Here is a 144,179-nt window from a genome sequence, read left to right as displayed (position 1 = left end):
GATAATTACTATTATTCAGCCAAACAGTAGATAAAATAATAACAGAATAATAATAGCAGAGTAATAATTTACATGGTATAAACACACACAGGGCCTGGATTCAGCAAGAATCGCAACTGCTATTATGCACACAGGCGGCCGATTGTTGCGTTCTGCACATGCGTATGCATCGCAGTGCGCATGCGCAAAAGCACCTCTTGATCGCATTGCGATCACACTGCGATTGCAGACATCACTCAGACCCATCATAAAGTGATTGACACTAAGTGACCATTTGGGGGTAGTCAGTGAAACGCAGGCATGCCAGTGTGTTAGAACACCATTACAGGAGTGTGCATGAATTAGCCACTGTGATGGCTCTCCCTGTGTACTGGAAGGTTAGCAATTTCTGAGTAAGGTCTGACCTTGTGCAAGTGTGCGTGAGGCTCCGATGTTACTCGATGGTACAGATGGTTTCGCAGACTTGCAAAGTATTATGGATGTGAGTAAAGGGAAATGGGCTTAATTATGTTGTGCTGCAATGGCATAGCGATCACAGACATTAGCATATATTTGCAGTGAGACTGCGCACGTAATCACAGCGGCAATCACACTTGTGATTCGTACTGAATCAGGCCCACAGTCCACTCAGAATGACTAGAAGGTCTATTCATTATCACTTAATTTCTACAAAAGTAGGTGGAGATGAACATTTTTACCTGTTTTTGTAGAAAATAAGTAATGGGGCTATTCATCAAAAGGGGTTACACCGGAGATATCACAGATGTCTCCTGCATACCTTTCTCTCCCGATGTGGCGCGCTCTCCCCATACACTAGTATCACAGATGTCTCCTGCATACCTTTCTCTCCCGATGTAGCGCGCTGTCCCCATACACTAGTATCACAGATGTCTCCTGCATACCTTTCTCTCCCGATGTAGCGCGCTGTCCCCATACACTAGTATCACAGATGTCTCCTGCATACCTTTCTCTCCCGATGTAGCATGCTCTCCCCATACACTAGTATCACAGATATCTCCTGCATACCTTTCTCTCCCGATGTGGCGCGCTGTCCCCATACACTAGTATCACAGATATCTCCTGCACACCTTTCTCTCCCGATGTGGCGCGCTGTCCCCATACACTAGTATCACAGATATCTCCTGCATACCTTTCTCTCCCGATGTGACGCGCTGTCCCCATACACTAGTATAACAGATATCTCCTGCATACCTTTCTCTCCCAATGTAGCGCGCTGTCCCCATACACTAGTATCACAGATATCTCCTGCATACCTTTCTCTCCCGATGTAGCGCGCTGTCCCCATACACTAGTATCACAGATATCTCCTGCATACCTTTCTCTCCCGATGTAGCGCGCTGTCCCCATACACTAGTATCACAGATATCTCCTGCATACCTTTCTCTTCCGATGTGACGCTGTCCCCATACACTAATATCACAGATATCTCCTGCTTACCTTCCTCTTCCGATGTAGTGCGCTGTCCCCATACACTAGTATCACAGATATTGTCACAAGCCATGGCAGCGGCTTATTTCCCACCGGCTCGGGACCTACACTGACTCAGAATCCGGTTCCGCTGATTACCAAGCATCGGGGATGCTGCAGAGAGTGACTCATACTCCGTATGCTGCTAATTGGCTGCTCCTCCTATTTGTAGCTTCCAAATTCATTCCCCCTCGCCGGTTATAGAGTTTCCTCCTACAGCTTGGTCTGGTTGTTCCAGCTATCCTCTGTGATTGTCTACACTTGCTGCTTCTATTTACCACTCTCCATCTCCCTCCACGCTGCCTTCCAGGCTTCAGCAGGTAGCTCAATTATTCAAGACTGTTGTTCCACTCTGCTCTGAATGCTGTTAGCTTGCTGTCTGTTTTCACCATCCACATGCTGTGCTCAGTGTATGCAGGCCCAAGCCTTTGGGTACGTGCTTCCTCTGTAGAATCAGCAGCTACAGTTTTCTCAGCCCTACTGTGTGTAATCAAACTGTACATTTACACCTGAACTATTTTCAGCCTGTGTTATCCTGCCCTCCTGGCAGGCAACTCATCTAGCCAAGAAATCCTGCCCTCCTGGCAGGCAACTCATCTAGCCAAGAAATCCTGCCCTCCTGGCAGGCAACTCATTTAGCCAAGAAATCATGCCCTCCTGGCAGGCAACTCATCTAGCCAAGAAATCCTGCCCTCCTGGCAGGCAACTCATCTTGCCAAGAAATCCTGCCCTCCTGGCAGGCAACTCATCTAGCCAAGAAATCCTGCCCTCCTGGCAGGCTACTCTACAAACCAAGTTTTCAAGCCTTATCTGGTGAGACACTTTTCCATAGCATTATAACCGGCCAACTTTGTATTTAAGTCTGTGCGTTCCATGTCCTTCATTATGGAGCTGGCTCAAAACCCTGCACAAATCCTTGCCGCATAGATCCAAGTGCTTACCCAAAAAGTTCAGGAGCTCTCTATAAGTTTTGAGGATGTTCGGGCATCCACTCCTGGAGCCGTTCCCAAGGACCTAAAATGAATCTCCCTGATAGGTTTTCTGGAGACCGTACTCAGGGGGTCATTCAGACCCGCTCGCGAGCGAAGGATGCTCGCAAGCGGGTCGATGTTGGGCGAATGCGCACGACGGAGGGAGCCCCACACTCCCTACACCACAGCACTCATACACTTGTTTCTTCCACCCTCTGCACTAATATCTGCACATCGCATTATATATCAGACAGACACGTTACACAAAGTCACCTACTGTCTGCATAAATCCGCTTACATTCTACTAGTCTCAATATAATACACTGGGGGCCTGATTCAGGTTGAATTGCAGTGCTGCATTCGCACGCAGCCGGCCGATATTTACATTCTGCGCATGCGTACAAGACCCAGTACGCACTTCGTGATCCAGGCATTGCGATCGGGCATGCGATTGCAGCCAGTATGCACACCCGTCACTTAATGATTAACAGGAAGTGCCGTTTATGGGTGGTGACCAGTGCCGTAACTAGGGTAGTGCAACCAGTGCCATGGCACAGGGCACCGCAGGGCAGGGGGTGCTGTTTGGACCTGTCAGTATAAATGTATGTACATTAACCCCTCGCTGAAGGGGGGGACTTGGACTTGGCTTGCCCATTTTTAACTATGGGCGACAGGGGACACCTTCCTCTACATTCATCTATATGGCAAGTGATATTTGAGTGGCCCCCTATCAAAGGTAAACATGGTGCAGCCTGCCCTTGCTGGACTCAGAGACTGGTGGGCACGCGCCAGGGACAGTTCATGCAGCCGCTGGGCAGAGGGGGAGGCAAGAGAAAGCCCATAGAGGGCTATACCAAGCAGCAGTTGAGCGGCGCGAGCGGTCAGCGGGAAGCTGACCAGCACGCGACCGCTGCTATATAAGTAACTTTTGCAGGGGCCACTGGGTAGTGGTTCCCTGAGGCAGGCGAGTGGCGGAGTGGATGTCGCGCTGCTCCACATGAGGGGAGAGAGATAGAGCGCTGGACTCGCCGGAGGGCTAGCGACAAGGGTCCTCACATCGGGGCGGACAGAGTGAGCTGTGGAGCCACCAGGAAGCTGTCAGAGTTGCTGCCGGGAGGAAGCAGCATCAGCGGGTAGCCGCCCCTCAGCCTTCCCCCTTCTTGGTGACTGACAGCCGGGGGGCTGGACCAGAGTGGAGAGCGCTGTCCTGGGTACTGCAACCGAGAGGATGAGGAACAGGTCTGTTTAGTTACATTGCAATTATACCTCAGCACGACATTTGGTAGACAAAGCAGATTGTTAAATTGCAAGAACAATACTTTCAGTCAGAACTTGTCCCAGTAGTAAGAAGAATTACAAACTATACCTATATTTAAATGCAGTGACTCTGAGGTGGTTTCATTTATTCAGCCTGTCATCACTTGTCACTATAGGAATAGTTTATTCCCTGGAAAACTCTCTCCCTTAGAAAAAATAGAGAGTAAAATCAAGAGAAGCATATAGCAGTGCTGGGCATGCAGGACAGTAGAGTGAGGAAACACAGCCATCCCAGTTATATAAAATACACTCTGCAGCCACAGTGAGAGGAAATCCAGCTCTTTGCTAAGTGTTGAGAGGCAGCAGTTGAAGAAAAACTGAAGTACAAGTGTTAATTTATTAGTCGACCAGTAAAATCACCTCTCTTATCCACTATACTAAATAAAATATTATCCTGCAACCCAGCTTTATCTTCAGCAACAGTTGCTTAACATCAGGAAGATTATGCAGGGATCAGCTCAGACTAAAAGGAGTACAATAATAACTTCATTTGCAGATCATAGGAATTCTCAGGCCCGTGCTTGCAGCATACAAGTATCAGCACCAATATTAGCATAGCATCCGTAGCTATCTACAGATATTAGAGGAGATATAGCTTATTGTTCTCCACTAAGTCAAACGTGCACCGCCGTAAGAGATAGGCACCAGACTTTGAGAGGTTTGATAGGTCATAGACCACCCTATCATATGTAGAAAATCCCTGGTATTTGGAAAGGTTTCAATTGTTATATTGTGAAAGGATGCTTCATATGTGGTGAATAACGGGTATCGTGTTATAGGCTTGCCATAATATTTTTCCTTTCAGCGTAAAGAAAGAAGCGTTCCTGTACAATAAAATTACCCTGGGACAAGCGTGTATTTACTGTGGTCATATGTACTGGATGCATGTATTTGCTTATTGAGTTGTGAATTGCTCCTTTAAAGTTATATTGTACAAGTTTGCTCCCTTGTAAAGCTGTTTGAAGAACTTACCTTCCACTAAACCTATGTTTTTGTGTTAATAAATCCGAAAGTGTGTGAGTACCCTGTTGCCTATATTTAATATTTATCTTCTGTTGGAATCTGATCCATCCAGAGATGGGGAAGTGGTAAGACACTTTGCATTACACCACACCCCAACATTCCACGCTTATTAGAGGTGTGACAACTTGGCGTCATACGAACAGGACGAACAAAAAATAAAATATGTCGGGACCCAAGAATCCTACATCCACCCCAGGCCGGAGATTTGTACCTACTTCACCGGGTCAGAGACCTTCATCATCAAAAAATGCATCACCCAGTGGAGAAACACCATCAACACTGGTGTCACCTATCACGATGCCATATTATTTCGGGGACCCTTGGCTCCCGACCTATAGTGGAGATAATAGGGGAGAAGAAGGAACAACATTGCTGGAATTCAAGAAAAAGATCAAAGCGATGTTCCGCCTATACCCTGTGAACGAGCAGCAACAAGTAGAGATACTGATAGGGCAATTGAAGGGAGCTGCTCTAAGGGAGGTCTCATCATGGCCACGAGTGGAGCGAAAACAGGTTGAACAGATACTGGAACGATTGACTGCCATCTTTGAAACCCAGTCGATCTCTGAGTTAAAAATGAAATTTTATGGCCGGCACCAAAGAATTGGCGAAATACTCAGAGATTATGCTTTAAGTCTTCAAGAAGCTTTGAAAGCCTTTCAGGCCATGGATAACTATGAAATAAGGAATCCTGATGAAACCTTGATTGCACAATTCATAGAGGGCGCCAATAAAGAGAGTGTCCGCAGTCAACTAAGAATGTTAAGAATGCAACTTGAGGAATATACTTTTCTAGACTTCAAAGAGGCTGCTATCAAAGTGATAGGATGTCACGTTAAACAAGGAGTTACATTCCAGGAAATGCCGGGGTATCAAGAAACCTTTCAATCAACAGGAGCAAGAAACCACTCTGGGAAAGATCTAGTTGGACAGAGCACTCAAGTACCTACCCAAGATCCAATTCAAGCCTTAAAAGAGCAACTGGCGGATTTAACTATTGAGTTAACGGAAATGCGCAAGGAGATGAAACAGTTAGCCCGTTCAAAGTCTACCTCTTCCCCCAGAGTGCGGAGGGATACTGATTGGAGGAGTACAAGAGATGACTGGTGGGAACCCCCCCGAAGAGATGGAAGGAGACACACCGACAGATTTGATTCCCAGGGGAGACCCATCTGTTGAAGGTGAAAGAGGAGTGGTCATGTGGAACGGAATTGTGATCGTATGGAGCCTTTAAACTCTGAAACCCCGAGGATGGGGGCCACACCTCGGGGAGATCCGGTCGAGTAGATTCCAAGCCGGAAGATTGGTGGCCCCAATATGTTGGGCAATGTCCCACTATTCACATTACCATCAATGGAATTGAAACCTTGGCCATGGTGGATACAGGGTCGCAGATCACTACGATACAATTGTCTGCCTTTAACCAACACTGGGAAGATGGGCAGTTACTTTTACCACCTCCAACGTGGCTGCAGTTAATCGCCAGTAATGGATTAGGCATTTCTTGTGTAGGATTTTGGGAGGCCGATGTACGGATTGGGAAAATTCTCCTAGCGAAACAAGGATGTCTGGTCACAGTAACAAAGGACGCGAAAGTAGTTCCAGTCATACTGGGAATGAATATCCTGCAACAATGCCCAGAAGAATTAGGCCCTCATTCAGAGCCACTCGCTATTTGCGGTCGTTCGTTCTAAAACAAGGGGTGGCTATTCAAATGAACCGTTCGCTGTTTGCGGTCTGTTCACGCCTCTAGGTCTGAACGAGCGAACAAAACTTGCGTTCGTTTTTTGGAAAAATACGCCCCCTGGCCGCTCGCATCCTACATCATGTCCGCTATTTATTAGATTAATCGAGTACATCGACCAGGGTATGAACTGCTCGCTATTCTTGTGGTTGGTTTTTGCTACCACAATTTTGCGAGCAGTTCTGGCTATAAAATAACCCAGTGACGTGGTCAATGACGCTGCTGTTTTAACTATGCACACCCATAAAACGCCCGTTTTGACCTTTAAGCATGCCTGCGATCGGATCTCCACTCCCCGTTTTCAAGCACCTTCCCCTGTTACCACCCACATACGCCTCTTTCTGTCACTCAAATTATCAGGCATTCGCTATTTTGCGAGCACATGAATTTCGGCCGCACTGAGTGGTTTGCGCATGCGTATTACGATCCGTACGCATGCGCAGTTGGCCAAACATCGCTCGGAGCGAACGAGCAGCCACTTGCGTCCGGCTCTGAATCAGGGCCTTAGTCTCTATCTTGAGGGGAGAGATGCCCAAAGCCGTGTTACCCGCTCGACAGCATTACAGAAGGTCATCAAGATTATTCAGGGTCATCAAAGGCTGGCCCAGAATCCAGGAGCAGTAGGTACAGTGAGATTAACCGATGGTAAACCCATTAAACTTCAATCAAATTCAGAAACCATAGTGTGGGGAATAGCATGTCATGGCCCACATGGTCAAGAGTTTGAGGCCTTTATCGAACCTTGTGTCATTTCAGCCAATCCAGATGTAGTAGTGGCCAGTACTCTGGTGACCATCAAAAATGGTAGAGTGCCCCTTCGGGTCCTCAATCCTCATAATTGCCAAGTCAAATTGCATCGACACCAACCCATGGCACAGTTGAAGTGGACTACCTTTCAGAACGTGATCGATCCCAGTTTCAACAACCGTCAAAAAGAGATAATAGCTAATCCTGAGGTAGAGCCTGAAGTTGAGACAGCTTGGTGGAATGAACTTCAGATCGGGGACAGTGCCACCCCAGAGGAGCAACGACAAGGGGCTATTCGCGTAGCTAGAGAAAGTTCGGAAGCTTTCAGTAAATACCCAACAGATCTCGGAGTAGTGACCAATAAAAAGCACCGGATATTCATAGGAGAACATCTACCCGTGAAAGAGCGACACCGACCATTAGCTCCAGGAATGTACCAAACTGTGCGAAAATTGTTGGAGGATATGAAGACCTCCGGGATCATCCAAGAAAGCCATAGCCCCTGGGCAGCTCCAATGGTACTGGTCCGGAAAAAAAATGGGCAATTCCGTTTCTGTGTCAACTATAGGAAATTAAATGGGCTAACTCACATGGATGTATATCCTCTTCCTCGAATAGAAGAGTCACTCACAGCGTTAAAATCAGCCCAGTACTTCTCCACACTCGATCTCACTAGTGGATACTGGCAGATACAAATGTCAGAAGAAGACATGAAGAAAACTGCCTTCATCACCCCCATGGGGTTGTTCGAGTTTTTTAAGATGCCCTTTGGGCTATGTAACACCCTAGCCACATTTCAGAGGGTAATGGAGCATTGCCTGGGCCACAAAAATTTTGAGACCATCCTACTCTATCTAGATGACATCATCGTCTTTTCAAAAACCTATTCCGAGCATCTCCAACATCTCCAAGAAGTTTGCCATCAGTTGATTACATTTGGCCTGAAGTTAAAGCCGTCTAAATGCTATTTGCTAAAGCCTCAAGTTCAGTATCTTGGACACATCGTGAGTTCAACTGGAGTGTCCCTGGACCTGGAAAAGATTAAGGTGGTGATAGAATGGTCACAACCTCAGACTGTGAAGGATATCCGCAGGTTCCTTGGATTTGTTGGATACTATCGGAGATTTATCCCAAATTTCGCTAAGGTATCAGCACCATTGCTGGAGTCACTCCGAGGGATCTCGAGAGATCAGTACAAGAGACAAATCTACATACAATGGACTGATGAACAGCAGACTGCCTTCGACCAGTTGAAGAAAAACTTGACTGAAGCACCGTTACTGTCGTATCCTGACTATGCCAGCAAACACGGATTGGGGGTGGTACTGTCCCAGGTGCAAGAGGGCAAGGAGCGGACCATAGCCTATGCAAGCCGGAGTCTGCGAAAGAGCGAAAGGAACCATGCGAATTACAGCGCATTCAAGCTGGAGTTCCTAGCATTGGTGTGAGCCATCACGGAAAAATTTAGAGATTACCTGGCTACGACCCCATTCATAGCCTACACTGATTGTAATCCTATGTCACACCAAGATACTGCAGAATTGGGAGCACTGGAACAGAGGTGGTCCTCCCGCCTGGCCAACTACAACTACCGTATTCAATATCTGAGCGGTCGTAACAACGCAAATGCAGATGCCTTATCACGGCTACCTAACCTAGAAGAAGAGACTGAGGAAGATGATCCATGGGAAATAATTGAAACACCGAACTTCAATCTCCCAGTTAGCATGCCTAAACAGAATACACTGATGTTAGTTACTGCAGAAAATAACCCACAAGAATTTGTAGGGAGTGGGAGCAAATGGGCGCAATGGCATTAGACTACCCCTGTTTTAAGCAATTGGGGAGAATGCTGAACACTCACCAAGGGTTGACTAGATATGAGAGACAGTCAGCGGAACGCGAGTTGGTCCAGCTCTGGCAACACAGAGACAGACTAGAAATACAAGAGAATCTACTCGTACAACGAAGTACCGATCCTAAGACCCATTTGCCGATCACTCAAATATTGGTGCCCAAAATAAAGATTGATACAGTGCTGAGTGCTTATCATGATGAGTCAGGACATTACTAGGGGTGTGCACCGGCCACTTTTCGTGTTTTGTGTTTTGGATCTTGATCTTTCTTCGTGTTTTGGATCTGGACTGGTTTTGCCAAAACCACCCTTCCGTGTTTTGGGTTCTCGGTTTTGTGTTTTGGATCTGTATTTTATTGAAAGAGCATAAAAACAGCTAAAATCACAGAATTTGTGGGTTTTTCTGCTCCTATGCTATTATTAACCTCAATAACATTAATTTCCACTCATTTCCAGTCTATTCTGAACACCTCACACCTCACAATAGAGTTTTTATGTCCAAAAGGTTGCACCGAGTAGCTGGATGACTATGCTAAGCGACACGAGTGGGCAGAACAAACACGTGGCCCATCTAGGAGTGACACTGCAGTGGCAGACAGGATGGCAGTTTGAAAAACTAGGCCCCAAACAGTACATAATGCAAAGAAAAAAAAAGAGGTGCAAGATGGAATTGTCCTTGGGACCTCCCACCCACCCTTATGTTGTATAAACAGGACATGCACACTTTAACAAACCAATCATTCAGCGCCAGGGTCTGCCACACGACTGTGGCTGAAATTATTGGTTCGTTTGGGCCCCCACAAAACAAGCTGGCAATTAATGTGTCCCTGCACAAACTGGCTCTACGGAGGCAAGATGTCGTCCTCATCCTCCTCATCCATCGATTCCTCACCCTCTTCAGTGTTGTGTACATCCTCATCCTCACAGAGTATTAATTCGTCCCCACTGGAATCCACCACCACAGGTCCCTCTGTACGTTCTGGAGGCTGGTCTCCCTGGAAGAGTTGATAATTAATTTTTATGAACATCATCTTCTCCACATAGTATAGTAGTTTTGATCCACCTTGCAGTAATCATTCTATTGAAACTTTTATTAAGTTGGTTAAGCGAGATACACTAACCTTTATGGATAGTCAAAAAGTTTATTTTTCCAATTTGTAATTAGTTTTCATCCTGCTCCACTTAAACGCGGTTTACCGTTGTCACAACTGTTGAGGGTTGTGCGTAATACATCTGATGAGACAGAACTACCTGACGCGCTAAGAGATATGGGCAGTAAATTCATTGACAGAGGCTATCCTAGATCAGAAATTCAGGATGCTATTGCAAACTGTCTGTTGATGACACAAGAACAAGCTCTGACTAATAAGAACAGTGACACTTCAGTGAATCGTATGGTCTTTGGGCCTGATTCAGACCCACTCGCAAGCGGCTGTCCGCTCGCAAGTGGGTCGATGTTGTGCATTGCGCATGCGCACGACAGCGGGAGCTCCGTCGTGCGCATGCGCCAGACGCGACGAGCGAAGGACTTTCCTTCGCTCGTTGTGTCTGATCAAAGGGGACGTGCTGTCGATGTTGATTGACAGCACGCCCCCTTTGGTGGGCGTGCTGGAGGCGTGCCTCCCTGACGGGGGCATTCCCAAGGGAATGCCTACCGTCAGAAGCCGGCCCACTGACATCACTAGTGATGTCAGTGGGAGTGCTTTTTGGCTCTGATAGAGCCAAAATCACTCCGGGCCTTGCGGTTGAAAAACTCAACCGCAGGCTCCGGCTCGCAGTGGCGATGGTCGCGATGGTCAAGACCATCGCAGCCATCAAACTGCACGCTCGTATAGGCTGTGGGTGGTGACCCACAGCTATATGAGCGTCCAGGAGGACGCTCCATAATTATGGAGAGCGGCCCTCATTCAGAGCGTGCGCTCTGCTCAGAGCGTACGGCTCTGAATGAGGGCCCTTGTATCTACATATTCCATCGCATCCAAGCATATTCGAGACAGTATTTTGAAACGCTGGCATATTATTCAGTCGGACGATACCATCGGTCAGTTTTGTACTGAAAAGCCGTTATTCTGCTATAAGAGAAGCAGCAATATCAAGGATATAATAGCTAAATCTGATTTTGGAAATACTAAGTCCAACACCTGGTTGCGGTGTAAAAATGGAGCGTATAAGTGTCACTGTTGTGTTAACTGCCAGTTTTTGCTGGTGGGGACACATTTTACAAATCCTGTGAACAATATCAAGTTTGAGATTAAACATCATCTGAATTGTGACAGCCGTTTCGTTATTTATCTCATTAAATGCCCATGCCAATTGTTGTATGTGGGTAAAACCATCAGGTTACTCAAAGAAAGGATTGCATTACATCGATCCTCGATTAAGAAGGCTATGTGCATTGTTGACTGTAATACGCCGCTTGTAGCGAGACACTTCTCTTTATGTAAACATACTTTGAGAGACTTCTGCTTTTTCCCCATTGATCATATACCGCCCCTTAGGAGAGGGGGTGAACGGAATAAACTCCTGTTACAGAGGGAATGCTTCTGGATTAGTCGTCTTAATACAGTAGCACCTAATGGTCTAAATGAAGCACTATCGTTTAGTTGCTTTCTTTAACTATTGGCGGTAGTCTCCTGATTCTTGTATTGTTATCATTATTTTTTGTATGTATATGTCTGCTTTCATTTCCAAGATCCATTTATAAATTGTATAATATTGTATAAATTGTATGTTGGCACACCTATGTACCCATATGTCCGTTGCCCTATGGATCACCTGACTATAGCTGAGCTATATATTATTATCTTGCTTACATATATGCCAGTATTTTTTATCTACACATATGAATAATATTTTTTTGTTTTGACATAGTATAACCTCTTACGCTGTTTATATGGTTGCTAGGATACCTTGTAACGGAGCGTGAGGTTACTTTCCCTTTGTGCCTGTATTGCACCTTGGGTAATGTAGTTTTTTGGCTGATGTATGATTTCCCAAACGGAACGTCATTTCCGTTTTCTTTGTTGCTATAGCTACAGCAGACGGATGGTGCTCTGGGCCTGATTCTAACCGCTCGCGAGCGCTGAGCCGGCTCCGGCGTGCGCATGCGCGATACCCGGATAGCGACAGGCAAGCCGTCGCTCCGGGTCTCGCACCATAGGGGGCGTGCTGTCGATGGTGAGTGACAGCACGCCCCCTTTGGTGGGCGTGCCGGGGGCGTGGCTGCCCAGATGGAGGCGTTCCCATGGGAACACCTACCATCTGGGGCCGGCCCCACTGACATCACAAGTGATGTCAGTGGGAATGCTGTCGGCTCTGATAGAGCCGAAAGCACTCCAGGTCTTACGGCAACAAGACCCTACCACAAGGGTCTCGTCGCAAGCCCAATGGTCGTGATGGTCTTGACCATCTCGACCATCTTCCTGGCCACTCGCTATAGCTGTGGGTGGTCACCCACAGCTAAACGAGCGGCCAGGAGGCCGCTCTAAAATTAGGAAGGACAGCCCTGATTCAGAGCGAGCGCTCTGTCAGAGCGTCCGGCTCTGAATCAGGGCCTCTGTGCGGAGCATCACTTCCGCCCTTCCTGTCGACGTCACTTCCGCCCCTACACAGCGATGTGTGACACGCGACAGGTGTTTGAGCAGGTGAGTCTTATTGTGTGATTGGTACATATGGGTATATAATTTGTTGTGGGGGCATTACACAGTATGCTCATGATTAAGGTGTTTGGACATCACCGAAACGGCTGCTGGTTCAGATGGATCCGGGTCTATGCTACCATGGATAAGTATTCTCTGGTTTGATGCATGTCATTTAGACCCGGTCATTATATGCCTTCTCTGGAATATGCACTGTTAATTGGATGCACTGAAAATCTAGTCATGCACTTTATGTGGATATAATTTTTTTTCTATTTTGGACTATCTTGGATGTGCTGGTTTCTTTTTTTGTATATATATATATATATATATATATATACTTTTTCAAAAAGTAGCCAAGCGCTACGAAACGCATTGGTTGTAACAAGTGGGCTACATTGATTCAGCCGAACAGCCGACACAAGCAGCACGCAGTGGTTGACATCATCACCAGAAGCCGCCATTGCCACACACGTTGAAGCAAGGAGCTGGCCCGGGGAGGACTGCGCTATCAGTCTGAAGAACCTGGACTAAGTAGAGTAAGGAATAGGGACAGTTCCACCCATACCGCTGATTCAACCTGGCTACATCCCGCAATTTTCAAAAGAACATAAACACTAATGTGCTCGATCGCATCCACTTTCTCCTCCCTATTTCCTCCCCTGTATTTTCTCCTTTCTGTATCATTTCTACTCTAATCCTATATATATATCTCAACCCTAATTCTATCCTAACCCCATCTTAAATTTTTTTATTTTTAAAAGTAAACTCTTTTTCCCCTTTTAAACCTCTTTTTTTTTTAAAAAAACTTTTTTTTTTTGCCTTTTTGTTTGTTTTAGTTGACACATATTAGCACTCAATCTTTCGTTCATAAACTGCTTGTTTTTTATTGAGCTGCTTTTAACCACACCACTTTAGCACAGATAACCTTCCCTATTCGATACAGTACACCTGGATGCCCTTGGTACTGTATGTGACCACACCATCTACATAAAATTATCATACAAACTCGGCACTCACTTACTTTTCAAACTGTAATTCCTTTGAATACAGGGAATGTGACACCTGACAAATATTGCAATCATTTGTCAGGTGTCGGGATTCTGGCGCCAGGATTCCGAGCGCTGGAATCCCCGTGGTCGGGATTATAACTGAAACCTGTTTTAAAGTGTATGTGGAATTTCCTGTGATTCTGACTTGTTCCCTTCCTACTCTTCAGGGATGCTTATCAGGTCTCCATCTGGGATTGGTGGAAATCATTTTGGTGCACTTCAGATGTCTGGTGATACCCGGTGCACACTCTAGATACCCCCGGTGTGTGCCGGAGACGTGCTTGGACAAAAAGGAGGCATGGCCTAAATAAAGGGGGCGTGGCCTTGCAGGGGATCCCCATAACACCACTCCGGGTGCAGCCCTGCATCACTGGAGATGATGAGCTGCCCACGGAAACAAGGCAGTGTACACTATCGGCTCCTCTTCTGTGACAGGAGCTGAGTTCTGCAGGAGAATGTGAAACTGTAGCCGCTGGCTCCTGTCACTGCAGAGGAGCCCGGCATTTTGATGTCCCCCCCTCTGCTGCCCACACCCAGCTCATGACGCCACTGGTGCACTCTTAATCAATCTTATGGATAATATGTCTAAATATTAAAACTTAACCTTTAATTATTTATAGATAAAATTAAATACTGACAGGATCTATTAAACACAAGACATAAAAATATAAAACAGTATATGATGGTGCAGAGAAGCCTGCAGTGTTTAGCATGAAATATACAATGCAGAGAGTACACTTTAGCATGCACTTACTTCATGACAATATACTTTTGGGAACATTTCCCTTAGCTAAATCTGTCCACATGCACCTTCGTCATTCAGGAATAACCCCTAATTTCATGTACCTGTATGTGGTTTTATTCTGATGTTATATCTTGTTCTTCATAGAAAATATTGTTTTTGAAAACATGCGTCTCAAGATATATAATTCCTTAGAACAAAAAAGTGAAATATGTAAACAACCAATCTTCTCTCCATCAACACTAATATAGCTATAAATTATCCCCAAATAAGTTGATAGATGAGTGAAAAGCATATTGGTTGGAATACATGTACTGTATACTGTATATCCTCTTTTATCATTTGTTGCAAACCTGACAATATATGGGTCAACAAGCAGGTTTTCACACAATAATCTCTAATTATCTACCTTGATAATACTTCAGATATAACATAGTATGCTCATAATTAAATCTGGATGACTGTGCCAATCACGTCACCCCAAATCCTTGGTGAGATCATACAAATCGATAGAATCATAGGTGGATATTTAGCAATCCAATACATTTCCCCACAATTGTCACTTGTAAACACAGCACGTTAAAGAAAGATCACACTTTTATCATAAGTCTCACCGTTCCATCAAAATATTCTGGGTTTAATACCATATATCAACACAGGAAATATGAACCCCTCTGTCATAAATAGCAAACACATAATACCTACTAGGAAGATATGTCATAATGTGTATATATTAAAGATATATAGAGGAAACGTATCTAGCGCTAGAGTTGGGGAGATCAATTCTGGTTTTCACCCATTTGCCATGAGGTAGTGAAAGGTTGAATGAGAGATGCAAAACCCTTCAGTGGAAGGATAATAGTAAAGAGCGCAGACTTCTGCTGTGGTTTCTTCCCTGATGTGTGAATCACATTGCAGGGAGAGAGAGCTGATGAATACTGAATGAGAGAGTCTGCTGAGAACCTGTGGCCCTTCAGGAGGGCTTGGTGTGAGCCAGGAGTGTAGACTAGTATCCATGCTGAGCTCCAGCCTCCAGTCTCCCAGTGCTGGGTCACGTGAACACTCCACGAGCCCTGGAAGTTCAGCCTCTTTAGATGAAACACGTTTCACAATAAGCTTGTTCAGGCTCAGATGTGAACAAGCTTACTGTAGAACGCGCATCATCTAAAGAGGCCGGGTATCGTGGAGCGCTCACTATAGTAGCCAGACTAGTACCTTATGCTAACAAGAATGTCTGTACGGCTTCATACGATCTCACCACCCACTGTTTTTCCACCTGCAGTTGCCTGGCTCATTCGTAGCGTGTGGACAGATAGGACCCCTGTTTCTGATGGATTTTATGCACCTAGCAATGCATGTCATGGGTGCAAGTCCAGATACTAATGATAACTGCTGCGGCTGCAGACTGAAATGATCTTCCACATGGCTATGCACGGATACTCGGTACAAAGGGGCTGATTCTCTCATTAGCATAAACTAGTAATTAAACAGCGTCCGACTCAGGATGAGTTCTTCACGATAGGTTGTTCTGCATACTCTACAGTACCTACATATTTTATGGTTCCTAAAAGTTCTCAAATTAGTTTGAGAGAAGTAAGTTTACACAAAGGACACATTAGGAAACAATTGTTTTTTATTTTTATTTTCTTCTTCTTTCTGCCAACACATCAATTTAAAACAATTGTGAAATAAAGATATGGATTCTAAAATAAAACATAAATAAATGAAACAATTAAACTGACACACTAGAAAATATCACATAGGGGTAAATGTAATCGACTGCGGCTTCCGGGCATCGGTGAGATTCCGGTGGTTTTGCTTTTTAAATGATTGCTATATTAAAACATTGTACGACCTCACCAAACATCGGGCAGTTTTGCCAGAATCTCTAGAAGGCCCCCAAGCTCCTGTATTGTGAGTGAATTATTATAATATACATAAATGATTTGTAGATGTCTGTATGTAAGCTACATATATTCCTGCAACATGTACTGTATGCTTTTATGCATTCTTATCTTAATATGTGCATTACATACTGAAAAATAGGACTAGTCTCATGTTACCTCTTTATTTGATATGTTCTTATTTTCAGTTTGGTATTATTATTTATTAGTTATTCTTCCTTAACTTTCCATGAAAGCAGCTGACAAGGGGGCGTTGTTGAAACAAAGGGCCTGATTCAGCCATGCACTGCAGAATGCAGATTCCCGATGGTCGGGAATCTGAGCAGGCGCCCAAACTGTTCTGCGCATGTGCAGAACGGCTCTGCGATCCCACACTCAGACTGACAGCAGACTGTCATTGATTGAGAGTCTGTTGCCGTTTGTGGGTGGGGAGGGGGTAGCGACAGCGTGTCTCATCTGTAGTGGTCGGCTTGCGGGACCCCATGGGTCACTTAGACTGCCGATGTTCCGCAGATTATCCGATGCTGCATTGGACAACGCAACTCGGATAAGTAATGCAGCAGGAGGTGTGATGCTTCCTGCTGCATTACCATATCTGCAAGGACGGAATTGCAAAGCTTGAGTGCAGCTTTGCATTCCATTCAGTACTGAATAAGGTCCAAAGAACATACTGTAATTCTGAACCTGTTCTCTCACTGCAATTTACAAGCAGCCACATCTATCTCCCAGGTCTAACTGTATAGCTTTACTGTATATTTCCACCTTATTAAATTCCCTTTTTTTATCCTAATTTCTAAAAAAAGAAGAAAATATATCTTCCCTTTAAGAATATTATTAAATCTATGCGGAATAAAAATGAAGGCAGTTTGTGACGGAAACATTGTCCATTTTCCTAAAAGCTAAATCCCTCTGTCTGCACTGTAGAAATCCTTTTAGTAATGACTCAAACAATTTAACATTGAGCAAAGGAAATGTAGTGGGAATGAAAGTGTAACAGACTCAGAAGTGCAAGGCCTATAATCCAGACTTGATGCGACTAGAGCTACAGTATGTAAGTACACTGTCTGCTCCAACCCAAGACTTTGCTTTTAATAAGCCATTTTCTTTCAGTCTTGTGAATTCATTGCTGTAGCAAAGAAAATAATTTACTTTTCATGTTTCTCTGTTCTTTATATATAGTTGGCATAGGCGATACTAGACGTGGTAATGGGTAGTCCCAATTTCAACCCCTCACAAGAACTTGTGCCAATGGCGGGAACCACCTAATTGTGATGTCAGAAGAATATAAAACCTTCTCTCAGCCCTCATTGTCAAAGCCCCGCAGTTCTACAAACTCTTCTCCAAATGCTCCCAGAGCTTTGTCTGTACAGTTTATCCACCTCACCTGTATTTCCATTCCTCCTTTTGCTGACACATGATGCCACCCTACTTGATACTACTCACATCTTCCAATCTCTTCCTTCCAAAAAACTGTCAACTGGAGCTGTTGCTCTTCTCTGCAGCCCATCACCTGACTCTATCCTATAATTACACATACCTATGCATAAATATGACGTGGAATAAATTAGGAATGTGCACCGACCCCCGTGTTTTGGTTTTGGATCTGTATCTCCTTCAAGGTTTTGAATCTGGATTTGGTTTGCAAACCACCCTCAAGTGTTTTGGTTTTGGATCTGGATTTTTAAATTACAAAATAGATAAAAAGTTTTAAAAACAGCTAAAATCGTGTAACTTATGCAATCCAAAACCCAAAATTCAGATTTAGGGCCATATTCAATTAGAGGCGAAAAGTCGGAGGTCGGACTTTTCGCCATCATCGCCGTTTTTGCAGGGGATAAAGTATTGGGCTCGTGCCTGCTTATCCCCGTATTCAATTAGGAATCAGCGAAAACGGGACCTGGCGGAAAGGTGAGTATCAAATAGTACTGTCACTTTAGGGGAAATCATCCTGTCACTCCCTAAAAGATGGTGTGACATGGAGAATCACTATGGGTACCCACGATTTGGCCTGCTGAAGATAATTGTGGTTTTTAAACAGCCGCGGCAGGTGCATAAATGCATCTTTGTAGAAGTGGTGAAGAATAGCATTTAGCTTTATTTTTTGGGAAAAATAACTAGTCCCATCAAATTTGGGGTATGTGAGAATGGGTGCAAGCATATTGTTAAGTCTCTAAAGTATTTTTTAAAAATTCTTCAAAAATCCACATTTTGCCCCCAAAATGAAACCACTTTTTATGGGGTGTCCTATGCTTATTTAAAAAAATTTTTTTGACACAGATCACTTTAAGGGATCCAAAGGCTGCAGGGTACTTTTTTTTAATTCAGCACCCCAAAAACCCAATTCTGCACTTTTTTTCGGCATCTATGCAGTGGTGAAAATTTATCCCCATTTTTTTACAAAGACTTTTCACACCTGCAAAAAGGTTGAAATTGAATATGGGATAAGTGAAAATGGTGAAAATTACATCATCGGTGATAAATTATCACCGATAACGGACTTTTCGCTCCAAATTGAATATGGCCCTTAAAATCCAAACTCCGAACTGCAAAAAGATCAGAACCAAGACCCGGATTTACCCGGATTCACGAAATTCGTGTGGATTCGGATTTTTGGAGAATCTAAATGTGATGGTCATAAACAGTGGTCAAAATGGGAAATTAGAAGTAATAGCACGGAAATTTGAAGTGAACTGCAGGGGCCACCTAGACCCCAATGACTTTAGATATTTGAATAGTGTAAAATTATTTTTGCTTTTTAACACACTTGTTACCAGCTGAGAATAAAATGTGGTGGGGGCGTCTGTGTGTGAGGAAGGGAGAGCTATAAGAGGGGAAAGATCTGAGTGAGGGGCGTGAGCTGTGGGGGGGGGGAGCTGTGTGAGGTATTTATATATACATTAGTATGGGGCCCCAAAGCAGCATTTTTATTAATTATCAGTTCCTAGTCTCGATAATTATAATTTCTTGTAACCAATATTGCACGTGTGTTTATATATAAATAGAGAGTGCTGCATTGCCGCACCCCTTCCCTCCCCCTCAGTGTTTATCCAGTAACGCCAGCGGGAGGGTGGGGGCGGGATTTTCCAGTGATGGTGCATTCAGGTATTACCCTTTCGGGGCCAAGCTGCTAAATGGTTCACAATATGCTGAAAGAAAAGCCAGGGCCACTGGCTTGTGTTTGCCCCCCAGGCTGAAAGTTGCCAGCCAGCCCTGTTCTCCATGCAGAACACAGTAAAGTTAAAAAAAAAACAATAAAGTTTTTTTTTTTTAAATCTTCAGCAAGCCCGGGTTGGAGGTCTGAGTCCGCGGCTGCAGCCTGTCGGGAGAGAGGAGCGGATGGACACAGAGTTACTGCCAGTGGCATATCTATAATGGGTGCAGTGCGTGTGGGGCACACGGATCCAGGGGGACCCGCACCGCATACCCTGCACCCATAGTATTTTAAGCTTATCTGTCCATGGTCCCCCTGAGAGAGGAGGGGGTCCTGCACGGGGAGTGCACAAGGGCCCCCTCCTCTCTTAAGACGCCCCTGGTTTCTGCAGCTGTAATCAGTGCTGCGCAAGCGGAGTTTTTTTTTGTTTAATGGAACATGCGCAGCACTGATTACAGCTGCGGTAAGTTAGAGTAGATAGGGAAAAGTATATTTCCTGAAAAGCTGTCATTGCAAAAATAACAGCTTTTCACAATAGATACTTATGGAGAAGAGGAATGATGAATTCCTATGGTAATTAGGTAGAAGACTCCATGCGAGTTTTAAACCTAATTACCTCCATTGATATTTTAGTGTTGATGAATAGGCCCCAAAGACCTGTTACATGCCCCCCAATCACAGCAGTGCAACTCCCTCTCTGGTACTGGTGAAGCATGCCCACGTCCATTCACAGTGGGAGCTGGACTACGGGGTGAGAGAGAAAACAAGGGCAGATAGCAACAGGTGCAGTAGGAGACAATAAACATAGGGGGAGATTCAATTCAGCACAATTTGAATAGTCCAATTTAAAGTAGTTAAATGGAGACTCACCTTTTTCAGGTAAGGTACATATGAAAGATCTTCATCAATAGATATTTAAATAAAATGCCCTGTTACTTTGCAGAACTGAAGGAAGCACAAAAACATGCTCTATTTACTCCCACAAGTATTGGGATATTCAACCTGGGGGAAGTGAGCATTCTTAATTAAATTTAGTTTGATAAGGATGAGATACTGTATGTGAACTTTGAAGGCAACACTGATGGGTCTATTTACTAAGCAGTGTTAGGAGACAGAGTGAAAAGTGATAAGAAAGTGATAAGGTGCCAGCCAGTCAGCGCCCAACTGCCATCTCACAGGCTGTGTTTGAAAAATGACCGCTGGGAGCTGATTGGCTGGCACCTTATCACTTTTCACTCTGTCTCCTAACACTGCTTAGTAAATAGACCCCTTATGCTAGTACAGTGCCAAGCAAGGATATTTACAGAACATTGGGCAATGCAGTATTACTTGGGGCTGGAACTCCCCAATCAGACACTTTCACAGACAATGAGTGCTGTACTTATTTTGAAGAATTTAGATTTCAATGAATGAATAAACACTGTAAAACAGTAAAACAACCACCACTCATTATCTACCTGCAGTTTAAAACAGCATCAATAGCTGTTCCATTCACAAAGGTTACTCATCTCCCATTATATTGGTGATTCCAGCACAGGACTGTATCTTTGTATATTCTGCTACCAGGCTGTTTAGCATTCAACATCTTTGTAATGGAAGCAGGAGTCTGACTGAATAGATGGTGTGCTGACTGCTGATTTTCCCATAGCTCCTGCTCCTCACAGGATCTGCTGTGCTGCTGTTGCCCCATCTTTCTCCCAGGAACATGCTGACTGCGGAATGGAGGAGGAGCTTATATCTTATTGGTCGCCTTTGTTGCTTGTGAAGAGTAAAGCCAGGTACACACCTTTCGATTACAGGCTGATCGGGTAAAACTCTCCTGATCAGCTGTGCAGTCTGTCCCTAGTGTGACCCCCTGTCAGCTGCCTGAGAGCCGCGTACACACTGTGCAGACATAGCACAGTGTGTACGGGCCTCTATGGGATTGGGATGTCAAACTGAAGAATATCAAACAGTACATACATGATCCCGACCGGTGCAGGAGCGTTAAAAGCCATTTATCGGCTAACGCTCCTACATTGGGACAGCTTACACACCTATTCAATACAACTTCCATTCTCTCGATGATTGTATAGGTGTGTACCCAGCTTAAAGCTGGGTACTGTGAGGTTCTGGTTTTGTTGTGGGCCCAGGGTGGTGATAGGGGCAGACACTGAAGCAGGTTTAAATGAAAATGTGGAACTTTTAATGAGTGGTTTGGTAGACATGAATATTATAAGTAAAGTCCAGATATAGCACTACGTGCACTTGGCAGCAGTGGTGAAGTAATGGGAGAAAGGCCAGTTAGTGACCGGCAATGGAAAATATCCAGGTAGTGACTGGTTAATAGAAAATGTCCAGGTAGTGGCAGACAATGGGAACTGTCCAGATAATGACTGGTTAATAGAGAAAATGTCCAGGTAATGACAGGTGGGGAAAATCAGTTGTAGTGGTTGAAATGAAGCATGCAGGCTGAGGCAGAATCATCCAGCTGAGTGTCAGTGGAGGCAAGGTGCAGGGTGAACAGCAGACTCAGGTACTCAGGCAAGGGGAAGGTAATGGAGGATGCAGGGTAGTCCAACAGGGTTGGAGCAGACAAGGAAGCAGGCAGGTAGCATTTCACAGAAACAGGTGATGAGCACAGGGAACACTCTCAGCTATGATGAGAAACACGTTGCACTGGCAATGAAGTGAGGCTCTGATCCTCCCTAAACACCAAGTGCTGTGCTGTGACTGGCCAGAGAGAGCATGTGACAAACCAGGATTGGGCGATTAGATCACGTGACCGGATGCAAGATGGCGGCGCCCATGTAGGGGCGGAACAGAAGCACTAACAGGCCTCACCAGCCCAAAGTGACAACATGCCTGCACAGAATGCCCCTCACCAAACACCACTGCCACCATCAGATACCCCCAGCCATAGTGACTTCACAGGCAATACCCGTCGACCACCATGCCGAGAAACTCTGGTCGTGACAGTACCCCCCCCCCCCCTTATGGGTGGACCTCAGGACAGTCACCAGGCTTTTCCGGATGAGCAGTATGGAATCTTCTGACCAGGGCGGGAGCATGGATATCTCGGACATCGGTCCAACAGCATTCTTCCAGGCCGTAACCCTTCCAATCCAGAAGATATTGAAGTTGCCCTGTGCGGATACGAGAGTCCAGAAGCTGAGAGACTTCAAATTCCACACTTCTTTCAGACTGAATCCAAGGAGGGACAGGAAAAACTTTACGAAATTTGTTCAGGATCGAGGGTTGAGCAGGGAAATATGAAAAGAATGGGGACTTTTAGGTAAGGAGATAACTGAAGGCGATAAGCCACAGGATTGATCACTTCGATAATTGAGAAGGGCCCAATGAAACGTGGGGCTAAATTCATCGAAGGCACTCTGAGATGTAGATTCCGAATGGATAGCTAGACTTGGTCTCCAATTTGCATGCGTGGTACCTTCCTACGTTTCCTGTCTGCCTGAAATTTGTAACGAGAGGATGCCTTCTCCAAGTCAGTACGTACTTGAGTCCATATAGATACAAATCTCCGTATAGTGTCTTCCACAGAAGGCACATCAAAAATAGGCAGGCTTTGAAACTGGGGAACCTGGGGATGAAGACCATAGACTACTTGGAATGGAGTTTTATTTGTAGATGAATGGTAAGAAGCATTATGCGCAAATTCAGCCCAGGGCAGTAAATCAGACCAGTTGTCTTGAAAAGATGTCATGAAGATCCTTAGGAAGGTCTCAAGGTCCTGATTAACCCTCTCTGTAGATCCGTTGCTTTGTGGATGATAGGCTGTGGAGAAGTTTCGTTTAATTTGCAGAACAGAACATAGCGCACTCCAGAATTTTGCCACAAATTGAGCACCGCGATATGAGACTACTTCGGCAGGAAGTCCATGGAGACGAAATATATGTTGGATGAACAAGTGAGCCAAATCAGGAGCAGTCGGCAGCTTCTTTAAAGGTACATAATAGACCATTTTTGAGAATCGGTCTACCACAACCCAGATGGTGGTGTAACCCTGAGAATTTGGTAAATCCTGTCCAGATAATGACTGGTTAATAGAGAAAATGTCCAGGTAAAGACAGGCAGGAAAATCAGGTGTAGTGGTTGAAATGAAGAATGCAGGCTGAGGAAGAATCATCCAGCTGAGTGTCAGTGGAGGCAAGGTGCAGGGTGAACAGCAGACTCAGGTACTCAGGCAAGGGGAAGGTAATGGAGGATGCAGGGTAGTCCAGCGGGGTTGGAGCAGGCAGGCAGGTAGCGTTTCACAGGAACAGGTGGTGAGCACAGGGAACTCTCTCTCAGCTATGCTGAGAAACACGTTACACTGGCAATGAAGTGAGGCTCTGAACCTCCCTAAATACCAAGTGCTGTGCCGTGACTGGCCAGAGATAGCATGTGACAAACCAGGATTGGGTGATTAGGTCACATGACCGGAGGCAAGATAGCGACGCCCATGCCAGAGCGGAGCGGAAGCACCACCAGGCCTCACCAGCCCAAAGTGACAACATGCCAGCACAGAACCATGCATAGCCAACTCCCCTTGCCAAACACCAAACACCACCGCCAGATACCCCCCGCCATAGGGACCTCACAGGTAATACCCGTCGACCACCATGCCGAGAAACTCTGATCGTGACAGGTACATACTTCTCCAATCCTCCGATCAGATTGTTTATACAATCCTTCTGCAGACCTGGTCGCGGATTTTACATCCAATCTATGTGTACACACTTGTCCAATTTTCAGCAGACTTCCAATCTGCATCTGCTGAAATAGTCTGTTGAAAGGATTGAATCACCATACACACTCTTTCAATCTTTGGCAGACCAGCTACCAATAGAATAATTGGACAAATCAGTCTCATGAGCGTACACACTTCTAAATTGGTCTGCTGATTGGCGTACTGGTCCCCTAATATTTCAGTGGGTTTAAAAATCTTTTCACAAGACCAGAAGACCAAGATTGTATGAAACCAGAGGTCTTGTGAGCGTACACACTCTACCAATGTTTGATAAAACAGTTGGTCTGAAGTTAGATTGGATGAGAAGTCTGTACCCAGCTTTAGTGCTGAGTCTAAACAAACTGTGCAATATGAGGTGTGACTCAAGGGTTTGGTGAGTTATATAGGAGGGTGGTGCTAACTTGTAGATAAGGAAGAAGCAGACACCAGCACAGGATGGGTGTGGGGGTAGGAGAGAGTTTGCAGCTCTGCTTAGTACCTGACTTTGCTAGTCACTGCCCTTTTAGTCCGGAGTCCTGACTGACCACAAAGTATCAAAAAGGCAGCCCATAGAATTCATGATACAGCCCTTGTCAATGGGTGGTCCTGTGCATAGGCAAATGCAGGAGGGGTTTCTGGCTGCCTGGAAACCCCCCTCCCCAGCCCACGCCATGACCACAATAGAAATAGTAATATAATAGAATGTTCTAGTGCTGCATGTTCTTCTCAGTATCACAAATTAAATAATTAGCACCATCTGTGGATATTTTAACATGTGTCAGCCAGTAATAAATACACATGGGTACCAACTAGGAAATCTGGAACAATATGTTAATGTCATTTAGTCATAAGGTAGTCTTTCCGCTTGAGGCCACGTGCCTTATTGTGAGACCACACCCCTTACAGTGAGGCCACACACCCTTTTTGACGGCACCTGATTATTTGGAAACCCCCCCTTTCAAATTCCTGTGTTTGCCACTGCTGTGCACAACTGGACCACCCCTTAGCTTTGCCTATGATTGTGGTATCTTTCTACAAAGAAAAACCAATGTGAATGTTGCTGCTTTTTGTAGTGTTTTGTCTTGCTTTCTTCTCTGTATTTATAGAACTAGTACTGCCGGGACAGAGAAATGGTAACGGTCTGTCCCAGTGAGGAGAAAACGGGCATGTAATGTCCTCTTTTTGCTGTATTTCTCAAATTGGAAAGATGGCAATGCATGTGCCGAGAGAGCTGGATGAGCATTGCACTGTGAGAGAAAGCAGGAAGAGAACTGTCTCATGGCCCCTATTTACTCCAATCCGTACTGGTTGTAGTGTGATATTTTTGACTAAATTCGCATTGCGAATTTAGGAACTATCACATGGATGTATTACCATCCGCATGCAGGGACAGAGCTTGAGATAAAGCTCTGTTCCTGCGAATCCTGTCCGCACACTTCTCTATTTTTCAGCCAAAATGAAGGGAGAATGTGTCGCGCATGCACAATTGCCGGACACCGCAACCCCTTCTTCGCATGATGCCGCCCCCACATGCCCACCCTACTCCCCACATGACCACCCCTACCCCCCACATGCCCACCCCTACCCCACCACACTTGGCTTACATTTAACTCGGTGATTGTTTGATTGGTGCTCTCTGGTGAGGCTCCGGTCAGCTGGTCTCCGGGCTTCTGCACTGTGACCCCGGGCAGCTGCTCTATGCCGGAGCCAGGAGACTAGCTGACTGGAGCCCCAGAGGATGTCACCGGAGCAGGTAAGTGCTTTATTTTTTTTAACTAACTTTTTTCTTCAGTGATCAGCTTGTGGTATATTTAGACCACACAGCTGATCACAGTGGCCAGCTCCCAGCTCTGCTCTGCCTCTCAGAGAAATATAGGAGTCAGGGAACTAGGGGAAAGCCCTAATAACATAATCTGAAGGTGGTGTTATTGGTATTTTTTCACTATATATTTTTAGTAAATCTGGGCAGATCACATTTTTCCTTTACAAGTATGGGAAATGAGTTCTGCTTACTAAAATTATGTGATAATTAGGGTTTGGAGTAGAATTTTGCAAATTCTATTACAACTGTCCTTTAGTAAATTCTTGTGATACTAAAATAATGTGAAAAGAGTGTGAAAACACCCATTTTCATATTATTTTAGTAAAAATAATGTTAATAAATATGCCCCCATGTCTCTAGTACCATTAGACATTTTTATGTTTTTTTTACAGTAGTTTTGCATTGCAAAACTTTTATGTGTTCTATAAATTGCGGAAGTGTCCGGATCTCATTGTAAGATATGAGGCCGACACGCAAACTTTTTGTGAAGCTTAATAGCAGAGATCTGAGTGTCCTCTGCATTTTCTGTGTTTTTTATACTGTATGAAGCTACTTTTATTACTTTTATAAATAAACACTTGTAAAACAAACCAATTAAAATGTTGAATGCTGAGGCACAATAAGAGTACTGGCTTGGGCGCAGAAACATTATGCAGCCCTGGTTCAGCTCTTGCATTATATCAAGTAAATTGCAAGCTATAATGTTCATGTCTCCAATCCCTAAAGTTAATTAGACACGCGTCAATTTGGTTAGACAAGTTCATTAATTGTTTTATCTATTCATTCATTATACAGTCAATAAATATCATTAGTAAACACTTATGATATCAATCTCAAGCAGACCCGATTTTCTAAAAAAAAACAAGGATGAAATCTGGTAATGGCCTGATTCCGCAACGAACGCAGTTGCTAATACGCTCGCAATCGGACATTTGTTGCTTACTGCGCATGCATCACAGGGTGCGTGCGTGAACTAGCCACTGCGATGGGGACTGCGATCGCAGTGACTACGCAGACATAACATTTTTAACAAGTTTCTTCATTATTACTCTATTCATTTGAGCCCAATTATTACACTTATGGAATTTGCGGGCTAATTGAACATTGGACATTTATAACGTTTTTGCCTACAGCTGGACATGGCTGTTAGGTTACATATTTAAGCACACAAATGTTATGATTTTATCCAAGATCAGAGCTGTGGATGTTATTGCTATTACTGTAGTATTTTAGACACCTGTCACTTTATTTGTTTCAATTTATTAATACAATTTTAATGCTATGTATTGTATGAACATACAACCCTGAGTTTCTAGAAATCACATTATGCTTATATGCAGGGGCGTAACTAGGTATTTGAAGGTCCCATAGCAAAAGTTTGTAAGGGCCCCTATGTACCACCAAATGGTGAAAATTGTATATAACACATGTACTGTAACTTTGACAAGGAAGATGGGCCCCACCTTAGCTCTGGGCCCCACAGCAGCTATACCCCTTGCACCCATGATAGTTACGCCATGCTTATATGTATTAATAAATTGAAATCTAATTATAATTTTAATTTGCATTGGCACATTTTTAATTTACCACCCATAGCGTTCTTCATTTTTCTATATTTGTCACATGTTTGTGACCCCCCACTGCTGTCGCTTAGCTTAGTCAGCCAACTAGCGCTCGGTGCAACTTTTTGGCCTAAACTGGATGAAATCAATATTGTGAGGTGGTCAAAACTGACTGGAAATAAATGTTAGTGAGGTTAATAATACTATAGGAACAAAAACAGGCCCAAATTATATTATTTCAGCTGTTTTTATGATTTTTTAGAAAAAAAATTCAGATCCAAAACCAAAACACGCAGGGGCGTTTTTCAAAACCAAATCCAGATCCAAAACATGAAAGAGATATAGATCCAAAAACAAAAACAAAACCAGCAACAATTGCCCGTCTTGCATGTCTAATATCTATATGTGTTAAAAATCATAGTATATTTAGTGGGATTACTTCCATATATCTTCTATTTTGCTGAACAAAGTTCTGATGTATTTTTAGTAGGGATGAGCGGGTTTGGATTTCTGAAATCCGAACCCCCCCGAGTCCCCCCATCTGAGTCGCATCCGAATCAGGCTCGACTTTTCCCGCCTGACTCGGATCTGAAATCGTGGCAAAACGTCATCATCCCGCCTTCCGGATCTCGCGGGTTTTGGATTCTATAAAAGGTCCCCGCGGCGGCTCCATTTCTCACTCCGGCTGTGGACAGTGAAGAGGGAGGGTGGGAGCTAGGGCTGGCTGGGCTGTGTTGTGCTGCTGTTGTCCATAGGGGCTGTGCCCACTCAGTTCATAAGGGCTGACTGGGCTGTGTTGTGCTGCTGCTGTCATAGGGGCTGGCTGGGCTGTGTTGCGCTGCTGTTGGCCATAGGTGCTGGCTGGGCTGTGTTGTGCAGTCAGTTGTCCATAGGGACTGTGTCCACTCCAAAGTCTATAGGGGCTGGCTGGACTGTATTGTGCAGTGTCCCATAATGGCTGTAGTCCTAGAGGGGTGCTGTAGTGTTGTCCAGGGGGTGATCTGTGCATCAGGGGTGCTCCCCCAAAGTGCACTCCAAAAAAAAATAATTATTTGTGTGCGCAGTAGCCGCCAAGCGTGCGCCTGTGTCATAAGTAAAGGGCCATCTGGCTTGACCGTTAAAGGGTGCTGTAACCCCCAAAGTGCACTCCAAACAAAATAAAAAATAATTTTCTGTGTTTGTGAATTGTGTGCACTGTGGCTGCATGTGCATCAACAAAGGAGCAGCGTCAAGCGTGCACCTGTGTCATAAGTAAAGGGCCGGCTGGCTTGTCCATTAATAGGTGCTGTAACCCCCAAAGTGCACTCCAAAAAAGATAAATAATATATTTTTTTGTGTTTTTGAATTGTATGCGCAGTAGCCGCACGTGCATCAACAAAGTAACGCCAAGCGTGCGCCTGTGTCATAAGTAAAGGGCCAGCTGGCTTGCCCGTTAAAGGGAGCTGTAACCCCCAAAGTGCATTCCAACAAAAATAAAAAATTATTTTCTGTGTTTGTGAGCGCTTGCAAGCGGGTCGATGGTGGCCCAGTGCGCATGCGCACGACGGAGCCGGCTCCGTCGTGCGCATGCGTGAGACCCGGATAGTGATGGGCAAACCGTCGCTCCGGGTCTCGTACCAAAGGGGGCGTGCTGTCGATGTTGAGTGACAGCACGCCCCCTTTGGTGGGCGGGCCGGGGGCGTGGCTGCCCAGACGGAGGCGTTCACAAGTGATGTCAGTGGGAGTGCTTTCGGCTCTGTTTGAGCCGAAAGCACCCCAGGGCTTGTGGCAACGAGACCCTACCACAAGGGTCTCGTCGCAAGCCTGATCGTCACGATGGTCACAGCTATGCGAGCGTCCAGTAGGCCGCTCAACAAAACCAGAGGACCGGCCCTGATTCAGAGCGAGCGCTCTGTCAGAGCGCCCGGCTCTGAATCAGGCCCTGTGTGCACTGTAGCCGCATGTCTATCAACAAAGGAGCAGCGCCTAGCGTGCGCCTGTGTCATAAATCAAGGGCCGGCTGGCTTGACTGTTAAAGGGTGGTGTAACCCCCAAAGTGCACTCCAAAAAAATTTTTAAATTCTTCTTTTCTGTGTTTGTGTGCGCCTTAGCCGCACATATATATCAATCAATATAACATAAATGGAGGAACAAACTATGGCCCTCATTCAGAGCCGTACGCTCTGAGCAGAGCGCACGCTCTGAACGAGGGCCGCCCTCCATAAAAATGGAGCGTCCTCCTGGACGGTCGTATAGCTGTGGGTCACCACCCACAGGCTATACGAGCGTGTCGTTTGATGGGCGCGATGGTCATCGCGACCATCGAAACTGCGAGCCGGAGCCTGCAGTTGAGGTTTTCAACCGCAAGCTCCGGAGTGATTTTGGCTCTATCAGAGCCAAAATCACTCCCACTGACATCACTAGTGATGTCAGTGGGCCGGCTTCTGACGGGAGGCGTTCCCGTGGGAACGCCCCCGTCAGGGAGGCACGCCCACCAAAGGGGGCGTGCTGTCAATCAACATCGACAGCACTCCCCCTTTGATCAGACACAACGAGCGAAGGACATTCCTTCGCTCGTCGCGTCTGGCGCATCTGCACGACGGAGCTCCCTCCGTTGTGCGCATGCTCAGTGCAGAACATCGACCCACTTGCGAGCGGACAGCCGCTCGCGAGTGGGTCTGAATCAGGGCCAATGTCCCCTAAAAATAAAATAGGGAAAGATCATGAACTACTTCCTCCTAGTGCTGAAGCTGCTGCCATTAGTCATGACATAGACGATAAAATGCCATCAACGTCATCTGCCAAGGTCGATGCCCAATGACATTGTGGAGGTCATATAAAATCCCAAATGACAAAGTTCAGGAAAATGACCTTAAAAAAACATTTAAATCATCTGAGGAGAAACGTAAACTTGCCAATATGCCATATATGACACGAAGTGGCAAGGAACAGCTAAGGTCTTTCACTATGTTCATGAGTAGAGGTTCAGCTTCACATGACGATGGAAGCCCTCCTCCTGCTACAAAAATCAAACGAGTTAAGCTGGCAAAAGCACAGCAAAGAACTGTGCGTTCTATGCGTTCTAGGAAGATATCACAAATCCCCAAGGAGAGTCCAAGTGTGCTGGCAGTTGCGATGCCTGACCTTCCCAGCACTGGATGGGAAGAGGTGGCTCTTTCCACCATTTGCACGCCCTCTGCAAGTGCTGAAAGGAGCACCCACAGTCCACTTTCTGATATGCAAATTGAAGATGTCACTGTTGAAGTACAACAGGATGAGGATACTGGTGTAGCTGGCACTGAGGAGGAAGTTGGCGAGGAGGATTCTGATGGTGATGTGGTTTTTTACAATCAGGCTCCGGGGGAGATGGTTGTTGTCCGTGGGATGAAAAAGCCCATCACGGTCATGCCTGGGCAGAAGACCAAACATTCCACCTCTTTGGTCTGGCAATACTTCTTTCCAAATCCGGACAACAACTGTCTTGCCATATGTACCATATGCAAAGGTGAAATAAGTAGGGGTAGGGACGTTAACCACCTAGGAACATCCTCCCTTATACGTCACCTGCAGCGTGTTCATCAAAAGTTACTGTCAAGTTCAGAAACTTTGGCTAAGACCGTAAGCAGTGCAGGGACACCTAAATCCCTTTGTCCTGTTGTATCCAAGCACCTGCAAACCACACCATCAACTCCCTCCTCGTCAATTTCCTCCTTAGTCAGGATCGGAAGTAGTCCTGCAGGCCATGTCACTGGCATGACTGACTCTCATATCCAGCTGCTGTTGCTGTTGGGAGTCATTCATCATCCCAGAGAGGAAGTAGGAACACCACTACTTTTCCTAAACAATTGACCCTCCAACAGTCCTTAGCGAGGAGGATGAAGTACGACAGCAGTCATCCTGAAGCAAAACGTATAAGTGAGGCCTTGACTGCTATGTTGGTGTTAGACGTGCATCCGGTATCCGCCATTAGTGCAGGGGGATTTAGACAATTGATGGAGGTAGTGTGTCCCCGGTTCCAAATCCCATCTAGATTCCACTTCACTAGGCAGGCGATACCGAGACTGTACAGAAACGTCAGAAAAAGTGTTCTCAGTGTCCTGAAAAATGCAGTTGTACCCAATGTCCACTTAACCACTGACATGTGGACAAGTGGAACAGGGCAGACTAAGGACTATATGACTGTGACAGCCCACTGGGTAGATGTATAATCTTACGCAGCAACAACAGCAGTGTCACCAGTAGCAGCATCTCAGAAACGCCCCAGCTCATTCCAAGGCAGGCTACACTGGGTATCACCGGTTTCAGTAAGAGGCACACCGCCGACAACCTCTTAAAGAAACTGAGGGAAATCATCGCCCTGTGGCTTACACCACTTAGACTCTCCTGGGGATTTGTGATAACTGACAATGCCACCAACATTGTGTGGGCATTACATCTGGTCAAATTCCAGCATGTCCCATGTTTTGCTCACACAATAAATTTGGTGGTGCAGAATTTTCTGAAAAGAGACAGGGGCGTGCAGGATACACTTAGGGTGGCCGGAAAAATTTCTAAGCACTTTTACCATTCAGCGACTGCGTGCCGAAGACTGGAGCACCAGCAAACACTCTTGAACCTGCCCCGCCATCACCTGAAGCAAGAGGTTGTGACGCAGTGGAACTCGACCCTCTATATGCTTCAGAGGATGGAGGAGCAGCAAAAGGGCATTCAAGCCTATACATCCACCTATTACATAGGCAAAAGAGGGGGTATGCACCTGACTCAAGCACAGTGGAGAATGATTTCCGTGTTGTGCAAGGTTCTCCAGCCATTCAAACTTGCCACACGTGAAGTTAGTTCAGACGCTGCCAGCTTGAGTCAGGTCATTGCCCTCATCAGGCTTTTGCAGAAGCAGCTGGAGAATGTGAAGGAGGAGCTAAGACGGAGCGATTCCGCTCGGCATGTGGACCTTCTGGATGAAGCCCTGCATTCGCTTTGCCAGGACTCCAGGGTGGTCAATCTGTTGAAATCAGACCACTACATATTGGCCACCGTGCTCGATCCTAGGTTTAAAGCCAATGTGGTGTCTCTCTTTCTGGCTGACACAAGCCTGCAGAGGTGCAAAGACCTGCTGGTGAAAACACTGTCAACTGAAGCGGAACGTGACACGTCAACAGCTCCTTCATTTTCTCCAGCAACTGGGGCTGCCAGGAAACAACTTAGGTATCCTAAGCAACCCGCTGGCGGTGATGCAGGGCAGGCAGGACCAAGTTTGGACATATGGTCTGGACTGAAGGACCTGGCAACAATTTCTGACATGTCTACTGGCAGGAAAAAGAGGCAATTTGGTGGCCCCTGTACAAACTGGCTCTATTTTACATGAGTTGCCCCCCCTCCAGTGTGTACTCCGAAAGAGTGTTTAGTGCAGCCGGGAACCTTGTCAGCAAAAGGCGTAGGAGGTTGCTTCCACAAAATGTGGAGAAGATGATGTTCATAAAAATGAATTATTAACTCTTCCAGAGAGACCAGCCTCCAGAATGTACAGAGGGACCTGTGGTGGTGGATTCCAGCGTGGATGAATTAATACTCTGAGGATGAGGATGTACACAACACTGAAGAGGGTGAGGAATCGGTGGATGAGGAGGATGTGGACGACATCTTGCCTCCGTAGAGCCAGTTTGTGCAGGGACAGATTAATTGCCAGCTTGTTTTGTGGGGGCCCAAATGAACCAATCATTTCAGCCACAGTCGTGTGGCAGACTCTGGCGCTGAAATGATTGGTTTGTTAAAGTGTGCATGTCCTGTTTATACAACCTAAGGGTGGGTGGGAGGGCCCAAGGACAATTCCATCTTGCACCTCTTTTTTTTCTTTGCATTATGTACTGTTTGGGGCCTAGTTTTTCAAACTGCCATCCTGTCTGCCACTGCAATGTCACTCGTAGATGGGCCACATGTTTGTGCCACCCACTCGTGTCGCTTAGCATAGTCATCCAGCTACCTCGGTGCAACCTTTTGGACATAAAAACACTATTGTGAGGTGTGAGGTGTTCAGAATAGACTGGAAATGAGTGGAAATTAAGGTTATTGAGGTTAATAATAGCATAGGAGCAGAAAAAACACAAATTCTGTGATTTTAGCTGTTTTTATGCTTTTTTTCAAAAAAATACAGATCCAAAACACAAAGCCCAGAACCCAAAACACGGAAGGGTGGTTTTGGCAAAACCAATGCAGATCCAAAACCAAAACACAAAACACGAAAAGTGGGCGGTGCACAGCCCCAATTTTTAGGACCCATTATTATACTGTTCTTAAATAAATATAGAATAAAACAGTTGTGAAACAGACTAGCATTCCAGCAAACTTCTTTCAGTGATTTCACCAAGGAAAGAGGTTTGAGCATGGAAGAAAGTTTAAAAAGTAATGAAATGATTTACAGAAAATAGTTGATTTTTTTGGTGGTCATCTAGGGCAAGCTGTGCCAACCTGCAGCTCTCCTGCTGTTGTGACATTTTAAGTTCCAGCATGCTTTACCAGCTGATCTGTGGGTGAGTATACTGGGACTTGTAGTTTCACAACAGCTGGAGGGCCACATGTTGGCCATGTCCGACCTAAGGTAATGATTACTTTTAGAAATACTTGAGTGTTGTTTCTCTGTTTTTGTTTCTTTTCTTTTTTCACTGATTAACATTTACAGTATATTTCTGTATGTTATTGCCAGATTTACTCATATATTACCTTTTGCCCATGAATTTGCCCACAACGAAATTGCTTCTGCAAAAAAAATTTTATTTGAGGTGCTATAGTTGTATTTTTATCCTAGAAAATCTAGATTTAATAATGTTTTGTCTTTGTGTTCTTAACAAAGTTATATCTCAGGCATGGATTTTATTAAGTTACATTTATGCAAGGAATTGCTTGGCTAACAGTAACTTGCATTAGGCTGTGATAGCAGGTTTGGGTCAGTCAGAGAGTAACCATATGCATCTTAAGAGTGTCAGCTTTTGAACTTTATATTAGTTGTGGCAATACTTGGGGGTCTATTTACTAAGCAGTGTTAGGAGACAGAGGGAAAAGTGATAAGAAAGTGATAAGGTGCCAGCCAATCAGCTCCCAACTGTCATCTCACAGGCTGTGTTTGAAAAATGACAGTTGGGAGCTGATTGGCTGGCACCTTATCACTTTCTTATAACTTTTCACTCTGTCTCCTAACACTGCTTAGTAAATAGACCCCTTGGTGTTTTACAGTGCTTATGTGATACATTTATGGGAAATTTTACTCAAGTAGTTTTTGTTTTGATTAACCCTTTTACATCCATACTCATGCCCAGATGGGTTTTGTCTGGTCAGTTTTTATCTATTTTTGGACACCCAGAATCTTCCTATTTGTAAAATATTTATGTATTTCACTAAATCATTAAAATCCTTTAAAATACTTTGCCTGCCTAGTTCCTATGACTTAACCCTTATGGTTGTGTTTGTTACAATTACGCTAGACTCATCAGACACACTAATAAAAATTCTAATTAAGCTGCCTGTATTCTGGGTAGAGCCTGTCTAAGAACTGAAATCTGCATATGAGTAATGATCCTATTTGTCTATTTTGGTTACACTAATTGACTACACATTTTATGTAGGCCATAATTTACTAGTTGCAAATTTACCCCAGATAATATAATAACATTGCATCAAAGGTGTTACATTCCATGGATTTTAAAGGATTTCCTACTTTTCTTACTGTAGTATATGCTAATCTTGCACATTATATGTAATATATAGATACAGTATATCTATATATACTCATAAGAAATAATATTTGGGCAGGATCTAGGAAGTGGGCAGGATACAGGAGAGCTGTCCACACTTCCGAAAGCCCAGGGGACTCCCTGAAAATTCAAGAGTCTTTCGGAGGTTCAGGCAGAGTTTTGAAAAGGCAATTTGGAGAAACATATCACAAAAGTCATTACTCATAAATATTTCTTTTTACCATACATAGGGCATGATTCAGAGTCACTCACAAAGCAGGCCAATCTATGATATTTTTGCACTGAGCATGCTCATGAGACTGAATTGCGGTACTTACACATCTATGTGGATCTGCAGAGCTATTCAGACTAACACAGAAGTCAGACAGATCGCCAAATGCAGCTACATAGGTGTAACCTGGTTGCAAAGGGGGGTTCGCAATTAGCATAAAGTTGCTGTGGGTGGGTAGACGGAAGTGCAGTCTATTCATAGGAAAGTATCTAACTATGTTAGAGGGATCTCTTGCAACTAGGATAGGGCTGGTGCAAATGCATGAGATGACATATGCATAGCTTCTACTAGTATAGGGCGTAATTCTTCCACAAATACCAAAGTTGGATCATGTTCCAATTTCCTATACGAGGATAAATCTCCCAGGAGTCTCTCTGTTTCTTTGTGATATAATCATCCCTATTTAATATGACCAGGCATCCTCCTTTATCTGCCTGTTTGAAGATAAGGTGATCATTTTTCTTCAATTTTTTCAATGCCTCTTTCTCAAAGTTTGTCAGATTTGATTTTTTGGGTTTTTATTCATCTAGTAAATTAAGATCTCTTTTGACCAGATCGTGAAAGGTCTCTATCTGGGTGCTTCTTGATTCCAACTAATAGAATTTGGATGGCGGTTTGAGGTCTGATTTTGATGTTTCTTCATAATTTTTAAGTATTTCTGAATCTTTTTTCATCAAATGTCTTTTAAGGGTTAAGTTTTGAGTGAATTTATTGAGGTCAATAAACATCTGAAATTTGTTTACTCCTGTTGTTGGAGCAAAAGAAAAGCCCTTTCTCAACAATGACACATCTATATGGGATAATTGATATTTAGAAAGATTAATAATGCCCTGTTGTTGAAGATTCACATTGTCAATTACTTCAAATTCCTTCTTTTCTGATTTCGTTCTGCCTCCTCTACTTCCTCTCCATCTCGAAATCTTTTTAGGGGGGAGGCTTTTACGGATTCTTCTTTGAATAGGTACTGAGTATATCACTCCCGAGGGTGTGGACGGAAGGTAGGTGTAATACAATCACTCTCCTCCTTTGATTCTATTCTGTTCGAGGCCGCAAACCTATTGCGCTGTACAGGGTATGCTTGTTTCTGTGTAAACTCAGCTGATGATTTGTCATGTCTAAGTATCTGCGGTACCCTGACCCATTCATTTTTTTTAAAGGAATATGGTTTCTTACTCCAATTCTCATTGTTGTTATGGTTAAAAATGTGATCTTTGGACACACGTTGTCCATGTCTGCTCCAGTCATGGATCCGTTTGTGAGTATAATCTGCCTTATCTCTTAAAAATGTTTTCTCTTTAGTATGTGTAACCTCTGCTTCTATTCTAGCTAGTTTCTTATTAAGAACCACTAGATTGGATTTCAAGTTGTCATCATTCTTTTTAGGTTCTAGAATGATTTCTTTATTTTTTATTTCTTTTTCGATAGCCTCCAATTCATTCCTTTTCTCTTTTATAATTAATTTCATAAGTTTAAGAGAACTCTCATGTAAAATGCTGTCCCATTCTTTCTGGAATGGTTCATTATTTGCACCAAAGGATGGTCTTTTAATTATATGTATATATCCCAGCAATATCAACAACTCACGTTCTTCTCGATTTCTTACTCTCTCCAGGACCAGTTTCGGACACAGATACGCTTTTAGGAGAGGCGGGTAAGTAACAATACACAAGCAGTATATTTTTTCCCTTTTAAATATTTAAATATAACAGTATACACTTACACTATACAGTAATATACAAAGGTAAAAATATCACAGAGAATATGATGTTAACTCTACTACTTCAAAGTAATTATATATCTTGACACAATACAACTTACTGTTCCGTAACTAAATACACTCCATAGAAGATATGTTCTTTTTCTCAGAGTAGTTTGTCTAGTGTCCTGATATGACAATACCATATATACTCGAGTATAAACCGACCCGAATATAAGCCGAGGTACCTACTTTTACCCCAAAAAACTGGGAAAACTTATTGACTCGAGTATAAGCCTAGTGTGGGAAATGGCAGGAGCTGGTAGTGCCCCCAGTAGTAATTCCCCCTGGTTGTGCCCCCAGTAGTAATCCCTCCTGGTAGTGCCCCCAGTGGTAATCCCCCCTTTCAGTGCTTCCAGTAGTAATCCCCCCCTGGTAGTACCCCCAGTGGTAATCCCCCCTTTTAGTGCCCCCTGTAGTAATCCCCCACTGGTAGTTCCCCCAGTGGTAATCCCCCTTTTAATGTGCCCCCTGTAGTAATCCCCCCCTGTAGTAATTCCCCCCTGGTAGTGCCCCCTGTAGTAATCCCCCCCTGGTAGTTCCCCCAGTGGTAATACCCCTTTTAGTGCCCCCTGCAGTAATCGCCCCCTGGTAGTGCCCCCTGTAGTCCCCACCCCCCAGTAGAGAGACGTGACAAGAATTAAAAAAAAAAATCACTTACCTTTAACTCCCGCTCCTGGTCCCGCCCTGTCCGCTCCTCCAGCCGCTTTGCATGGGAGAGACGTCGTCATGACGACGTGTCTCCCATCACCCACTGCGGGAGCCGGAAGATGGCTCCTGCAGTGGGAGCAGCAGCAGCCACTGAGAGTCTGTCAGACTCTCTGATTACACCAAACACGCAGCTGCCGGCTCCGGCGGCTGTGTGTTTGGCAGTGTGTAGCGCTGACCGAACTCCGTCCGGTCAGCGCTACACTTGACTCGAGTATAAGGCGAGGGGGTACTTTTTCAGCACATTTTTTGTGCTGAAAAACTCGGCTTATACTCGAGTATATACGGTACTTGAAATAGTTTCACAAAGTTAAAAGTCCTTTGCAGGTGAACTGACAGTGGTAGGTGGATACGCAACTAACAGATGGTATTTAGGAATTGAAATCCCTCCCTTTTTCCTGTTTTAAAATCCTGTACAGGAAATCGTATTAGAGGGCTTAGTATATTCCCTTGATAACTACAGCTGAGAGATGTTGTCAGTAACACTTGCAGAGTTTGTAACTTGGCTGGTAGTTTGGTGTTCCTGTTCCTGTAGTATTATAAATCTTGAATTATGTGAAGATACGTCACAGTAGATAGACTAACAAGGTGACATACTTCTCAATTGTAGGATAGTCCCTCCAATGACGTTTAAATAAAGCGTTCATCAATAACCTCTTAAAGTGAAGGCAAACCTCCCATATGTCAGCTGCTCTGTGTTTGCTCACTTTAGTCTATCAACCTTGTTTCCCTGCAAATTAATCACAAGAGGAGATCTGAATGATGTGCAGTATTTATATATCTATGCAGGGGGACACTACTGAAGGGGTCTTCAATGTAGGGATTATATTAGATGTCGGCTGTCTGGTTGTTTAGGCTGCTCTAATACAGGTGATAACTTTACTGGAGTATATACTGTACTATTGTAGACTGAGCTTTAGTACTCCTCTGAAAGCTGCTGAATTTACAGTACTTGTTATTGTTGATACGATCCTAGCAATGTGGGGATAATAGTCCCCCCTTTTAATTAGCTGTTTTGTCCCTCTGCTTAAGTATAACACTGGGTGCTTAGTGTGATTTGTGTTGGCAGAGTTAACAGAGATACAGTACTTTTTGACAGGCTCACCGCCTCCTGTAGGCTGTGGTCTCACTGACTACTGTAATACGATGCTGTTGCATAGCCTGCCTCAAGCCTGCCTCCTCCCCAGCTGGTCAACTCAGTCTCTGGGGTGTGTCATGACAGCCCGCCCTCCTCAGCTGACTGAGGGCTTCTTTCACTGCTCACCAAGCTCAGCCACGCTCCCCCGACAGCCGTCCGGACCATTGCTGATACCACACACAGCAGCTCCACTCCTCCACAGGTACCCGCCTCACCGGGGTCTCCCTGCTCCACTCAGCCCTCACTGGCTCCTCTAATCCAGCCTCACAGCTGCTACTGCCGCTCTCATTAGGTTACCTCAGTGCAGCGCTGTGGCCTTATATCAGAGGGCTCACGAGGGGGAACTCCAGTCTGCCAACTGACACTAGCTCTCTCCTATTTATAGCCTTCCCCTCAGCCTGCCACAAGCCCCTCCCCTATGTACTTAGTGCATACCATTCCTAGAACCTTCCAGGATCCTTGTGTTTGGGGCCCACTTCTCCACAATTACCTATGTGTCCGTGTGGTGACATGAACATTTGTATAGGAGATTTGCCTCCACCTACAAATTCAATATTCTCATGTACATTCCCTTCACATAAAGGACAGCCAGAGCAACAATCTCCTATTTATAATTCAAATAGATTGCCCTTTTAAATTGAGCATTCATAAGCCTGCTGTAATCACATATATTATATCCTTGTGTACATACATCATTATTACCTAAACTTTATCATGTAAATATATGTATATATATGGGTTTCATGTGTTATGTAAAGAATGAACTATTTAACACAGGGTGTCATACAAACACAGCATTTGTGGCCGTCTTCAGCCGCTCAACTTCCATCTCCGACTACACTTCGACCGGCTGACTTGCGGCTATCGAAGCTATATATGATACCATCGGGTATGCTATTCTGACATCTTACTACCTGTTACACAAGGGAGCCAGCTCATGATAATAGCTTTGGGTTCTAACAGTCTATTATTTTGGCATGATTGCTTGAACACTCTCTTATATCAGGATATTATACAAAGCATATTTCACTGGACAGTACTTTTACTATCAGATAATATAATGAGCAGTGCTTATGGACATATTTGGAGTTACCAGCCAACCACATATCTCCCATTTGATAACTTTTTGAAACCTTTGAATGATACATGCAGACTTGGTAGCAAATGTTTTTGTACCCCTCATTGAGATTGCTATTTTAAATTGTATAAGTGAAGGATTTTTTATTCTAATTTTATTCATTTTTTTCTTATTTTAATACAGTGTGATAAATAAATTGCATTCTATGATATCTTACACTATTTATCTGTATAAGGTTATTCCTAAATAAAATATTTAGTCTACTTATTAAACACCCTTAGCGCTGCTCTGTTCATTTATGTCGTTAATACTGAACATGCAAATACACATGTAGAAAGAGTCTTGTAAATTACTAATATCCTTCACGACTCCTTCAAGGCTTACTTTAAATCAGGTGAGCCTTGGACCTCTCATTTCAACATCCCTTCGGCGTCGCTCTAGTCTGCTCTTCCATTCTATGGACCTTGTGTCATAGTACATAAATTATTTGAAGTCTGATATTCAAATGGACCTTCGGACAGGTCCGGCTGGGCTAATTCCCCTCCCCTTCTTTACCTTTTGTTCTTTCCCACTCTGAGGGGGGCCACCTCACTACTCTCACCTCTATTTTTTCTCTACAACCTGCATACTATTTCATAATACGTATATGAAAATTGGATTATAGGCCCCTTTCACATGTACAGTATGTTCTTTTTCTGACAGAAATTGAAGGCACTTTTGCTGGTTCTATAGCTTTAGTGCATTCTATCTTTGTTGAAGTCAGGACATGACACCATTTTGTTCAGAGACACCATCTTGTTAATATAGAACCATTTTGTGATATTCTTGAAACACAGCAAGTTAACTCAAATCTTGGAATTTTTCTGTAGAGGCAGAAACGAGCACACAGCTGTACTGTTATCTAAAGTTTCTGGGAATATGCAAGATCTTGATTTACTGAGTCTCTGGGAGTATGTAACTTCTGACATGTGCTTATTGGAATGTATCAATTATTAGTTTGTTTTATATTTTTTCATTGGGAAATACACTATAAGATGATTGGTTAGGAGGATATTAGCCAGAGGTGAGTGCATGGTAGGCAGATTTTAGAGTTCCATAGCACTCTATGTTAAATTAACCTATAAATACCACGCCTTGAGTACAATAAAATTCAGATATACTTCATACATACAACTGTATGTGTGTGTTTTTTCTCCCACGGTAACTGCAGATAAGAAATTGGTTGGTCGCTATCTGAGCTACAACATGAGCCTGACAGGTTTATCAGTCTGAATTAATCAACACTTTGACAGCAATGGAGGTTCCGTACCAAGATGCCCAATAATAATTCTCTGACGGACACATAGACGCTGGCTGGAGGGAGAGATGCTGAAACAATCCGCGAGTGTGAGTATTTTTGCTCTATTTCAGACTCTAACCCTTCACCCTGTGTTGCATTCTGTCGGTGAGTTATATCTGGGATAGTCACCTTCCAAATTCTTTACATGTTCTTTTATGTTTTATGTGCATCAGGGTATGAAAGTTTGAATCTATTGTTTGTCTGTGTGAATTTGGATGTCTGGCAGGGACCGTGCAGCCAAGGTCAGAGGATATGTCCTTATTTGTCTCTGTTTAAAGCAATGCTAAATAATACTCTGTCCAGATTGTATATGTATAATTACCCTGATATGTCAACTGATTTAGATAGTGAAAAAGGAGGACAACAGTGGTTTGTTCTGAGGTTACTGAATCGGGGGACGCCCCACTCGGTGCTGAAAGTGCAGACTCAGGAGTCTGGGTGGAAGGATTTGATTTACTGTAGTGTGTATGTTGTCATTTTTGGGTTTCTGAAAGGCACCAGGGGAGACTCAGGCGTTAAGCAGTGTCTCGCATCCTCTTCATAGTGTGAATTGAATAGACCATAAGGGAGATATAGCTTTGATGGAACATATGTTGTCATACTGAAAGATCTGTGCAAACCACAGATCAGTTCTCAGATTGCCTCAAGGAGGTAGAGAACTTTTATTGACTGATTTTATGATAAGCAATTAAAGGGAGTCATTTGGCTCCCGGAGCTATAAGGGAATTTAGCTCCAGAATTTATAAGGGCATCATAAAGTTAATTTGACCCCCAGAATCATAAGGTTACTTTGACTCGAGGATTTCTAAGGGCATCATAAGGTTAATTTGACCCCCTGAGTCATAAGGTTACTTTGACTCGAAGATTTTTAAGGGACCATAACGTAATTTGGTTCCGCAAGAAAGGTCAAAACAAGGGACTGTTTTTGACCATGGGGAGCCGAGAGAGTAAGACTGAGCCTGAGGGTACTGCTGGTCAGGTCCTTAAGAAGCTTTATGGAGGGAATAAGGCTGATAAGATAATGAAGATGTTCCACAAGGCTAATGTCCCTGAAAGTGCTTGGTTTAGTCACCACAAAATGATGGATATGAGAAAGAGAAACGGGTTTTGTTAATAGTTATGATTTGAATGACACATTAGATGATGGATTGATAAGTGCAACAGACTTGAATTTGAACGGGAAGAGGGACAGGATAAGGCACTTATAGATCATCTGACTCACCGCTCATGGCAGATCAAATTCTGAGCTATGTGCAGAGACCACAGGAAAAGCAAACCTGGAGATGTGATTGTAAAGGGTGTCATTATTGGACTGATAGACAATGTACTGTCTGTAAAATAATGAGAAAGGACAGACAAGACAAGCAAGACAAGAAGGCTAAATTAGCACCACAGCCTATTTATGTTGTGCAATCATCAGGAAAGCGACAACAGTGCCTTTTGGCAAAATACTGGTATGCGTTTAAAAAAATATATGCTAACAGCGTCACCTGCTGCTATAATGTTATCTAATTTTAAAATTAGTCAAAGATCCCAAACTTATATGTAGAATGGTTTGTGATTTCACTACCCTCGTCTCAGTGAACCCATAGCAGAACACACAGACAAAACAAGACATAGGAGTTCAATTCTAAATACCTCTATTGAACATGTAGACAGTTCAATGTGTAATAATCCAAATACCCATAGATCAAATAGACCTAGGAAGAATAAAGTTAATCCACAGACAGCTCAATACAAGGAACTATCTTTCTGTTGTGGGAGGAGGGGGCATATATAGAGGAACTATTATGATTTTCATGACAGCCCAGACGCTCCTTCATACAAAGCGACCCACAGCATCAACACACAAGCAGAATTAAGAAAATGTTACACTTACGAGAGATAAGATGTATGCTTGGTTGGCTAAATTCTTAGCAGCTGTGCATGGGTGTAGACTGTGTAGGTGCAGAAATTGAATGGTCAGACTGCTAGTTCTGAGTTGGAAAGTACTGTAAATTTAAAAGTGTACATGTAATAGTGTAAATAGATATGCAATACTCAGATTAGGACAATGTTGACAGCTTCCCTTTAAGAAATTCCATAGGCAGAGTTGAAATTGCAGTGATAAGATGCTGATTTACATTGTCCAGCGAGGCGGTGTGAAGACGGACAGGATGAGACACTCATTGACCCCTTGACCCAATTGAATTTGGAAGAATGTTGCATTTTAAATAAACTAGTAGTTTTTTTCAAAACATATTTTTATAGTACTGCTATTGCAGAACCATTAGCTTTGTATCATGAATAGAGTTTCTATTACGCTGTTCTGATAACAATGGAATGGTTGGAATGCAGAGAAACTGTAAGTGCTGTGATGAAACAAATGTTAGTTTGTACGGTGTAATTACCTAATGTATATATGTGAGCAGAGAAAGTCAAGTGGATCTATAATAAATTTTTTTATTTGTTTGCATCAAGTTATATCGATCAGCTGTGAAAAGAGAGAGCTTAATTGAGGCTGATGCAAAGGGATATGATTTTTAACGTGTTGGGAGGGGTGCTCTCAATACAGAAGGTTTTACAAATGTTTCGCTGTGAGATATAGTTCTATATGACAGGAAATCAGGAAGTATTCAAGTACCTATTAAAAAGGGTGGAGCCAAGTGAAAGGGTGGGCATGATGCCTGCTACATTGCCTGATGAAAACATGGGAGTTACCACAAGCCAGTAGGTGTGAGATAGGCAGGAGTGCAAGTATAGCACATGCCCCTGCAACAAGCAATGATCAGTTTGAAGAAATATATTAACATGGTGTAAAGCACTAGCTGTAATTGTAAAATAAAACTGGTAAAGGTAATTTTCAAGCAGCAAAAAAAGAAGGGTTAGTACATAGTGAAGTACAACTGTTTTATAAGCTGACTAGTAGTTAATTAATGTAGATTTTTGTAAATAATAATGAAATTTAGATTCCAATGTACTTCTTGACAAAATCTTTTATTGGTTAAAGGATTATAAAATAGCTGAATGATGTACGCCTACAAAAAAAGATGTTAAATTGCTTCAGAAAATGTTTTTACAAATATAGAATATAGGCAGGAGAAGAGTTAATCAGTACAGGACTACTGTGATCTAATACTATAAGAATTTCAAAGCATTTACTGGTTTAAATGTATTTCTCAATTGATTTATGTAATGAACATCAGATTCACCAAGTATACAGTAGTATTACTTTAATATTACTATCCAAGGATGTACAGGTTTGAACCAAGCTATTTTATTATTGCTGAGTTCAAAAAGAGGGGAGAAGAGAATTATGGCATTTATGAGACAAAGGATTCAAATATGTAACTTTTTTAACCTTTCCTTTGATAAGGTCATGTTATTATGAGTTACACATAGAATATGTAGATTGCATTAGATTCATGTTTGCTGCTTTTCAATTGCCTACAAATGTAGCTGTAATTTAAGGTCAAAAGCACACACCAGAGAAAATACCCTAGAGGTAAGAGACAATGCCCTAGCAGACCAAGCTGCCAAATAGGCTGCAGTAAAACCCCTACCTGATATTCTCAAACTGGTGTCCATGAAACCAGAGACATTGGACCTGGACCTTTTTAAACATTTACAGGCCCAGGCCTCCATAAAAGGAAGTATAAACCTGGAAAATGCTAGGTGCACAACTTCAGGGTGATGGATGGATGGATGATTGAGCACCATCTCTGTCTGCCATGTGCACTGTTCCTGGTCTTAGCCAAGAAACTTAATGGAAATACTCACCAGTCAAGAGATACTATGGTGAGGGTGCTAAAACAGCATGGGGTAGCACCAGGCTTCAAGGCCACATAGGCCTACCCTCCAATTGTTACAGGGTGTGTAATCTGTGTTTTGCACAACCCAGGACAAGTAGTCAAGGTACTAGTAAAGAGTATCCCACAAACATGTTATCCCTTCCAGAGATTACAGATTATTTTTATCCAGTTATTTAAAGTGTTCTGGGTATTATTATGTTCTGTGCTCTGACCTCTTGTTAAATTGATTATGGTTTTCAAAGGTAGCAAACACAAAGGAATTAAAAAGAAATAAATCACATAAGTAATTTGTATATATAAAGCACTTGAGGTAATAGAGAGTGACAAAGGTACACATTTTACTTAAAACATTTTGGGAATGTATCTTGGAGAAAGTGAGGATAAATAGTTTGCAAAGCAATGATAGAGTGTAAAGAGGGAACTATACAGTCAAATTGAATTATAAAAAGTTTGTTAGAATGTTTATTTTACTATGGTTTTTAGTCAGGAACTTTCCCAGTGGGAAACGTAGGATGACAGCTTATGAAATAATATTTAGTATTAGACTTCCTAACAGGTGCTTCCTACAACAGTTACGATATGAGCATGGTGACTTGATTCAATATGTGATGCATATATAATAGAAACTAACCAAAGTCCACCACCAGGTGTTCTCTTATATTCTAGATCCCAATTCAGATTGCAGCACCCACAAACTGCAACCAGGTGATTGGGTCGTGATAAAGAAGCATTTGAGGAAAAGTCCTAGAACCCAGATACGAGGGTCCTTATCAAGTTCTCCTAACTACTCCAATGGCAGTAAAGGTGGCAGAAAAGAGTACCTGGATACACGCCTCACACTGCAAGATCTTCATACAAGGGGAGTTGGAGTAATTGGAAATTATGAACAAATATATGTTGTTAGGCCCAAAAGCCAGACAAAGGCTTGTGGGAATATATACTTTGCTTTGATTTGTTATAGTTTTAATTTTAGTTTTAAACTCTGAGTTGTTATTACAAGTATTAAGATGAGTAACTGCATAAGTAGTGGTATATCAAGAGACAGGAAGCAGTAACAACATCTATCGGTCGTCCTGGGGCTCCCACAAACAGAGGGGCCCCCACACAGGGTCGATGTGACCCTGCCGAGAACAGGTGCCAGCAGCACCTGTTCCCGGGAGGAGGCTCTGTGGACACATCTATTCTACTGCATGCAGCAGCACAGTCAGTGCTGCTGCATCAGCTTTCTAAGGGGGAGAAGGGGCCACCGGCTTTACACTTATTCCCCTCCTTACACTGCCCGCATTGGGGGCGGAGCCAATAAGGCAAGCCCCGCACCCATATTTCCGCAAATTGCGGCATACGTCATGGGGGCGGGGCCTAATGAATCAAGGAGTTGCCCTGGTCCTTTTGCAGCCTGTACCAGCAACAATTGCTGCATCAATAGTAAGAATGTATGTGTACTGCTTTAGTGTGTGTATATATGAATGTGTTATTGTGTATAAGTGTAAGTGTGTATACTGTGTATGTATGTGTCAATGTGTGTATATATGTTAGTGTGGGCATGCTGTTCATGTGTATGTGTAAGTGTATGCCCCTGTCTTTATGTGGCCTGGGGGGGCCTTCCGTGTGGATCTTTCGGGGGGGGCGATGTAAGCTCGGCCCAGCTCTGTGTGGCTTGAAGGGGGCCCCCACAACTTAGTTGCCCTGGGGTCCCACAAGCCTTAATCCGGCCGTGAGTGACTACCACCTTTCTTCTCATAAGGAACAGACCATAAGGCCAGGGTTGGCAGTTAAAAAGTTGACAAACCCTTTAAAAACATAAAACCCTAATCACGATTGTCTATATTTTTTTTATTATATACATTTATACTATCACCCTATAAAGAAAACCGAAAACTATTATATACATGTGTTTCTTTATTTTCTTAATGCTTGGGTGAAAGAATTTAATATATAAGAAAATGTATAAAATTACTGCAATAGTACTTATACTGTAAGTATGAAAGATATATACTGAAACAGAAACCAAAATCTCATGTGCCTTTACAACATGTCATTCTAGGATACATTTTACACATCAGATTGTAAACAGCCATTGTGAAAGTTTCCCCAATTTGTCATTTTATACTGTTCTAACATGGAGAAGAGATTTCTTATGAATTGCTGACTTTCTTCAGATTTCTAGAAAGGAAAGGTTGACGCCTTTCATACAATCCTTGTAAATCTTTTCAAACTCTTCATCCTGAGCAGGAGTAAAATATTGCTTATGATCTCCAGAGATACCTATGAGAAGAAAATGTCTTTACGTGAATGTGTAAGCATTGGTAAAGTTCATATTGTACAATCGATATTGTTGATGTTCTGTTCACTACAGTTCTACATGTAATGTAGATACCAGTATTCCCAATGGAGAAAATAGCACTGTTGGAAACGTGTTTTTTTTTTTTTTTGTGGGGGGGGGTGCCAGATAAGCACATTGACAAATAACAGCGTAGTAGCCCATACTTTTGCAGATTCCTAGGTAAATTGTGATATCACTCAGCACACAATGAATAATGCTATGGGCTCTGTTCATTAACATTATTTTTAGTAAATTAAAGTGAAAAAGGGTGTTTTCACACCCATTTCACATTATTTTAGTATCACCTACAGTTATTCATAGCAGCTGCGAGCAGTCTCCCAGTGCAGCCCAGCAAACAGCGTGTGCTCAGCTGCTGTGATGAAAGAGGGGGGAGGGAGCGGTACCGGACCCGGGCCCCCGCTGGGCCCCTGCAGCAAGCCCGGGCCCGGGTAATTTGTACCCGCTCCCCCCCCCTCGGCGCCCCTGGTTATGTCACCAGCATCATTGAAGCCTGAAGGTCGGCCAATCACTGACCGGACTTCTTCTGTGAACCGCCACCTGACGCTGCGGCTGATGGGGCCGGATGGGGAGTGAGGAGACAGACGCAGTGTGCAGCACTGATGCTGCAGTCACACTGTCTGTCCATAACAGTGCGGTGGCCGCGGGAGGCTTTACAAGTGCCGCAGCCACCGCTCAGACATTACAGGGGCGGCCAGGCCATTAAAGTAATACACTGTGTGTCTGGACATAGCGGTGGCTGCGGTTGGCTTTACAAGTGCCGTGGCCGCCACTCACAATTTACGCAGGGGCCGGCCATTATAGATAGCAGTAGTACACTCCCCATTACTAACAAAACAGGGCAGTGAGTGGCGCCCCTAAGCAGCTGCCTAACTGTAGCGCTGGCCCTGGTAGTAGCCCATACTTTTGTAAGGTACTGTGACTCATGCCACCTATCCACCATTACTGGTTATAGAACAGATACAACATCTTAATGCCTCAACTTGTAGTCTTTGAAACCAACATTCATATTTGTGAATTATGCCTTTGCAATTATATGATGTCACATTCTAAGCAGAAACAAGCCACAGTCATTTATTTCTACATATATTGAATATCCTAAAGTGCAAAAGACTAATTTAATCTTCTAGAATGCCATCTGCTAGATAGGTCTCATCCTCTTGTGTACAGATGGCTCTCTTGCAGCAGGGTTATGGTTGGTACACATGCAGATGGATGGGGGCAGTGCAGTTGCATAGATGGGGCTGACCCTGAATACAGTTACATGCAGATATTTGCTTTTATTTGTGACTTTGGGCCTGATTCAGAGGTGGATGCAGAAGCGGCCTCAGCCGCATCTATTGAGTGGTCGGCCATCTGCGACTTTATGCAAATTCAATATGTACATTTGTGTATTTGAATGTTCAAGGACTGAGGCATCAACTTTTTTTTACAAAAATGTACAAAAAAAGCTATAATCACATAATTTGGGCTTTTTTTTGTTCCTAGAGTATTAATAACCTCAATAACATTAATTTCCAGTCATTTACAGTCAATTTAGACCACCTCACAGCTCGCAAAATTGTTTTCACCATTACTGGCCAAAGGTTGCAGTGAGCTGGCTGGTTACTAAGCGACAGAGCAGCGGCACAGACACCACAGTTTAAAGCACATCTATGACACATTGCCACACAGCAGTGGCAGAAAACAAAGGTAGTGCAAGATGGAAGTGTCATTGGCCCCTCACAGTGAGCGGCGTATAATATAGAGAGTGTCGCAGTGAGAGCCATATAATGCAGAGAGTGTCACAGTGAGCGGCATATAATATAGAGTGTCACAGTGAGCGCCATATAATGCACAGAGACCCGCAGTGAGAGCCATATAATGCAGAGAGTCGCAGTGAGCGCCATATAATATAGAGAGTGTCGCAGTGAGAGTCATATAATATAGAGAGTGTCGCAGTGAGAGCCGTATAATATAGAGTGTAGCAGTGAGCGCCATATAATATAGAGAGTGTCGCAGTGAGCGCCGTATAATATAGAGAGTGTCACAGTGATAGACATATAATGCACAGAGACCCGCAGTGAGAGCCATGTAATGCAGAGTCGCAGTGAGCGCCATATAATATAGAGAGTGTCGTAGTGAGAGTCATATAATATAGAGAGTGTTGCAGTGAGAGCCGTATAATATAGAGTGTAGCAGTGAGCGCCATATAATATAGAAAGTGTCGCAGTGATAGACATATAATGCACAGAGACCCGCAGTGAGTGCCATATAATGCAGAGAACATCACTGACCCTCATATAATTTATAGCAGAGATAACATGAACAAACCCCTCACATGCACATAGCATTAATACAGCCCCCACCCCCCCACACTACATTAATACACCCCACTCACACACTACTACATTAATACTCCCCCCACTCACACACACTACATTAATACACCCCCCCCACACTCACACACATTACATTAATACACCCCCCCACTAACACACTACTACTACATTAATACACCCCCACCACAGACAGTAAAACACACTCCAACCTCCCTCCCCCAGAAAACAAAAAACAATACACCTCTCCCCATTGCATGCAGATACCACCCCCTAGATTGGCACTTACCTGTCCTGGAAGAGGATGTGTGGTCTCTGCTGGGGCTGGTCTCCATGGCACATGATGACAGTCACAGGAGAGGAGAGGCTGTGACAGAGAGGACTAGACTACAGGAAGGGGCGGGGACCCGGGGTTAGGGGGCGGAGTCTCAGGCAGGGAAGTACTGTAGGAATGTGGAACAAATGAAGAGGGGGCGTGGACTCTGGGGGCTGGGCTGGGTCTCAGGCACTCAGTCTAATGACAGACTGGTCATACAGTGATGGTAAGAGAAGCCCCCCTCCTCCTCCTTCCTCGGTACGTCTCTCTGCCAGCCACAGGCAGCGCAGAGAGAGTGCTGTAATAATGAGTCAGTGTGACTCATTATTAGTACTGCTGGGCTGCCAAGCAGCGGGATGCCCCTAAGGCATTGCAAATGCCCTAGGCATTTGCCTGCTATGCCTATGCCTAGGGCAGGCTCTGGATCTAGTCACTGAATTAAAAAAGACAGAGATCAAATGGATATATGAATTGAGTACTCTAACATCCAGGGGCTCAACATAGATATTAAACCCAATGCCTTTTTCTATATCATATATTATTCAACCCTTTTAAACATCTCATGCATCTGTACATATATTTTTATTTGACACATATTTTAAATATTGTTAAAAGCAATGCTGAAAAACGTATTCACAAACTAACTTATGCACAAACTAACATGTGCTTGCCGCCTCTGTGGACCAAGATCCGGTTGAGGACTTCCACTTTTTAAAGAAAACGAAATAAAGTTTTTTTTTTATTTCTTCCATGAATATGGACTCCTCACAACAGAGAGTATACTTGACAAAGTACATAGCATAAAATGTGTTTGGTACTAGGAAATTGGCATTCATCAAACCGAAAGCGACATCATGTACCACTTCTAGCAGGATGGACAGCTCTGGCGGGGAACAAAGGACGCATTACATCGGCCACAAGTGAGGATGTGATCAATGCCAGGTGACAAAGGTAGGAGTAGAGACAGATAGTTAGAGGCTCCCTGCATCTCCAACATCAAGCACAAGGCACTGTCCTCCCTAATTGCACCACAAAGCTATAAACATTTATGCCATATTTGTTTTATATGTTTATTTTATTTTCAGGTGTATCAGCATTGCACACTTTTTTTTTCTGATCCCGCATCCCAACAAGCACTCCTTTCACATTTTACCAAAGCTGAAAAGGTCTTCCCAAGTATATGAAAAGCATTTTCTATATCTGGAGTTAACATCTGGCTGACACTAAGGCCATCTACAATTTCATGTACGATCATGCTCATCGATTTACTTCTAGCCAAATAGTCTAAGAGCCTACTGTTATCAGCTTACCCAAATTAAGAGTGAGTTACAAAAGACAAACTACATTTAGATTTATCTAGACTGTGATCTGTTCACTCTGTATGAGCTACCAGTCACTCTAACATATTCACAGCAAACTGGCTAGCAATGTACTTTTCTTCCAAGAGAAGCATTTTTTTGCACAAACCCCTCTGTTTTTCTAATAAATTTATTGATCTGCACTACTCTTGATATTAAGGTACCTTTGAGAAAACCTTTAATTTGTCCCAGAGAAGTATCCCTCTTATGCAGCCCAGAACCAGCTCCCATCCAAGAGAGCCAGAATGGGTTAAGACTCTAAAAGCACTCAATCCAACTGAAGTTTAGATTGATATCAACTACTATGTAAAACATTCATCCCAAATGTCTGTAGAGGAGCAGTTTGGGTAGATTTTGAGCAGTAAGTGATATGCTCCTTCAACATTAAATTGTGATGTACAGTAAATGTATACCAAATTGTTGTACAAGCCAGTTTTCTATGAATTATTTAGGCTTTGGTCCTTCAACCTGTTCATGGAGACCAAGCAAGTGGATATTATTTTGCATCAAAAACTCTCTGACATTAAACTGCGACTTAGGAACATTTTATTGCCTAAGTAGCAGTTCAGTGTCAGTGAACTTTTGACTACAGGTCAACAGAATGATTCCAGGATAGAAACGAGGTTCAATAAATAAGGTAACAATACCTTTCATTACTTAAATATATTCAACTCGTACATATATATGTGTAATCAATAGTACAGCCTTGGTACACATTATTTTTCCACATACTTGTTTAAGCATTTGTTCCAATGGTACACCAAGGCATCTTTCCTGACATAGAAGAAACCAGTGTCAAGTGCCTGAAGCCAGGATATGATGGCTTGCTGAACTTCACCATTGTTTGCGAATCACCTACCACCCAGGTACTTCTTAGATGGTCCAAAGAGATGAAAATCATTCAGTACAAGGTTAGGGAGGATGGTCTAGTACTTCCCAAATGGTAGTGCCTTAACAACTCACACGTGCATTTGGCTGTGTGTGAACTGGCATTAGCGTGCAGCAATTCACAGCAGCTCAGGTCATTTTTGACAAATTGCCCTATGCACCTAGCTCAATGTGTCACAATAATAGACAACATTCATAGTATCTCCCTTGGTGAGGAAGTCAACAAGAAGCTTGCCCTTGTGGTCCCAAAACATGGTCGCCATGACCTTCTTTGCTGATGGAGTTGCTTTGAATTTCTTTCAAAGTGGGGATGATTGTGTTTCCATGTAATGGATGTTTGTTTCTTCTCCGGTGTCACATAATGCACCCAAAATGTAATTGCCTGTAACAATATGCTGCAGAAAGTGCACTCCTTCCTCATAGTACTGCGTCAAGTGCATGAGAGACAATCCTATCTTATTGGTTTTGTGAACTTCTATGAGTTGCTTTGGTACCCAGCATGAGCACTTTTTCCTGTACCTTAGTTGCTGATGAACGATGTTGTGCACAGTACCCACTGAGATGTTCAGTTTACCAGCAATATCATTAACTCGAAAGAGCCTGTCCTTCTTAATCAGACTTTCAAAGCAGCACAAATTGTAATCTGTGGTGGACGTGATGGGCCGGTTGGATTGCTGCTCATCTTGAACGTCTGTCCTGCCATTATCAAACGCAGTGTACCAAACCTAAACCATTTTCCATCACATGACGTTACACCTCTACAAGTTGGTGATGACTTCAGCTCTTACTGTGCCCTTTAGATGCACAAATACAATCACATGACACACCTCAATATTTGACCCAACTAATGTCGGGACAGTATGACTGATATGAGGCGCAGTCTAATGGCTGTGAGGGGAAGCAGTGGTCTAACTGCTCTTGCCTGGCAGGAAATTAGAATGAAATAGAGAACATTACACATGTGAGATATTTTGTTACCTTACTTATTGAACCACCGTGGTATTTTTCCCTTCAAAGAAGCACTGCATCCTCTAATGTGGATATATAGAATTTTCTGTTACACCTACTCTCTCCTGTATTTTTTGCATATCATGGATAATCACAGTTATTTCAGTTTGTACTTCAGTCTTGTCACTCTTTTATCACGTGTTAATGCCTGCAGGAGTTATGATCTCATGTTACCAGTATGTTCACCAGATACAGGAGGAGATGTGGGTTGTAAAGGGCATGGTGTGCTGCTGGTAGTCATGCAGGGGAATCTCTCCATCCATGCTTCTGCTGAGGCATGGGAATGTGTGCCAATTACGGGAATATACTGTATAAAGGGTCAGTGCAGAAATACTGTAATGAAAAAGAAGTACTCCAATATAGCATATAGAAGCAATGTCACCTCAATGTTATAGGGTCAAAAGATCAATAATGCTCATGCAATGCCCTCATGCAGCAATATGCTTGTTCCACCATGCATAAATAAATGTGGCCCAATTTGCATACTGCAAGTCCCAAATAATTCACCTCACAGGACAGAGGGCCTGATTCAGACCTGCTCGCAAGCGCTATGCGCTCGCAAGTGGATGGATGGCCGGGCAGTGCGCACACACTACAAATGAGGCGGCTGTCGATGTTGATCGACAGCTCGCCACGTTTTGTAGGTGGGGAGAGGGGTGGCTGGCCAAACGGAGGCGTTCCCGAAGGAACGCCTGCCATTTGGGGGCGGCCCTATTGACATAATGAGTGATGTCAGTAGTGAGCTTTCAGCTCTATTAGAGCCGGAAGCTCACTGGGGCTACCACAAGGGTTTCGTCGCAAGCCCAATGGACTCGATGTTCGCTACCATCACCTGGCCGCTTGCAAAAGCTGTGGGTGGTCACCCACAGCTTAGCGAGCGTGCAGAAGGCCGGACTCAAAAAAAAAAAACGCCCTTTAGACCTGCGAGCTGCCTCTGGCAGCGAGCGGGTCTGAATCAGGGCCAGAGTTTAATAACTACATAAGAGTATTTGGGCTTAAGGGACCACCAGGAGAAAAGGGCACAGGGCATGCTATCAATGATCCAGCTGCCGTAATGATCTCAAAATGGCACCCAACAAGAAGAGTACAGAGAAGACCTGCAAATTGTGTTCACTCACCCCTACACTGGCAACAAGAGGGGCACAGGACAACTTCCCTGCTGATGCCAGGTGTAAAATCTGCAATGTACGGACTGGAGAGCTTGGAAACACAGATCTACTCCATGCCTGTACTCACAATCCAATTGCTGCATTTTTTTTGAGGGGGTGGACCAACTGTACTGTTGAAAATTTACTCTGGATCTGTAATGCCAAGAACTTTCTAACTGCAGGTATAAGTGGAGTTTTCATTTGTTTTCTGCTTCTGGTACTGCCAGACAATGCAATAATGAATAGCGTTTAGTATTTTTCCTACCATTAATGTTTATATTTGTCTTTTATATTATGCTGTAGTGTATATACAATATGGCACGCCTCCAAATAGCATCAGGATGGTGGTAAAGCCCAGCCCTCCATCACTGGCTGGGCTTCCCCCAGCCCCCTGCCGTCAGTGAATGGATGCCGTGTGCACGGCATCCATTTACACTCCGGGGATCCGACACCGCTGCACAGCTGCGGCAGTGGGGGTCCCCAACCTCCTGATTTGACCACCCGCGGGCGCACAGGTGGAATAGAGAGACAGTACTGTCCCACTGAAATCGGGATGTTGGGGAGGTGTGCGCCCCTGTGCGACCGCACTGGTCGAACACCGCTAGAGCCGACCCTGGGTGCAGTGTGTGCGGGGCACATGGGCCCCTGGGTCCAGGGAGGCCCCGCACCGCACACCCTGCACCCATATTATTTTAAACTTACCAGTCCGTGGTCCCGCAGCGGATGTCAGCGCTGCTCCGAACAACGGAAAATGGCCGCTGTGGCCATTTTCCCGGTGTTTTGCACATGCGCAGTAGACTCTGGACACACTCTAGTGCCCGGAGTCTATTAATGCTCCAGTGGTTGGCCAGCCGCATCAGTCGGCTACCGGCAACCTGGAATAGAGGAGGGGGCCCCACACGTCGAGTGCACATGGACCCCCTCCTCTCTTAAGACGCCCCTGGGACCGTGGATGGGAACCCCTGCTTTAGACTACAGGTTCTCAAACTCTGACCTCAGGACCCCAACCAGTGCATGTTTTCCTAGTCTCCTCACAGAATCACAAGTGAAATAATTAGCTCTTCCTGTGGATCTTTTAAAATGTGTCAGTGAGTAACGAATACACCTGGGCATCTGCTGGGTGACCTGGAAAACATGACCTGTGTGGTGTCCTGAGGATCGAGTTTGAGAACCTCTGCTCTAGACTAATGCAAAACATACAAAAGAGAAGTAAACTGCGCTCAGCTAGAATAGATTAGAAATATGAATGATATTCATGCATAGAATGCATGGATCAGTAGCTAACCAAATGTGACAATAAACACATATATAATCCCATTGGTAATGTGATATCACCTAACCATAAAGACCCTACCAAACGATTGCAATATTGATGTAAAAGAATTTATTAATATGAAATAGGCTAAACCATAAACATCCAGAAATGCTGCACATGCAAAAAGATTGGTGTACTTTCCGTCCAGGGAAAGAGGGGAATAGGGGGGGACAGGAAATGGAAACTGGTGTGGATAAGTGATCGGACTGACAAAATGGGATTCAATCCACTCTGAATACAGCGTCCAAAGTCAAATGAAATATTGATATATTGGCCTGATGTATTATATAAGCGGCGTCCCGCTATCAAAATGTTATTAAGTATGGGTAGTGATGCCCAGGATGGTCTTCTCGGGGCAAAGAGTACGGTGTACCCACTGTGGAGAGGTAGCCTCCCGGCACCGCGTACACTACCCAGCAACAAGCGTGGGGAGCCGCCTGAGTGAACCTGCAGCCTCCGATTGCGAGCAGCTGTGGGGGACGCTGATGTGAACGGGAGATACCTGGCACCACCGCTCTCTAAAGCAGCATGCCGTGTGCCTCCCCCCAATACCGGGGACTTACCTGTCTCACTCTAGAGGGCACTGCTCCTTCCCCTGCCGGCTCCGTTCATCCCAAACGTGTAGCTTGATTGCAGTTCCACTGATGTGTCACGTGACCGGACGGATACCTCGTGATCGTCCCAGATGATTCTGTCCGGATCAGTCTTTTTTGCAATGTGCACACTTGGTTTGAAGGGGTAGTCAAATTGTTAGTATAAACTCTTGAGGTGGGGATATAACTCCAACGCGTTTCTGCCTTAACAGGCCTTTATCAAGGAGTGAATTGTGTTGTTATTCCTATAGTTAAATAGGGAAGCGTCCTCTTTCTGATATCATTTTTATTTTTCTATTCCATTTAGTTTAATTTAATTTTGTTATTTTTACTTTATTTTATTAATATATATTTTTTCCATTTTCATTTTAATTTATTCCTAACCAACTGATTGGATCCTCATTTGCCACATGCGATCGGTTATGGTCCGTGTTTTAGGACAGATCAACCTATTAAGCTCTTTTTCCCTGTCTTCTTCACACAAGATCATTAAGACCCTCCCACTGTGCTATGACCTATCAGAAAGAGGACCCTTCCCTATTTAACTATAGGAATAACAACACAATTCACTCCTTGATAAAGGCCTGTTAAGGCAGAAACGCGTTGGAGTTATATCCCCACCTCAAGAGTTTATACTAACAATTTGACTACCCCTTCAAACCAAGTGTGCACATTGCAAAAAGACTGATCCATACTGAATCATCTGGGATGATCACGAGGTATCCATCCGGTCACGTGACACATCAGTGGAACTGCAATCAAGCTACACGTTTGGGACGAACGGAGCCGGCAGGGGAAGGAGCGGTGCCCTCTAGAGTGAGACAGGTAAGTCCCCGGTATTGGGGGGAGGCACACGGCACGCTGCTTTAGCGAGCGGTGGTGCCGGGTATCTCCTGTTCACATCAGCGTCCCCCACAGCTCTTCGCGATCGGAGGCTACAGGTTCACTCAGGCGACTCCCCACGCTTGTTGCTGGGTAGTGTACGTGGTGCCGGGAGGCTACCTCTCCACAGTGGGTACACCGTACTCTTTGCCCCGAGAAGACCATCCCGGGCATCACTACCCATACTTAATAACATTTTGATAGCGAGATGCCGCTTATATAATACATCAGGCCAATATATCAATATTTCATTTGACTTTGGACACTGTATTCAGAGTGGATTGAATCCCATATGGTCAGTCCGATCACTTATCCACACCAGTTTCCATTTCCTGTCCCACCCTATTCCCCTCTTTCCCTGGACGGAAAGTACACCAATCTTTTTGCATGTGCAGCATTTCTGGATGTTTATGGTTTAGCCTATTTCATATTAATAAATTCTTTTACATCAATATTGCAATCGTTTGGTAGGGTCTTTATGGTTAGGTGATATCACATTACCAATGGGATTATATATGTGTTTATTGTCACATTTGGTTAGCTACTGATCCATGCATTCTATGCATGAATATCATTCATATTTCTAATCTATTCTAGCTGAGTGCAGTTTACTTCTCTTTGTGCGTATCTTTTAGGGATTTAGTCAGTTATCCTAAACCGCAGCTCGCTCTATTTAGTTAGTGCCCATTGTTTCAGTGCGCTAGCACTTTCCCTATTTGTTATACGAGTAATGCAAAACATGAATGGGCATGCACTGAGATTTTTCACATACTTACATAATATCAATACTTCTTAATTTGTAAATTATTAAATGCAAAATATTACCTCTCATTTTTCTTAATTTACTAATTACAAACTATGTGAACTCAATTCAGATATTCCTGCATGTTGCATTCTGAAGTGGGTGGAATATATTTACCCTACAGCAGTGTTTCTCAAACTCGGTCCTCAGGTCACGTTTTCCAGGTCACCCAACAGGTGCACAGGTGTATTCATTACTCACTGACACATTTTAAAAGATCCACAGTTGGAGCTAATTATTTCACTTGTGATTCTGTGAAAAGACCTAGAAAACATAAACTGTTTGGGGTCCTAAGGAATGAGTCTGACAGCCATTGCCCTACAGTATATAGACATGACAGTTACGGATAGATATATAATAATGGGTGGGTTGTCATTTATTAATGCTAAACAAGACTAAATTAGCATTGATTCCTGTTGTCATTTTAGAACTATCAGTCAAAGCTTTCAATGATTGGCAGCTTTAACAATCCATGCATTAATAAATATTAGAGATGTGCTGTTTGGTTCTCCAGAAATCCAAATCCACCTGAATTTCGCGAATCCGGACAGATCCAAGTGTGCACCTGAGGAGATGCTGACAGATTCGAGTTGTGATTCTGATCTTCCTACAGTTCAGAATGCGGATTTTAAATCCAAATTTCAGGCTTTGGATTGCAAAAAGTACATGATTTTAGCGGTTTTAAAAAACGTTTTACTTTGAAAAAAGAAAAACTAGATCCAAATCCAAAACACTTGAGGGTGGTTATGCAAAACCAAAACACGAAGATGAATTCATATCCAAAACCAAAACATGGGGATCTGCACACATCTCTAGCAAATATACCCCATAATCCCTTAGCCAGTTCTTTATTGCCTGATCCACAGCAGTACTGACCATTCGTAAGGGAAGCAATCGGAAAGCCAACTGCCTAAATCCCGGCAGCCGGCTTCCCGACTGTCTTATCCCGGCAAGGGTGAAATGCCGGGCGTCCAGATGTAGACGCACGCATTTCCCCGACGCCGGGAGACCGGCGCCCGGCATCACGATCGTAGTGATGCCGGGCGCCGCGAGCGGACAGCCGCGGGGGGGGAGGGTTAGGTTTAGGGCTCCCGGGGGGGACTTAGGGGTAGGCACCCCCCGGGAGGGTTAGGGTTAGGCTAGGGGGAGGGAGGGTTAGGCACCCCCGGCGGGGACTTAGGGTTAGGCACCCCCCCGGGGGATTTAGGTTTAGGCAGCGGGGAAGGGGGTGGTTAGGGTTAGGCACTTGGGGGGGAAGTTAGGGTTAGGCACCCCTAAGGAGGGTTAGGGTTAGGGGGGTTAGGTTAGGTTAGTGGATACTTACCTATCCACGATTGGGATTTCCAGCGCTGTCGGGCTTCCGTTGCTTCACACTCTGCTCCTGTCGGGCTGCTGCTGACGGGAATCGAACCGCCGGCCAATATGCATCCAACCATACCCATTATTCAAATGATGAAAAGATGGTTCTGTTTCCATGATAACGTTCTTTTTATAATTTTTCTTCAGGCAAATCTAATACCAAAACTCACAAAAGATTCTGGATCATTCATGCACATAATGACCACGATCCTGTACTCTACCTTTTCTGTAAAAGGATCCAAAATTCTTGTTGAAGACTGTGTCAGGGACGGAAGAGTAGTTGGACTTTTCATTTGACTTCATAACTTGAAAAGAGGAATTTTCTACAATAGAGTCGATTACAGCATCATCCAGCTCTTTTCCAAGAAACTTGCAGAGTTTAATCACATTGACTTTTGGATCCTAGTGGAACGAACAAATGTATTTTAGTTTAGCAGTTTTTTTCTTTTATTCTAAGATACCAAAACTATTCTGTGAATTGGACCTAATAGTAAAATCATACATCTAGTAGCCATACTGTATTAAATTAACTGAATGTAGTTGTTACTGTTGTCCGGAATGCCAGCCGCCAGAATCCTGACATGGAAAGCCAGACTTGGGATTAAAGATAGGCATTGAAATACTGACACCAATCTTTATTCCAACACCGAGATCCTGACAGACAGCATCCCGAACAAAGGTAAGTGGGGACAAGTTAGCATTAGCCGCGGGGGGGGGGGGATTTGGGTTAAGGGACCCCAAGGGAGATTAGGATTAGGCAACCCCTGGGCAGGGTTATGGTTAGGCTAGGGGAAGGCGGGTTAGGGTGAGGCACCACCGGGGGAGGTTAGGGATAGGCACCCCCCTGGGAGGGTTAGGTTTAAGGTGCTGGAAGGGGGGGCTAGGGTTAGGCACCTCCGGGGGGGAGGTTAGGGTAAGGTACCACTAAGGGAGGGTTAGGGGTGGGACAGAGGAGGGTTTGAATAATTACCAGCCCCAGTCGGGATGTAGAGCCCCGGTCTTCTGGCGTCAGTATTTAATCTGGTGGTTAATCAGCCGCCGGCATTACATACCGATTCCAAATGTTAAAACAATGACCACATAACAATCCACCATATAGGTGACATAGCTACAATATGATTATTTGTTATCACATAATTAATTATATAGAAGTGTCCTGCTATGATATTATTACTGTATATAATATGTGACTAGTGCATTTTATTTTACCTGCTTATTAATGACATGTGCTATCAGAAATGTGTCCTCTCAGGATGTTTATGATATGCTGAAATGGTTTTATCAAAGTTTATCTAAACAATATGTTTCAAATATTTCTAATGTTGTGCAGTACAGGGATACATTTGATTATGTCCCTCTTCCTTTTTGTGTGGAAGATATATTATTAAACCTGTTTATAATGGTTTAAAACTTTTGATGGAAATTATGGAAGCTAAGCAAAGCTGGGCCACTAAAATGTTTGACTAGGGGTGTGCATTGGCCACTTTTCGTGTTTTGTGTTTTGGTTTTGGATCTGGATCTTTCTCCGTGTTTTGTATCTGGCTTGGTTTTACCAAAACCACCCTTCCATGTTTTAGGTTCTGGGTTTTGTGTTTTGGATCTGTATTTTTTGGAATAAAGCATAAAAACAGCTAAAATCACAGAATTTGGAGTTTTTATTGTTCCTACGCTATTATTAACCTCAATAACATTCATTTCCACTAATTTCCAGTCTGTTCTGAACACCTCACACCTCACAATTTTGTTTTTAGGCAAAAAGGTTGCACCAAGGTAGCTGGATGACTATGCTAAGCGACACAAGTGGGCGGCACAAACACGTGGCCCATCTAGTAGTGGCAAAGCAGTGGCAGACAGGATGGCAGTTTGAAAAACTAGGCCCCAAAGAGTACATACTTGGTGCTGCTACTTTGTTGATGCACGTGCGACTAACGTGCACACAAACACAGAAAAGTAAAAAAAATAAAAGTTTTTAATTCTTTCAGGACTTTGGGGGTTACACCACCCTTCAACAGACCAGCCGGCCCTTGACTTATGACACAGGATCACGCTTGGCGCTGTTACTTTGTTGATGCACATGCGGCTAATGCACACACAAACAAAGAAAAATAAACACTTTTAAAATGTTTAAATTTTTTGGGGCACTTTGGGGGTTACACCACCCTTCAACAGACCAGCTGGCCCTTGACTTATGACACAGGCGTACGCTTGGCGCTGCTACTAATATTTTTTTTTGCACTTGGGGGGAGCACCCCCGATGGAAAGAGCACCCCCTAGACAACACTACAGCACCCCTTTAGGACTACAGTGACACAGGAGCCACTGAAGCCCCCCTCTTCTGTCTGCACACAGCTCCTATGGACAACACAGCCTTTATGGGACAACAGCACTGCACAACACAGCTCAGCCAGCCCCTATGGACTTTTGACATAGCCCCTATGGACAACAGCAGCACCAGCACAGCAACCCCCACCCTCCCTCTTCACTATCCACAGCCGGAGTGAAAAATGGCGCCAACATGGGGACCTTTTATAGAATCCAAAACCCGCGAGAATCCGACAGCGGGATGATTACATTTTGACTCGATTTCAGTTCCGAACAGGCAGGAAAACCTGAGCCTGACTCGGTTCCCAGGTCGGATCAGGGGGGCTCGGGGGGGGATTTCTAAAATCTGAACCCGCTCATGCCTAGTTTAAACTACTTCAAAAATCTTTCCTGAAAACACAGATACACCTTTCGCACTGCCAGCAATAACCCAGGTTATGATTTCACATGAATGCGCAGCAACCCGGGTTAATGTGCAGTGTGAAAGGGCCCAGTTGACATAACCTGGGTCCAGTGACCTGGCATTTCAACTGTGGTAATGAGCAGGGTTGATCATGGGTTAAAACCAGCTCACGGTGCTGTGTGAATGGGTAACCCGAGACCCGATGTGACCCGAGACCCGTTCACAGCATAGGAAGAGCCGGCGCTTGTATTTGATCTAATCTCCAAGCACTGGCTCACAACATGCCTTTGGTGACATTATCAACCTGGCAATAAGCTGGGTTGGACCTCCAGTCTGAATGGGGTGTAACTGACCTCAATATTTATAACTTGGAGTAGATAAGGGAGATGGGGAAGTGATTAAAGCTTTCCAATAGAAATTAATAAGGGTTATAACAAGTGTGATAACTTGGGGGTAACTAGCTCAGTAGATTGGTGTCAGTGGTGCAGTGATTAGGTGCAGAATTAGAGTCCACACATGGCATTCCAGTAAAATAAATGAAAATGGTGCTTTTACTTCCAGCATGCAAACCAGGAAATAGATAAAGAAAATAATAAACAACCTAGCCCCTATTTAGGGTGTCTAACTCACTTCTTGAACCCTCTCTATAAGAGTGCAGCTAATCTTCCAATAAAGTCTCAGCCTGCTTCTCTGCAGGTCTATCGCCGGCTCCAGCCTGGCTTGGCTGCCACAGCTATACAAACACAGTCAGTCTCTGTGCCTTCCCTGTATCCTACAGGTATACAGTAGACCCTGGCTTCCTCAGCCTGCAGCCTAGCTGCTTCAATGTCACACAGTCTGAGAGTTTTGTGGTCCCCCCTGCCTCCTGCAGGTACAGACCCAGGCCTCATGGCCCCCAATGGCTTCCTCAGCTTCACTGGGCTCTCTGGCTGCCACAGTCCCACATAGACTGTCTCCAACAGCAGCCTGACTGGTCTACCTCCTCATCAGCCCACACCTGAGCTAGCTCCACAAGGCAGCCTTTACATATCTTCCCAGAATCCTTTTCTTCTCTGTGTGGGCGGATCTCTCCTGCCCCACTCAGAATCTGTTGCTCACCTGTGGCATCTCTGGTGATACTGCCGCACAAGATATAGATGGGAACACTCTACAGAGGATTAGAACTATTAGAACAAGATGACAGGGTAGCAAGTTCAAGGGGAAAATTGAGTAAGAAATGCTTTACAGAAAGATAGGTGTAATAGAGGTGGTAGAGGCTAAAAGACTAATATAGAGTTGCAGATACCAGTATCCCTGCTGTTGGGTTGTATATTCCATATTTTTACACTGAATATGCTCCAGAATAAAGAATATGCAATCACGGGTGATGCAGAGTTGTATACATTTTAGTTGCACATCCACTTGCAACGTTTCCGGCAAATAATTTGCAGCAATTATAGACTGGTATTAGTGTGCCCTGATGGTGATGCGTACAAACAAAGATTAATAAGTGGTGTGTGTGCGATGTAAAGATTTGTACAGTTCTGCATACATTCAAATTAGAGATGAGCCGTTCGGATTCCTTGGAATCCGAGTCAAATCAAGCGGAAGCTCGGGTCTACCCACCTGAATTGGATTTTGCTTCGAGGCAAAACGTCATCCTCATGGCATCGTATTCTCGCAGGTTTAGGATTCTATATGGGACTCGTGCCATTTCTTTGTCAGGCACGCTGCTGTATGCTGCACTTAACTCTGCTGTATAGACTGTGCTGTGTCCAAGCTCACAAGTGGCTGTGCTGCTTAGGGAATGTGTACAGGGGGTGCACGCTTCTGAATGGTATGCTATACTCTGCTGTACAGTATAGGCTGTGCTGTGTCCAGACTCACAAATGGCTGTTCTGCTTAGTCAATGACTGTGTATAGGGGGTGCACGCTTCTGTATGCTGTGCTGTACTCTGCTGTATAGGCTGTATCCAGACTCACAAGTCACAAGTGGCTCTTCTACTAAATGAAAGCTGCCTAACACAGTATTCACCACTAGGAACTTCACCAAGTTCCAATAGAGCATATGAAAAAAACTAAATAAGTGGGATTCAATATGTCAGACGTTATAAAATACATCACAGAATAGATATGTCCCTTGTAATGGAGATCAATGATGATTAAGTCTGGTAAATCCTTTACAGTATATCCTCCAGTTAATGCGTGGTGTCATGGCAAAAAAATATATATACATATGTATAAGGACTGGTACATTTTCTTTAGTGATTAGTGATGGTATAAATGAACGTCTTCTGTTGGAAAAGAGGAAACCAATTGTATTTCACGCATTGACTTGAGGATATTAAGGACTTACCAGATGTACTGTAATCATCATAGATCTCCATTGCAAGGGACATATCTATTCTGTCATGTATTGTATAGCGTCTGACATACTGAATCCCACTTATTTAGTTTTTTTCATAAAAAAAAAAACAACTCTCTGCAAAACAATCCTTTGCAAGGGGAGGCAAGTATGACAGCAGTCACCCAGTCGCACAGCAGATCTCAGATGCAGTCATGGCTATGCTAGTATTAGATCTGCATCCAATATCTGCCATTAATGCAGTGAGTTTCACACAGTTAATTGAGGTCCTGTGTCCCCGGCACCAAATTCCATCTCTGTTCCATTTTACCCAAAAAGCCTTTTCTGGGATTTTCCAGGACATTAAAAAAACCTAATTGTTGGCCTAGAAAATGCCAATGTACCCACTATCCACCTAACCACAGATATGTGGACAAGTGGTAGTGGGTAAAATAAATATTACATGACTGTAAGAGCCCACTGGTTTGGTGATTCGTCTTTAGCAGCAATAGCAGCAATATCTAGCAAACAGCACCAGCTCATTCAAAGGCAGGCTACTTCGTGTATCACAGGCTTCTCTAAGAGGCATACTGCTGACAACATCTTAGAAAACAAAGGTATGTTATAGCAAAATGGCTTACCCCACTTGGACTCTCCTCAGGATTTGTGACACCTGACAATGCCACCAATATTGTGAGATCATTACAGATGGGTGAATTCCAACACATCCCATGTTTTGCTCCCACAATCAACTTTGTGGAACAGGGTTTTTTTAAAAATGACAATGGCGTGCAGGAGATGCTGTCTTTGGCCCTAAAAATTTCGGACATTTTCGCCATTCAGCCTCAGCATGCAGAAGATTGCAGCAGCTGTAAAAACAGTTGAATTTGCCCTGCCACCAACTGAAGCAAGAGGTGGTAACCAGGTGGAATTCCACACTATATATGCTTTAGCGGATGGATGAATAGCAAAAAGCCATCCAGGAGGGGGAGTGTTCCTTAGTCCAGCACGTGGAGAATGCTTTCCGTCTTGTGCAAGGTGCTTAAACCCTTCAAAGTAGCCACCTGTGAAGTGAGTTCAGACCCTGCTAGCTTGAATCAGGTGATTCCCCTAGTTAGGCCTTTGGAAAATCAGCTCGAGAAATTGGAGGAGATTTTAAAAAAGTTATTCCACTAGGTATGTCGGACTTGAAGATCAAGTCCTTTGTTCACTTCACCAGGATCCAAGGTTTGCCAATATCTTCAAATCAGATCACTACATTTTGGGGCAAGAAAAAGAACTAACAAGTAGATTCTGTATCAGGCGCTGCCTAGGGTAGTGTTTCTTAAGTTGCTGTAGTAGATGAGGCTAGTCAACCTCAATGTGATAAATCTTAAGAAGAGTATAAACAGTGCTAAAACTTAACAAGTAGATGCATATACAAGATGGAATGGATTAGACAGTAAGTATTTAATAACTATGATAAATAGTATTCATATCTTGGTAAACAAAATTAACATATTACACATGAATAAATATAAAAACAATATCTATATATGATAGACATATGGGACAATTGACATTTAATAAAAATAGAAGACACCTGTTCCTAGTATAGCCTCTTAAAGTGCTGGAATTGGTTGGATGATGTCACATTATTATATAGACACAGTCTCGTATAGTTTCCATTATGCTCCAAAATAGAGGGGTCTTCAGCAGAGATGTCTTGTATGCTGGTAGTCCCTTAGTAGAGTTGGACCTTCATGGATGGAGTTGCTGAGTGTGTTGTTAGTGACAAAAAACCACCATATTATATTCCGTGGGTAGTAAGAAATCCAGGGCTTGGTTCAGGTGTACCGCGCTGAAAGTATAGTCCCAATGCAAGGTAAAGTCCAATACAGATGCTTCCTGACTACATTTTGGAGACTGTGGTTGATCGTAGCTTTAAGTCGTATATTGTGCCTTTCTTTCCAACTGATCCAGATCTTAAGAGATGCAAAGAGCTCCTGATGAGCAAGTTGGCAGCTCAAGTGGTACACGACACAATGGCATCTCCTTCAGATTCTTTGGTAGCTGACAGGAAAAACTCAGCTTTCCCAAAAGACCCAGTTGTGATGCAGAGGAGTCAAAACAACATTGTGACAAAATTAGTTACACCACTACCATGATCTGATAGGGTCACCATCCAAAGATTTGGGGAGGATTATTTTCATGACACCGTACAAATAGGCATGTCACAGAGTCCCTATGACTACAGGAAAGACAAATAAAATATTTGGTGCCCACTCTCCAGTGTGTACTCAGAAATAGTTTTCAGCACAGTCGGGAACCTTATAAGAGATCGGCGTACGAGGCTACTTCTTCAAAATGTGGAAAAGATGATGTTCATCAAAATGAACTGGAAATTCCACTAGGAAGACCTTTACTGCCAATTACATCAACAAAGGTACTGTACCTGTAATGGTAGATTCCAACAGGGGTGAATTAATATTGTGTGAGGATGATGTACACACTGATGAGGGTGAGGAATCAGATTAGGAGAACTACATCTTCCAGTTTCAAATGCAGAGAGGATTAACAGTACTGGTAGCTTTCCTATGCCCATTGGTAGCTTGTTTCACTTCAGCCACATGTGGAGTTCCTGTTGCTGAAGTGCATGTCCTGTTTAATATATACAACGTAAGGGCTGATGGAAGGACAATTTCATCTTGCATCTCTTTTCTTTGCATTATGCACTGTTTGGGGCATTGCTGACAGACATTGTTATAGTATATTAAACTGCCATCCTGTCTGCCACTGCTGTGTGTTTGTGCCGCTGCTCTGTCGCTTACTTTTCTTTGTTTCATACTATATTTATTTCAACTAAAATCACAAATAAATATACTTGCAAAAATACTCTTATGCCTTTTTCAACCTTGATTTTTAGATACCAATCTGGTTGCCTTTTTTCTTAAAAAGCAGATAAGTAGCTTGACCAAGGTCTGAGAACTATGATCTTGGGAATCAAATAAAAAAATGTAATATGTTAACCTCTATTTAGTCTTTAGAATCTTACATATTACTATTTTTTTTCACTGCAAGTGACTAGGGTAATGTACCTTGACGTATGCGCAGTGCGACTCAGACGCATGCGCAGATGGCCGATAATCACTCAACTGCGAAACATTGGCATATTGTAAGACTATGAATCAGGCACTAAATCCCAGCTGTAATCTCAAATCCAAACCAAAAACACATTCTGCAAATTTGTTGATTAATGTTTGACTGATTTTGTCTCTCCAAATATAAAAAATGTGAGAAACCATCCTACTGTACAGTAGCTTAATATTTGTACCTATTGAGCAAAAGGAAATTTTTATGAGAAAACATTAGTATAAATTTTGGGATATTATTGCAAGTTACCATTAAAGTTATAGGGTTATGGAGGGCCCTGTAATGTGAGCCTTAACGTAGACCCACCAAAAGGATTCTGACAGCCATAACCATGATCTACTACATAGTTACAATCAGATCAATATAAATGATACAACAAGAAACTCAATTATAGTATACCTTTAACATTTCATCATATGACATGAGAAAAAAGTTTGGGTTGTTCTTCATTGATAGCCATCCTTTAACATGTTCAAACCATCCACCGAAAATAACTAAAAAAAATAAAAATATATAACATTAAAACAAAACTGTATGCCTTTAGTTTGCATGTTCCTAAAGTGTTTTATTTTTCCTTTGGGATTTTGCACACCAGTGTCAGATTAGCCTACTGGAAAACCATTAAAACCCCTGGTGTCCCTAATGCCTGAAGGCTTACCATACTCCTCTATTCTCTTTTGAACCTAAACACAGGAGCATGAGTCATAAAATGGACAGGGAGGAACATGGTTATTGGAAAGTAAACTTGGTTTATATAAACAGGATGCAATCGGGAAACCGGCTGTCTTAATCCTGACAGTCGGCTTCCCGACTGCTTTATCCCGGTGGGGGTTAAATGACAGGCGTCTATATCTAGATGCCTGTCATTTTCCCGATGCCGGGAGACAGGTGCCCGGCATCCCGATCGAAGGGATGCTGGGCGCCGCGATCGGACAGCTGCGGGGGGGGGGAGGGTTAGGTTTAGGGCACCCGGGGGGGACTTAGGGTTAGGCACCCCCTGGGAGGGTTAGGCTAGGGGAAGGGAGGGTTAGGGTTAGGCACCCCTGGGGGGGACTTAGGGTTAGGCACCCCCCGGTGGACTTAGGTTTACGCAGCAGGGAAGGGGGGGTTAGGGTTAGGCACCTACAGGGGGGATTAGGTTTAGGCACTTGGGGGGGAGGTTAGGGTTAGGCACCCCTAAGGAGGGTTAGGGTTAGGGGGTTAGGTTAATTTTTACTTACCTGCGGATGATCGGGATTTTCCAGCGCTATCGGGCTTCCGCTGCCGGGATCTCTGCTTCTGTCGGCCTGCCGCTGCCGGGATTCGAACTGCCGGCCAGAGGGACGGCGGTATTTACCAATTCCTTATAAACTGTACATGCCTCTTTAAGTGGAACTTCATTTAGTGGCCCCTATTTCCTTTGCTGGGTCCTTCATACCCCAAGCCAGCACTCTCGTATACAGGTATCTCTTGTTCAATTCTCTAAGCTATGAATGCAGAAAAGATGGCAGAATATCCCTATAGAAACTACACTAAGGGGTAAATTTATAAAGTGATGGCTTCTGGTGTGTTTAAGCAAGACATTTAAAAGGTCAATACTATTTGTATTTAAAGCAAATCACTCCACAGCTTAGTAAATTTACCCTTTAACATGCATGGGGAGTTTTTTGTGTAATGTATGATGGAACATTGACAAGAAATAGTAAAGCAAGTACTTGGACTTTTCATGCCCAAGCTTTCGAGTCTATGCAACTCTGTCTATTCTGGCTTCAAATTTTATCTGGATATCACATGATCTGAGATAATATTTATCCTAAAACAAGGTAGAGATTCTAATACTTGTTATAACTACAGTCCTATTTTTTTTTATTGAATGTTGACCCAATTTACTGTTAATCCTAGGTTAGTTAATAACCTAAACATAGTTATTACTTCTCTTATATACTCAGACCAGGTAAGTTTTAGACCCAGTAGACAGGCTTATGATAGGGCCAAATGAGTAATTGATTTTATTCATCTAATTTCCAGCTGTAATGATAACTTTAGATGCAGAAAAAGCTTTTGAGATATTTGGTTGGTTTGGTTGGATATGGGATGCTGGCAGTCAGGATCCTGGTGGTCAAAATCCTGATGCCGGCACCCCAATAGGGTTCAGATACCAACACCTGTCGGTAGGTATCCCAACCCTCTCCCTACTCAGTGCCTGAACCTAATCTCCCCCTCTAGTACCTAAACCTAACCTCCTTCTCCCTGCACCCTAAACCTAACCCTCTCACCTTAGTGCCTACCCCTCCCTCTAGTGCCTAACCATAACACCTAATCCCGCTACTTACCTTTGGTATGCCGATGGTTGGGATGCCGGTGACGGAATTCTGACAGGTGATGGAATTCCGGCACCGGTAATCTAAGTGCCAAGATACAATGTCCCCGGATACTAACCATATCCCGGTTTGTCTTACTTGGGACAAATGGCATTGGGATCCATTCCTGGGAGGTGTTGGTGCTCTGTATTTCAACTTGACAGCTGTAGTTTTTGCTAATTGATTTCAGTCATTATTATTTGCAATTTACAATGGTATAAGGAAGTGTTGGCCTCTAAATCTGCTAATTTTTGCCCTCATGATGAAGTAAATGGCTGCAAGGATTTGTTTAAATACTAATATGACAAGTATAAAAGTTGGTCCCCAAGAACAAAAACATTCTCTGTATGTGGATGATAATTTGATGTCCACTTCCACAGGAATTAAAACTTTTTAGTAGAGTCTCTAATTTTGAACTGAATGTTACTAACTCTGAAATACTGGATCTTTACCTTCCTCGACAAAATGTTTAATTTTTTTTACATTTTGCTGCAAGTATTGTTGACCACACCATAAACTGAAATATTTGAGAATCTGACTAATGCTTACAACCAATTATACACTGCTGATTTTCCACCCTTGTGTGAAACAATGGAAACCGACTAAGCCAAGAAGAACAATCTTCTGCTATCTGGGACTGGTAGAATTGCATCTAACAATAGGAGGCCCTGCCTGTGCATTTGAAACTCTACAACTTGTTTCCAAATGTATTTGTTGAGTCACAATGACATGCATGTAATATATTATCAAGGACTGATTAGTTGCCTCTAACTTTCTCAAATATTACAGAGCTGCCTATTTAACTCAATGGAGTATATTCATCATCCCTTAATTTTTACTAAGTAGGTGAAAATTAAAATTCTCACCTACTTTTGTAGAAATTAAGTTACAGGCTCATTCAATGCAGAAGTTATCACTGATATCTCCTGGTAACAATTGTTCCCCCATATTTTCCATAGTTTCCATACTTTAGTATGGAGACATAGAAATTATGTAATTCATCAAGTACCGAAAAAACATTCTGAGATGGTATACAGTCCCCAATACCCATCAGAAGATGCCTTTTACACTGCATCTGCCGCCGCTTGGAGGGAGACCTTGAGTCAGGAGGGAGGGTGATGTTGGTGAGCTGGCTCCTGTCCTGCAGTCAAAGCAGGGTTGTCGGGAGCTGGGAGCTGGCACCGCTGGAGAGTAGCTGGCATGAGAAACCAGACCCAGCAACATGAAGGGGTCAGGAATTGTGCACCAAAGAATAGCCAGATAGGGGATGCCCGGCAGCAGACGCAGCAGTGGGCAGTGTGGGGGGGGGGTTGGGAGACAACAGAGCAGAAGAGGCGATAGGAGGGGTGAGGCACCGTTGAAGATGAGCCAGCAGCACGGGGTGGGGAGACACCGGAGAAGAGGAGCTAGGAGCAGGGGAGTGACGTAGGACCAGTGGAGCCAGCAACAGGGGAAGGGTGTGCAGAGACACCGGTGCAGAGGAGCTGGCAGCCAGAGTGGGGTTACCAGTGAAGACAAACGAGCGGTGTGACAGAGAAGCCAGCAGTAGGGGGGAGAGACACGGGAGCAGAGGAGCTGGCAGCGGGGAAGGGGGGGAGACTGGAGCAAAGGAGCCAGCAGCGAAAAAGGGGGGGTCACACTGGAGTAGAGGACCCAGCAGTGGGAAAGGGGGGAAGACACCGGAGAAGAGGAGGTGGGGAAACCAGTACAGAGGAGCCGGGAGCAGGGGGGATTGGATGTGAAACACCGGAGGAGGGAGGAGGGATTGCGAGGCACTGGAGGAGTGGAGCCAGCAGCAGGAGAGGGCAGATTGGGCAGAGGATGCTGACCTAGAACAAGGACCCTGGAAAAAGAATGTGCGGGTGGAGAGCGCTGGACATTGGTGAGAGAGTGCGGGCAGGGAGTGCAGAAAGCGGGGACACTCACAGCTCATGGCTGTCAGAATAGGCTGGCATACAGTATCTAGTCGGTAGTAGGACAGTCCAGCTGAAAGAGATAAGTATCACATTTCCGAAAAGCTCTCTCTGTAGAAATAGCAGCTTTTTGGAAGTGATACTTTAACAATGAAATCGCAGTGAGTTCAAAACTAAAGTATCACTACTTAAAATTTTATCATGATGAATATGGCCCAATGTGTCTTATTATTACACACTTCACCTCGTGCAAGAGTCTGGGTGGATATAAAGACCAATGCACTAACCTCTACTTGGTCTCAACCTTCTTTTGGTCAAATCCTCAGCACAGCATCAGCTTAAATAATTGGTTCCATACATATGTATCAAACTGATTGTTACATAAAATTATCAACCGGAGAAGTTTTTCACTTCTGTGAAAGACTTTTACAATTTGCCGAGGATATAACTCGCAGGGACAGCGGTTACCGCAGCCGCTGTCCCTGTGAGCTCCCCTTGGTACATAGCGGGGATATTTTCATTAAAAATAGGAATATGACCTGCAGGATGAATACATAATAATAATCATTTCAGTACCATGATTATTAGTACATAGACCCCTAATGCTTGCAACTTTTTCTCTTAGGTTTGGCATCTACTGAATCTCTGCTCTGGAAAAATCCCTTGTTCTCTGCCTCTTCTTTATCCTACTGAAAAAAAGGGTGGATGGGGAAGGGCTAGATGGAAAGCAGTTGTAATCATGTAAAGCAGGTGAAATGTTAAAATAAATGGTTTCATTTGCAGACCTCTAAATTCAGTCCCCAGTCTCCAACTCATGCCATTTCCAATACCTCCAATTGAGAATTTTTGCACTGCCACTTGTCTTTCTACATCAATCCCCCTCTGGAAAGCTTCTGTGCCAATAAATCTTCTTCTAGAGGAATTATATCATCATTTTGCCACATAATGCTGATTAATAAGCACCGAATAAAAGATTCTTATGATCTAGTGGGAAGTGGACATGAGGGATGCACATTGGATACAATATTTGTAGAACCTTTAACAGGGTTAATATAATTGAAAATGCTTATTATACTGTATATATTACTATTGGTGCCTAGCACCTAAAACAGTTCAGACGATCTTCCTCATGCTTCTTCTTTGTTTTGGAGATATTGCAGAGAGGAGGGAACTCAGGGGCCTATTCATCATCAGGGGCCACATGGCTGCGGGGGATACTTAACATCGGAGCAATTCACCATTGTCTCAGTGTGGGGACATCTGCTCCAGAAAGCAGCTGTCTCCGCGATTAGTAGCGCAGCGACAGAAGTAGCTGTGTTACTTACCTGTCCTCATGGCCGGCTTCTGTGCATGCATGTCCTGAGGCCACGCAACCTAAATATGCGGAAACTATTGTGTACGCATGGTTAACAGGCCATTTCTCATATGATGAATAAGACTCATATTTACTGTAGTGGCATTGTCCTAACCTACTCCCATTATGGACATTGGTGCATTATCTTTTAGAACTTATTATAGACATTGGGATGTATGACTCTCTCATTTTCACTCTTACCCCATCTTGAACCAGATGTCCCTAAATATATTCAGTGATTAATAACACATCTCGGTTGGGTACGGGATACTGGCGCTCAGAATCCCGACGCCGGCATCCCAACTTGGTTACAATGCCAACACCTACATGTAAGTAGGCTACCCCTACCCCTAAACCCTCCCTCCCCACAGCTTAAACCTAACAGCCCCCTCCCCCTCTCAGCCTCAACCTAACCATCCCCCTTACAACTTAAACCTAACCCTCCCCGCTGCAGCCTAAACCTAACCCTCCCCCTCACAGCCTAAACATATCCCTCCCTCTAGTGCCTAACCCTCCCTCCCTGCAGCCTAAACCTAACACTCCCCCCACAGCCTAAACCTAACTCTGCCCCCCAGAGCCTAAACCTAACCCTCCACCACACAGCCTAAACATAACCCTCCCCCTCACAGCATAAACCTAACCCTCCTCCCCAAAGCCTAACACTCCCCTTCCCCTCACAGCCTAAACCTAACCCTCCCCCTCACAGCCTAAACCAAATTCTCCCCCTAGTACCTAACCCTCCCTCCCTGCAGCCTAAACCTAACCCTCCCCCCCACAGCCTAAACCTAACCCTCCTCCCCGCAGCCAAAACATAACCTTCCCCCCACAGCCTAAACCTAACCCTCCCCCCCACAGCCTAAACCTAACCCTCCCCTCGCAGCCTAAACCAAACCCTCCCCCTCACAGCCTAAACCTAACCCTCCCCCCCAAAGCCTAACCCTAACTCTCCCCCTAGTACCTTACCCTTTTGGATTTTACTCTGTCCTCAGGATAGACAAATATACATAATAGAGATGTGCAGGTTCAGTTTCCTGGAAAGTCGAACACACCCGAACATAGGGGAAACGAGTATTCTGAGTTCCAGCTTGGGTCTTCCCTCAAAGTTCGGATACCAAAATGGGGCAGTGTCATCTTTCCGGCGTTGGATCTCGCTTGTTTTGGATTGCATATAAAAGTCCCTCCCTCATGATCGTGTGCCATTTTTTTTTGTTAATTCTTTTTATTGAGATTTCAAATAAAGAAGACATTATGAATAGGCAACATTGTAAAATAGCTGTGTAACTATTATAACGTCATTGAGATATAACAACGACAATGACAATGTTAGTGTACTGAGACATTAAAGTAATTGAGAACAACCCTCTATAGTCGATAATAAAGCGTCTTAGTCATTTTAAAGAAATGCACGACTGCCGTAATATATATATATAAACCTTGAGGGATGTAAATCTTAGTACACTCAAAAATAATAAGGAAAACATTCCGCCATAAACAGTTTAAACAGAGCTATATCATAAAGAAGAGAAAGAGAATGTATATATATAAGGTGAGGGGGAGGGTGGAGAACATGAAGGGAAGGGAGGTGGTGGTAGAATTGATGAATACGTTTTCAGTACAATCAAAAGCTTTGTCTGTGACATAGGAGACCTCTGAGAATAGAATTATGATATGGATGATCACGGGTTCAATAGTATTTGTCTATGAAGATACCATTCCGTCGTTTCAAAGATCTTAAAGATTTGAGATTGGGTGGTTTGGTCTAGACTTTCGATATATATACCCCATTTCTTGTAAAAAGTCACCACTCCTTTTTCAATATGTGGTTGGGCAGATTTTCTATCATAATATAGAAATGTTAGCAATTTTGCTTTGACTTTTGCTAGAGAAGGAGAAGATCTGGAGATCCAATGTGTCAATATAGTTTTTTTTGAAACCGTGACAATAATGGTAATAATTGGGATAGTGGAGGCTTGTAAAGACTCTAGGTTCCAGTTGGAGAAATTTGTGAATAAACATGCTAGAGGGTCTGGTATTAAATGTGTGGATAATAGGTCATTGATAAAGGCTATAACTTTATTCCAGAAATGCTTAATTTTCCGGCATTCCCAGAAACAATGGAAAAAGGATGCAGACGCACAGTGACATTTTGGGCACTCTCCAGTCATATGTGAAGAAAAATGAGCACGTTGTGAAGGCGAAATATATGCCCTCTGCACTGTACAGAGATGTACTTCTTGTAGATAGGGAGAATTAAGAATCTTCATTGTGGAATTATAGTGACTAAATAATTGATCTGGGAGGGTTAGGGTCGGAATATCTTTCTGCCACTGAGCAACTATTCTGGTCCCACCAATCTTGGAGAAGATGTCTACTAGTGGTAGGTATATGTATTTAATTCAGTAAGTGACCTTATCACATAGAGTTATAACTGACTGTAGGAGAGCAGGTTTAGAGGATAATGTGTGTGCATTAGTATGTAGTGAAAAGAGATAGTCTCATCTGTAAAAACATGTAAAAATGTGATTTAGGTAGATCGTATCTCTCTCTAATATCTGAGAATTGGTATAGTTGCCCCCCTGGATTGAAGACTTTGGATGAGTCCGTCAAGCCTTTCTATCCCCAGGATAGAAAGTTAGCATTGGTCAGAGATGGGGGGGAATGCTGGGTTTCTCCAGAACGGGACATGGGAGGAGAATTATGGGGATCTCTTTAATCCTTTATTTAGTGTGAGCCACGCATAGTATATATCGTGGTATAATAAATTCCGAAGAGTGTCTAGTGGAATCTCTGAGCATTTCAAAAGAAGTAAGGCACTTGGGGAATATGGGAAAAAAAAGAGCCTTATCCAGTTTAGTGTCTGTAAATGTGTTTTTATCTAAAATCCAGTCTATTGCATATCTAAATAGTACAGAGAGTGAGTAAGAGGCAAAATCTGGTACCCCTGAGCCTCCCGCTGCTCTAGGTGTTATAAGTTTAGTGATAGCAATCCTTGGTTTTTTAGCCTGCCAAATGAAAGTAGTCATTGCCTTATGTAATTTAGCGATATCTTTTTTGGTCAGGGAAATTGGTAACATTCGCATTAAGTAGAACATTTTCGGGAATATAATGCTTTTGAGGACTGCTACTCTGCCTAATATGGAGAGTGGGAGTAGGTTCCAACTAAGTAACAATGGCCCTCATTCAGAGCCGCTTGTTAGCGGCAGTACGCTCGTTCGGAGCGATGTTTGCACATCTGCGCATGCGTACGGTTTTTAGTACGCATGCGCGAACCAGTCAGTGCGGCCGAAAATCGTTTGTACGCTATATAGCGAGTGCCTGCTATTTTGAGTGACAGTATGAGGCGTATGTGGGTGGTAACAGGGGAAGGTGCTTGAAAATGGGGAGTGGAGATCCGAACGCAGGCGTGCTTAAAGGTCAAAACGGGCGTTTTATGGGTGTGTATATTTAAAACAGCAGCGTCATTGACCACGTCACTGGGTTATTTTAGAGCCAGAACTGCTCGCAAATTTGTGGTAGCAAACACCAACCACAAGAATAGCGAGCAGTTCATACGCTGGTCTATGTACTCGATTAATCTAATAAATAGCGGACATGACGTATGGTGCGAGTGGCCAGGGGGCGTTTTTAACAAATAAACGAGCGTATGTTTTGCTCGTTCGTTCAGACTTAGAGGTGTGAACAGACTGCAATGTGCGTACGGATCATTTGAATAGCCACCCCTTGTTTTTAAACGAACGACCGCAAATAGGGGAAAAATTCTCCTCATATAGTTTTTAATGGATCCGCGGTGACCTGTATCCCTAGGTAGGTAATTTTGGAGGGGGCGATTTTGAATGAAGATAATGATGCATGTGTAATAGGTGTAGAATCGTGTTTATTCAGATGGAGTATCTCCGACTTGTTGATGTTGATACGATATCCGGCCTTCCTACCGAAAGAATCAATTAAATTTAAAATCTCTGGTATTGAAAAGGCTGGGTTGGAGACGAATAGAAGCATGTCGTCAGCAAACAGGGATACTTTTAGTTTCACATCCCCAACTGTAATGCCTTGAAAAAGAGGTGAGGTTCGTAACGCTATTGCCAGGGGTTCTAAAGCAACGGCAAATAAGAGAGGGGAGAGGGGGCAGCCCTTCCTTGTTCCTTTTTGTATAGAAATGAGGAAGAGATAATTCCATTACCAGAGATTTGGGTCTGGGGTTGAAAGTATAAAGTATTTCAGAATTTCAATAAAGGGTTCTGGGAATCCAAACCAGGCAAGAGTCATGAATAAATGATCCCATTCTAATAGATCAAATGCCTTTTCGGAGTCTAGGGATAAAATCATGTTTGTTTAAGGACATTGGTTAGAGGAGGAGGTACGTATAGCTGATATAACTTTTCTTAAGTTGACTTCCGGATGTCGGCCCCATATGAATCCCATTTGATCAGTGTGGATTATATGTGGTAGAATGACTTTTACGCGATCTGCTAGGATTTTGGTTAGCAGTTCGAAATCCAAGTTTAACAGGGAAATGGGGCAATAGGAACCAAGGAGTGAAAGATTTCTTCCCGGTTTCGGAAGGTCTTTCAAAATTGCAGAGTAAAAATGAGGGGGTAATTCTACCGAATTAAGCAGAGAATTAAGCACTAGTACTAGGGAGTCTCCTATTCTAGGGAGTAGTATTTTGTAAAAGTCTCTGCTGTATCCATCTGGACCGGGGGCTTTGTCACTCTTAAGCTGGCTAATGGTATGTTGAATTTCCTCTAAAGTTATTGTGGTTAGGAGTGATTGAGCCATCTTTCGTGTAATTCGGGAGCAAGGTAGGGTGTCCCAAAAGCCTGGGGTAACCGAGGTAGATGGGGTGGCTGGAGGCATCGTGGGCGTATTAGCTATAGGAGAGGAGTAAAGATTGGCATAGAAAGATCAGTGTTTCAACTATCTCTTCATTAGATGATGTAAGAGTACCCTGGGAAGTTTGAAGTGGGTGTGCGAGAGCCATTGAGGAAATTAGTAATGAGTTTTATTACCGAATTTGTAAAAGCGGTGATTTACAGAAAAAAGATATCTGTTCCCCAATCCTTCCATATGTTCATCAAAGTGTGTCTTAGCAAAGGCATAAGTTTGTTTAGTGTGGGGGATTGGGTTGGTTTTAAATTGTTGAAAAGCTATTAAGTGCCGATTGGAAATCTAGATAATGTTTTGCATATTTTTTGTTTGTGGCTGCAACATAAGCGATTATCACGCCTCTGATAACAGCTTTAGCTGTCTACCAAAACAAAAGAGGATTTGAGTCTAGGGGGTAAATTTACTAAAGTGAGAGTTTTTAGAAGTGAGTTTTAAAAGTGGTGTTGCCCATAGCAACCAATCAGATTCTAGCTATTAACTTCTAGAAGGTGCTAGTTAAATGTTAAGTAGAATCTGACTTTTAAAACTCACTTCTAAAAACTCTCACTTTAGTAAATTTACCCCTAGATGTGAGATATTGTGAGTTTTATATTCCTCCCATGCAGTCTCTAGTCTATTCCTAAATTTATTGGATTTGGAGAGGTAGGACGGGAACCTCCAAAGTTTTGAAGCACCAGAAAGCTCAGGAATACATAGGGTGGCTAAGACTAACGCGTGATCAGACACTGCAATTGATTCTATTTGGGAATTGGCAATATTAGGAAATATGGTTTGTGATACGAAGATATAATCTATCCGGGAAAGAGTGTGATGTGCAGCAGACAGGCATGAGTATTCCCTCTCAATTGGAAGGAAGACTCTTCAAACATCTATTAGCTGAAGGTCCCTTGACATAGAGGGGATTCCCATCTTGGGCAAAGGAGGCATGTGGCGTGTTTGTTGAGATTTGTCCAAAATCTCTGAAGATATAAGGTTGAAATCTCCGCATAGAATTAGGGGAGTTTGAAGGAGAGGCGTTAAATGAGCCAGTAGTTTTTGGAAAAATATTTTAGAATACTTATTTGGGGCGTAGATGTTAGAGAGTAGATACGGGCATCCCCTGATTTTGAGTGGCAATGTCACAAACCTACGTTTTGGGTCAGTGTGTGTCTGCAAGACCTCTACTGGGATATAAGATTTAATCAGAATGGCTACACCCCGTGCTTTGGAGTTGTAAGAGCTAGATCCCAATACATGCCAATTGAGAATATTAAGTTTCCTAATCTCCTCAGGAACCAGATGTGTCTCTTGTAGAAATGCTATGTCTACTTTATGTTTATTGAGATATAGGAGTATCTTTCTCCTTTTTGCTGGCGTATTGAAACCTCCCACGTTTAAAGAACCTATTCTCAGATCAGCCATAAAATATCAGAAGATGCATGTATATCACAGACAAGCCACATCCTAAAGTGTGCATATTAAACCTGTAGGAGTGGGTGGGGGGGGAGATGGGAAGGGAACATCCAGGGAGGTTAGGTGACAAGACAGGGGGAACAAAAACATAAACAATACCATATGCAAATATGGTAACGCAATTTTTATAGTGACACGGTATCAATACTGTACTTCCAGGATGCTAATCTGTGTGCAAGCAATAAATCACCAGCTAGGTGTACCAACCAGTAGTCGTGAGAATGAGCGCCGGCAGGATCGCCAGGACTTCAGACAACATTTGAACTAGTATCATTAAATTGAGCCCATTTGTACTAGGAGCATTTTATAACTATGACAGTCTAGGCTGTCTTAATATTGAGTGGGTTAAACCCTAAAAAGTTGCTAGATATGTATAACAAACAGTTTAAATAACAAAATAGTCATTAAATAACACATATCACTGAACCTTGCCCATCCGCAGAAGATCATTCTACAGATGAGACAGCTAGCGACATCTTAACAGTAGGAGATGGAGGATAGAGATCTATTAGATGTGAACACTAAACAATTCAAAACGATATAATAAACCGTATGTAACTCCTCTGAAATATCAGGGGAGGTTATGAAATAATTTGAATATGCATACAGAAATAAAATAAAAGAGAAAATATGTGAATGGCAATGTGAGGATTATCGATGGACTATGAGATCCATCGTTCACCAGTGAAGGATCCGTAAGGTGAGTTTATTAGTATGTGGCTCAGCCATTGGGGGAATCAGCAATGTCAGCATGTGTAGCCTGGGTTATTTCTTCCAAATATGCTGTCGCATCAGCTGGAGAAGTGAAATCTGTGTGAGAAGATCCATCATAACTGTGAAGGCGAGCCGGATACATAAGGCTAAATTTACGGCCTTCTGCAATCAAGTTCGAGCATGTGGGCAAAAACACTTTCCTGGCCTTAGTTAGTTCCACTGAATAATCTTGGAATACATAAAGTCTGTGACCTTCCCAAGTCATATTTTTAAAGCGATGTGAGGCTGTCCAGAACGTAACTTTGTGTAGGTAATTCAGGCATTTGAAGAGTGAGACTCTGGGACGTGGTTTATTCGGGAAGGGGGGTGGTCATACCCTGTGTACTCTATCGATGACTAAGTCACTGCATTCTTATTCAATCCCCAATAGTAAAGGTAGGGTATTACGTACAAAATGTGCTAGGGAACCTCCCTTTACCGGTAATCCTACCAATCGAATATTGTTCCTGCGAGAACGATTTTCCATGTCATCTAATTTGTTGTGAATCTGATAGTTCTCTGTAGTGAGCTGTTTAACAGCTTGTTTGAGATTTTCTACCTCATGTGCTGTTGCTTCTATGTGATTCTCTACGTGAGAAACCCTCTGGGAGAGCTGGTGCATTTGCTGTGCTATGTCCTGCACAGCTTGTGATAGGAGTGGGGCCATGGTGGACTGTATTGCCTCCACTATATTCCCCATATGTAACCGGGGAGTCCGGCAAGCGGCATACCTGTGACCCTGCAGTGATGTCTGCCTCTGCCACAGGCTTCTTGGAGCTGGGAGTAGCCGAGTCAGGACCCGCATCCGGCGCCATATTGCCTGGTGTGCGGCGTTTTTCCTGGTGTGTCTGCTGCTGTGAGTTCAGGGGGGTGGAAGTGACAAAGCGGTCCATGTCACTCCAGCTGCAGCGGGGAGAGGAGAGAGGGGCACTCGGGGGCGACTGGAGGCATATGAATGCCTTTAAAAGGTATGTCCCGGCGATTGATGACGGAGCTCAAGCCAGCGGCTCCTCACTCCATGAGACTGGAACCGGAAGTCTGATCGGGTGCCATTTAATCAAGGAAGAGCAGAGGAAGAGGGTGTGGGTCTGTGGGCTGGACCACTGCGAGGCACTGTGTCAGGGTGCCTTTAGCATTAGGTTAGGAGGAGTTAGGTTTAGGAGTTTAATAGGTACAGTAGAACTGAAGACAGGAGTAGGTGTCTGGGAAGTGTGACTGCAGGCATAATTGCCACTTGTCAGTGTATGTGTGTTTGTCACACACAGGGGCGCATCTATAATGGGTGCAGGGTGTGTGATGCACACAGGCCCCCAGGACCAGGGTTGCTTGTATTTGTAGTCACAGCAGTGGTGTAACTAGGGTATTTGGAGCCCAGGGCAAATGTGAAAAGGGAGACCCGCCCTAATATCCCGATATGTGCACGCGTCGAAGGCGCGTGCGGGGAAAATGGGCGTGGTCACTTAAAAATGGGGCGTGTCAACATGACACACCCCTTTATTTTCACGCTGAACATTCATATCCATATGCACCTTAACCCCAGTAGTACCCCTTATACAGTACCCCCAGTATGCAGTTGTGGTCCCTCTTATGCAGGCCCATAGTAGTGCCCCTTATACAGTATCCCCAGCAGTGGTCCCCCTTATACAGCCCCCAATTAGTTCCCCTTATGCAGTGCCCCCAGTAGTGGTCCCCCCATATACAGCCCCCAATTAGTTCCCCTTATGCAGTGCCCCCAGTAGTGGTCCCCACAATGCAATGCACCCAGTAGTGGTATCCCCTTATGCAGTGCCCTTTCTTTATATAGTGCCCCCAGTAGTAGCCCCCCCCTATGCAGTGCCCTTTATATAGTGCTCCCAGCAGTAGTCCCCCCCATGCAGTTTTCCCAGTAGTGGTCGCCCTTATGCAGGCACCCAGTAGTGATCACCCCCTATATAGTGCCCCCTGTAGTGGTCCCCGCAGTGCCACTAGCAGTAAGCCCCTTATATAGTGCCCCCAGCAGTAGTCCCCCCCTCCAATGCAGTGCCCCCAGTAGTGGTCCCCCTGATGCAGGCCCCCAGTAGTGACCCAACCTATCCAGTGGTCCCTGTAGTGGTCCTTCCTGTTATTGCCCCCAGTTGTGGTCCCCCCAGTGTAGTGCCCCTAGTAGTAGGCCCCTTTTATAATGCCCCCAGTAGTAGTTCCCCCCCCAACTAGTGGTCCTAAGTTGAGGTTCCCCCTCCCGATTAATTGCCCCCTGAAATAGCCCCCCCAGTAGAGGTCATTCCAATAATGGTGCCCCCCAGTAATAGCACCCCCCCAGTAGAGGTCCTCCCAATAATGGTGCCCCCAGTAGTAGCCACCAGCCCCCGTTGTGCCCCCACCCCAGTAGAGGTCCCCCCAGTAGTAGCCACCCCCCTCCCCCCCATTGTGCCCCCAGTAGTGCTGACAGGTTTTAAAAAATATATATATCAAAACATACTTACCTGAATCCACGCTGCTGCTCCGGACCGCGACACCGCTCCCGCCGCCGCCGCCGCCAGTCCTCCCGGGCTGGCGCACTCAGCATAATGGGAGAGACGTCATGATGTCACATGACGTCTTTCCCATTACCCACTGCAGGAGCTGGATGGAATTTGCCGGGGAAATGGCGCCGCACCATTACCTCGGTGATCTGCGATTGCACAATAGACTCCAGGCACACTCTAGTGCCCAGAGTCTATTGATTCTGCGGTGACCAGCCAGCCGCGTCAGTCAACTGCCGCCTGCCGGAGTGAGAGGCGAAGGGCAGTGACGGGGGACGCACATGGGCCACCTCCTCTCTAGAGACCCCCCTGGTCACATACACTGCACACTCATACACCACAGGGCAAACAAACAGGCTAGCTACTGTGTACTGTTGCTGTTGATTTTTTTTGTTTCTTAAAGTGAAACTTCACTTATTATTTATCTGTTCAAAAAATACTCTACTATGTCTGAGGCTCCTGCATCCCATATACATACAAAAAAAAAATATATATATATTTTTTCCTGCTTAGAAAAAAACCTGCAGTCTTTTCTAACTGAATTTATAAATGACAGAGTGTATTTCAAAGGGTGTGTTCAGTTCAGAAGAGTGATGCAGAGTATACAGTATTACTGTTCTGTGGGCAAAATCGCATGCAATGCAGCTGCGAAAATATGCTAATGCCTGCCACAGCGCAACCTGCATAAACACACCCACTGCTGCTTCCTCGCATCCGTACTTCCTCGCACTTCTACATATATATCGGAACCATTGATGCACACCGGCAGATCACGACCATTTACAACTGGTCTGACCAGCCGCAGAAATTGCAAGCCTTGTCGCACGCTGAGAGCTTTCGTGCCGCATAAGCAATTTGTGCACATTCATGAAATGACGTTCAACTGGACAGGAGGCACGTCTGCGTTTCTCCAACCATTCCCCCCTCACCACCCCCAAATGCTGACATCCTGTCACTCACTCTGCGATGGATTCCTTTGTGCGTCCGTAATCATAATACAACCACTGAGCATGCGCAGTGTGGCTTGAATGCATAAGCAATGGCAAACAATCGCACGACTGCATTTGATATCGCTGTTGTGCATGCTGCTGAATCAGGCCCTATATGTGGTGGTGTCTTACTTTAATCTGCACCACAAAACAATTCTTACAATGACCTTTTCCTCCAAGTGCATGCAAACAATTGCCAGTGTTTTTTTGTATATAAACAAAGTCATTAGTGTACAAAAAAATAGCATAGTGTGTTATCCTTCAAGTGTAAGTGACGGTGCGTGCAGTTTTGTCCCACCCTTAATCTCCCCCTTCAAAACCAGTTCTTACAAATACCTGTTCTTCCAAGTGCATGCAAACAATGACCAGTGTTTTTTGTGTAAAAAACAAAGCCATTAGTGCAAACAAATTTGTGTAGTGGTGGTGCCCCACCCTTAATCTGCACCCCAAAACAATTCCAAAGTGTATATATATAATTTCTTATCAAAAATAAAACCAATCATGGATCAGTTGCTAAAAGAGCAGGAGCAGCAACTCAGTACTAGTGCTGCGGCTGCTTCCAGTCATAATAGTACTTCAACATCTACGAAAGGTGGTCAAGGCAAAAGAGGAGTTAAGAAAGGACACCTGAAATCTAAACAATATGTAACAATGTTAAAGAAAACATCACCTCTAACAATAAAGGTAGAACTTACTGCCAAAAAATGTAAAGTTACCAGCTTGCCATACACCACATGCAGTGGCAAGAAAACACTATATGCATGCGCTTGCAAGTGGCCCGATGATCTGCGTACGCGCATGCGCACGCTTCGTTCTCAGCATGCACAAACTACTCACTGCGATCGCATACCGCTCACTCACCCTGCAAAGACATCCCAGTGTAATGAGTAACAGGAGGCCGTTTGTTGGTAGTAACAGGGGCAGGCATGCCAGAGTGTTTCAACGCAGTTTTAGAGGCATGCGTAATTAACAGGCAGCATCATAGTACACGTCACTTGCTTTTTTTTACACTGATTTCCTCGCAATGCTTGCGGTAGGGTAAAGCTACCTCAAGCACTGCATTCACATCCAATGGTGCTCGATGTACCAAAGTTTTAATACACTTCCTGGAGATGACGTGGTGCTGGTGGGCGGCTCTGCCTGTGCGATTGGGAGTACGCATACACAAAGTGGCCGCTCGATAAGACATGGTGGGCAGGTTTATGCCTTGGTGAGCGATCGCTTCCCGTGGCAACACTTTGACAAATTTGCATACGCATCCAGCGAGTGTACGCAGATAGCGAACGGGTCTGAATCAGGCCCTTAGAGGGATGTTTGTATATCTGATGCTACTGAGGATGTAGATAACTAATGTTTTGGACAAAAAGTTGATAAAATTAAGGAGGAGGATGTTGTTTGTATAAAAGTAAGTCAGCCACCAATGGCAGCATTTCTTGCCCATGACAAGAAAAAGGCCATTGTCCTGCCTGGCAATAAAACTAAAAAAGCCACCTCTTTTGTGTGGAATTATTTTAACAAAATCCTGACATTTGTCAAGCCAGCTATACCATTTGTGAGGCTTACATCTATACCATTTGTGAGGCTTACCAAAGTAAGTAGAGATAGGGTTGTTAATCATCTAATACTTTTCCTCTCTGTTACATAATTTGCAGTGAATTCATGAAAATTATTTGAGAAAATGTTAAATATCCTGTAAAATAATATCAAGCAGTCCAGCATCTACCAGCAGCATGAATAGATCCCAGCGCATGCAATCGCCACAGCCAAAACCTTCATCATCAATCTGCTCATTGATAATCAGGGTTACTCCTTCTGCATCCAATTTGCTAAGAGTTAAGGCACACATCCACAAGACAATTAAATTGGGCGATTGTACGAAAACTATATAATCGCTGGTCATTTAGACATCTCTTAATCGGGCAAACATGTTGTACAACCTGACGATAACATCAGGTACAACATGTTTGCAGATGATTGATGTTCCTACACTGAACGACTTCTCATTCAGTGCAGGCTCATCACAGACTGACAAACGACTGCACGATTGCAATGTCGTAAATGTGCAGCTGTTTGCCTGTCTTTTAGAGGATGTGTGCCTTAACTGACTATATATTCTCCCCTATCCAGGATTCCACAGAAGAAACATAGCATGCTACGGCTGCTGCTGGGATTTAATCATCACAGAAGGGGACCAAAAAGACTAGTAGTTTAAAAAAACTATTATCTGGGAAACAATCCATTGGAAGAGAAAGCAAGTATGAAAGCTGCTATCCAGTTACATGGTCACTGAAGCCATGATGCGTATACTAGCATTAGATCTGCATCAAATTTCCACCATCAATGCATCTGATTTTAAACAGTTAGTTGAAGTCCTGTGTTCCTGCTACCAAGTTAGATCTCAATTCCATTTTACCAAAACAGCAATTCCTCGCCTGTACCGGGATGTTGAAAAAAACTTTATTCTTGGCCTTAAAAATTCCATCATGCTGCATATCCACTTAACTACAGACATTTGGGGAAGCGGCACTGGTCAAATGATGGATTACATGACAGTGACATCCCACTGGGTGGGTGTATCACCTTCAGCAGCAGCAGTAGCACTATCTAACACACAGCACCAGCTCATTCACAGGTAGGCTACTATCTGTGTCACCTGCTTCACTAAGAGGCATAACAGTGTCAACCTGTTGGAAAAACTCAGGTATATGATAGGAGAATGGCTTACCCCACTAACACACTCCCCAGGATTTGCCATTTCTGATAATGTAAGTAACATTACACGAGCACTAGGAATATGAACACGAAACATGTTTTGCACACACAATAAACTTGGTGGTTCAGAATTTTGTGTGAAAATGACAGGTGCATGCAGGAGATGCTGTCTATGGCCCATAACATTTTGGGGCATTTTCGGCATTCATCAACCAAATGTAAAAGATTGCAGCAGCAGCAAGAACAGTTCATTTTACCATTCCACCTACTGAAACAAGAGGCAGTAACCAGGTGTAATTTCGCTATTTATATGCTTCAGTGATTGAAGGATCAACAAAAAGCCACCCAAACCTAAACTGTAAGCCATGACATAGGGAGAGGAGGGGTAATGAACCTTACTCCAGCACATTGGCAATACTCTCCAAGGGCAGCACAGACGGTGTAATGGTTAGCATTACTGCCTCACAGCACTGAGGTCATGGGTTCAATTACCACCACAGCCCTACCTGTGCAGAGTTTGTATATTCTCCCTGTGCTTGCATTGGTTTCCTCCGGTTTCCTCCCACACTCCAAAAATATACTGGTAGGTTAATTGGCACCTAACAAAATTAACCCTAGTGTGTATGTGTGTGTGCATGTGATAAGGAATATAGATTGTCAGCTCCACTGGGGCAGGGACTAATGTGAATGGCCAAATATTCTCTGTAAAGCACTGCGGAATATGTGTGCGCTATATAAATAACTGATAATAATAATTATTATTTTATGCAAGTTACTGAAACCATTTGAAATAGTAACCAAAGAAGTGAGTTCAGGCACTGCCAGCCTGAGTTAGGTGATTCCATTAATTACACAACTGGAAAAGCTGCTAGAGAAACTGAAGGAATGTTGGACTTAGTTAGATCAAGTTCTTTATTCCCTTCACCAGAACCAAAGGGTTTGCAACATCTTGCAATTGGACCACTATAATTTGGCAACCTTGATTAATCCTAGATTTAAGTCCTACGTAATGTCTTCCTTTCTAACTGACACAGATCTTAAGAGAAGCAAAGAGCTGCTTGTGAGTGTCACGATTGTTGTCTCAGCATTACCTGACTCAGGTGTTGAACTGGATTCAGCAGAGACCGGCTTTATTGGAACCATGGATAATGTAATAGTTCTGTTTGTATAAGAATTATATGGCAGTGAGAACTTCCTTTGATGATAAATAACAGGAACAGGTAACGCTGGAGTGGAACCAGAGGGAGCTGGATGGGATATCAGTAGGTAGACTTGGTGCGGCTGGGAAGCCATATGGAGAATGAACTTGGAATTGGCTCGAGACTGGAATAATGTGGAATGAACTTGGAACTTGGAATTGACTCCGGGCTGGAGTAATGTGGAATGAACTTGGAACTTGGAATTGACTCTGGACTGTAGTAAAGTAGACTGGAATGGATAACTTGGAACTTGGATCTGACTCTGGACTGGAGTAGAGTGAAATGGGTAACTTGGAACTTGAATCTGACTCCGGACTGGAGTAGAGTGGAATGGGTAACTTGGAACTTGAATCTGACTCCGGACTGGAGTAGAGTGGAATGGGCAACTTGGAACTTGGAACTTGGATCTGACTCCGTCCTGGAGTAGAGTGGAATGAACTTGTAACTTGGAGCTGATTCCGCACTGGAGTAGCATGGAGTGAACTTGTAACTTGGAACTGATTCCGCACTGGTGTAGCGTGGAATGAACTTGTAACTTGGAACTGACTCTGTACTGGAGTAGCGTGGAATGAACTTGTAACTTGGAAGCAAAAGTTTCACACTAGGAATTCAGGAACACAGGTCATGCTGCAGCAGGACCTCTGGATATACCAGGTATTGCTGTTAGCAGGATTTCCGAATATGCCAGGTATTGCTGTAAGCAGGATTTCTGGATATACCAGGTATTGCAATTAGCAGGAATTCTGGATTTACCAGTATTGCTGTAAGCAGGATTTCTGGATATACCAGGTATTGCAGTAAACAGGATTTCTGGATATACCAGGTATTGCCGTAAGCAGGATTTCCGGATGAACTGGTCTAGGAACCAGCAGGAGCAGGAGCCTGGGATACCCTTGTACTCAGAAGTAGCACAAACTATACACCACCGGAAGTTACCCGATGTTCAGGCCCAGAATGCTATCAGAGGAGGATGTATATACCCTGGGTCTGGCAGGACTTGGTGTATATGGTCAGGTGGTCTGGTAGTAGCACTCTGAATGGTGGAGGGCACAACATGCAGAAGGAGTAATCATCTCTGCAGTGCTGGGAGTCAGACCTACACCTGCGATTCAATCAAGGCTAGCAGTGTTCACAGACAGAGGAGGGCCCAGGTGAACAATCACTGTGGAAAGGAGAGCACAGTCCAAACGCATACAAAGAAGTGCTGCAGCCAGCATGATCAGGACAGATCTCCCTGGTGAATTAGACATACAGATGCACGGGATAACTGACAGGGGTAAGTCTCAATGCAAAAGGTGAAAAACTAGCCAAGTGAAATGAACTTATATTGTGTGATGATAATGTTAACAACACTGATGAGGGTGAGGATGATAATGGCATCTTAGTACTATAGAGATGATTAACAATATTATTAGTCACCAGCCCATTGATAGCTTGTTTTGTGGGGGCCCAAAAAATTTAAGTACTTTAGCCACAAAAGTGGCAGTCCCTGTCGCAGAAGTACTTGGTTTTTTAAACTATGCATGTCCTATTCAATATGCAACACAGAAGTAGATGGGAGCACCCAAGAACAATTTCATTGTCCGCCACTTTTCATTATGGACTTTGCCAAGATTGTGTATGTTTGACTGACAGTGTATGTTACTGTACTTTACTGAAACATTCATGTTTTTTGTATTTTTCAGTGCCATCCATTTATTATGCTTGATTTGTAACAGCATTTTACATTTCTTCGATTTGTTTTTTATATTTGTTATATTAATTCTGTAATTAATCAATCAATCAATCATCAAACCTTTACCTGGCTTCCACTAAATACCCCTCCTCTATTTTCCAGTGCTGGCATTGGGCTTCTAATCTAGATCTTGATTAATGAAAACATGCTATATTAAAATACCATCCTGTCTGCCACTGCAGTGCCACTCTGTTTCCTAGATGTGCTATGCTCTTTTTTAAACTTCCATGTGTTTGTGCCACTGCTCTGTAACTTAATTTAGCAATTCAGCTCACTGCAGACTTTTGTCAATATGGGCGAATACTGAAAACAATATTGTGAGCTGTAGGCGGTCAGAATTGACTGTAAATGAATGTGATTGAGATTAATAATACTGTAGGAACAAAAACAGGTCCACATTACATGATTTTAGTTGTTTTTATCAATTTAAAAAACAACAGATCTAAAACCAAAATAATTGAGGGTTGCTTTGGCAAAACCAAAACATGATGATGAATTAGAAGCAAAACCAAAACAATTTGTGTTTCCCTCTTTTGGGGCCTCTGATTAGGATTATGTGTAAAACTGTAAATCCAACCTCCATTTAAATTCCACCTCCAGCAAATGTCTACTGAAAGTGGCCAAGAGCAGGCAATTATGGAGGAAGAAATATAAACACACTGTTTTCCTCCACATTTGTCTGTGAATGGATTCTTTAATGAGTGTTAAAACACAAGTGTATTTTACTGAGCTTTAGCACATTTTATTCTTCAGGCAGTGTTGAAATTAATGCAAACCAAAGGCATTCCAGAAAGTATGGACATACAGGTCAATTTGCTTACATAATTTTTTGACTATTAGCATCAAAATATAAGTTATTAGTACAAATAATAGTAATAAAAATGCTCAAAGTATACACCCATATTATAAGCCATATTTTTTCTGAATAAATGTAAACCTTAATTTGCTGGATAGCCATGTTACATTTGTTAGAGAGCAGTGCACTCCACTGTCTCTTCTCTCTGCTATACATGGTGGGTACTAGGACCCAGAGTCAGAAGGATGTGCGACCTATGACCTGATGTCACCGCTGGGACACTGCTCATGTGCAGCTGGTGCCATCTTTACTGGGTAGAGTGTCTCATTACTGTGCAGATGCAAAGTACTAAGGTCCTGAGGTGAGACACCTAAATATCACTGTTAACCCCTGCAATACTGTTATTCTGATTTTCACTGATACCTCTGTGTTACCACTGTTACAGCATACTGGTTAAGGACACATTTTTCAAGAAGAAAGAAAGCATCCTATACAGTGCACTCTGAACCAACTTATTCTAAAACTTATACTATTATTGATATATAATAAAATAACATATGAGAATCGGTGAAATATTAAAATAGGATAGAAGTGTAAGGAAAAATAGTGTTTTTAAAATTTATCGGCTGCTATTTGAAAACATGTGAATCTGTTATATCTTTTATTCTAGGCTCAAGTGCTCTATTACCTGCACTAATATGTGAAATGTTGAATTGTCACAGTAGGATACTCTGTTTAATGACAAGTTGTTTCAAAATACACTGATACAAAACTAACTAAATTAAATTGTATCCTATGATCTACATAGAAGATATATCACTTTTTCATTGTGTCCCTCAATATCTCTAGCATGTGTAAATAATTGGTGTAAGTACACCTAGCTAATAGCTGATGTTTATTAATATATAACGTCACTTAATAGTGACTGATATCCTATGAGCTGTAACCTAATATATATGTTTGGAATAACGGGAGACTGATTAAATATTTCGATTACAGACTTTATTTTTCTAATACATAGGGCAGCTCATCAGCAGCTGTTCCCTAATTTTAATTAATGCCTGTCACGGTAATTAGTCCTTAACCGTTACTAGGACACAGCTGATTTTATAAAATACAATGCCGCTGCTCAGTAAATGGTCTCCTATTGTGGCTATCAGTTATCACGGCAATAGACGCCTGGTTATAACATATGCTTAGGAGGCAATACTATAATGCAGCTTCTCATCGGTTGTTCCGCTGTTTAAATCATTGGCCTTCATACCAGCAATTACGCCGCTAGCTGCCACTGTATATATAGGTTATCACGCTGCTACTCAGCGAGTGGTCTCATATTATGGCTGTTAGTTGTCACGGCAATAGGCACCAGATTATAACTAATGTTAGGGAAACAAGATAGAGAATCCCGCTTGCAGCCCGTATTTTACTATTGTGAGATGACGCTGCTCGGCGGTTCTCTCATATTAACTTGTCCTAATCCAAGCGCTGAATACCGAGTTTCAATGGGACACAACACATAACAACACTTTCACATTAGATGCAATATGATGCAGTATAATATCACATAGTTTATAGCAGCCGTTTAAGACGCCGACGGCCGTTTCACCATAGGCTTTCTCAAGGCTCATAGGATATCAGTCACTATTAAGTGAAGTTATATTTTAATAAACATCAGCTATTAGCTAGGTGTACTTACACCAATTATTTACACATGCTAGAGATATTGAGGGACACAATGAAAAAGTGATATATCTTCTATGTAGATCATAGGATACAATTTAATTTAGTTAGTTTTGTATCAGCGTATTTTGAAACAACTTGTTATTAAACACAGTATCCTATTGTGACAATTCAACATTTCACATATTAGTGCAGGTAATAGAGCACTTGAGCCTAGAATAAAAGATATAACAGATTCACATGTTTTCAAATAGCAGCCAATAAATTTTAAACACACTATTTTTCCTTACACTTCTATCCTATTTTAATATTTCACCGATTCTCATATGTTATTTTATTATATATCAATAAAAGTATAAGTTTTAGAATAAGTTGGTTCAGAGTGCACCGTATAGGATGCTTTCTTTCTTCTTGAAAAATTTGTCTATGTTATATAGCATCAAGGTAGCACCCTCAGAAATTTGAAAAGAGTAATATAGAAATTTATATTGGAGGCAATCTATTTCCCATTTATATTAAGATTATTGGAATTTATGAGGTTTTGAACCTAAGGTAATATAAGATAATATATTATATATCTAGGTTTCTGGACACTGGTGCGGGATTTTTTCACAAGTTTCTAATACTGGTTAAGGACTCTGGACCTCATTCAGAGTCGGACGAAGCGGCCGCACGGTCGTACGCCACTGATGTTCGCTATACTGCGCATGCGTAAAGATCGCAATGCACATGCGCAAACTAGCCGCTACGTTCAGAAATTTCTCTATCCTTTAACACAGCCAGGTCGGTAGTTTGAGTGACAGATTGAGGCATTTGTGGGTGGTAACAGGGGAAGGTGCTTGAAAACGGGGGAGTGGAGATCTGAACGCAGGCGTGCCTAATTATGCGAACGGCATTTTATAGGAGTGCATACGGTTTATGGGAGTGCATAATTAACAAAGTAGCGTCATGGCACATGTGACATGGGAGGTTTTTACACTGACATGATCGTAGAGCTTAAGAGAGGGTATGGTCAACCTTAAGCTCTACGACCAGTTCCGATGGTTCCCGATAGTCTCGATTAATCCTTATATGCCCGGAGATGACGTGTAATGCGTACGAGAAAGGGGCGTATTTTTTTGTCTTCCGGCCGCTTCCTCCCCTTGGTCAGCCAGCTACCGATCCAAACTTAGGGACGCAACTTGCGAGGGATTCATTTGCATATCCGGCCCCTTTTCCCGTACGACCGTGTGGCTGCTTTGACCAACTCTGAATGAGGTCCTCTCTGTGTGCATAGCAGTCACTTTCACATTTCGCCTGACACCTATTGAGACCACCATCCCAATTGGCTATATCAATAGGTTATGGGCTCTGGCACTCTAAATATGAAATTAAAGTTGCAGTATTTGAGTCACCATATACAGAAAAAATTTGCAGTGCACCTTCACCAAACTGATAGGTTCAGAGAACTACGCCACGTGGAAGTTTCCTATGGAGATGCAGCTAAAGTAAGTGGAAAATCACAAATGATTCAGATGACAATCCAAATCCTCATGAAGTGGATAGGGCCATGGGGTCCATAGGTTTAGCTATGGAACAGCAAGTATATTTCATAATTCACTAGAAAGTGACAACACTTGGCATGTGGATAGAAGAAAAAAACCTGAGGTGTACACTGTACAGTACCATACTGAGTGCATGCAGAGACATGAATAAGTAAATTAACCAGATATTATCCATATCTCAGAAATTGACACCTGTAGGAAACCTGGTGGACGACAAGGAAGTTGCAATGGATAAACTGCAGAATCTAATGCCTGGATTTTACTTCTTAGTGGTTGCTTTAGAATCCACTGTGACTAAACTATCAACAGAGATTGTGAGAACTAAAGTGCTGCAATTCCAAACATGCATACCTGTTGAGACTAATGCTAAGAGTTCTGCATTACTCACAAGTCTAAAAAGCCTATGTACAAATATTTTCTATATCACAAGGTAAGAAATAAAGCTTCTGAATGCAGACTGAGAGATGAATATTAACAATTGAGAGATGAAAGTTAACCACATGCCCGAAAAAAATGGTGACAGCGAGCGTGCAAACCGTACAATTGTGGAGAGAGTGTGGACTATGCTAAGTGACGCTTGCCAAGTAAAGTGTTTTTGGGAAGAAGCAATGTCGGCAGTATATTTAAAGAATTGTGCACCCACAGTTGCTGTAAAAGGCAATATACCATTGGTATTGTGATCTGGAAGCAAGCCGAATTTCAATCATCTCAGAATGTTTAGATGTAAAGCTTATGCCCACATTCCAAAAGAAAAGAGATGCAATCTGGATCCAAAGTAAGTTGAATTTATCTTGCTTGGATACTGCCAAAAATGCAAGGCATACAGCTATGGGACATGACATATAAAAAAATTATAAAGTCCAGGGATGTAGTGTTCGGTGAAACAGTACCACCTAATGAAAGGCTGTAACAAGAATCACAGCACAAGTTTGTTTAAATTGATATGCCTACAGTTGAAAATGTGTCTGAGTTGAAGATTGCCAGTGAGGATACCCAATTGCAGTACAGAAGTTTTTTAAGAACATAAAAGGAAATCCCCCAAGATATAATGAGGAGTTTGCAAGTTTTGCTTTCTGTGAACCCAAAAGTATCCAAGAGGCAAAATCAAGCAGCGACTGGAAAAAATGGAAATCACCAATAGACAAAGAAATGTCATCATTGTTTGACAATTATAAGTGGAGTCTTTGAAACAGGCTGAGTCACTGCAAGACTATCAAGAACAAGTGGGTCTTCTGTAAGAAGTTAAATGTTAAATGGAGACAGAACTGTTGCCCAATACAAAGCCTGTCTTGCCGCTAAAGGATATATGCAGAAATTCGGAATTGACTAGAGTCTCATCTGTGGCAATGTACAGTACACTACAGTTAGTCATAAACATTTTTTGCTATGTATGATTTATTGCTGTACCAGTTAGATTTGGATTCCACTTTCCTAAATGGAGAATTAGATGAAGAGATTTATATGGAACCTCCTGAACATTATAATGGTGACATGTTCCTAGAAGAAAAAGTCTTTATTAAAGAAAGCATTGTATGATCTGAAGCAAAGTAGCCGCTGCTGGCACATTAAGTTAGACACAGTACTTTTGCAAATGGACTTTGTATGTTCAGAGACGGATAACTGTATATACCACAAAACAATTAAGCAAAAACTATTCATAATTGTTGTGTAAATGGATGACTTGTTACTAGCAGGTCATGACAAGCACATACAGTAGCCAGTGTCAAATATCTGTTAGATCAGAAGTTCACGTTGAAATACTTAGGGCCTGTCATCACCTGCTAGGCTTAAGAATCTGGCAAAACTTGACTAAAAGAACTGTCACAGTTGATCAGCAAGGACATATTGATACAGTACAGTACTTAACAAGCATGCAATGTCTGATGCAAAGCTAGTAAATACTCCTGTCAAAATCAGCCTATTCACAGATACATCAATCTGAAACCACTGTCAGTGACTTTGGCTTACTCAGCATTCACTTGAGTCTGTGTGACATGGTTTGATATAAAGCTGATCAAAACAACCTCCTGATCTGTTAAACAATGATTACACTTCCACAATATCAATGGCACTCATGTTGAATATCAAAATTCTCATTGCCACCACAAATATTGGTTCAAAATTTAGTTACCCCTGACAGGAAGTTTCTGGTCTATCTATAATTCACTGTTATTATTACCAAAACAATAACCTAAAACATATATAGCATGTACCTACAGTCCATAAGCTTATGGATCCATTTCAGTATCAGCACACACCAAGCTAATTAAATGAAATATTTAATTTTAAAAAGATTTTTCATAATGCTTAAACAGTAACAAAAGTTATGAATATAAGGTTTACACAATACTTCAAGGAACTTGTTAGAAGTTTCCACATAACTTAATGCACAGGATGTCAGGCTGCATTATCAATATGTATGAGTGTAGGTGACAAATTGATCTTCAAAAGGGCTATTGAAGTAATGATGAGGTAAGGAGATGGCTCATAAATGAGACCTGGTTTTGGGGATTTACAAAAAAAAGAAAGTAATCCCTGGCCGCAAAGACCATATATAGTTATCTGCAGTGGCGTCACAAGGCGGGTGCGGGGGGTGCGGCCCGCACCCGGGTGTCACCCGCCGAGGGGTGACACCAAGGTGCAGGATCCCCCTCAGTGACAGGAGCCGGGTGCTGCACTATAGCATTAAGTGCAGCACTCGGCTCCTGTCAGTGAGGGAGCCCGCACTGCCCATGCCCGCACCTCCTGCACCCCCCGCCGGGCATCACCCCATTGATACCTAATGTATCATTTTGTTAACCACGGCCACGAGCCGTGTTCGCGCCGCGAGGCCACGCCCCTCCCGAAGGCCCGCCATGCGACACCACGCCTCCAACACACCCCCTCCCAAAGGCCACGCCCCCATTTCGGCAGGTGCCGAGCGCATGGCGTCCCTCCCCGCACCGGGTGTCACCGTGGGGAGGGACGCCACTGGTTATCTGCTTCTTTCTGGCCTGCGCTTGGCTTCAAGTAGGTCAAAGACTGAAAAACTTATTTTTACAAATAACCACCTCTGAACATGGACCAACACAAGGGCAGAAGGCAAGGCAACATGACCCAGATACCACAACACTCCCGGCATCTGATGTCATCAATAACCGCCACAGCAAAATCATTATCGCTTCCTTGCAAGACATCGCCTTGTAGAGGAAAAAAGCTGTCCTAGCCCAGTATAGGACAAGTTAGGGACAGCACTTCCACAACACTGGACCATACCGGCAATTGCCCCCCCAACCAGTCCCTAAGAGGCTATAACCATTGTGGTCATATGACCCATTGTTTTTAATTCTCTGGCTTTTCACTCTTTCTATTCTCATCCCCAGTCTTAACCCTTCCCCATCCTTACTTCTACCTTTTGTTACTTCAATTCTTTTTACTTGAACTCCCTTTCACTCACCCCCGTTTTTAAAAACCTTATTTTTGTAACCTTTTTTTTGTAACCTTTTTTTTTTGGTGGATTTAGTCTAGCGCTCAGTCCATAGCCGGAAGGCTGTAGTGCTTTTTAAAGTGTGATATATGGTTTTATGTAACCAGAGATAACATCAGAGCAAGGGGTTGTTAGAAAGCAGTGCACTCTGGCACTATCTCCTCTCTCTACTATACAGTCTGGGTACTAGGACTGACACCTGATGATGCTGCCGCTAGGCTACTACTTATGTGCAGCTGGCACCATCTATACTGTCTATAGTGTCACAGTATTGTGCGGATGCATCTTGCTTAGCTCCTGAGTTAAGACACGTGAATACCGCTGTTAGCCCCTGCAATTAGAGATGTGTGCAGACACCCGTGTTTTGGTTATACTGTAAATCATTGTCATGTTTTGGTTTTGGCAAAACCACCCTCAGGTGTTTTGGTTTCGGATTTGGATTTCTTTAAACATTGACAAAAACAGCTAAAATCATTTATTTTGGGTCTGTTTTTGTTCACACAGCTAAAAATACTGAGCTGGCTGGTTAAACTAAGTGACAGAGCAGCGGCACAAACACATGGCTGTCTAAAAGAGTATAGCACATCTATGAAACATATTGGCACAGCAGTGACAGACAGAATGTCAGTTTAATAAACTATACAACCATATGTTTTCATTAATCAAGAATGAATAGCCTAAAAGTAAAAGCCTAGTAGAAAAAAGTAATGCTTGTTACTGTTCCTCCAGTCACTAAAGCATAAAAACGATGAGAATCCACCTGGTTATTACCTCTTGCTTCAGTTGATGGCATGTCAAATTAAACTGTTCAAATCTTCAAAATGCAGTTTATGAATGCCGAAAATGCACAGAATTTTTCGGCCCACAAACAGTATATCCTACACCAAGCTTGCCTACCCTCCCGACTTGGTTGGGAGCCTCCTGAATATCGGGTGCTGCTCCTGACCCCCCAGAAAGGCAGGCAAGCCTCCCGGCTGCCACCTGCCCCCCAGACTACTACTAGAAACCCCCGCAGTGGGGGTGCCCGATGACGTGATTCGCACTGAATCCCGACATCATAGCTCCGCCCCCTGCTTCACAGTGCCTTTATTTTTGCCATTGTGAAGAGGGGGCGGGGCTACATTGATGCAATCGCATTTGCTTGCCCCCTGACCCTGCCCCCATACAGAGTCAGTGCCCAGCCACGCCCCCCGCTGTATGCAGGCATTCAGCTCCCTCCCAGAAGGAGGGAGCTGAATGTCGGCAAGTATGTCCTACACGCATCTATAATTTTTTAGGAAATTCTGAACCACCATGTTAATTGTTTGCACAAAACATGGTATGTGTTAAAATTCACCCAGTTGTAATACTCTTAAGCTGGCCACACATCTAAAGATTAACTGTCCAACCAGCCAACTAGTTGATTGGTTGGAATGAAAACCTGGTAAGGTATGAAAGCAAATGACAATCAGCAATTTGCTCCCAAACGCTGGAAAATGGACAAAAACTGTTTGAACAAATTGTTTAAATCAAACATTTAACAAACTTGTCTGACCGACCATTTTCATCTGTTTTCTGGCATTTAGGAGCAAATTGCTGATCAACAGTTACTCCCATCCGTTACCAGATTCTCATTCCAACCAATCAACTAGTTGGCTGGTTGGATGTAAGTTGGTCTAGTGTGTGGCCAGCTTTACAATGTTACTTGCAATATAGGAAATTACATATCCTGAGGAGAGTCTTAGTGGGGTAAGCTATTTTGCTATCACATCACTGAGTTATTCCAAAAGATTGACACCAGGATGCTTCTTAGTGAAGCCAGTGATACAGATAGTAGCATGCTCGTGAATAAGATTGCATTGTGTGTTAGTTGCTGCTTCTGCAGAAGGTGATCGACCCACTCAGTTGGCTGTCATTGTCATATAAAATCATGTCCCGGTACAGGCGAGGAATTGCTGTGCTAGAAAAATAAAATCTAGATGGAATTTGATAGTGGGGACACATGACCTCAACTAATCGGCTAAAGCTAGATGCATTAATGGTGGATTTTGGACACAGATCTAATGCTAATATAGCCGTCATTGCTTCATTACTTGATTCCTTTTGGAAATGATTCACAAATCAATTGTTGTTTGAAAATACTAGTCTCCTTGGTCCCCTTCTGTGAAGATTCATCCTCAGCAGCATTCTTGGGATTCCTGGAAAGAGGATTCAGTTTGTCTTTGCAAATTGTAGGACAGGACAACCTCCAATTGCTGAAGAGGAGCTTGATGATGAAGTTATTAGCAATGGAGATTGCATGTTCTGGTATCTAACAATGCTGCTGGTAGCTAATGCTATACTGCTTGTTATTAGATATAATTTTTCAGATTTTGGTAAAAAATTTAAGAGAACTTGCTGCAAATATTGATGGTTAAAGTCCCTACCTCTGCTTATTTTGGCACTATTTTGGCACTACAAATGGTACAGATGAATTGACAAATGTTGTCAGGATTTGGGTAAAACAGTTTCCACATTGAAGTGGTGGCTTTTTTGGTCTTTTTCCCAGGCATGACAGCATGCTTCTTATCACAGGCATGAAGTGCTACCACTGGTGACTGACTTACTTTGACACAAAAAAATAATTCTACAGAATTGTATCAACTTGTTCTTCTTGTCCAACCAATTAATCACTATCATCCTCCTCATTATTGTCAGATACACAAATATCCCCCCAATCATGTTGCACTTAAGAAGTAGCATCAATTTATATGTAGAAACCATCACCATGGAATGGTGGAAGTCTCTAGGTGTACAGTGTCAGAATTAGAAGTCTCAGATTCACACATAGCACTTTGTGGACACCTTTAGACTCCTTTTTAGACACCTTTGTGGAATCCTCAGGGATCTGTAAAGTTTGTGAACACATTGTTTCCTCATTGGCTTTAGTGTTATTTTTGCACTTATTTGCCTGTGTTAAAGGTGACACATCTAGACTCAAAGCAAGAAGGTGGTGCATGCAAGGTTACTGAAGTTGCCTGACTGTGTTTGGCTCTGGCATTCATAATTGTCATTCTAGTGCATGAAAGAAGAGCAACAGGACCACAATTTGCAAAGAAAAACCATAGTATGAGTCATCCCTTGCCACTTTATGTGGTGTATGACATGTTGACAATAATGCAGTTTTCGGCAATAACCTTTCCCTTCATTGTTCAAGGTGATGTTTTCTTAAAGATTTTCAAACATTGTTTAGATTTGGAGTGCCATTTCTTACACTTTCTAACCCCTTGACCTTCTTTAAAAGTAGATGTTGAAGAAGTACTATGACTGCCAGCACTGGTACTACGTTTCTCCTTTTCTTCTATAGACTGATTCATGATTGGTTTACACCAGCACATGAGTAAATCTACTGTACTTGAACTTGCAACTGCCACAACACCAAGTGAATGTACAATAAAATATGGAAATAAGTGACTGTTACCTTTACCATGCAGTTTTATTAGACTTTAAAAAAAAAAATTCAACCAAGGGCTGCAACACCCAGAAAGTACAATAATATATTCTAACTCTCAATTACATGTAAACTTTCCTTGATATATCTTAATTGAATTAAAATTTACTATTTATTTTTAAACCAGAAAAAAAATATATTATTTTTAGGGTATAGCTGATAGAGACATGAATACACCCAATACGTACATTAATATACACTTTATCTCCAATACACAAACTCTTGAAATATGATTCTTATTGAATTCTGAAAGACTTCATGGGGTAAATGTAATAGGGTTCGAGTTTTAGAAAAAATCCAACTTGCACCTTCTCGCAAATGTAGTAGCTTGCGAACTTTTGAGATTGAGGCTACTACACTATGTGAATCTGTGCAGGTATTTTCCTATGTAAACTCATACCTTTTAATGTGACTAGCATTAAAAGGTGCGATTTATACAGAAGTCTTCACATATCAGTAAGATCCATGAAGGCTTCTATCTATGTGCTAAAAAAAGATGTGCACCCCCTCCCCAGAAGCATAACCAGCCCTGGTCTCTGTAAAGCCTGTGCTGGCTATTTAAAGCCTGTCCTGGTTCTAAAAATACAGGGGCTAAACTGCATAGGAGGCCCCTGTATTTTAAGCACCAGCACATGGCTTTTCTGATCTGGTCCTGGTTGTGGAAAATCAGGGGACAAAACGAGTAGGGGTCCCCTGTAATTTCCATAACCAGCATCGGACTCTTTCTAATGGGTGGGTAATGCCACAGCCAGGGAAACCCTTTCACCAGGTTCCCCAGCCAAAGCATTACCCCTGACCACTTGTCAGCTCAGACCGGGGATCCCTGGGGAGGTGGGGACCCCCCCAATAAAGGGGTCCCCATTTCCAAGGCACCCCTGGCTGGTGGGTGCCAGGTTGATAGTGTAAATGTGTTGTGAAAATAGAACTGTAAATATTATCTATGGTGGGAACTGCTACATTGTATCCAATGATGTAACCGCAAGGTTACTTGAGGTGAACCTTGCGGTTACATCATTGGATACAATGTAGCAGTTCCCACCATAGATTTCAATGGAGATTTCACACCACTGAAGTCTATGGAGGAGACAGACTAACCGCACATAGCCAATCGGTGGCCAATTCCAAGGGATACACCCGCTGATTGGCTAAAGGGTAAACACAAACCCTTCCTCCTGTCCGGCATGGTTTCAGGATTTTCCATTTTTTTAGTTTTAACCACCTGGATGCCTACAGGGACCGAAGAGGACAGGATCATCGCTTAGGAGAGGTGTATGATTTTTTAATTACAAGTACTCTATGGAATCCTGCTGGACAAGGGGACATGATGGCTTCAGGAATACTAGATGAGTATGTGTGTCAGTGAGTGTGAGTGTGCATGTGTATTTAAATAAAATTGTACTTTCAAAGTGTGTCGTCTTTATTTTAATATTTATTTTGCAGTGGAACTACATGTACCAGAGGGTCCGTAATACCCTGCATGCTGGTATTTGTGGTTCTCCAACCACCAGCATGCAGGGGAGGCTTGATGGGACCTGTAGTTCTACAGCAAAAGACAATATTTACAGTTCTATTTTTCACAACACATTTACACTATCAACCCGGCACCCACTGGCCAGGGGTGCCGGGGATAGCCCCGGGCTATCAGCCTAGGCCTGGGGTGCCCTGGAGAGGGGGACCCCTTTATTGGGGGTCCCCACCTCCCCAGGGATCCCTGGCCTGAGCTGACTAGTGGTCAGGGGTAGTGCTTTTGCTGGGGAACCGGGTGAAAGGGTTTCCCTGGCTGTGGCATTACTTCCCGGCTAGAAAGGTTTATGGAAATTACAAGGGACCCCTACTTGTTTTGTCCCCTGTTTTTCCACAAAAAGGACAGGATCAGAAAAGCCCTGTGCTGATGCTTAAAATACAGGGCCCCCCTACGCATTTTGGCCCCTGTGTTTTTAGAACCAGGACAGGCTTTTAATAGCCCGGTGCAGGTTCTTAAAATACAGGGCCCTCATACACATTATTACCCCTGTATTTAAAAAACCAGCACAGGCTGTACAGAGCCCGTGGGCTGGTTATGTTTCTTGGGAGGGGGAACACATAATTTTTAAAAATAACAGTATTTTCATATGTACACACAGAAACATGCACGTATCTCATGGATATGTGCATGTTTCTGTGTTACCCTGACCTGTTCAGGATAAACTTGCTATCCTGAAGCTGGTTTATTGTGTTTGTAAGTTCTCAGGCAGTAATATGTGCGAGTGAAGCACTTGCGCTCTATTACATTGCCCAAGTTCTATCTAGTGAATGGGAAAACATCTGGATGCAAGATGTTTTTTGCAAGTTATAGTAAAGACTGAAAAATACGAGTTTTACTATAGTCACACCCTATTACATTTGCGAATGAGTAAAAAATGCAAGTTCAGTGCAAAACTCACTTTTTTAACTAATTCACAACCTATTACATTTACCCCCATATGTTTATTGACACCAGAAAAACTAATTTTTTGCACTTATTATTTTTGAGGTGTAGCTGATGAGGACTTTTGATACTGGAGAAAAATTTATTTTTTTGCACTTTGCACAATATTTTTTAAATACAGCTGACAGGGACACGACCACACCCAGTAAGTAGGCCGTCTCTCCAAAATGCATACTCTTGAAATATGAAAAAAAATAATTATAAAAGACTTTGTGGTACAGCTCATACAGACGCAGCACAGTATTTTTTGGACAGCTAAGCTTGAAATCACACTGTATCTGCCCTTATACACAAGTGACAGTATATACTGCAGTATAGATAGATATCCTTGTGAAAAACAATTATATGTGCAGCTCACTTCAAGTTCACTTCTAACAAACAATACAAAAGAGTATATTTTGCACTGGATTGCAGGTGCTACTAATGTGTCTCACAAACAAGCACACAGTGACAATAGCCAGTTTGCAGTTTCCATTGGATTGCAGTTGCTAGCTAACACACACACTCAGTGACAAAGATACCTGTAGTCCAGAGGTTCCCAAACGCGGTCCTCAAGGCTCCCCAACAGTTCAGGTTTTATAGATACCCATGGTTGAGCACAGGTGGCTTAATCAGTACCATAGTCAATTTGATTTAACAACCTGTGCTCAACCATGGACATCTCTAAACCTGAACTGTTGGGGAGACTTGAGGACCGCGTTTGGGAACCTCTGCTATAGTCTTTTTACACCCTTCTCCATTTACTTACATCTTGCTCAAATGGCTTCTTTAATGGCATCTATTGAAGCAGAACTACAGCCCATACACTCTCCTGTATGAAATGACGCCTGATCACCAGGGAGAGACATTTATATGCAATCCAAAACACGCCTCGCTTTGAGAACTGAACTTGGCTGGAAAGACCCAAGACAGGACTCGGTTCCACTTAGAACCCCCAAGTTCGGATGTGTAAAACCGTATCACTCATCTCTATCTGCAATACCAATGATTCTGCTTACCAATGATTCTGCTGTTATCTGTTACCCTGTTGATATCAATAAACCCAGCATCCTGGATTTGGACTCTCTGTGTGACCTAACAGTCGCTTTCACATTCCGCCTGACACATGCTGTGACCATCACTCTAATAGGCCATATAAATAACATTGGTATGTACAATGACAGTAAATCAGTTTAGGTTACCTGGAGTGCATTCTTTGGTATCTTTTCATTTCAAAATAAACTCTCAGTGGAACCAGTGGAGAATGTCTGTAGAGACTGTATTTTTGTTATTCTGGTTACTGAAGTTTAATCTGGAGTGTTGGCTTGCAGTTACAGTTATTATTATATATGTGTTTCTAAGAACTGGTGTACATTTTTTTTTTTCAAAAAGTCATGTAAATGTTAATGTCTTAACCAGCGATACTCACTGTCCTTACTAAGAAACAAAGACACAAAATCCTGGAAGTCTTCTCTGCATTCCATGAACTGAGCAATCATGGAGAAGTGATAAAGAGACACACACAGATCTTTAGGATGTCGGACTGTGTAAATCACCTAAAGGAATAAGATGGAAAAATAATCATCATTCATTAAAATAGTACAAAAGACAGAGAATCCACTTCTGGAACTGAAAGTGTACTATATCCACCAACTACATAATTAAAGGTATGTCAATTAAAGATGATATTATCATTGGAATATTTTATTTAATTTAGAAATAAATGAAATAAATACAAGGGTGGTTCAATAAGTAAGGTAACAAGACTTCTCACATGTGTAATGTTCCCTATTTCATTTTAATTTTCCACCAGGCCAGAGCAGGTAGACCACTGCATCCCCTCATGGCCATAGACTGCACCTCATATCAGTCATACTGTCCCAACATCAGTTGTATGATGGCGGGGCTGGAGGAAACATGGTTCATTGGTGTGTAGTTGATCAGATTTCTTCATCTAAAGGGCACATCAGCAGCTGAAATTAATCGCCAGCTTATCAAGGTGTACGGTGGTATTGTCATGTCACAGAAACAGGCTTGGGTTGGTGCACTGCCTTTGATAGCTGCAGAACAGACATTCAAGATGAGCAGCGATCTGGGCGGCCAAGCCACCAGATGACAATTTTTGCCACTTTGAAGATCTGATTCAAGAGGACAGATGCATTTGAGCTAGTAATAATGCAGACAAACTGAACATTTCAGTGGGTACTGTGCACAACATTGCTCATGAGCACCTGTGGTACAGGAAAAAGTGTTCACAGAATGGGATTGTCTCTCGTGCACCACGAGGAGGGTGTGCAGTTCCTGTAGCGTATTGTTACAGGCAATGAAACGTGGGTGTATTATGTGATGCCTGAGATGAAGCAAGCATCCATTACATGAAACAATGTATCGTCCCCACCTGCAAAGAAAGTGATTTCCTTCTCTTTGGACCATTGAAGAAGCACCTGGGTGGAAGGCAATTTGCATCCGATGCAAGCTGTCATGTCCTGGCTTCAGGGGCTTGACACTGGTTTCTTCTATGTCAGGATAGATGCCTTTATGTACCATTGGAACAATTGCTTAGACAAGTATGTTCACTATGTGGAAAATAATCTGCACCAATGCTATACTATTGATTACATGTATATGTAGATTTGAATATATTTACGCAATGAGAGGTCGTGTTAACTTACTTAAACCACCCTCATACATATTTTAACTATAAACCTAAAACACAGTGTTATATTTTGCTTGTACAGAGGTGGAAATCCTCCTATGAGGAAAAGTGAGAATTTATGCAGGAGGGTTCACAATGTGACACCAAATACCAAAGTTTCCTTCTGAAGCCGCAATATTTGCAGCAAATTGACTGTCAGAATTGACCAGTATATCTATTATTAACACTGTCAGTCAAAAGGACAAGAAGAACCAATCACACAGGTCATATATATATATATCCACATCATAGGTAAATAATAAAGAGGATATATATTAACCCTAATAAGGGCATTAAGTTATACCCTCATCTCCCAAAAAACAGTGGTTACATGATGTTGGTGCAAATGAACCTATTCATTTTAATTTCTAGAATTTAATTGTTAATGTCTGATATAATCTTTAATTGTGAATATCTGATACAGTCTTGATTACAAGAAATATAAACCTTTTTTATGTGTAACAGATTTGTTACCTGTGGTATACATTATGTAACAACATTAAGACACCAGACACATTGTGTTATTTAATGGTTATTGTACACACAGCAACGGCAATCCTGCACACATTGATTTTATTCACTATTTTTTTCTATGGGTAGCATACTCCCAGAGGTTGTGTAGTCAAAGCCGGCAATCATGTATGATGTGTTATTCCCACTAGTCATTGGCTACTATTATCTGAGGACATTTTATGATTAATATCAGGCTTGCCTACCCTTCCGATTTTAGCGGGAGGCTCACGATTTTTAGTGAGCGCTGAAAATACAGCTGCCTGTTTGAAAAATATATCAATCAGATGTTAATACATTGTTGAATCTAATATTTAAAACCTCATCTGGTAACATAGAGCCATTTGCTGTTATTTAATAATAAAAAAAATACATATTAACCATAACATGTCCTCAGACAGTAGTAGCCAATGATTAGTGTTTGTAGAAAGGTACTCAGAGGGCAGCTGTATTTTCAGAGCTCCCTTATTTTGATATATCCCATCACAGGCATTAACTGCACTCTGAAAGGGCACTCACTGACAGCCAATAAATAGATGGCTTTCAGTGAGTGCCCCTTCAGAGTGCAGTTAATGCCTGTGACACTCAGCAGCACTATCCACCTTGGACTATATATATAATATATATGACACAGTTCACTCCACTTTTTAATTCCTAACATTTGAGGCCACTGTGGGGGAAGAAGAGACCACCACTACTTCTGATGCCTGACACCTGCGCTGTTGATTAGTGCAGCTGCTTATGCCGCTGTGTCCAAGCACACTCTGCCTGCACTGCTGACTTGACGGCCACCGCTACCCAGAACCCAGCGGTGGCTGTCCTTTAAGTAACATGGCGTCATGTGTCGTGATGTTCCGGTGCAGGCCCCATCCCCGCCATTTCCGGACTCATGCATGCGCAGTCCCATGTGTCAAAAACCGTTGATGTTCACTTTGCAGGGCAGTGGGAGGCTTCATTAACAATAGGGAGCCTCCCGCTAAAATCAGGAGGGTAGGCAAGTCTGGTCTTTTTGTAACACTGTCAGTCACTACACTAATATAGTACATACAAAAAGAAACGGGTGCTTGGTGTGACATTGCACTTCCTACATTATCCTGGTTGCTTACCAATTACTGTACTCATATTCTGGTAGCCTAATGGAGCTGTCTGGGAGCCAAAAATGTAATTGAGTCCTGTGGCTTGCCCCTTCAAAGGGACTGGGCACACTCCTACTTGTGCCAAAGTTCAGCCCATGGCTGATTCACCTATTTTCCCCCCCTGCATCCAACCTGTGCAGCAGAGAACATGTGCTGGGCTACAGTGGATGCAGGTTGGCTGCTGCGTCCCCTGATTAGCAGCAGCAGTCTCTCCTCTGGCTGTGTGGGGAGAAGGGGGGAGAGAGCACACTGAACTTACCCCCTCCCCCACCGCAGATTTTCTCCTGGCTGAAGGGTACAATGGCACCCCCTTGTGGAGCAAAGTGATGCCACAAATATTTTTTTGTTTATATTTTTTGTAAGGACATGTGGCCACGCTTTATATTAGGTATCGCCTCTTGGCATTACCTGTGCCTGACTAGTCTGTATATCGCCCTGCCTACCACTGCCAGTGTTATAAGCTGTGAGTTCTGAGTAGAGATGTGAGGGTTCGGACTACTGAAATTCGAACACAACCGAATTTAGGGTCTCCGAGTAGAACCGGCTCAAGGTCCGGATTCACTTTTGTGACCCAGTTCGAACTGAGGGCCTGATTCAGACCCGCTCGTGAGCGCTGAGCACTCGCAAGTGGGTCGATGTTGCCCAAGTGCACATTTGCACGACGGAGGCGGCTCCGTCGTGCACATGCGCGAGACCCGAATAACGACGGCTAAGCCGTCGTTATGGGTCTCGCACCAAAGGGGGAATGCTGTCGATGGTGATTGACAGCACGCCCCCTTTGGTGGGCATGCAGGGGGCATGGCTGCGCAGACGGAGGCGTTCCCATGGGAACGCCTACTGTCTGGGGCCGGCCCCACTGACATCACTCTTCTTCATTGAAGCTCAGCCATTGAAACTCAGCCAACTAAATTGAAACTCAGCCAACTAAATAAATTCATCACTAGTGATGTCAGTGGGAGTGCTTTTGGCTCTGATAGAACCAAAAGCACTCCAGGGCTTGCTGCAGCGAGACCCTACCACAAGGGTCTCGTCGCAAGCCCAATGGTCACGATGGTCTTGACCATCGCGACCATCATTTTGGCCACTCGCTATAGCTGTGGGTGGTCGCCCACAGCTATGCGAGCGGCCAGGAGGCCGCTCCAAAAGGTAGGAGGGACGGCCCTGATTCAGAGCGAGCGCTCTGTCAGAGCGTCCGGCTCTGAATGAGGCCCTGAGTTCCTGTTCAGATTTGTTGTTGGTTCAGAACCTGGATTTAAAAACTGAAAGTTTTGGATTTGGACATTTTAGCTGTTTTTATCAACTGTTCCGGGAGTGGCAAGGCCAGGATATGCATCCACGGACACAGTTTCCTGACCTCGCAAGCCGGCCAGCCTGCATAAGCTGAGGCTCACTCAAATGGCCAGTGCCATCCACCATTGTGGCCGATGGTCATGATGGTTACCTACGTCGCAGTGCAGGGATTGCAAATGCAGCAGGGGTGTCAGACACATCATGCTTTATTTTCATATTTGCTAGGGAAATTTTATTTTAAGTTAATCCTGCATTCATTTGTGTTATTGATGCCTAAAAGCCAATTTCATAATTTTCTATGGCCACATTATGTTCTCAATTGCCCCTGCTCAGTTATTATATAAAAGACAATCAGAAGCTAATAAAGCACGGTCACGAATAATTAATTGTTATATAAATGATGTTTGGATGGTCGAATTCTCGTACTTTTGCTTCAAATTCTGTTTTCATATATACACTTATACAGTAGTAGGTGACATTACCATTGAATATTTTTTTCACTTGTTTATTACAAACCTTAGCTTTTGTTTTGTTGAATGACTGTGGAAACAACTGTATAGGAAGATGAGTTGTGATAAGTCGGGGAGATTGTAGAATTGCAACTCGAGCTCTTGAATCACACTGCTCGAGCCAGGGTACACGATCCCAGCTATACTGTGTTTTCAATGGTGTAAGGTCTCCATTGCTATAAATTAGGGTTAGGATTTCTTGTAACCATGTAGTGCCTGCAATTACAATGGACATATTAAAAACAATAAGAACAATATGACAATTAGGTGCTTCAGTTGTTATTATTTGTATAAAAAAATATCATTAATTTTGTATACCGGTGAATACACGCTATGGGTAGAAAGGTAAACCACACATAGTAGTTTCCAATTTAACACACATTTAAATTAAAGTATATTAGAAATTAATCCCATATGAATAAAATCTCATATATACTGGCAACAGTTAATTAATCTCACTTAAATTCCATAAAGAGATACCTTAACTATAAAAAAATCATTGGGGAAAATGGAGTAATGCTCTTAATTGGATATATTAACCTTTTTTAGAAAGTTTACTTCACTGAAGAGGTAGCTGTATCATAACAGCACAATAAATTCCTTTTTGCTGAATATAATTTGACAGGTTTATTACATTAAACTCATGGTGTCTTCAACTGAAGAGGTGCCTACATGTCGGCAGCACAATTTAGTCCTCCTTTTGAAATGAGTTTTTATATATATATATATATATATATATTCCATAGATAAAGAACCTTATAGTTTCACATGTCCCATTAAGACTTCTTAGACATCATCTGAAATTTCACAAGACCTGTACTTACACCTTAATGGACGTGTTTCTTGCGCAATACAAATATGGTATGCCAGCAAACCCTGGGGTTAACTGCAGATTCAGCACTCTCTCAGAGTGAGATTGCTGTCACTCACAAAATGGGGGAGCTGCTAAGTCACAGAATTGTGTGCTCATTGAAATACACACATGTAGTCTATGCAACTGAGGTCTGAGCAGTTATGTGGCACACACATCCCACTGAGTGCCCACAATCTTCCCATTCATTCTCCAACATCCTTCTCACTCCATACATCCATTTCATTCAGAATACACATTCAGTTCCCTAATTGCTAAAACTATCATACTCTGTCTATGCATGTACACTATCTGTGCCTCCATGATGCTATAACTTCCCCAATTCCTACAGCTGTGTGGTCTCCTAACTGTGCTAGTTCTTTATTCCCTCATCCACACCAATCTGTCCTTCCCCATCCATGCTGCCCTGTCTTACTGCATTTGTACCACCCTGTTTCCTTCCATCTGCACCACCCCCTTCCCTCTAGTCACACCAATTTTTCTTCCCCTCATCTGTGCCACTCTTTATTCCTGTATCTGCACCACTCTGCCCCGTCCCCAATCATGGGAATCTGTCTTCCCCCCTATATGCACCAATCTGTCTTCCCCAATCTCTACTGATGTGTGTTCTACCATTGTGTTAGTATGTATTCCCTCATCCATATCAATCTCTTTTTACCCATCTGTGCTGATCTGTCTTCCCGCATCCATGCCTTTCTGTACCCCCATCCACGTCGCTGTGTTTTCCCAAACCGTGCCACTCTGTGTCCCCTGCATCCACCCCTCTGTTTACCAATTATCTGCATCACATTGTACCCCCCATCCACACCATTGTTTTTAACCCATCAGCATTACTTTTTCCCATCAGTGCTGCTTAATCTTCACCCCCTCTCCATGCCTATATGTCCCCATCCACACTGCTCTGTTTCTACCCCATCCACTCCACTCTTATCCCATCTGTGCAGCTTTATCTTCTGATCAGACTCCAGTTGCATAGACTGCATGTGTATATTCCAATGAGCACACAATTCTGTGAATTAGCAACTCCACCATTTTGTGAGTGACAGCAATCTCACTATGTGAGAGTGCTTAATCTGCAGTTAACCACAGGGTTTGATGGCATACCATATCTATATTGTGCAAGGAACATGTCCATTAAAGAATCAGCCTTAATGATCATAATTTCATTGAATTTTTAAGTTTGAGTGGCACAAATTCAGTAGGTTTTGTGAAATTTCAGATCGTGTCTAAGAAGCCTTATTGGGACATGTGAAACCGTGACGTTTTTTGTCTATGGAATTTCAATGCTTTTTTAACCCTGAGAAAAACGGGCCAACTGCAGGGCAGAAGGACAACAATTAGGTACACTAACATGGGTGGAGGAGCAGACAGCACACAGGAGGTGTTTTAATGGTGCAGAGGGAGAGACGGTTGCGGGGGCAGGCTGCAGGTGTGTGGGGCAGTGGCAGCAGTGGGGGTGTGGAGCAGTGGCAGCAACAGGACCGTGCACAGAAGCATCAGCAGGCGATAGAGGGACTCACTTGTGCTGGGCATGCATCTGAGAAAATCAAATCAATAAGACACAGGTGCATGGATGTGAGATCTATCCATGCATTGTTTTAAAAAATTAATGTGTAATATAAAAAAACTTATGTGCCCCCACAGCACAACCAGCATCAGGCTTTGGAGCCCCAGTGCTGGATGTGCTAAACACAGGGGACAAACAACATAGGGCTTCCCTGTATAAAGCACAACCGATGCAGGCTCAGATCTGAAAGATCCGTGATACCTACATCTGTGTACAAATAAACACAGAAGCATGGACGGGATCAGTGAGACTCATTTGTGCTTCTGTGTTTAAAATAAACCTATGTAAAAAAATAAAGCGTGGCCCCGCCCCCCAAAGACAACCAACTCTGGGCTTTGGAGACCCAGCACTGGTTGTGCTAAATACAGGGGACAAACTAAATAGGGGTCCCCTGTAACCAGCACCAGGCTTTTCAGAACCAGTCCTGGTTCCCAAAATATGGGGCCAAATGAAGTAAGGGTCCCCCGTATTCAGCACAACCAGCACTGGGCTCTGAGCCGGTCCTGGTTCTGAAAATACAGGTGAAAAAATGCGTAGGGTCCCCCTGCATTTACCAGAACCAGCACTGGACCCTTTCTAGCAGGGGGGTGATGCTACAGCCAGGGGATCCCTTTCACCGGGCCCCCCAGCCAAAGCATCACCCCTGACTGCTAGTCAGCCCATGCTGGGGATTCCTGGGGACCCCCCAACAAAAGGGTTACCTTCTCCAGAGCACCTCAGACCCAGGCTGATAGCCCGGGGCTATTCCCAACACCTCTGGGCGGTGGGTGCTGGGTTGGCTGTGTAGTGTGGTGCATATGAAAATATAAATATTGTCTTTTGCAGTAGTACTAGAGGTCCCAGCAGACATCCCCGCAAACTGGTACTTGGAGAACCACAAGTACCCGCAGATGGGGCATTAAGGGCCATCTGGTACCTATAGTACCCCTGCAAAATAAATATTAAAATAAAACAAAGAGACAGTTTGTATTAATATTTTATTTTTCAACACCTTCACCTGGGGGGCGGCAGCTTTTATGTTCTTTTACATGGCTGCTGCATCCCCCAGGACTTCAGCGGCATCTTCACCTGGAGGGCGGCAGCCTTTAAGCTCTTTAGCATGACCGACGTCCATCCAGGGATTCCGCAGCATCTCCTGCTTCAGCTGGTCTTCTCTCCAGCTACCCGGACGACGGACTGACTGGATGGCACCTGGCGCTGGCTTTATATAAGCCAACCGAGGGGGCAGAGCGATTACGTCACAAGCCGTGGTTGGCTCGTGGCTGCCATATTTAAATTTCAAAAATGGAGCTGAGGTGCCATTTTTGAAAAGGGCATGCTTGGTTTTCACCATTGAAGTCAATGGTGAGAACCGCTCACTGGCTGAGAGGCAGAAGGCTCACCTTTCTCAGCCAATGAGCGCGCCGCACTGGGATTTCTGTTCTGAAATCCCACGGCGGAGCTGTCATTTGGGTAGTAGTATTCTTAGAGGACACTACTAAAGTTCGTGGTTCTTGTTTTTGTGGGGTTTGTTTTGCCAAGACCCTGGATTGCCTACTTTGGAACGTAGAGGAAAGATCCACACATAGGAGGAGGTGAGTATGGATTTGTTATTACAGGTACTACATCAGATAATCTACTGGAGAAGAGGACATATTGGCTACAAGGATACATAGGTAAGTATGTGAGTTATTGTGTGTACATGTGTGAGTACATTTGTGTGCATGTATGTTACTAATTTTACTTTTCTATGGTGTGTGTGTTGTGTGTTTTTTTTAATATTGCTTTTACTGTGGAACTACAGGTACCAGAAGGCCCGTAATGCCCCACATGCTGATACTTGTGGTTCTCCAAGCACCAGCATGCGGGAGAGGCTTGCTGGGAACTGTAGTTCCACAGCAAAAGCCAATATTTTAACTTTACTTGTATCACTTTTTACAAAATCAAGGGTGCTGGGGATAGCCCTGGGCTATCAACCTGGGCCTATGGTGCCCTGGAGAGGGAGACCCCTTTATTGGGAGTTCTCCAGCTCCCCAGGGATCCCTGGCCTGGGCTGACTACAGGTCAGGGGTGATGCTTTGGCTGGGGGGCCTGGTGAAAGGGCTCCCCTGGCTGTGGCATCACCTCCCACCGCTAGAAACGGTCCGGTGCTGGTTCTGGTAAATACAGGGTGACCCTATGCAGTTTTACCCTGGTATTTCCAGAACCAGGACCAGCTCAGAGCCCAATGCTGGTTGTACTGAATACGGGGAACCCTTACCTCATTTGTCCCCCATATTTTGGCAACCAGGACCGGTTCTAAAAAGCCTGTTGCTGGTTGTGCTTCATATGGGGGACCCCTACGTTGTTTGTCCCCTGTATTTAGAACAACCAGCACTGGGGCTCCAAAGCCCAGAGCTGGTTGGTTTTTGGGCGGTGGGGCCACGCCATATATTTTTTTCTTTTACACAGGTTTTTTTTTTAAACACAGAAGAACAGACGGGTCTCACTGATCCCGTCTGTGCTTCTGTGTGTGTTTATTTAAACACAGATGCAGGTATCACGGCTCTTCCAGATCCGAGCCTGCATCTCTGTGCTGCCTCCTCCCCCGTGTCCTAACACCTGTACCACTGCCACCCGCACCACCGCCGCTAATGCTCGGGAGCTAACGTCCGCTACCCCTCCCCCAGCAAAGGCCGGCTTCCTTCCCCCTGTTCCTGGCCTCCGCTACCGCCGCAGAAACAATCTTGGTGAAGCCAAGTGAAGCCACAGTGAGTACACCTGCTGAAGACTCCTACTGAGGCTGCACAAGGAATTGAAACTTCCTATCTCTATAATGGCAGATTCGTAACATATTAGTTTAAAAACTGTAACTTTCTCAATTACCTGAACCCTAAAAGGCCCTATTCTGGAACAATAGCTACCTAATAAAACAAATCCCCAAGACTAAATTCGCCCCCTAGCCTGAGTTATGCCTTCCCAAAAATCCCCCATAGAGAATAGCAGAAAAGTGGTCCTAACTGAGAGTGTCAGAAAAAACTGACAGTTAGAAATTTAGATTATTACCAAATCCTCATTATTTATGTTTTTGGCCTGAAATTTGGCATGCAGCACCGAGCGACAGTTCTAACCGCCCGTGCCAAATTTCAGCCCGCTACCTCAATTAGCTTTTGAGGTGTAGCCCCTTAAACACCCTGCCCCCCTTCAGAATTCTCTGTGGAGATTTCCGTTTTTTTTCGATTCAGCCTTAATATAAGGGCACGAATGTGCCCTTATAATTTATATTTATAACGGTTGGCCACCACTTAGTGAGGTCAAATAGAACAAGAGATACAAGATATACCGAGAGGGCACATCAACACTAAAGAATTAAAATACACAAGGAACACTTTGACATTTTTAACGGTAAAACTTAGAAATGTTCGGGAGTCAATGACTTTTCATAGCCACGATTTTACCAATGGCAGAACCTTTCCTTGAACAGCTTTGGTATAACTTCAGTGAGATTATCAATCACACGGATATTATTAGGAATAAACCCTTTTAGCCAAACATAATAACAATCTTTTTAATAAATAAAAACAATTTGTTATACAATAATTACAAATGTGCTAAAACAATTCTTAGATGCTGACAAGGATACAGAACACTCTGGGTAGAGCTTCCCAACCACTTAACTCCCCCATTTATAGGGGTTTGAGCTTGTGACAGTGGACCCTTTAGGGTGGAACCTTGTAGAACCCTCAGCAGCATATCAATTTGACACGGTCTGGATTTTATGTAGATCCGGCTTGGGACCCTTATGTATGATGAATGTGCATAGGAAACGAGGTGGCTTGATAATACTTTGGCTCATGGGTATGACCATGAGCAAGGTACGCTAGTGACAGTGTAAGAACCACAGACTTGTTATATACAGGATACTGGACTGGAACCAGAGTGAACAGACCAGACGCACTGGGCAACCTCTCACTATGTGACCTGTTAAAGCCAGAAAGACCAGAAATATAATCCAGGGACCTGGGTGACCCTCGGAACTCAGAACAGTATAGTACTGGTAGATATGAACTCAGAACTCAAGCCAGGAATCTGAGTCTTATGTAGTCAGAGTACAACTTGCGGAAGCTGCAACTCTGGTACTGCTCCAATGCAAGACCTGGAACTGGAACCAGTGAGGAACTCAGAAACTGAGACTCAGGCTATCAGGATTAGTAATACAGCTTTCTGAACAGCTCAGTTTACAGACCGTATACTACACACTTTACCCTAGCCCTGGAACCAGCACCCTTCTCTGGACCAGTCCAAGACAATAACACACAGTGCAGGGAAACCAATACAAGGTCAGCACAATAGTATAACTGTCCCAGCGGTATGATGGAAAGAAGACCACGGTTGTACTTGCCGTCTCTGCACTGAGGTTGGTATACAGCGTGGAAGCTGCCGTAATGATAGGTAACGGTACACAGTAGCAGATGGAAGGCAGTATACTTGCTGGCTAAGACAAAATGGTTGAAGCAGGTCTGGATGCAGCATGGGAGCTGCGGCATTTACAGGTATCGGAACACAGCGGCAGATGGAAGACAGGTCTTTATGTGGTGTGGAAGCTGTGGTGCTGACAGGTGACACTACACACATGGTGGTAGATAATTCAGAGATCTCAGGTGCATATGTGGCCTCCAGGCCACATCACGGCATCTCTGATGCTGGAGGTTCCTACTTCTAAGTCAAAGTCCTGGGTGTGGAACCCCAAAAGAGCAGCGAAGGCCAGCCACCCCAGGGCAGCAAGCCAGTGAAAGACTAAGGTGTTAGTAAGTGTTAATAATAATATTAATAAATCAAAAGCTATGTGGTAAAGGGTGATACACAGGTGAAGAGTGTAATTAAAATGCTAAATAAAGTAGTATTTGTAGAAGTGTTAATAAAGTGCTAAATAGAGTGTTCTAGTGTGCCACCCCAAAGTAGTCCAGCCATACCAACCCAGGGAGCACCGCCATAACATAAAATCTGGGGCATATAATTGCCCAAATTTGGGGCCACATGATAATGGCACATACAAAAGCATATCTAAAATGAGAGCCAGCTCACATTGGAGTCACCTCTAGGTGCTCCTAATGGCACTACAGGAACCAGCATGCCCTCCAAACGCTGGTCCCATCTATGCCTCTCAGAACTACAATGCATATTGGTAGATGCTCAATCACATTAGTAATTTCTCTCAGGTGCATTATCTACCACCATGTTGTTTATCAAGTCTTATTGCTGATATCATTCCGACTGCTGGGGGATAACTAGGGGTGTGCACAGGACACGTTTCGTGTTTTGTGTTTTGGTTTTGGATCGGAATCTTTCTTCTTGTTTTGGATCTGGATTGGTTTTGCCAAAATCACCCTTCCGTGTTTTGGGTTCTGGGTTTTGGATCTGTATTTTTTTTTTTTTAAAAGCATAAAAACAGCTAAAATCACAGAATTTGTGGGTTTTTCTGCTCCTATGCTATTATTAACCTCAATAACCTTAATTTCCACTCATTTCCAGTCTATTCTGAACACCTCACACCTCACAATAGTGTTTTTATGTCCAAAAGGTTGCACCGAGGTAGCTGGATGACTATGCTAAGAGATACGAGAGGGCGGCACAAACACGTGGCCCATCTAGGAGTGACACTGCAGTGGCAGACAGGATGGCAGTTTGAAAAACTAGGCCCCAAACAGTACATAATGCAAAGAAAAAAAAGAGGTATGATGGAATTGTCCTTGGGCCCTCCCACCCACCCTTATATTGTATAAACACGACATGCACACTTTAACAAACCAATGATTTCAGCGCCAGGGTCTGCCACACGATTGTGGCTGAAATGATTGGTTCGTTTGGGCCCCCACAAAACAAGCTGGCAATTAATCTGTCTCTGCACAAACTGGCTCTACGGAGGCAAGATGTCGTCCTCATCCTCCTCATCCACCGATTCCTCACCCTCTTCAGTGTTGTGTACATCCTTATCCTCACAGAGTATTAACTCGTCCCCGCTGGAATCCACCACCACAGGTCCCTCTGTACGTTCTGGAGGCTGGTCTCCCTGGAAGAGTTGATAATTAATTTTTATGAACATCATCTTCTCCACATTTTGTGGAAGCAACCTCCTACGCCTTTCGCTGACAAGGTTCCCGCCTGCACTAAACACTCTTTCGGAGTACACACTGGAGGGAAGACAACTCAGGTAAAATAGATCCAGTTTGTACAGGGGCCTCCAAATTGCCTCTTTTTCCTGCCAGTACAGGTACAGACTGTCTGACATGCCTACTTGGATGCTGTCACCGATGTAATCCTCCACCATTCTGTCAATGGTGACAGTATCATATGCAATGACATTAGACATGTCAGAAATTGTTGCCAGGTCCTTCAGTTGCCAGATGTCCAAACTTGGTCCTGCCTGCCCTGCATCACCGCCAGCGGGTTGCTTAGGATAAATACGTTTTTTCCTGGCAGCCCCAGTTGCGGGAGAAAATGAAGAAGGAGCTGTTGACGTGTCACGTTCCGCTTCAGCTGACAGTGTTTTCACCAGCAGGTCTTTGCACCTCTGCTGGCTTGTGTTGGCCGGAAAGAGAGACACCACATAGGCTTTAAACCTAGGATCGAGCACGGTGGCCAAAATGTAGTGGTCTGATTTCAATAGTTTGACCACCCCGGAATCCCGGCAAAGCGAATGAATGGCTTCATCCACAAGTCCCACATGCTGAGCGGAATTGCTCCATCTTAGCTCCTCCTTCACTTTCTCCAGCTGCTTCTGCAAAAGCCTGATGAGGGGAATGACCTGACTCAAGCTGGCAGTGTCTGAACTGACTTCACGTGTGGCAAGTTCGAAGGGCTGGAGAACCTTGCACAACACGGAAATCATTCTCCACTGCGCTTGAGTCAGGTGCATACCCCCTCCTTTGCCTATGTCATAGGTGGATGTATAGGCTTGAATGGCCTGTTGCTGCTCCTCCATCCTCTGAAGCATATAAAGGGTTGAGTTCCACCACGTCACAACCTCTTGCCTCAGGTGATGGCAGGGCAGGTTCAAGAGTGTTTGCTGGCACTCCAGTCCTCGGCATGCAGTTGCTGAATGGCAAAAGTGGGCAGAAATTTTTCGGGCCACCCAAAGCGTCTCCTGCACGCCCCTGTCGCTTTTCAGAAAATTCTGCACCACCAAGTTTATTGTGTGAGCAAAACATGGGACGTGCTGGAATTTGCCCAGATGTAATGCCCGCACAATATTGGTGGCGTTGTCAGATATCACAAATCCCCAGGAGAGTCTAAGTGGGGTAAGCCACTGGGCGATGATTTCCCTCAGTTTCTCAAAGAGGTTGTCGGTGGTGTGCCTCTTACAGAAACCGGTGATACACAGCGTAGCCTGCCTTGGAACGAGTTGGCGTTTCTGAGATGCTGCTACTGGTGACGCTGCTGTTTTTGCTGCGTAAGGTGATACATCTACCCAGTGGACTGTCACATTCATATAGGACCTCATTCAGAGTCGGTCGTTGTGGCCGCATGGTCGTACGCCACAGATGTTTGCTGAACTGCGCATGCGTAAAGTTCGCAATGCGCGTGTTCAAGCTAGCTGCTATGATCAGAAGTTTCTCTCTCCTGGAACACAGCCAGGTTGATAGTTTGAGTGACAGAATGAGGCATTTGTGGGTGGTAACAGGGGAAGGTGCTTGAAAACGGGGGAGTGGAGATCCGAACGCAGGCATGCCTAATTATGCGAATGGCGTTTTATGGGAGTGCATAATTAACAAAGTAGTGTCATGGCACACGTGACATGGGATGTTTTTACACTGACATGATCGTAGTGCTTAAGAGAGGGTATGGTCAACCTTAAGCTCAACGACCAGTTCCGATGGTTCCCGATGGTCTCGATTAATCCTTATATGCCCGGAGATGACGTGTAATGCATACGAGAAGGGGGCGTATTTTTTGTCTTCCGGCCGCTTCCTCCCCTTGGTCGGCCAGCTAACGATCCGAACTTAAGGACGCAAAATGCGAGTGCAACATTTGCATATCCGGACCCTTTTCCCATACGACAGTGCGGCCGCAAAGACCGACTCTGAATGAGGTCCATAGTCCTTAGTCTGCCCTGTTCCACTTTTCCACATGTCCGTGGTTAAGTGGACATTGGGTACAACCGCATTTTTCAGGACACTGAGGACACTTTTTCTGACGTTTCTGTACAGTCTCGGTATCGCCTGCCTAGTGAAGTGGAATCTAGACGGGATTTGGAACCGGGGACACACTACCTCCATCAATTGTCTAAATCCAACTGCACTAATGGTGGATATCGGACGCACGTCTAACACCAACATAGCAGTCAAGGCCTCAGTTATACGTTTTGCTTCAGGATGACTGCTGTCATACTTCATCCTCCTCGCTAAGGACTGTTGGAGGGTCAATTGTTTAGTAAAAGTAGTGGTGTTCCTACTTCCTCTCTGGGATGATGAACAACTCCCAGCAGCAGCAACAGCAGCAGCGGCTGCAGTAGGTGTAGCAATGCAGGATCCTCTGGAGGAATCCCGGATAAGAGAGTCAGTCATGCCATTGACATGGCCTGCAGGACTACTTCCGATCCTGACGAGGAGGGAGTTGACGGTGTGGTTTGCAGGCGCTTGGATACAACAGGACAATGGGATTTAGGTGTCCCTGGACTGCTTACGGTCTTAGCCAAAGTTTTTGAACTTGACAGTAACTTTTTATGAATGCGCTGCAGGTGCCGTATAAGGGAGGATGTTCCTAGGTGGTTAACATCCCTACCCCTACTTATTTCACCGTTACATATGGTACATATGGCAAGACAGTTGTTGTCCGGATTTGGATAGAAATATTGCCAGACCAAAGAGGTGGAATGTTTGGTCTTCTGCCCAGGTATGACCGTGATGGGCTTTTTCATCCCACGGACAACAACTGTCTCCCCTGGAGCCTGATTTAAACAAACCAGATCACCATCAGAATCCTCCTCGCCAACTTCCGCCAGCTACACCAGTATCCTCATCCTGTTGTACTTCAACAGTGACATCTTCAATTTGCATATCAGCAAGTGGACTGTGGGTGCTCCTTTCAGCACTTGCAGGGGGCGTGCAAATGGTGGAAAGAGCCACCTCTTCCCGTCCAGTGCCGGAAAGGTCAGGCATCGCAACCGCCACCACACTTGGACTCTCCTTGGGGATTTGTGATATCTTCTTAGAACGCACAGTTCTTCGCTGTGCTTTTGCCAGCTTAACTTGTTCGATTTTTTTAGCAGGAGGAGGGCTTTCATCGTCATGTGAAGTTGAACCACTAGTCATGAACATAGGGAAAGACCTTAGCCGTTTCTTGCAACTCCGTGTCGTAAATGGAATATTGGCAAGTTTACGTTTCTCTTCAGATGATTTAAATGTTTTTTTTAAGGTCATTTTCCTGAACTTTGTCATTTGGGATTGTATGTGCCCTTTACTATGACATTGGGCATCGGCCTTGGCAGACGACGTTGATGGCATGTTATCGTCTATGTCAAGACTAGTGGCAGCAGCTTCAGCACTAGGAGGAAGTGGTTCTTGATCTTTCCCTATTTTATTTTTATCGGAGAAAGTTTGGTCCTCCATTTATGTTATATTGATATATAACAATATTTTCTGTGTTTGTGTGAGGCGCACACAAACACAGAAAATATTTTTTTATTTTGGTTGGAGACACCCCCTTTAAGAAATGAGCCAGCCGGCTCTTTACTTATGGGACACAGGCGCACGGTTGGCGCTGCTCCTTTGTTGATGCACGTGCAGCTGCAGCCCACACAATTCACAAAGACAGAAAAAAAATAATTTTTTATTCTTTGTGGAGCGCACTTTGAGGGTTATACCACCCTTTAACAGACAGACACACGTTTGACGCTGCTGCTTTTAGGATGCACGTACAGTGCAGACAATTCACAAACACAGAAGAAAATGTTTCATTTTTGTTGGAGTGCACTTTGGGGGTTACACCACCCTTTAACAGACAGATGCACGTTTGGCGCTGCTCCTTTGTTGATGCACGTGCAGCCACAGTGCACACAATTCACAAACACAGAAAATATTTGTTTGGAGTGCCCTTTGGGGGTTACAGCACCCTTTTAACGGACAAGCCAGCCGGCCCTTTACTTATGGGACACCGGCGCACGTTTGGCGCTACTTTGTTGATGCACGTGTGGCTACTGCGTACACAATTCACAAACACAAAAAAATATATTTTTTTATTTTGTTTGGAGTGCAATTTGGGGGTTACAGCACCCTTTAACGGTCAAGCCAGCCGGCCCTTTACCTATGACACAGGCGCACGCTTGGCGCTACTTTGTTGATGCACGTGCAGCAACTGCACACACAATTCACAAACACAAAAAAATATATTTTTAAATTTTTTTTGGAGTGCACTTTGGGGGTTACAGCACCCTTTAACAGACAAGCCAGCCGGCCTTTTACTTAATGGACACAGGTGCACGCTTGGCGCTGCTCCTTTGTTGATGCACGTGCAGCCACAGTGTACACAATTCACAAACACAGAAAATATATATTTTTTTGTTTGGAGTGTACTTTGGGGGTTACAGCACCCTTTAACAGACAAGCCAGCCGGCCCTTTACTTATGGGACACCGGAGCACGCTTGGCGCTGCTCCTTTGTTGATGCACGTGCAGGCACAGTGCACACAATTCACAAACACAGAAAAAATATAAATTTTTTTTGCACTTGGGGGGAGCACCCCTGATGGACAGAGCACCCCCCGGACAACACTACAGCACCCCTTTAGGACTGGGACACTGCACAGGACTTTGGAGTGGACACAGTCCCTATGGACAACTGACTGCACAACACAGTCCAGCCAGCCCCTATGGACTTTGGAGGAGTGGACACAGCCCCTATGGACAACAGCAGCACAGCGCAGCACAGCACAACACTACACTGCACTACACTACACTACACTACACAGCCCAGCCAGCCCTAACTCCCACCCTCCCTCTTCACTGTCCACAGCCAAATGACAAAAATGGCGCCGACGCGGGTACCTTATATAGGATCCAAAACCCGCGAGACCCGGAAGGCGGGATGATAACGTTTTGCCTCGATTTCAGATCCGAGTCAGGAGGGAAAAGTCGAGCCTGACTTGGATCGGCCTCGGAACGGGGGGGCTCGGGGTGGTTCGGATTTCAGAAATCTGAACCCGCTCATCCCTAATAAAAATAGAAGAAAAGTTACAGCAAGATCCCCATCAACAATGGATCTACAACTACCCTACGTAGGATGGCAATAATTAAAAAAATAGATATTTAGTAAATCCCGAAAAACAATTATTAATATGTGTGAAGAACAAAAATGTCATAAATCCCACTCCAAATGAAAAAAAAAAGTCAAACATATCCTAGAAGGCCAACACTCATGTCACAGACATAGGGCCTGATTTAGAGGCAGAAGCTAATCCCTTCACTGCTGCATCTTTGCATGCAGCAATACTGAGAAGTTATTCTAACGCCGCAGCCACTGTATGTACAGAAATAGCCACTGCCTACGTCTGTGATAAACCACTTGCTTACAAAAACTCAACACTGTTCACATATCGATAGCACCATCAAACTTCTGAGAAACCCTATGGCTGCTCAGAATATTCATCAGAAGTATGCAGCTGGGGCCAGTTAAGCTGTATGCAAAGATGCAGGTGCAATCTGCGGCACCCACAAAACACTTGTGACACTGCTGTGTTTGACTAGTCACCACCCGCTACCTCCCAAATACTCACTACAACAGCACCAGTAAACACTTGTGACATAAGAGCAGTGCGAATGAGATGCATATGCATTACAAAAACATTGACCAAATGCGCAATCATTGGCATACAGTACATTAGCGTCCACATTTGAATAAGACCCATAGTCATAGGAGTGCAGCCTGGACCAGGTTGAATTAGCAGATTTGAATTGCAGAAATACAGTACTGTAAATGGGCTGTTTGGTGGCTTTGAGGGATCCGCCGGTGTATACCATTACTCTGCCATTACCATCTCCAACAGTACACATATACCTCAACAGGTTATTGGCATAGGTAAACAAGCAACAGATGAACAGGTCCCAAGCACCTAAAATGCCCAGCAGTTCACAGACACCTGTAGACATGTATAGGCACAAAGTGAAGATAGCACCCATGTGAAGTGTTTCCAGCACCCATGATAGGATTAACTAAAGGTACAGAAAATGACACAACATGGAAGTTTTAAAGGAAAATGTAATTAAAGTAAAGTATATTAGATTGTGGAAAGTTACAGTTTACCCTGGTGGCGGCCCAAGTCCAGGTGATGTAGAACAATTGATTTAAGTGTTGAGCAATATGTGAATTCTATCATGTATGGAAAAGTGTCAGCAAAACACACATGGACAGCACTGCAAGCAGCATATGAGGATGCGGTCTAATGAGAAGAATGAACCTGAGGCATGTATTGTATAATACAAAGTTATGTAACTGAACAAGTATGAGTGACTACATTGACAAAATGATGTCCATTACCCAGCAGTTAACATCTGTAGGAGTCCAGGTAGATGATGAGGGGATTGCCATGGCAATGCTACAGACCTTAATATCTAAGTTTGACATTCTGGTAGTGGCTTTTGAAGCAAACATACCAAAGCTAACTACAGAGATTGTTAGAACAATACTGTCACAGCTCCAAGAACATGTGCCAGTTGAACTGAATGCTGAGAATAGTGCATTGCACGCTGAAAGTGAGAAGCCTAAAAATTTTGTAGAAATGCTATATACTTTATGTCACAAAATAGGTCTGCTATACATAATATGAGGTGCAACAGCTGATTCAGCATTGAATGTCACAGATAGCTGCAGAAAGCATTGCTAGTATACTCACTCAAGTGCTACCAGACATTTCAGCTGCAATGATTAATGGTTCACTATCTTAGCCACATGTGATCATATAACAATTAAAGGAACTGGAAATGAAGTGCTTACAGCTACAAAAGTTGGGACAGTCACTACATATTTAAAAAATGGACTTACACTAAGAGTAAATTAAGGGTAAAGTAAGGTATATTACCGCACACAGTAAGAACAGTAATATACGCTGTGTCTCAAAAACTCAAACTTCTTTGAAAATGCTATTTAAATTTAATTATAAAAGACAGCAGGTTTTTTGTTTGTAGACAGAAAACAATGCCTTTTTTTAATAACAGGAAAAGTGGTCTTGTTGGGGTGTAGTTCACAGGCACACCAAGTATTTTGGGCATATAATCTTGAAATCACACTGCCCCTGCCCTTACACAGTGACAATATATATACTGCAGTGTTGATACGAGATAGATATCCTTGTGGAACAAAGCTGCATGTTCACTTTTTAACAAACAATAATACAAAAGAGCCTATTTGTAGCATCACACAGTAGCCTGCTTCTAATTTGCAGAGCACTGGATTGCAGTTGCTGTCTTAAACATATACAAATAAATAGTTTCAAACAACATAGAGGGCAATAAATTCTAGAATTAATTTTTATTTTTAATTGTATGCAATCTATAAATTTTGCTTAAAAACACATAATACATACAAAGAGAAAAAAAACAATATAAAACATACTAAGTATACATAATCATTGATCCAACATCAAAAAATATATATGAAAAGAAAGAATCCTCCTACAGAAGATAGGTAGTCCCAATTAGGAGATATCTTTATAGGCAATGAAGAAAAGTCAGGCAGCGACCGACTCCATTGTCTCTGGTACTTCAGTCGCTGTATCTATGTATGTTATGACTTTAGTTAATCTGACATTTTCAAAACTTCACATGAAATAGTCAGAAAACTTCATCAAAACCGCACATTTTGTCCAAATTTAGACTCAAATGTTAAAATAATAATACAGTTTTCTTGCAATACATAAAACAGTAAAGTATTACCTGATTTGGGATATGTTACGTTAAAAACATCATCATCAAGTACTTGAAATTCCTTCCATGCATAGGTTAAGCTTTCTTTCGAATGTATAGAAAGGGGTACTTTTAGCCCTTCAAATTCAAAATACTCTTGTGTGAATGCCATTATGAACAGACCTTGAGAGATAAAAATAAGTATTACCAAAGGTAGAAACATTTTAAAATAAAAAAAATTCTGACCATAGCCTTAGTACTAATTTATTTAATGAAAATGAAACACAAATTTTTAATGGATTCAGCATGGAGTGCTATATAAAACTACATACAGCCCCGTAATAAGAGTGGTAAAACTTGCCATAGTGAAATACAGGAACACAATAGCCAGACCTTACCAGAAAACAAGAGATTGACAGAGTATTGTTTTATAAATTGTTTTATAAATATTTAGAATGCAACTACTTATCTGTGCACTGAATAACTTTTACTCTGCATTACTATGGTTTATCTCACACTTGCCAACTCCTGAAAATTGGCCAGTGCTCTGTGACTGGCCCGGATGGCTGATGATATGATTGGCGCTGAACTGTGTCATTGTGGAGCTGCCCCCTATCTCAATGCTGGTAATTCTGGCATTGCCTAGTAGGGAGTGGGGACATGATAATGCAATCACACCATCACACCTTCTAGCTCCACCCACTTGCCCATGCCAAGCCCCTCACAGTGCTGAACCGGCTGGCTCCTCCCAGAGGGGCCAGCACAAAGGTTTGCAAGTATGGTGCATCTATAATACAGCAATCACCAGTAAACAAATGGCTTTATGTATGTACTTTACCATACAGAGTGAGTTCTACATGCTAAGAGGCCTAGTTATTTATTGTACAGTATCACCTCCAATGATCATGCGCAAATGTAAATGGCAGGTGTTAAATTAATGCATACGCCAAGACTAGAATGTGAATAGTAAGAAATAGAATCAGTCAGAGCAATACCTGAACTATACTGTTGTATTCTCCTCTGGGAGAAGCCCGATGAGGGGATGAACCTGACCCTTTGAGTGTGGAGTCGGGTTCATTATGTCATTAGCGTCACCCCAGTCTCAGCAAAATGTATAATTTTAGCCCCCCTTCAATTCCCTACTGACCTGTGATTTCGGTATTATCTGCCCATCCTGCCCACTTTTCTGGGGGTCTTGGCGACTACCTGTGAGATTGTGAGTCTTCTGCACCATCTGTGAGTGTAAGTGAGTATGACCTGAACATATGGCCTAAACCAAACATTGGTTTTGCCAAAACCACCCTCAAAGGTTTTGGTTTTGCCAAAACCACCCTCACGTTTTCTGGTTTGAGGTTTGAATCTGGATTTGTTTAAAAATTGTTAAAATGGCTAATATCATGTAATTAGGGATTTTGTTCCTACAGTGTTATTAACCTCAATAACATTAATTTCCAGTTATTTCCAGTCAATTTTGACCACATCACAGCTCACAAAGTTGTTTTCAGTTTTCACCTACAGTATATTGGCCAAAGGCTGCAGCAAGCTGACTGGCTAAACTAGTTACAGAGCATTGGGACAAACACATGGCTGTTTAAATAAGAATATAGCATATCTAGGACCCATAGTGGCACTGCAGGCCAGCACACGTATATGGAGGTGGATTACTATTTAGTGGAAGCCAGGTAAAGCATTTATTGATTGATTAATATTAATAAGTTAAGCATAAAAAGTAAATCAGAGAAATGGAAAGGACTGTAACAAATCAATCATCTAAAATCCCAAAGGTTGATTGATTGATTGATTGATTGATTGACTAAATAATTTAACTACAAATTAAAAATAATTGAATACATTGATAAATGGAACAAATCATTAAAAACAAGAATCCATATTATATTGATTGATTGACAACAGAGTATAACTATAACAATTTTTATAAACTGAACAAACCATTAAACAATGGGAATTCAAAAGAGATTGATTGTCAAAGCATGCCATCAGATGGCGCTGGTCAATGACAGGGTACTGTATAGTCCTTCTTCTCCTCCAGGCATCTGGCGGCATGGTGCAGGCAGCTTCAGCTCCCCTGGGTGGCATAAAGTTTAAAAAGCCAGTCCCTCCAATTGTGTCTTCACAGGAGGCTCCTAATTCAAGCCCGTTTCTATATTAGGAAGTCCCTGGGAGCATTCCTGTGCCAAAGTATAGGCTCCCAAACCATACTCCAGCATTCTGAGTGATACCTTCTGTCTTTTTCTGATCTTGGCTTTGTTTGTGACCTGCTTCTGTCTCCTCCATGGTACTTCACTTGGTATTCCGGTTTTAACCTTGGCTCTCCTCCATGACCTGCATACATCTGCTCCCTGGTACCGTCTTGCCCGATAGGTTCTGAACTAGCTTGACGACCACGCTCTACATCTTCATCATACTCCACTCCATCCAGAGTAAACCAGCACCTGTATTAGAAAACCTAATCTGAGGGCCAGATGCAGCTACAGTAAGTCCAAATCTCCTTGTGGGGGTCTCTGGTGAATAACGCCGGCATATTAGACTCCACGCCTCAGTAATAGGTCTCGCCAATCCCAAAATACAGGTTAGCATCCACTACCCATCCGTGAGTTGGGACATCGATTGATTAGTGTAGAGAATAAAACAATCAAAAAAAGTAAATTGGAGAAATATAAAATAAAACACTACCAAAAAACAGGCATCCAAAATCCCAATGAGGTTGATTGATTAACTGAATACAGAATATAACTATAAATTAAAAATAATTTGATAAAAGGCGCAAATTATTAAAAACCAAGAATCCAAATGTGATTGATTGATTGATTGACTGATTGCATAAAATAACTATAAATAGAAAAATTTAACAAACCATTAATAAATAAGAATCCAAATTAGATTGATTGATTTATTGATAGTAATTCATTGATTAGTGTTAATAATTTAACTATAAAAATAGTAAATCAGAGAAATGGAAAAGAAAACACTACCAAAAACAAGCATCCCAATAAAATTGATTCCTCAGGATTTAAGGCAAAGTAACAGCCTAGTCAAATTGAATAATTATTATATAATTTGATGATACTAGTCTGTATATGCTGAAGAGCTAAAAAAGAAAGAAAACAGAAAAAGAAACTCTGTTGTGCGAGCACTCTTATACTAGATTATCAAAGACAGGACATAGAAGTGTGTCCTTAAAAATTAACCTTTATTATATGTCTAAAAGGAACCATAGAAATGTCCACTAGATATCCAAATAAGGAAACATATCCACATACACATAATATAGATACAATTTAAAAATAGAAATAGATAGCACCCTGAGACTGGCGAAATATTGGTATAATATATACAATATAATAAGATTAAATTCCAGTAAATATACGTGTAATCTTATAGCAGTAGTAACTGTAAATGCTTTTATTCAAAATGAGTAGTGGGTATAAGAAAATTCAGTAAAGTCCAGGCGTAGGGTTGCCTCTCCTCATTCTACTGCTCCTCACCTGCTATAAGCTATCTATGAGGAGTGAGAGATTACTGGAGGACAAATTGCCTGTGGAAACAACAGACTAACAGGGACGTTGCTCATATTTCATTTCTGCTTTCGAGTGTCATACATAAAGCATCGGACACACAATGAGAGAATTACTTTGATGAGATAGCCCGCAGTTAATAGAAATTTCAGAAGTACAGACAATGTGGATAGGATGTCACAATAAGTCATGTAATTACCACTTAATATAAGAATATTGGTCACAACCACCTTTCCCACAGATGACTAATTATTCATATATTCCTGAAAAGACTTTCCCCATTAGCTGTATATTTAATCCACAGGTCTACTGAATATTTAATTCATCATAGACAAAAAGATGAATAATGACAAAGAAAGCAACTGTGATACATACAATTCACACATAAAAAACACAGGTGCTATAAACAATCTGTGGCCTCTGTTGATTTCAAAGGCAAAAATACCCACATCTGAAATTTTAAATATATAACATGTGATGAGGGTATCTCATTAGGCGTCTGCAGTCTGCACTCTTTTATAGGACGACAAATCTCATAGATATATATATTGAAACCGATATGAGTCGCTCATGTCAGTAGGAAGTAGTTTTAGTTAAATAATTGGATAAAAATGTCCTGTTTTAAACGTATAATACCTGCATTTGTATGTACATCAGCAGACGCAATGAATAAATAAGTAAGTTCTTGTCACACAGTGTTGTCTATAATGATGGAAGATAGTACTCTGATACCATAAACTTAATGGGAGTATCATATACTCTGCAAGGGTATCAAGAAATGATAGATACAGCTACCACATATAATTCTTTGTACATTAAATATGATATAATCCTCTTTAGCATGAAGGGGTAGCATTAGTGGATGTATATAAGTTCAGTAATATCCATGTCAGGATTAAATATAAGTGATACAAAAGAGAGTTAACAGCGCTCTAGAGGGAGAAATGTCTAGGTATCTCACTGGTGGCGGCTCGGCAAGTGGGCAGTCCTACCCACGTGTAATAATCTAAATCAATCAAGTTCTATGACAAGCGCTAACCTCTGAGGGTCAGTAATCGTACATACAGTGAGTTGACAACCCATTAACAAAAATGGTGCGAGATAAACCCATTCGTTGTGAGGGTTTGTAGTGGGATGCAACTATAGGATGAAGGTATATGTCTGTTGATATGAAGTGATGGTATTCTAGCAATCCTATTGGTCCTAAGGACTGGAAAAAGACGTACTTATGGTTACAATATATTTATTGTTAAAATGTCACAGGGTATGTGTGCACATCTGTAAAATCCTGTACGTGGTGACCGGATGTGATAGTTATGTCCAAATGAGTCACTTGAGCACACTTTGTATGCCTTGTGTGGTGGTGAATTATAGTCTATAGAGATGCGGCGTCCCGCAATCTCTATGGGCTGATTGTCTGATATTAAATTAAATAAAAGAATGGAGTGAGGATGGTCGGTGGTGTAACGTTGCCCGGGATGTCTTTGGGCTAGAGGGGGACGCACACGGGTCCGACCGGTGAGTCCCGGATCGTACTGCCCACAACGTGGATCTGTTCGGCCGTGCACTACTGTGAAAGTGCCGGTCGCTCAGTCCAACCTCGTGGGTAAGCAGAGTCTGGGAGGAGGCAGACCGGCTCAGGTGTGTGAACCTGGCATTGGAAGCCCCCTCCACTGAGCGGGATCTCACCTGGTCTGACCGCTCGTGAAACGTCCTCACTCCTCCGCAGAAGCCCTCTCCGTTCCGTCCTCTGTTGTGACGATCCACTTGCTTCCCATGGGCACCCTGTAGCATTGTTGTTTGTTCAGCACAGTCTGGTCTCCGTCCCTGTGCGCATCTAGTCATTGTTGTGATAATTATTTTGGGGGGGAGACTACCACACACACACTGGGCCTGATTCAGACCCAGTCGCAAGTGCTGTGCGCTCAGAACCAGGTCGGTGGTGGGCCAGTGCGCATGCGAGAGAACCGGATAGCGACGGGCACTCTGTTTTTTAGACATAGACAACACTGACAATTGTTTGCATGCAGTTGGTGGAACAGGTCTCTGTGAGAATTTTTTTGGGGTGCAGATTATACACCACTGCACACAGAACAGCAATATACGCTATGTCACTCGTCTGAACAAACATCTTGAAATACACAATATAATTTTAAAATTGAATTATAAAAGAGTTTTTTGTTTTAAACAGTGACAGCTCGCCCCCTTTGGTGGGCGGGCCGGGGGAGTGGCTGCCCAAACGGAGGCGTTCCCATGTGAACGCCTCCGTTTGGGGGCGGCCCCGTCAGTGGGAGAGATTTCGGCTCTGTTAGAGCCAAAATCTCTCTGGGGCTTGCGGCAACAAGACCCTACCACATGGTCGCGATGGTCTTGACCATCACGACCATCTTCCTGGCCACTCTCTATAGTTGTGGGTGGTCACCCACAGCTATGTGAGTGGCCAGGAGGCCATTCTAAAAAAAAAATAGCCCGGGCCTGATTCAGAGCGAGCGCTCTGTCAGAGCGTCCGGCTCTGAATCAGGGCCACTGTCTCTTACAATAAAGGAGTACCCACTATGCAATATTATTTGCACTAATGACTTAGACAGAGACAACACTGGCAATTGTTTGCATGCACTTGGAGGAATAGGTCTTTGTGAGAATTGTTTTGTGGTGCAGAATAAGGTTGGGACAATACTGCACACACTGTCAATGTCAGTTACACTGGAAGGGTAACACACTATTTAATTTTTTGGGGGATTAAGGTATTTGTTTGTTTAGACACAGATCACACTGGCAATTGTTTGCATGCACTTAGAGGAACAGGTCTCTGTGATTGTTTTGGGCTGCAGACTAAGGGTGGGACACCATTGCACACACAGGGCCTGATTCAGAGCCGGACGCTCTTTCAGAGCGCTCGCTCTGAATCAGTGCCAGCCTATTGTATTTTTAGAGCAGCCTCCTGGCCGCTCGCATAGCTGTGGGTGACCACCCACAGCTAGTGCGAGCGACCAGGATGATGGTCGCAATGGTCAAGACCATCGCGACCATTTGACTTGCGACGAGACCCTTGTTGTAGGGTCTCGTTGCCGCAAGTCCCAGTGGACTTCTTGCTCTTACAGAGCAAGAAGTCCTCCCACTGACATCACTTGTGATGTCAGAGGGGCCGGCCCCAGACGGTAGGCGTTCCCATGGGAACACCTCCATCGGGGCAGCCACGCCCCTGGCCCGCCCACCAAAGGGGGCGTGCTGTCACTCAACATCGACAGCATGCCCCCTTTGTAGCGACACACCGGTCTCGCGCATGTGCATGATGGAGCCGCCTCCGTCGTGCGCATGCGCACTGGGCCAACATTGTAAGATGCAATAATAGCACCCGAATGAGCCCGTCCCAGGGTTATGCCGGGAGTAAAGTGACTGCATCAGTGATCTCTTCACTCCTGTGCCAGGGATACTGCGCATGCATGGTCTACTAACCACACATTTGCAGCCGCCATAGCCGGTTCGGGGTTCCTCTGGAACCTGTCCCAGCAGTTCTTGTGATGTGTAGCCCATAGGCTACAATGCATTGTGCCATTCCGGAGCTTGGTAAATCTATTAGCATTGCACTCCCCATAGATACCTATGGGGTGGTTGTGGCTGCTGTTGGAAATGGAGGGAACGCAGCAAATATTGGAGATATCAGGGAGATAATAAATATTTGCAGTTATCCCCCCAAAATGGGTGTTTTCGGGAAACGGTGCAAGTTTTTATTGGTAAATAGACCCCTTTAACCTAAACTTAACTAACTCCTCCTCACCTAATTGCACACAATGGTGCCCTGATGGCTTGCTAAAGCATTTTTTTCAGAAAACAGTGCCTCACAGTGCACCAGGCCATGGTCCCACACCCTCTCCCTTTGTTCTCCTTTGTGAAATGGCACCTTACCAAGAAGGAGAGACTTTTATATGCAATCCAATACATGTGAGACCTGACGCTGGAAGTTATCTGGAAGACCCGAACCGGGACTTGGATACACCCATTTCGCTCGCTCTGAATGAGTGCCCACCTATTGTATTTTTAGAGCGGCCTCCTAGCCGCTCGCATAGCTGTGGGTGACCACCTTCAGCTAGTGCGAGCGGCCAGGATGATGGTTGCAATGGTCAAGACCATCGCGACCATCGGACTTGCGACGAGACCCTTGTGGTAGGGTCTCATTGCCGCAAGTCCCAGTGGACTTCTTGCTCTTACAGAGCAAGAAGTCCACACACTGACATTACTTGTGATGTCAGTGGGGCCGGCCCCCGACGGTAGGCGTTCCCATGGGAACGCCTCCATCTGGGCAGCCACGCCCCCGGCCTGCCCACCAAAGGGGACGTGCTGTCACTCAACATCGACAGCATGCCCCCTTTGTAGCAACACCCGGAGTGACGGGTTTGCCCGTCGCTATCCGGGTCTCGCGCATGCGCTCGATGGAGCCGCCTCCATCGTGCGCATGCGCACTGGGCCAACATCGACCCGCTTGCGAGCGCTCAGCGCTCGCGAGCGGGTCTGAATCAGGCCCACAGTCGCTTACATTGGAAGGATCACACACTATGCAAATTTTTGGTAAATATTGTCTTTGTTTTTTAGACATAGACAACACTGACAATTGTTTGCATGCAGTTGGTGGAACTGGTCTCTGTGAGAATTTTTTTGGGGTGCAGATTATACACCACTGCACACAGAACAGCAATATACGCTACAACACTCGTCTGAACAAACGTCTTGAAATACACAATATCATTTTAAAATTCAATTATAAAAGAGTTTTTTTGTTTTAATCAGTATATATATATATATATATATATATATTGTTTTTTATATATATATATATATATATATATAAAACTGTGAATAAACTGAAAGCAAAGTGGTCTTCTTAGGATGCAGCAGCCTCAGTACACACAGTAGAGTATTTGTTGGACAGATAAACAATATTGTATACTGCAGTGCAGGGCCAGATTAAGGCTTGTGGAGGCCCCAGGGCAACTAAATTGTGGGGCCCCCTTCAATCCACACGTAGCCTCCCCCTTCCCCTTAGCCACTCTGAGCCTACTGCCCTCCTACCCCCAAAGCCTATTGCTCCGCCGCTGACTTACCTGAGTGACAGCGTGGGGGCGTGACCTCCCAGCAGAGCTGCTCCCTGGTCCTCTCATCGGCGTTGTTGATGTAATGTGTCACGTGGTGCTGGTGAGAGGACTCGGGAGCCATTCTGCGTTGTATGCAGCGGCACTGACTGTGCTGCTGCATACAGTAACAGTGGATCGTGGCAGTGAGCCTCAATCCGGGAACAGGTGCCACTGGACACCTGTTCTCAGCAGAGTCACACAGACCCTGTGTGGAGGCCCCTCCATGTGTTGGGGCCCAGAGATGACCGCCTCTGTCACCCCCTTAATCGTGCCCTGCTGCAGTGAGAAAAAAAACAATTAATAGCAACACAGACAGTACCGTTTGCTTGCACTGCAGTGTGTGAGTGTGCAGTGTGTGTGAGAAACACACATACACTGAGTGACAAGTGACAATGATGCCTGCACTGCGATCACACTTCCCAGACACCTACTCCTGTCTCCAGGCTTACCTGTTAGGGGCCCATTTATTAAAATCGAATTTACACTGCAATCTTGGCATGATATTAGCACCCATGATAGTATTGCAAGATGCAATAATAGCACCCGAATGAGCCCGTCCCAGGGTTATGCCGGGAGTAAAGTGACTGCATCAGCGGTCTCTTCACTCCTGTGCCAGGGATACTGCGCATGCATGGTCTACTAACCATACATTTGCAGCCGCCATAGCCGGTTTGGGGTTCCTCCGGAACCTGTCCCAGCAGTTTTTGTGATGTGTAGCCCATAGGCTACAATGGATTGCGCCATTCCGGAGCTTGGTAAATCTATTAGCATTGCATCCCCCATAGATACCTATGGGGGGGTTGTGGCTGTTGTCGGAAATGGAGGGACCGCAGCAGATATTGGAGACATCAGGGAGATAATAAATATTTGCAGGTATCCCCCTAAAATGGGTGTTTTCGGGAAACGGCGCAAGTATTTATTGGTAAATACACCCCTTTAACCTAAACTTAACTAACTCCTCCTCACCTAATTGCACCCAATGGTGCCCTGATGGCTTGCTAAAGCATTTTTTTCAGAAACAGTGCCTCACAGTGCACCAGGCCACGGTCCCACACCCTCTCCCTTTGCTCTCCTTTGTGAAATGGCACCTGACCAAGAGGGAGAGACTCTTGTTTTACTTACAGTATATATACTGTAGCAAGAAAGTGAACTAAAAGCAAATATGAGTATGTTGTTTATAAACAATTCAATCAGGGGCGTTTCTAGAGAGGAGGGGGCCCGTGTGCAGTCTCCTACACGGGCCACCTCCTTTCCGCCCGGCGGCCGGCAGTGCACTGAGCTGTGTGCAGCCAGCGCCGGAGTTATAGACTCTGGGCACTAGAGTTTGCCCAGAGTCTATAGTGTATGCACAAGGCACCTGGAAAATGGCCGCGGTGGCCACTTTCCCTGTACTGCGCATGTGCAAACGACGGGAAAATGGCCGCCGCTGCCATTTTCCAGTCGTTTTACAGTGCTGGATCCCCACGCCGACGTGGGACTTCGGAGAGGTAAATAATATTATGGGTGCAGGGTGTGCGGTGCGGGGCCCCCCTGGACCCAGGGGCCCGTGTTCTCTGCATACCCTGCACCCATTATAGATATGCCCCTGAAGTCAATATATTTTGTGCTTCTTGCTTAAATCCACCTTTCCAAAGAGCATTATTCTACACATAGGTTGTCACTATAAAATCACATGAAAATGGGTAGCATGGATGATGAAATGTTTAGTATTACTGCCTCACAGCACTAAGGTCTTGGGTTTGATTCCCACACTATATGTGTGGAGTTTGTATGTTCTTCCAGTGCTTGTATGGGTTTCCTCCAGATGCCCCAGTTCATAATTGCCTACTCTCCCTAGTCACGGGAGGCTCCTGATTTTTCGGGTAAACCCCCCGCACCCCCCGGAATAGTAGGCAGATCTCCCGCATCCTGCCCACTTCCTAGCAGTGGGCAGGATGGGGAGATTTTCCGTGAAATTTGCGGGTCCGTAGGGAAAGGGGCAGGGCTAAATGACACGAATCGTGTTGTTTAGCCCCGCCCCCGCTGTGCGGACCCGGAAATCGCGGGGGGTTTCATGTAAAGGGGGCAGGGCCGAAAGCCAGCAGTAGTAGAGAGAAGATGGTCTTCTTCGGCTGCTCCCGGAATGGAGTGAAAGAAAGTCAGTTTCTTCCCATAATCCAAAAATATACTGGAAGGTATACTGACTTCTGTCAGAAATGAACCCTAGTATGTATGTGTGTGTACATGTGGTAGGAAAATAGGGCCTGATTCTGATGTAGATGGTATTACACAGTCGCAGGGAAGCGGCTGTGCAATATTGTAAAACTAAAAAGCAAATGCATCAGGCGGTGTCTGTAGGAAATAGATGCCTCATGCATGCATCTGCGATCCAAGTTCTGCAACCCTCGAAGTCGCAGACCCTGGGCACAGCATACATACAAAATGGGGCCGACATTCCCCCATTGTAGTGGGGGGTGGGGCCACGGTGATACAATCATGCCATCCCCTGCACTGCCCACCTATGCAGCACCACCACCACCCATTTTCCCACTGTGTGGACCTGGCTCCCCCTTCCGCAGAAAGAACGCACCGGAGAGCTCAGCAACACCAAAAGACCCGGAAGACCACGGAAAACAACTGTGGTGGATGACCGAAGAATTATTTCCCTGGTGAAGTTGGCCCCTTCGCAACAGTTGGCCAAATCAAGAACACTCTCCAGGAGGTAGGTGTATATGTGTCAAAGTCAACAATTAAGAGAAGACTTCACAAGAGTGAATATAGAGGGTTCACCACAAGATGTAAACCATTGGTGAGCCTCAAAAACAGGAAGACCAGTTTAGAGATTGCCAAACAACATCTAAAAAAGCCACTACAGTTCTGGAACAACATCCTATGGGCAGATGAGACAAAGATCAACTTGTACCAGAGTGATGGGAAGAGAAGAGTATGGAGAAGGAAAGGAACTGCTCATGATCCAAAACATACCACCTCATCAGTGAAACATGGTGGTGGTAGTGTCATGGCGTGGGCATGTATGGCTGCCAATGGAACTGGTTCCCTTGTATTTATTGATGATGTGACTGCTGACAAAAGCAGCAGAATGAATTCTGAAGTGTTTCGGGCAATATTATATGCTCATGTTCAGTCAAATGCTTCAGAACTCATTGGACGGCGCTTCACAGTGCAGATGGACAATGACCCGAAGCATACTGCAAAAGCAGCCAAAGAGTTTTTTAAGGCTAAAAAGTGGAATGTTATGCAATGGCCAATTCAATCCCCTGACCTGAATCCGATTGAGCATGCATTTCACTTGATGAAGACAAAACTGAAGGGAAAATGCCCCAAGAACAAGCAGGAACTGCAGACATTTGCAGTAGAGGCCTGGCAGAGCATCACCAGGGATGAAACCCAACGTCTGGTGATGGCTATGCGTTCCAGACTTCCGGCTGTAATTGCGTGCAAAGGATTTGCAACAAAGTATTAAAAAGTGAAAGTTAGATTTAGGATTGTTTAGTTTGTCCCATTACTTTTGGCCCCTTAAAAAGTGGGAGGCACATATAGAAACCGTTGTAATTCCTACACCGTTCACCTGATTTGGATGTAATTACCCTCAAATTAAATATGAAAGTCTGCAGTTAAAGCACATCTTGTTTGTTTAATTTCAAAGCCATTGTGGTGGTGAATAGAGGCCAAAATATGATATGAAAATTCTGTCAATGTCCCAATATTTATGCACTTACATAAAATCAGATCAGGTCTTGTCATTTATGCAATATATTTATATACATAGAAATATTTCAAATATTACAGCACTATTTTCTCTCCAGTTAAATTCTACAGTATTTGCAGAATTGCATTCAGCAAGTTTGCAGACATGAAATATAAAGAATACATATATTTCAGAGTTGTTCTGCTTCTTACCTTAAAAGCTGTTTTCCGGCAGCTAAAACAGAAACTACAGTTAGAGAGCACAGCTGGAGCAAAAGCAATGCTGGTTTATGTAAATATGGTCCTTCATACTGGGGAGACTTTTACAGAACTTTATATAGGAGTTGTATTAGAATATGTAGGGGTTTAAGGTCACTGCGTTCTCATTGGTAGTTCTGTGAGGCAGAAACTCCTTCTGAGGTTACAAAGTATGCATGACATCATTGTCAGCACTATACAATCTTGAAGAGAAACATTTCTCTAGCACTAAAATGAGCCTCTGTGTTTAGACTGTGGGCCTGATTCAGCAAGGATCGCACGTGCAAAAACGCAGGCACCCAGTCGATTGTTGAGGTCTGTGCATGCGTATGTATTGCAGTGTGCAAAACAGCCACTGCGATAGGAACTGCGATCACAGTGACTAAGCAGACCAAACGCAGAGTGGCAGACAGGATGTACCATTTAAGGTGGCGACGGGGGGGGGGGGGGGTCAGAGAAACGCAGGCATGCCATTGTGTTTCAACGCCGTTACAGGGGCGTGCATAATTAAGCCCCTGCGTTGGCATACACAGCCTGAGCACTAGATACTGACAGGAAGCTTAGAAATTTGTGAGTGAGGCCTGACCTGCTTTAAATATGTGTGAGGCTCTGATGGTACTTGATGGTACTGGTGTTTTGCAGACTTGCAATTTATTATGGATGTAAGTAAAGGGAAGTGGGCGTCTTTATGTTGTGCTGCGGTGGCATTGTGATCTCAGTCATTTGCATACTTTTGCAGCAGAACTGCGTAACTAATAAAATGAAAATATTTTCTATCCTCCCTATCCCACTACACAGTGGACTGTGGTGCAGGGACCCATGGCCGCCTGCATCTCCTATAGTGCACAGCGGGAGGACAGAGGAGCTGACGGCGGTGGGCACAGGAGCAGGGATTCAGGTAAGTGTTGTTTTTTTGTGTGTTTGTCTTATATATGTAGGGGAGGTCACTACTGGCGGCACTGTATAAGAGGCACTACTGAGGGCACTGCATAGGGGGACCACTACTGTGTGCACTGTATATGGGGCACTACTGGGGGCATTGTATAAGGGGCACTACTTGGAGCACTGCATAGGGGAGACCACTACTGGGGGCACTGTATAAGGGGCACTGCATAGGGGGGACCACTACTGGGGGCACTGCATAGGGAGGACTACTACTGGGGGCATTGCATAGGGGGACAATTTCTGGGCGCACTGTATAAGGGGCACTACTGGGAGCACTGCATAGGGGGTCCTCTACTGGGGGCACTGCATAGGGGGACCACTACTGGAGGCACTGTATATGGGGCACTACTGGGGGCACTGTATAAGGGGCACTACTTAGGGTACTGTACAAGGGCCACTACTGGGGGCACTGCAGAGGGGGACCACTACTGGGGGCACTGCATAGGGGGGTCCAAAGCATATTCTTGCACCTGGGCCCACCACTCTCTAGTTCCGCCACTGCCACTTCATTTCTTTCCCTCTGTGCCTCTCTGTCTCTATCTGTTTTACTGTTTTCTCATCTCCTCCTCTATGTTTCTGTCTCTCTTTGAAAGCTAAAATCTACAGTGCTGGACAGTGAGTATAACAAACAGACATAAAATAAATCACAAATAAGCAAAATCTTACATAAAATCAGAACAGGTCTTGCCATTAGTGTTGTGTAAGTACTGGCTGTTTCTAAATCTATTGGGTTTATCAATCCTAAAATATCTAGGTTATTAGTATTCGTATCAATCCTTGCAGTCAGGGCGGGTGCAAGGTTTCAGGGCGTCCTAGGCAAAGGTTCACAATGCCACCCCCGTTTTCCCCCAAACCCTCCGCCCAGCTCACAGACACATACATAGCGCCCTAATAATATTCACATGACCCGAATTAGAGGGATGATTCCCCCTGCAGTGCCCCCAGTAGTAAGGGCCCCTGTAGTGCCCCCAGTTGTAATGCCCCTGCAGTGCCCCCAGTAGTAATGCTCCCTGCAATGCACCCAGTAGTAATGCCCTTGTAATGCACCCTTAAACCCCGCTCCAGTGCCTGCTGCCGTCCGTCCCCGGCGCCCGCTCCTCGGAACTATGGAGTGACGCCATGACGTCACTCCCATAGTGCACTGCGGGACCCAGAAGCCGGAGCTCAGAAGTGAGCTCCGGCTGCCGCTGGCACCAGGGGGAGAGAGAAGCAGCCGGGCGCCCGCTGGTAACACAATCTCAGCGGGCGTCCGGCCAATGGAGGGTGCAGGGGGTGTGATAGCTGGACCGGCTGGCTCCTTAAGTAGCAACTGCACCCCCTACACCCTCCATAGTTAGGCGGACTCAGAAGCACCCTCTAGTGGCCGGCACCCCTAGCTAAGCTTGCCTAGTAGTAACGCCGGCTCTGCTTGCAGTGCAATCCACGCGTCGGCATTACGCTGTGTCCCCTTGGCCAATTGAAAGAATTATACCTGACTGAAAGATGTGTAATATGTAGTGTTAAACCTGATATCGATACTCAATGTGTAAACTGACTGCAATACCGTGCAACAGTGGATAGCGTATGTGTGACTTAGCCGATTTATACTGACTACATGTTTGCTGTCTGTGGTTACCTAACTGGACAATGCACTCTGAGACAATTCCCACTATAGTAGCCGCTAATGTCCTGCAATATTAGTATATCTAAATGAACTGATTCTGTTAATAGCAGGTCGGAATATACAGTATAGAGTCATTTGATACGCTAGGTCTAATTACGCATTACATAGCAGCCTAATAATGTGTGTATAATTAAGCTAATGTGTATACACTGCACGCTTGTTAACCACAGCCTTTTAACAAGGCAGCGTGTAATTTCTTTTACTATTGCAAAATGATGCACGTCGGTCAGGTACTGCACCAGCATCTCCTGCTTGCTTAACTGACTACGAGGTTAATTATACTCAAAGACGTGACACAATACAACCCACATTGATGTGTTGTTCATGATAAAGGGAAGATAAGTCCTTATCTACTGGTATTAGGGTTTACAACCAATGACATGCACAGTGTGGATGCTGCCGTATCTGAGACTGAACAGGATAAACCCTATAAATGCCAGTAATAAAGGCTAAATTAGTGGCACTTGATATTTTATTTACAAACAAAAAATATATTAACATATGTAACTAATGGCTTATTAATAGAACACAATAGATATATACTGCTGAGAAGATAGTTATATTCCCTTATATTAAGACAGACAAGGGGTTACTTTACAAGTTTAGTTAAAAGGCTGTCTGTACGATATCAACGGAAAAGGCTGTCTGTACGATGCTATTATTGCTACATATCTAGTGCTCTGTGATACTCTTGTGTCAAATTTTTTTTAAACAAATGTATTAACTGACATGGTCGTACGGGATGCGAACGCAGCCAGTTGTGCTTTAGTTGAGAAGGTGCAACCGCGCCACCCTGCAGTGTTTTTGAAGAGAAAATTTGTTGTACATGGGTGGAGAACAGATCTCTTCTGACTCCCCATTCTCCTGCGGACCCGGCAATTTCTGACCGGGTTTGCTAGAAAAATCGTCAGTTAAGTGGCTAAGAAACAGTCTGTGCACTGCAATGATTTATATGAGTACTAATAACCTAGATATTTCAGGATTGATAAACATCTTGTATCATACATATTGAAATGAGGCATTCAGGTTCATATCTAGAATAATAAGACCAAATAGGGCACACAGTGTATTATAGACACATTTTTTCACACTTATTTGCACTTTATTAATTTTATTTATTAATTAATATTTTTGTCACACATATTTAGCTATTTTTTTATTTTTTTTTGCTCTGCTAAACCAGGGAGATCTGGATATGATGGTTTTTTTTTTTACCAATTATATTTTTATTAGATACCGTAAATAAATTGAAATATTATAATAATCTCAACAATAACATATACAAAAAATAAAATAAAATAATATTTAAAAACACAATAAAATAAAAGGAGGGGGACAAAAGAAAAAAAAGTAAATAGCTAAATTTTTGATACTACACACTCAGAAAATACATACAAATATCACATTTTCAAAACGGTATTGTATAGCCCAGTTCTATATCGACAAAACAATACACTTTTGGAACTCAAGAGACAATATTATTGGAAGGAGAAGGAGAATGTAGTATTCCAATATCAGTTGGGCCAGGTCTCAAGGGATTTCCTCCCAGACTATCCCTATATTCTTTCCATTTAAACCACAGCATATGGGGCGAAGAGACCGCAGTAGAATAGTTACTGTCCGCTGTCTCAAAATCACAATGGCAATTTACTTTATTTATTATATGACCTAAGCTGGGCACACAGTCTGTTCTCCACAATTGAGCAATAGCAGCTTTTGCATAAATCAGAATGTGCCCCAATATATATCTATCTCCCTTTGATAAGTTCCCCGGGAAAAAATGAAACAGAGCAATAACCGGGTCCAGTGGTATCCCCACTCCCGCAATGTCCCCAATCAAGGTGAACACTTCGACCCAAATAGGTCTCAGTAGAGGGCATGACCAAAATACATGGAAGATACTGCCCACTTCTCCACACTTTCTCCAGCAAAATTTAGAAATGGATGGCCAAATCTTATGTTGTTTCTCAGGGGTGAAATATGATCTATGGAGCAATTTTAAGAACATTTCTGAGTGGTTCATACAACGGGACATCTTATAGCAGGTTCGAAAAACCATTTCCCAATCTTCCTTTTCCAATGTTCTTGACCAATCCTTCTCCCATTTTTTTAATGATGTGAATTTGTTTGGTCTATTCTCCGTTATTAGCTGTTGATACCACCATGTAATGCCACCTTTTTGAGTAGAGGACTGGAATTGTTTTAGTATATACCCAGGTAAGGAACTGTGTTGGAGATTGAGGGAGGGTAGGCTCTGAACCCAATGCCGCATCTGCAAGTATTTCATATTTAGCTATTTTAATTATATCTATTTTAGATAGGTTTCATTAAAAATTATATTTTATTTAAGTGCGCCATATACAGATTCTTCTCCCTCTTCCTTTTTTCTTTCGAAATTTACCTGTGGCAGCTGGCAGCACCCCCTACTTATAGATTTGATTAAATTATGTAATAGATACTGAGATAGTATATTCTTTGGGGTCCTCTTTAAAACAAATAGTCATCACAATCTTTTCCTGTGCAATAGAAACCTTTCTTTTACTCAACCTAGAGTTAGGATTAGACTGCAGTTAGGGTAGAGTTAGGGTTAGGCTGCATTACTATGTAGTTAGCGTAAGGTTAGGATAAGGCTGTGGTTAGAGTTAGGCCGAAGTTGGGGTTAAGTTTAGGCTGCAGTTAGGGTTAGGCTGCAGTTAAGGCACAGTTAGGAATAGGCTGTGGTTAGGCTGCAGTTAGAGTAGAGTTAGGATTAGGCTTCTGTTACCATTAACATCCAGTTAGGGTAGAGTTAGGATTAGGCTGCTGTTAGGGTTACGCTACAGTTAATGTAGGTTAGGCTGCAGTTAGATTGAGGTTAGGATTAGGCTGTGGTTAGGGTTATGCAGCAGTTAGGGGAGGGTTAGGATTAGGCTGCAGTTAGAGTAGAGTTAGGATTAGAATATGGTTAGGATGTAGTTAGGGTGAGGTTAGGATTAGGCTGTGGTTAGAGTTAGGCAGCAGTTACGGTGAGGTTAAGATTAGGAAGCGGTTAGGGTTAGGCTGCAGTTAGAGTAGTGTATTATTAGGCTGCAGTTAGGGTAGAGTTATGATTAGGCTGCAGTTAGAGTAGAGTTAGGATTAGGCTGCAATTAGGGTTAGGCTGCAGTAAGAGAAGAGTTAGGATTAGGCTGCAGTTAGGGTTAGGCGCAGTCAGGTTAGGCTGCAGTTAGGGTAAAGTTAGTATTTGGTTGTAGTTAGGGTTAGTCTGTAGTTAAATTAGGGA

The 144,179-nt window shown here is 43.6% G+C and overlaps 1 protein-coding gene across 1 annotated transcript; it reads right to left on the bottom strand.

Moving 5' to 3' along the window:
- Positions 1-47,488: 47,488 nt before the first annotated feature.
- Positions 47,489-138,361, bottom strand: LOC148508423 (sulfotransferase 2B1-like). Its single transcript, XM_088444470.1, has 7 exons — positions 138,265-138,361; positions 125,730-125,882; positions 109,417-109,625; positions 104,699-104,825; positions 68,434-68,528; positions 60,076-60,256; positions 47,489-47,791 (listed from the first exon to the last, which is right to left on the bottom strand). The coding sequence occupies exons 2-7, from the start codon at positions 125,869-125,871 to the stop codon at positions 47,682-47,684; spliced, it is 864 nt and encodes a 287-aa protein (XP_088300596.1). The 5' UTR covers positions 125,872-125,882; positions 138,265-138,361; the 3' UTR covers positions 47,489-47,681.
- Positions 138,362-144,179: the final 5,818 nt, after the last annotated feature.

This window comes from Taudactylus pleione, unplaced genomic scaffold, assembly GCF_031769625.1.
Source record: "Taudactylus pleione unplaced genomic scaffold, aTauple2 ptg000366l, whole genome shotgun sequence".
NCBI classification, from domain to species: Eukaryota; Metazoa; Chordata; class Amphibia; order Anura; family Myobatrachidae; genus Taudactylus; species Taudactylus pleione.
Note: the sequence above shows the minus strand (reverse complement) of the source record. Positions and strands in the feature narration are given on the sequence as shown.

Coding starts and splice junctions, on each gene's coding strand:
- LOC148508423 (XM_088444470.1), bottom strand. CDS start 125,871: ATGGCATTCACACAAGAGTATTTTGAATTTGAAGGGCTAAAAGTACCC. Junction 109,626..125,729: donor CGTAACATATCCCAAATCAG/GTAATACTTTAC, acceptor TTGTAATTGCAG/GCACTACATGGTTACAAGAA. Junction 68,529..104,698: donor TTTGTTTCTTAGTAAGGACA/GTGAGTATCGCT, acceptor TATTTTTTTTAG/TTATTTTCGGTGGATGGTTT.